This window comes from Stegostoma tigrinum, chromosome 25 (assembly GCF_030684315.1).
Source record: "Stegostoma tigrinum isolate sSteTig4 chromosome 25, sSteTig4.hap1, whole genome shotgun sequence".
NCBI lineage: Eukaryota > Metazoa > Chordata > Chondrichthyes > Orectolobiformes > Stegostomatidae > Stegostoma > Stegostoma tigrinum.
The window spans coordinates 38049579-38193757 of NC_081378.1; the positions used below are offsets into that span (position 1 = coordinate 38049579).

The following is a 144179-nucleotide window of genomic DNA, read 5'->3' on the forward strand; positions in this document are numbered from 1 at the left end:
ATCCAGCATGAATACTCTTTTCATGGCCCCAATTAATCCTGCTCATGATGCCAAAGGGCCTGTTTCTATGCTGTATCACCCTGTGACTATGAATTTTGGCCCTTATTTTAAGGGGTTTGGAAAATAAGAGTAGGGAAGCTTGACTGGAATTGTAGAATGTGCTGGTGATATCATATCTGGAATGTTGTGATCAGTTTTGGTCCCCTTATTCATGGAAAGATGTCAGTTCATTTGAGGTATTTCAGGGAAGGTTAACTTGAATGATCCCTGGTATGGAGGCATTATGAACAAACACATAAAAGATTGGGGCTGTACTCATTGGAGTTTAGAAAAATAAGAGATGATCTCACTGAAACATGTGAGGTTTTAAGTGGCTTGACAGGTTAAGTGCTGAGAAGGAGGATTCCTCTCGTGAGAGAGTTTAGGACCAGATTGCATCATCTCAGAATAAAACGGTGCCAATTTAAGACAGAATTGAGGAGGAATTCCTTCTCTCAAATGGTTGTGGCCCTTTGTAATACCTTGCCATAAAGAACTATGGGTGCAGAGTCCTTGTATGTATTTAAGGCTGAGATGGATAGATTTTTAATCAATAGGGGAATCAAAGATTACAGGGAAAATGCAGGAATGTAGACAAAAGGAAAGTCGGATTAGCCACGATCCTAATGAATGGTGGAGCAGACTTTAAGGGCCAAATGCCTAGTCTTGTTGTAACGATGACCACTAAACCCTTGTCAATTTTCAGGAAATTCCCCGTTAGTTCACTAATGTCCTTCAGGGAAGGAAACTGCTATCCTTATCTGCTCTGGCCCTCATATGACTCCGTCTAACATGGTTGTTCCTTAACTGTCCACTGGGCCGATAGGAATAGAAAAGAAGTGCTGTTTGGATCAGTAACTCCTGCACCCATGCACAAATGAAAAAATGCATTCTTGATTAATCTAGGTTGCACTTGCAAATGTTGGAGAAGTAAATTTGCCTGCATTATTCTTGGGTGACCTTTTATTATCAAGCAAAGGTCTATGATTAAAATTGTTACCTTGTCATAATTGATTTGCATTTCTTTAGCTACAGCTGATTGAGTGTTGGTAGTTACTCCATATGCTTGTGGCATTTTGATGTTCCCTCAAAAATAATAAAACCTATTGCAAATACTGGGCCAGACTAGTATTGAGAAATAAACTTAATTCTACTTGTCTCATTTAAGCTTGATTAATGAATAGGTGTTTGTCATTTTATTGGGTAGGAGGTTCATTGAGCAATTCGTCGCTGACAAATTTTGCCTTGCTATGGCCAAGTGATCTATCAAAGAACAAAGAACAAGGAACAAACATTGCAGGAACAGGACCTTTAGTCCTCCAAGCCTGTGCCAACACATTTTGCCCTTCTAAATTAAAACTGTCTTCACTTATAGGATCTGTATCTCTCTATTCCCTTCTGATTCATGTATTTGTCCCAGTGCTTCTTGAAAGCTGCTGTATCTGCTTCACCACCTCCTCTGGCAGCACAGTGCAGACACTCACCACCCTTTCTATGAAAACCATGCCTTGCACATCTCTTTTAAACTTCCCCCCTCACACCTTGCATCTGTGTTCCCCAGTAATTGACATCTCTACCCTATCCATGCCATTCACAATCGTATTACCACTATTAGGTCACCCCACAACGTCCTGTGTTCCAGTAAAATCAAACCCAGTTTATCCAACCTTTCTTCATAGCTTAAATTCCCCCTATACCAGACATCATCCTGGTAAACCTTTACTGTACCATCTCTAAAGCATCCATATCCTTCTGGTAGCATCGTGACCAGAATTGTATGCAATATCCCAAGCTTAGCCTAACTAAAGTTTTGCTGCAGCATAACCTGTCTATTCTTCGACTCAATGCCCCTTCCAATGAAGGCAAGCATGTCATAGGCCTTTTGTACTACCTTATCTACCTGTGCTGCCACCTTCAGTGATCTGTGGACCTGTACACCCAGATCCCTCTGCATATCAATACTCCTAAGAGTTTTGCCATTCACTATATAATTTCCACTGGGAACATAGGAGCAGGAGTAGGCTGTCTGTCTCCTTCTACATTCCTCGTCTTTCTCCACCAGCTCTTTCCCAGGTGCAGACCCCAATCCTTCCCACCCCACCCAACTGATCTCCCCGTACTTCTTCCAGGTCCTGATTTGCCAAAATCAAATGACCCATTTATAAATATCCTTTTTTTTGCTGTTCGTTAGCCAAACCTTAATCCATACCAGAACATTCCCTGCTATGTGGAGGACATACAGGATTTCCCAGTCCTGACTTTCTGGCCTATCTTGTGAACATGTATTTAGTCTTGTTATCTCCTTCATCTTTAGACTTCTTTCTTCAGACAGGTTCCCCTCCTCCCCGGTTCTCATGCTCTTTCACCTCTAGTGTATAGACAGGTGACCAAGCTCCTCCTTGAGAGCAGCATCTCCATTTCTTTCAAACTCTGTGCTTACAGGGGCCAGCTCTTGTGCTGTTTTGTGACTTAAAACCGGCTTCCTCAGACTTGCCTCTCTCTCTCTCTCTCACTGCTCTGTGTTTCTGCTCAGTTTCCACAGCAACAGGCAAGGTCGCAAGGCCTAGATGGCTCTCAGGCCACCAGCTTTTGCCATCAATGAAATTAATATCTACCTTCAGTTCAAAGTAATTCCAGTAAGGTGAATTAAAATGCGGTAAGTTGAGATCTGGAAATCTGATCACCATTGACAGCTTACTATGGAAGATCTAACATAAACTTTTTGCAACTTAGAGGAACCATCACTTTGTGCAGTGGCAGTGTCTGAACCTCATTCTATCTGCTGTTTAAATATAATTTGACTTGGCACAGGATCTCCTGCATGTACTTCGTAAAGCACAAGTCTGGGATTCAAAAACTGTCGATATAGTTACCATAAAGTTGCACTGGTCATCAATATCCGGCAGTTCAATGGTATTTTAGGAAATAAAACTGCATATGCAATGTGCAGACCTGGACACAATAAGAGTGAGACATGTCGGTGAAACCCATGAACCATTGCAACAAAAGTTCATTGAACCAAACTTGAACAAACTATGGAAGTTCTTGGAGACATTAATTAGTAAGAGAACATTAAGAGACAGCAAGTAAGGCCTGTGATTCTGTAAGAGAAAAAGCAATTAATATTTTACCTCACTAGACCTTCCAGAATCTCCTTTCTCATTGGGGAAAGGGCCTTCCTGACCTCCACCAACTGCTACTCTTGGTGTTAGCGTGGGATTTCATCATATTGGGGCATCCTCCAAAAATTGATTCAGTGCTGTCCCTTCAATATAATGAAACTGTTTCCCAACAACTGATAACTCTCTGGCAATGGGATTGTGGACACTGTTTCTGTATTTTCCCCCAATTCATTTTCATTGTGACCTGATCTGTGGTCCTAGGTTGGTACACCATTCTATTCCCAAAATTCCCTGATCCTGAAGCCTTTTTGTGGGAGGGTGGGTTTTTACGCTGTATTTTTGGTTTCACCCTCATAGGGATTGTGGTGTTAGAACTTGGCAACATGAGGTGAAATTCTGCTGATGGGCACAGTGCTATTAGTAGGCGATGTCTTACATGTGAGTGAAGCCCAGAAGAATGCTCTGGAACGAAAAACAGAAAGTGCAGGAGAAACCCAGCAGGACTAGTACCATCGATAGAGATAAAAACAATATCCACAAATTGATAGAATGGCCATATTTAAATATCTCCCAGATATTGCCAGATCTCTTGAGTTTCTCCAGCAGTTTCTATTTTTATTTAAGATCTCTAGCAACTGCAGTAGTTTCATGATCTGGAATTAATCATCAGAATTGGTGCTGACTTGACAGACAAAGAGAATAGAGATTTTACCACAGGCTGTTCCACAAATTCTTTGTCCAATATAGGTTCAGGTGTTCCTCCACCTACAGGTTGTTCTGGTTCTGAGTGTGTTCTTCTGGAGATTCTATGTTCTTATTTCCTTTCCTGACCTCAGATTTCCCTCAGTGGTGCATGGCTGACAGTGTGAGGGATTGAGGCGGAGTGAAAGTGAGGGCACATGGATGGATGAAAGTGAGAGAGAACGTATGAAAGTGCATGAATGAGAGAGAAAAAGAGAGAGATGTGAGAATGCATGGGAGAATGAAAGCAAGAGAGAGTATGTAAGTACATGAGTGAGAGAGAAAAAGAGAGAATGTGGTGGGTGGGTGAGGGAGAGAGAGCGAGAGTGCATGACTAGGAGGGAGTAAGCAAGAGCAAGAGAACTTTGCAACTGTGTGTGAATGGGGAACACACACACACACACACACACACACACACACACACACACACACACACACACACACACACACACACACACACACACACACACACACACACACACACACACACCCTGCCTTCCCTTCAGAAAAGGGCAAAATCCCAGGCTGAAAGGCAATCCATTTCCAAACACAATCCTCACTCACATATGAATTCCACTGTTGTGAATTTGAAGTCCATGCGAACAGAGGTGAAGACAAGGTCAATGTTAGTTAAAACCAAATCCTTAGCTCAGAACTGGTCTCTTCCCTCTTCCCTCTTCCCTGGTGATCAAGTCTTGGGCCCATTCCAAGTGTTGTCCTCATCTGCTTCTGCTGTAAAATGGCAAAAAAAGCTTTTAATATTTAGCTATGATGCTTAAAACGTTTTAGCGGCTACTTTTATTAATGGCTCATTTTTTAAAGAATTATCAATTTTATTGCTTTGACAATTAACTTTTCACAGCTCAGAAAATTGTAGGTTTTCTTCATAATTGAGCTTTTTATTGCCATTCATGTTTAATGCTGTGCAGAGAAGCTCAAAGGCAGCTGCTGCTGGGTTTCTTGCTATTGGGGAATGAAAGGCTTACGAGAAGTTGTGTTGCTTTTTTTGGTGGCTGGCAAAAGGTCCAATAATATCAGGGAGTTTTGGAAATGCATAAATAATAGAATTATTTACAGATTAATTATATCAGACTGAAACCTGAGCTTTTGATAGGCTTTTTTAAGTTCTAGGATGGAATACAAAAGACAGGAAGCCTTGCTAAACCTACATTCAAAAAAATCAATGCCCCTGTACCTCTAGTTCCTAGTTCTTGACACCTGCAAGATGAAACAGGGACTGTTAAAGAGTAGATAAGGACTAGGGATCTAGAAAAAGGAGATGATCAGGACCTTTCATTTCTCTCCTACACCCTGACTCACAGTTCAAGTACATCCTTGAAGATAGGCATCAGAACTTGTGAATTCTTATTTTCAATTCCTATGAGTTCTGGACCCCATTATTCTGAAACTTGGCAGCTTTTTGCTTGGTCTTATTTGAGAAGGTGGGACTTTATCACTCTCCCTGTGTCACTTCAGTTCAGCAAATCAATTGGTCCCTCCTGCTCCATTCAATCACCTATTCCCTTGGGTGAAACCGGTACCTTGGACCAAAGCTATAAGTGCTCTTGATAGTGAATTTCAGGAACCTGAGGCGGCAGAAGATGGGTTTGCCTCACACAGCTGGATAAGGAAGGTTTCCCAGCTTTACATGTCTCTTCCAGTTCGTTATCATCATTATTTTGTACAATGTTTCTCAAAATTGTCCTCTTCTTCAACCTGTGCCTCAATTCAGATAATTGATCGGATGGAAAAAGGAACTGCTCAGAACAACTAAGTTTAATATCTTTAAGATTGAGACAGAAATGTAAGTAGAAATCCATGGTTGTGTTGTACTAGCTGGCTCTTCCTTATTGTGGTGCTGAACTATCCATGTTTCGAAAGGCTCCACTAAAAGTTTTCCCTGTAGTTCAGCTATTAGCGCCTTTAATGGTTGCACATGCAGGAATGTAAGGGAAAAGGCCCAGCAAACCTGCATCCTCGACAGCTACCAGCCCTTGTAATTTTAGTTCAGAAGTGGCGTCACTCACTTCAAAGAAATTTTTAGGTTAATCCATGACAATTTGCTCTTGTTATCTGTTCAGTCACTCCTTTGGAGCTGGCGATTTGTAGCGAAAGGAATAATAACATGTACTTAAACTTTGAGAACGATCTGAGTCTAGGTTCCTGAATGTTGCACAATGCTTGTCTGCAGAAGACTATAAGGTGATGAAGTGTGGATGACTAAGTTTAATTCAGTTTATTTCCTTATCAGTAAAGTGATTGCCCAGGAATGTGGAAAGCAGCCAACTATGTAAGATTGAGCCACATTTTGAACTGTATCTGTACACTTGAGTGATTTAAGAGCAATGACTTTTTGAGATAAAATCTAATTTAGAAAGTAAAATGTTCCAGAGCATTTCCACACACCATGTCTTCACGTAGTAGTGTTTTGACAGCTGATGTAGAACATAAATCAGTTACTTTCAGCATGAATGATCCTTCTTTTGCTCATTAATGGACCATTAAAAATGATCAGTTGATTGAGTATGGAGCTGGAGGAAGACAGCAGGCCAGGCAGTATCAAAGGAGCAGAGAAGTCAATATTTCAGGTCAGGACCCTTCTTCAGAAATGGTGAGGGGGATGGGAGCTGGTCCTGATGTGGCCTCTTCTACATCGGTGAGACTCTGCGTAGACTCAGAAACCGTTTGTAGAGCATCTGTGCTCTGCATGCAACAGATGATAACATCTTCTGGCCGCCAACCATTTTAACTCTCCCTCCCACTCCCTGGGTGACATGTCCATCGTGTGCCTCCTCCAGTGTCACAGTGATGCCACATTCAAACTAGAGGAGCAGCATCTCATATTCCGCCTTGGGAGCCTACATCCCAATGGCCTTAACATGGAATTCACCAGTACTAAAATGTCCCCACCCCCCGCCTCATCTCATGTCCAATTCTCCCTTTCATCTTTGCCTCCTTGACCCGACATAACCTATGCATCTTCTCTCCCACCTTATCAGCCACTCCCACCTCACTGACTATTTCTGAAAAAGGGTCCAGACACAAAACATCAGCTTTCCTGCTCCTCTGATGCTGCCTGGCCTGCTGTGTTCATCCAGCTCTACACCTTGTTATTTAGACTCTAGCATTGGCAGTTCCTACTATCTCTCACTGACCAATCCCCACCACTCCCTACCTGCATCCACCTATCACCATCCCGCGTACCTTCCCCAAACCCACCCCTCTTCTCTCTATTTATTTACCAGCTCCCTCTCCATTTCCAAAGAAGGGTGCAGACCTGAAATAGCAACTTTCCTGTTCCTCTGATGCTGCCTGACCTGCTATGATCCTCCAGCTCCACACTGTTGCCTCTGACTCCAGCATCTCGGTTGATGTTGAACAGGTTTTAAATCATGTCAATGTTAGAGTCATAGAGATCTGTAACACAGAAAAAGGCCCTTTGCCCATCATGTCTGCAATGGTCAAAAACATCATTCTACCTATTCTAATCCCATTTTTCAGAACTTGGCCCATAGCTTTTTACACTTTGGCATCACAACTGCACATCCAAATATGCTTTAAATGTCATTAGGGCTTCTGCTTCTACCACTCTTACAGGCAGTGAATTCCAGAATCCCGCCACCCTTTGACTCAAAAAAATACTTTCCTCACATCCCACCTACATGTTATACCTCTCACCTTAAATCTATATCCCCTGCTCATCGATCCCACCATCAAAGGGAAAAGTTCCTTCATGTCTTTCTGTCTGTCCCCCTCATAATTTGAGACATATCCATCATATCCCCCTTCTTCTCTGCTTTATCCCAATCTTCAAAACCCTCAAATCACCAGCATGGATATGAGCTGTAACATCAAATACTATACCCAATATGGTACGGTCTTTGAGCTTCTGAGCAAATGTCAGCCAAAGGAACAAATACCAAAACAACTGAGTTTTTGTCGAGACAGGTGTCTTGAAGTTTATTAACCGAAATTATAGAACAGCAGGACGTAGGGATGCAGGTACATAATTCCTTGAAGTTTGCTCCACATATAGACAGGGTGGTTAAAAAGGCATTTGGCACACTTGCTTTCATTGTTCAGTCCTTTGAATATAGGAGATGGGAAGTCATGTTGAGGTTCTACAGGACATTGGTGAGACTCCTTCTGGAATGCTGTGTCCAGTTCTGGTCACCCAGTTACAGGAAGGATGTTATCAGGCTGGAGAGTGTTCAGAAGAGATTTACCCAGTTGTTGCCAGGTATGGAAAGTTGGAGTTATAAAGGAAGTCTGGACATGCTTGGGCAGTTTTCACCAGAGGGGAGGAAGTTAAGAGGTGGCCTGATAGAAGTCTGTAAAATAATGAGAGGTATGGACAGAGTTAATGGTAGTTGTCTTTTCCTTAGAATGGGGGATTTCAAGACTAGGGGGTGCATTTTTAAGGTGAGAGGAGAGAAATTCAAAAAAAGACATGAGCGACAATTTTTTTACACAGAGGATTGTTCAAGTGTGGAATGAACTCCTGAAGAAGTAGTGAATGTAGATACAATTGCAATATACAATAGATATTTGGATAGATACTTGAATAGGAAAATGTTTGGAGGGATATAGACCAGGAGTAGGCAAGTGTGACTAGTTTAGTTTGGGATTATGTTTGCCAAGGACTGCTTGGGCCAAAGGGTCTGCAGTTCTAATTCTATGAAATATCTTCATAGAGGCCAGTACCCCTTAACAAGTAACTCTTTATCTACACTTAGAAAGTCCATGATACTGATCCAGCTTCCTCAGAACCATTGCTCAAATGAACAGGATATCTGACATGCCCATTCTTCTCTGTCAGCCAGAGATCTCTAATTGGACCAGATTAATAGCCTCAACCAAGGAACTCATATTCTATGAGGTCCAGCTGGCCAACTTTGTTATAATCTCTACATTAACAACACAAATTGTTTATGTTGTTACAATATCTCTGACCTACAAACAGCGTCTGGATTCTGTTCTCACTGATGTTACAAGTAGTTTATGTGATGGTAGCAGTACACATAACTGATTATGATGACTACATACTGTACTGACTCCATAGCACTGAGCCCATTGTGCATATGGTTCTTGAGGGGAGAAACATGTTGTGATATAATTTATTTATGTTAAAGCTACAATTCCTGTCCAGTTTGCTATAATACAGCAATCATCTTCTCCTAAAAATTCACCCTCATTCCTCCCACCTTCTGCCTCCTTCCTGACTCAATCCCTCCATTGTCCTGATCACCTACTTCTTTCATGCATCTATGGCTTGCAGCTGGTGTTGTGACTGCCCAATTTTTCATCTTATTTTACCCACATTAGTATCTGAAATTCCCTGATCCAATGTTATTATGTCTGAGGGCAAAGCATTGAGGGAACTTCTAATTACATTGAATAAAGGAAAAAAGGTACAATGCTTGGAGTTCCAGGGAAATTAATAATGAATCAAGGGCTGGAATACACTAAAGATAAAAACAAGAAACAAAATTGTGACAATAATGGCCCTAAAAGACTGACAAATCCCCAGGACCCATATTTTGAAGAAAATAAGTGAGAAACCTGCAGGTGTTTCAGCCTTGACTTGTCAAGGCAGCCTTTATTCGGGGATTATCACTTTGAATTTGCAAATTGCAAACCTAACTCCAACATTTGTAAAAAAAAATTCAAAAAATACTTAGAATAGAATTTATCTCAGACCCTGAACAAGGTGTATTATGGTGGGAAATTTTGGGAAAACCAGGTGAGATATTGAGCAAGACACGTTCACACGGCACCGAGATTGAAAGCCACATTTTCTAACTGTGTCTCAGTCTTTGACAGTTAATTCTCACCACTGAGAGGTAAGAAGCCCATTCACAGGCATTATTGTTCATTAATATCCTCGTTATTATTTATGCTTGTTTCATTAATGTGCATTTATTTCTCTCACCTGAGGAAGTCGACAGCTTTGGAATTAGTAAAGGGTTGAAAGGTGGCAGGAAGTGTGCAGGAAAACGGGATTGAGGCCAAGATGAGGTCAACCATTCTATTAAATAGTGGGGTGGGCTCAAGTGACTGAACTGAGTATTCCTGCTACAAGTTCTTATGTTCTAAAGGGAAACTGAAGCAAGAATGCAGCAATCTTAAGACAAAAAATCAATCCCACTACTTGGAAACACACACCAAATGTATGGTCAGAGATGTGGCTCTAGGATTGTATTCATCAGCTCACAGACCCACAAAACCCATGACCAGTGACATTGGGGTTCCTTGGTGGACAATTGTACTCATTAGTGAGTAGCTGCTGACAATGATGGTTTTCTTTAGGGAGCATAATAGTACTCTCATGTAAAAAATTCCTGTCTTGAATTCAAATTCTACATTTCCTTTGTTAAACTGATTTAGGGGACACATCAACATAAACCCCAGCTTGGAATTATAAAATGTCATATTAACTTCCTTCAAATCAAGGCATTTTATTTTATATTATGAAACAACAAACTGCAGATGCTAGAAATCTGAAACCAAATGGAAAATGCTGGAGAAACTTAACAGGTTTGAAGAAAGAAAAACAGAACAAATACTTCAATTCCAGTGACCCTTCGTCACAACGTTGTGATGAAATATTAGTTGTATTTTTCTCTCTGCAGATTTCTTTTTTTATTCATTCAGGGAAAGCAGGCATTCTAAAGTTCTCTCTCTGTGGGTGGAAGAATAGGACCAGGGCGGGGGGCGCCATAGAGTTTTGGTGCTTAAGTAATGAGACAAGCTTGGGAACATATTGCGAAAAAAAACAGGCTTGTGGACAGAAATCCTCGCCATAAATGACACTTCATTAATTTCTGACATTATTTAGTTGAATTTGTCTGATATGATGTAGATTGACAGCTCAGGTATTTCAGTCCTGAAATAAACAGGTGATAGTTTACGAGGGCAATTTTGCATTTAGTTAGCTTAAATCTTCTAATATAATAATTGACTGTGAAGATTTGTTGCTTGCAGTTATTTATTGATAGTTGTAGGTAGTTTTGAAAACAGAGACAAGTTTATACAACAAAGGCATAGCAAGGATCACTGTATCCTAAATTGAATAGTAGCTAAATGTCACTTGTTTCTCAATACATCTTATTTGCTCTTCTGTGCTATTTGATGAAAATAAATGAATTAAAGCTTATTTTCAAAAGTTGGTTGTAACTTGAATTATAACTTGAAAGTTCAAGATTCAGTTCACTCATTTGAGATTTTGGCCTTCTCGAAGTGTACAGACATTACTGCTGCAGTCACATGATTTGATGTATTTGTATGTGTATTCTGCAGTCTTTCCATTCCCACAGTCAAGGTCCACTGTCCTTTCATCAAACTCTTTTTCTTGGCAACACATACAGTCGCGCTCAATGATGCCTGATGTGGTGTTAAAGCTGAAAGATAAGAAGGACACATGTTTCACTGATGAAAATATAGGAACAAATGCAACAAAATTGTACTGTTCAAGTAACAATACCCAAGTCTGTCTGAAATGTCTAAAGTTGCTTAACAAAAGATTAATTGTGCAACAATTTATGTTACTTTGAAGAACGTGTTATCATATTCAGAGCATGATTATGTACTGCCACTGGAACAATACATTTAGAGTGAAGATATTGAAAGGTATGGGGATTAGGGGATTTGTTATAATGATATAGTGCAAAAAGTTACAAAATGAGTGCAGTGGACACCTGTTTGAAAATTTAGATTTATCATAAAACTTTAGGCCTAATTAATGACTACAATGATTTAGCTGGGCCTGACATTTCTAAATCAAACTCATGCAGCTATATCGTCCTTGACAATTCAAGATAATTACCACCATAACAGTCATTTCTGCTAAGGGGAATATTGCATTATCTGACACATAACAGAACATTTGACAATATTTCAGCAACTAAAACACAGGGCACATGGGTTATCAGATACAGTATTGGAAGTCCTGGTGGAAGAGATCCAGCAAAGGAGAAATGTTCTATAGTTGCTTGCAGGAGAAAAGGACACACAATGGCAGATAATAGTGTAGACTGGGCAGAATCCACCCTTAACTTAAACTCTTCTCCCGCATAGAAAGACTGACCAATTCCAGCTGGTAGCCAGTGGAACCAATGACTTGTGCAACTGGTGGCCAATGCAGTTCCACAGGGGTCAGTGTTGGGACCACAACTATTCACATTATACATTAACAATCTAAACAAAGGAATTGAGAGCATTCTTGCTAAGTTTGCAGATAACACAAAGAAAGGAAGTGGGACAGGCAGTATTGAGGAAGTTGGGGAGGCCACAGAAGGACTTGGACAGGCTAGGAGACAAGGCAAAGAAGTGGTAGATGGAATACAATGTGGGAAAGTGTGGCGGGATGCATTTTGGTAGGGAGAAGAGAGGCATGATTTTTTTTTAAATGGGAAAGGACTTCAGAAATCTAAAGAACAAAGGCACTTAGTTCAGGATTTTCTGGGGTAAACATGCACGTTCAGTTGGCAGTTAGAAATGTTAACATTCATTTCAAGACGGCGAGAATGCAACAGGAATGTTGCATTACTGAGGCTGTATAAAAGATCTAGCCAGATCACATTTGGAATATTGTGCAGTTTTAGATTCCTGTACCTAAGGAAAGATGTTCTGACAGTGGAGGGGTTTTAGAAGAGGTTTACAAGAATGATCTCGATGATGAAGGGCTTGTTATATGAAGAGTGGTTAAGGACTCTGGTTCTGTATTCAATGGCGTTTCGAAGGATGAAGTGGGATTTCATGAAACTTACAGAATACTGACAGGCCTGGATACAGTGGATATGGGGAAGATGTTTTTACTCAGAGGTGATACTAGGACCCAAGGACACAACCTCTGAGTGAAGAGATGACCCTTTGGAACTGAGATGAGGAGGAATTTCTTCAGCCAGAAGGTGGTGAATCTGTGGAACTCTTCACCACAGATGACTGTTGAGGCCAGGTCATTGAGTGTATTAAAGACAGAATTAGATAGGTTCTTGGTTAGTAAGTGGATCAAAGGTTACAGGGAGAAGGCAAGAGGATGAGATTGAGAAACATATTGGCCATGATCAAATGGTGAAGAAAACCTGATGGGCAGAATGGCCTAATTCTGCTCTTATATGTTATGGTGTCTTGGTGTCTGACATCTTTCAGGAAAAATCAATTGAATAAGAAACAGAATGAATAACTACAAATACTTTGACTTAGTAAACTGCATCAGTTTAGTTGTGTCAGTCAGTTTGATCCTGTCAGTATAGAACAGACAGTGAAACAAAAAGATAGGGAACAAAGCCAGATTTAAACATTTTTACTCAAACACAGCTACTATAACCCTTAACATTTGATTGAGATTTATATTTGGCTATTTTATATTTCCATATTGCTGTGTATAAGTTGGTGTTTACTCAAAAACAATCAAAATGTTTCAAAATGGTTGCCAAATATCAAATTAACATCTGTAGCTGCAATTTCAGCTAATTCTTATTCTTCTCGATTCTGAGAAAATGTTTAATGATTCTATTTAAACTACAATTAAAAACATGATTTTTTTTTACTCATTCATGGGCTGAGGGCACTGCTGGCTGGGCCAGTATTTATTGTACATCCCTAATTGCCCAGAGCGCAGTCAAGAGTCAACCACATTGCTGCGTATCTGGAGTCACATGTAGGCAAGGATGACAGTTTCTTTCCCTAAAGGGCATTAGTGAACCAGATGTGTTTTTCCCCAACAACTGACAATGGTTTCATGGTCATCATTAAATTCTCAATTCCAGATTTTTTGTTGAATTCAATTTCTACCATCTGACATGGCAGGATTTGAACTCCCATCTCCATAATATTACCGTGGTCTCTGGATTAACAGTCTAGCAATAATACCACCAGGTCATCACCTCACACATATACTTACTGAGATGATGTAGGGCAATTGCCTTCACATATGTTGAAGTTGATATCTGCTGAGCATTGACGATTATTTACGGTTTTCGTGACATGTTCTGTGCGGTTCATCATTTTGCAGGTACGCACTACAGTTTGTAAAATCAATAACAAAAATTAAACTTGAGCTATAACCGTATTACAGAAAACACATCTGTAAATTCATATTGTGAGGCATCTGAATGGCTCTGCCATCAATTGTTCATAAATTTTATAAATTCATTTCTCTTTGAGTTAATTTTAGTTCATATACAAAGCTATTTCCTTTGGAAAGCATGTGTCTTCCTAACAACTAATATTTTCAATTAGCTCTCAGTGAAACAGAAAGGAAGCAAATAAAAGAACTTTACTTATTCTTCAAAACTGACACAGAGAAATTCAGTTTAGCCCAGTGCAGCTCACCACACCTTAATGTTATTTTTGTGCTCAAAATGAAAGTCAACAGGCTCGGGAACAGTGAGCACATGGAGCACATCCAGGTTAGACCTTGGATGCATGGTGCAGAGTGAGCATTCTAACGTCCTATTCTAACAATGCCATCAACAGCTGCTTACACAATGCCCTGATGCACAAATGCGATGCATTTTATTTTATTCTTTTTACATTCCAGTACCTTAAATAAGATCAACCAAATAGGGTGCTGAATTAGGACAGTGCTGAACTGTGAGATGTGGCACACCAACAGAAGCTGATCCATGCCATCATTGGTAGAAGTGCAGGAGAGGTCTCCCAATGTCCTGGTCCCAAATTTTTCTACAGTTGGAATGGTCGATCTACTCATGTATTTAATTACAGATTATAACCCTTTCTTCTGCACATATTGCCTGTAAAGCTTCCAATAATGCAACTGCAATGATAGTTCAAATGGTATTTCATTGGCTATAAATGCTTCAGGGCATCCTGAGATTTTGAAAGATATATGATTGCAAATTTCTTCTTAGTCAGAAAATGGGGAGATGATTGTTTTTTCATCTTGAATTGGATAAGAACCAGATGACAGAGGCAAAGTTTCTAGTTAATGGCATCATACTATTTATCATTCACTGCACCACCCAATTTGAAGATCCTGGAAGGGGTGATTTAATTATTTGGAGTGAGCAATGGATGATCCTAAATAATTGTTAATTTGTAAAATTAAAATTTTAAATATATTTGGGCACCAAAATGCTACCACACAATGGAACATGATTTATGGTTATTTCACGCTGCAGAATCCCCATGGTCAACATACTGAGACATCTGTCAATGAGAAGCAGTCTAAGTGATTCGCAAAGCTACATAAAACAGAAAATAATCATAGAATTGGACCATCCAGAAAACACAAAGCTAAATTATAATGATAAGAAAAACAACACAGAAAGTAATAATGAACCATTTATAATTGTGAGGTAACAGAGCAATCTTGGTGCACTTGATGCATCTGAGTTTTGACAGGGAAAAGTCAAAAAAGTATCTTGCTTCTAAAAGCTACTCAGGTGATTTGTAATGGAAATACAGATGTCAGGTAGCAACAAAATAAGGATGTTTGCAATGCTCAACATGATGACATTACCAACGAGATGCTTAAAAATAAATACTTCTTGAAAAGCCTATCTAAATATCGGGCATAGCAGCAAATGTTGCATGTGGATGGTGTGTCATGCAATTCATGTGTGATGTTAAGTAAAGTTTAGCCTCTATACAATTGTTCATTTTTTTTGAATGCTAACTTACATTAATTTTTTTATGTTTTCAGATTCATTCACTTTCCAGTCTGTGTCCAATTTCATCCTCTTAATGGACAAACTCAATACTTTGCCACTCCACACCATGGGGAGCTTGGTACAGTAGCTGTCTGATCAGCTGAAGTCACATTTCATAATCGTATTGTCACATAATGCAGAATGGAAGAACATTACAGTAACTTGAGGCACAACGTGCTGTTCTGAGCATGCATGGTTTGCACACTTATCCTTCAAATGTCTATTAAAATGGTATCATTATGCATTGGTTGGTACATTCAACTGTGAATAAAATATTTTTGTACTTTTCTATCTGTGTAAAAACTGTCCTGTCCAAATTTCTAAGAGGATGTTTTTTGGACAAACCCAGCAATTGCCACACCAAGCTGGGCAGCATGATTTGTACAATTTGAAGAGTTGATTCTATAAGGAAGAATCAACATCTATTTGTATATCACACATAGCAGGTAGATCACAACATTTCATTTCAAGATGATTTGTAAAATCTATGTCAACTTGGCCCAATGAAAAAGTTTACTTGCAAAAGCCTCCACAGTTATCTGCAATACTTGATTCTTTTAGGGTATTTAGTATAGATGTATGTTAAAATTTATGGCACCAAATTGCTTTAAACAATTATGCCTCAATTCATGGACAAAGTTGAATAAATTGTTTCTAGTCAAAAGTAAAGGCAGTCGTTCTCTTTTTTTTAAACAAAAAGAGCCATCAAAAACCAAAGCACAGTTAATATTCAACTGTTTGAATAATTTGCAATTATTCAGAACAAAAATCCCACATCTACAATGGGTAAAAATCTATGAAGAATATTTAGAAAATATTAAAGACCCTTCAATGATAAAAAAATGAAAAGTCAAATTCCATTTTACTTCTTGGAAAGTCAGAGCAACACCCATTCCCTGAAATACTTTGTCAACACCCTTGTTTTTTCAAATTTCACCCCTCTGATGTTGACTTCCTGCTCATAGTCATACCCATACACAATACAATACTTTAGTCATAATAGTTATGTACAGCAACACAAAAGATCAATCAGAATATTACTAAATTTGAACATAAAGTAATGAAATTCTTACCTTTTCCCCTACATGAATAGCAGCATCTATATTCATCCCAGTTTTTCTCAGACTAAGCAATGAAAAATAACGGTAGAAATTTTAAAAAATATATAAATATTATTATAGAATCCCTATAGTATGGAAACAGGCCATTCAGCCCAAACTGACCCTCTGAAGACCATCCCACCCACACCCATCGCCCTACCCCTTAACCCACACATCCCTTAACACTGTGGGCAATTTAGTATGGCCAATTCACCTAAACTGTACATCTTAGGGCTGTGGGAGGAAACCAGAGCACCCGGGGGGAAACCCATGCAAACCCAGGGGAACATGCAAACTCCACACAGACAGTTACCCTAGGTGGGAATTGAACCCAGGTCCCTTGCAATGTGAGGCAGCAGTGCTAATCACAGAGCCACAGTGCCACCTGTTTTCCTTGAATCTTTAGCGGTGAGACTTTTATGCCTTTAAAGAGTTGGTCCATTTTGTTAATTTATGGCTAAAAAATAGGAAATCAAGCCCTCCATAGGGCCATTTTTTGTTTCCAGAAATGTCTCTAATCATTTTGCTATATACTCAATTTAAAATAAGTTTGATGAAACAATATCGAACTTATGAAACATCAGTATTTGATTTCTTTTGAAAGAAAACTATTAATTGGAAACCCATTACTGAGTATTACAGTCCCACTGACATGATTGCCTTTCTATCTATCTATGAGTATCAATTTGTTATTACTATATTAGATTGTTGAGAGATTTGTAACCCACTTGGTATATTCTTCACAAGAAAAGTGGAGTAAATGACATGCGGGTAAGGAATAGAAGCAATTACAGGATTATAAAGAAAAGCGGGGGCAGGGGGGATTTTGTTCTAGCTCTGCTTGGGAAATGTTCTGTTTTGGACATAAAGGTGGAGGACCCTACAGTTGGGAGGCCATACTGCAGATTCTGATCATCATTGGTTGGTAACTGGGGCTGTGATAATTTTTTCAACCCAGAAATGTGTATAGCTTCAAAAATATCAGATAGAGATCACTTAGTGTGTTGTAGCTTAAATAATACCATGTAGGTGGAAGTCAAATCAGGATCAATATAACAACAATACACAGAAATTTTAAGTCAAACAAAAATAATAGAAATGAAATAACAGGAGAATCAATCAATTTGAGACAGCCACATAGAAACTGAAAAAGGGAGAAGAGTAAGGTGTAAAGAAGTGAAATTACAGAAAGATGGAGCAAAGCAAAATGAACTGAAATCAGGATGAAAACACATCTGGTAAATGTGAACCATATACTATACATACCTCTTCGCAAGCATGCTGATTGGAACAAGTTATTGTAGTTTTCTGAACTCCAATTTCAGAACATGTGTAGACAACACAATTGTCATTGCGATCAACCCACTTTTCACCCTCCTAGAAATGACAAATGCAACATATTAGAAGAAAGATTTCAACTAATCTTTCTCAGTCAAATATATCAAACAATTTCATGTCACCAGCTCTTGTGTTAATGTTCATTAATTGGGTTTTCACAAATGTACAGTTCCCACCATAAATAATCTCAATATACTTGTTAACTCTACTAGACCCGAAAATCATAGAGAACGCACATCTAAGTGAGACTTATATAAATTTGGCCAGGGTATTTTGGGTTAGAAATGCCAACAATTCTACACCCTTACCTAAACAGCTGCATCTGAAGCATCTGCTCACTGAAGAAGCTGGGAAGTTTGTTTCTTTTTGTAAGGGAATGATGTTTTTAAGGTTATTCATATTAAAAGGAAAATCCTTTTCGGGGGTTCAGAACATGATCCTGGCCAGCCCCTCCATTTGCTCTGCATCCCATCAGATATGTTGGCTGTCACTATGTCTGAGTGAATTGTCATATCTAAAGTCTCTGTCCGTGGCCTAGTCTTTTCAGATATCAATGAGCTCAGTCTATGTCCCTTTACAAGGCCTTGCCAAACTCTGTGCACTTAACTGGGACCTCTTGCGGAGGCTCCTGCTGAAATTACAGCAACAGCATATCAGAGGCTTTGGACTTCCAGGTGCAATATTCTGGTTTACAACTAATTAGGATGAATAGAAATTTAAAACCTTAAATTTGTAAACAGAATGACTGTGATGGATTAAAAAATATGCTCTCTGGAATTTCCACAGGAATAATACAGTAAGAAAGCAGTGAATTGCTGGAGAAGGGACATATATAAATAGCTTTTATGCGATGTTTCTGAGGTTCTTGTTTTTTCAGTTAATAGTTACACTTGTTGAAAACAAACTAAACACAACTGCACTTCCACAGTCACCTCTTTATTTTGTTCTACTCAAGCCTAGAAGCCTGGAAAATGCCAGTAACGTAAAATCTTAAAGCGGCAATTCCCCGATTTATAACCCATGCAATTTCCACCTACAGCTAGTCAGTCTAATAATCAAAGTCTTCTCACAGTGTGATAGATCTTCTCAACAAATCTGTGTGGTAAAATTGTTACCGATCTGTGGAATTCTCTTACTTTAAGAAGAGATGCCGTAAATTGCTATTATAATGTATTGTATTTGCAAAATGCAACTCCATGTCATAGAATAATACAGCGCAGAACAGGCCCTTCGGCCCTCGATGTTGCGCCAACCTGTGAACTAATCTAAGCCCCTCCCCCTACACTATCCCATCATTATCCATATGCTTATCCAAGGACTGTTTAAATGCCCCTAATGTGGCTGAGTTAACTACATTGGCAGGCAGAGCGTTCCCACCCTTACCACTCTCTGAGTAAAGAACGTGCCTCTGACATCTGTCTTAAATCTATCACCCCTCAATTTGTAGATATGCCCCCTCGTACAAGGTGAAGTCATCATCCTCGGAAAAAGACTCTCACTCTCCACCCTATTTAATCCTCTGATCATCTTGTATGTCTCTATTAAATCCCCTCTTAGCCTCTTTCTCTCCAATGAAAACAAACCCAAGTCCCTCAGCCTTTTTTCATAGGGCCTGTGCTCCAGACCAGGCAACATCCTGGTAAATCTCCTCTGCACTTTTTCCAATGCTTCCACATCATTCCTGTAATGGGGCGACCAGAACTGCACGCAATATTCCAAATGAGGCCGCACTAGCATTTTGTACAATTGCATCATGACATCACGGCTCTGGAACTCAATCCCTCTACCAATAAAACCTAAAACACTGTAAGCCTTCTTAACAGCACTATCAACCTGGGTGGCATTTCTGAGATCCAAACAATGGTTACACTTGATTTATCAAACATATTAGATTGATCTTAATAAAATTAATAAAATGCCATCTATTTTCTTTTCCAAGTGTATCTTCATAGCCATTCAAAAATTGTTCAATATTATTGTTCTAAAGCGTGCAATGGAATGAAGAAAACAATTAAATTCTCTTATATCACATATGATCATAGCTAATAAATGACTGTTACAAAAATGTTCCAAATAAAGCAAATATCAAATTCTGATTGACTTACATTTCTCCTTTTCCCATCATTGTCCAGGCAACCTGGTATACAACACAAACTTATGTCATTTTTATGATTTTATGTCATTTTTATGATTTTATGTCAAACAGACATCCATGTTGTTTGTAGTAATTACTATTACGATTTTATCTGACTACTAAATTATCAAAATAATTGCATATCATGTGAAGGTAAGTAAGCTTACATGTAGAAACACATTTGGTTCTGTTTTCCGATAGCTTCATTCCGTGTGGACAAAAGCAGCCTTCTTCATAAGAGGCTAACCTCAACCCTTTTTTCACTTGACTGAAAGCGAGAGTGCAACCATTATTATTTTAAAGAGAGCAACCATTAATATTTTGAAGAGAGCTGATAATGGGTCTGCTGCTATCTCTAGCTGATGAGTGGCTATACGGAACAGAATGACCTCAGAGATATCATCTTACAGGTGGCAGATATTGTACAAAGACGATTGCCTGCATGGATCCAGTTGTGGGGGTGAGAACTTCCTATTTACCAGTGTCCCATAATGTCTGATGTTATATTCCCACCACATCTCACTTGCATGTGTAATGTGCTGAGAATGCATGATGCAAGAGAACACGTGGGGTGTGGGGAGTGCTGGAATGGCCTGGTGGTATTATCCTTGGGCTGTTAATCTAGAGATCCAGAAACTGTTCCAGGGACAAGGGCTTGAATCCCGTCATGGCAAATAGTGGAATGTGAATTCAATAAATATCTGTAATTAAGAATCTAATGATGACCATGAATCCATTGTGAATTGTCATCAAAACCTATCTGATTCAATAATGTCCTTTAGGGAAGGAAACTGCCATCTGTATCTGGTCTGGCCTACATAGGACTTCAGACGCAAAGCAATGTAGCTACTCTTAACTGCCCTCTGGGCAATAATTACTGCCTAGTTAGCAACACCATCATCTTGTGAATGAATAAAATAAACACTTGACCCTGTTCCAAGCAGCCCTGAGAGAAACTCAAACTTCCCATTGGATAAGTTTCTCAGGCACTTACATGGGGAACTGGCTCACAATTAATGATTTTAAAATGGTGGAGGGGCTACTAATTTTTGAGTTGGTGGGTTTGTGAGCTGATGGCATCACGCTTCTGTTGGACTGTTGCAATTCTGCTTTCACAACCTGAAATTCAACTTTAAATTTCAATGGAGCCACCTCTTGGTTCTTCTAAATCAGAATCAAACTGAAATTACACTGAAGAAAGTGCATATACTTACTTGTTCTCACAATAATCATCTTCCTTCATTTCACAAGACTTATAAACCATAGGCGCTTTGCACTTAAAAGCTATGAAAAATATAAAAGAAATATGATCACAAATTACACAAAAAGCAGTTAGGTACACCATCAGAAATGGAAAACAAAAATCATGGCCTAATTTTAAATGAAATGAGACTAGTAATAAACTGTCACAAATACCAAGAAACACTGCCATTATTGCATTACTAAGTCTTGAAATAAAGGTGATTAGTATTAACAGAGAGCTTCCTGGAATATGCTCACATTATTATATTTTAATCCTTGTTTAGTATAATCTCAGGGTCAGTTGTTCAACAGGAGAAAGTTGCAGAAAGAAAAGTTCGGTTTAAGGAGTTTTAGAAGTGAAAACTAATACATCGTTTAGGAACACGGAACACTGTAACAGCCATGTCAACAGATTTTGGTATGGAATGATTGTGAAGCAGACGGAGCAAAGATTTGTCAGGTGATGGAAGCAGTGAGATATTTCACACATTTCTACACTTCTATTACCACCTTGCCATCCTGCAAATAGTTCTATAAAGTGATTAGCATTGACATCTTCAGATCAGATAAGATCGACAGCAGTGAAGAAGGTGAGTTTAGAGATAGGCTATCTATGCCAGCTCTCCCTACTCTCTCATTCTCCTCATGAACATAACCCTGCATGGCTTAAGGAAACTATTAATCTGACAAGGATAAAATAGTATCAGAGATAATGGGAACTGCAGATGCTGGAGATTCCAAGATAATAAAATGTGAGGCTGGATGAACACAGCAGGCCAAGCAGCATCTCAGGAGCACAAAAGCTGACGTTTCGGGCCTAGACCCTTCATCAGAGAGCCTGTGATGAAGGGTCTAGGCCCGAAACGTCAGCTTTTGTGCTCCTGAGATGCTGCTTGGCCTGCTGTGTTCATCCAGCCTCACATTTTATTATCTATTAATCTGACAAGGTTGGTCTAAAGCACTGTTCTTTTTGCTATTTTGCCAAAACCTAAGATGCTGTAGTTTTGCTTATATATCAGCTACGTACTAAGCACGTAGAACATATTCAGAGTCACCTCAGTGGAGGAGAGAGATGGCTTAAATGAGCACAACTTAAACACAGGGATTTTGATCATTCTGAACTCTGCATGTCTTTTCAATTTTGTTTAGAATGTGACATTACAGATAAACTGTGGTCTGACTGGCTGGTTAAGGACTGGCTTTAAGGATTAGCCTTAAATAGCAGCAGATTTAGAAAGGACTTTGATAATTGAGGGACTATCCAAGAATAAGATTTTTAAACAATGAATAAAATCTAATTAACTATATTAGAACTAACAGTACAGGCGATGAGTTGTTCTTGTATGATGTAGGATCTCAAGGCGAGACATAGTGGCCACATCTGTCAGTGTCTGCAGTTCGAGAAACTGCAGCTCAAAGTTAATGAGCTGGAATCTGAGTTTCAGACTCTGCGTCACAATCAGGAGCGGGGGTGGGGGCTGTAGTTACCTGATGCTGTGTTCTAGGTAGTCATACTGTATAGCTTAAATACTTCAAATTTGGCCAGAGGTCAGGAACAGCAGGGTGTGACCACAAGTGATGCAGTTGAAGGATCCTGAATGTAGAATTGGAGGAACTTCAACTCTTGATCTTGCCTAACAAGTATGAGCTACTTGTTCCCTGTGTGGATGAGGAAGGGGGCTACAAACTGACCACTACCAGGAAGCCATTCAAATGGGAGAGAGCGCAAAGAAAGGTGATATTGGTAGGCAATTCTATAATTAGAGAGGAAAGATAATTTTTGCGATTGAGGTCAAGAGCATCTGAATGGTGTGATGTCTACATGGTGCCAAGGTGAAGGACACCTCAAGTCAGCTTGAAAGGATGCCGCAGAGGGAGGGAGAGGATCAGTTGTTGTGGTCCATGTTGGCACCAATAACATAGACAGACAGAACACGGCGTGGAGCTGGAGGAACACAATAGGCCAGGCAGCATCGGAGGAGCAGAAAGGTTGACGTTCCGGGTCAGGACCCTTCTTCAGAAATGGAGAGGGAGAAGAGAGCTCAGAAATAAATAGAGAGGAGGGGTGGGACTGAGGGAGGTAGGTGGGATGGTGAGATGCGAGTGCAGGTAGGGAATGGTGGGGATTGGTCAGTGGGATGAGTGGGACAGATAGGTGGGAGATAAGATGGACAGTTTATGTCAGGTCAAGGAGGCAGGGATGAGAGGGAGGCTTGGACATGGAATGAGGCCAGGGGTGGGCCATTGTTTAGGCCATTGGGCTGTAGGGTCCCAAGGCGGAATATGAGGTGTTACTCCTCCAGTTTTTAGGTGGCATCATTGTGACACTGGAGGAGGCCCAGGATGGACAAGTCACCCAGGGAGTGTGAGAGGGAGTTAAAATGGTTGGCAACCAGGAGGTATTTATTGGGCCCTGTTTGGGCACTATCAGTAAATAGGAATAAAATTTAAAAAACAGGACCTCAAAGGTTGTAATCACAGGATTATTACCTGAGCCACTTACAAACTGGCAAAGTGATAAGAAGATTATGGAAGTAAACACATGGCTAGAGGGGTGGTGTGGGAAAGAAGGCTCCATTTCATGGGGCACTGGCATCAGTATCGGGACAGAAAGAAACAATACTATTTGATGGTCTTCATCTACACCAATCAAGGACCAGGATCCCAGCAGAAAAGCTAAATAAGGTGGTCACAATGACTTTAACCTAGTTAAAAGGGGAGACAGCTCAGGAGAGGTTATTAAAGTTTCCAGAAAAGTAATAGGTCAGAGTATGGAAAGAGTCAAAAATCTAACGTCACGCACCTCAGTTAATGATATAACAATGAGAAGGGGTAGTCAATACAGCATTGAGGGTGTTGTACTTGAATGTGCCGTGTGTACCAAACAAGGTAAATAAGCTTGTCAGACAAATTAAAATTGGAGGATACAATTCTGTGATACCCAGAACATTGTAACTACAAGAGGATCAGGCTTGGGACTAAATAACGCTTTTGAAAGAACAGGCAGATGGCCAGTAGGGGCAGGGTTGCCTTGTTAGTAAGAATGAAATTGAATGAATAGCAAGAAGTTATGAATCTGTTTGGGTAGACTTGAGGAACCCAAAAGTAAAAATTACTTTGATGTTGTGTGCAGGCCCTGGGAGATAGAAAAGGCATGTAAGAAAGGCACTATTATATTAATCACATAGGGGACTTCAATATGTAGATAGACAGGGAAAATAAGATTGGTAACAGGCCCAAGAGAAGGAATTCATTAGCAAGCTGAAGGTGAAAGAAGGCCTAGGAAGTAGTGACCATATGATAGAATTCACCCGCAGTTTGAGCGGGAGAAGCTGGAATCAGATGTAATGGTGTTACAACTGAGAAAGGGCAATGAGAAAAACATGAGGGAGGAACTGACCAGGAGATCCTAGCAGGAAAGGCAGCAGAGCAGCAACAGAAGAATTTTCTGGGGGTAATTAAGGAGACACAGCAGAAATTCAACCCAAGGTACAAGAAACATACGAGGGGAGAATGAGGCAAAAAAAATCAGGAGAAAATATATATTATGTGGTGAAGATTACCTGAAAGCCAGAGAATTGGGAAACATTTAAAATCGTCAGAGGACAACTAAAAAAGCAATAAGAGAAAAGGACATGAAACAGGAGGATAGGCTAGCTAGTAATATAAAAGAAGATTGCAGGAATGTTTTTTAGATTATTAAGAAGTAAGAGAGAGGCAAAAGAGTACATTAGGCTGCTAAAAAATAAGGCTGGAGAAATAGTACTAGGGAACAAAGAAATGGTGGGGGAAATATATAGGCACTTTGCGTCAGCTTTGATCATGGAAGACACCAGTAGCAAACCAGAACTTCAAGAGAGTCGGGGGGGGGGGCAGTGGTTAGTGTTGTGGCCATCGCTAAGGAGAAATTGCTAGGATGCTGAATAGTCTGAAGGTGGACAAATCACCTGGACTGGATGGGCCACACTCCAGATTTCTGAAGGACTTGGAGCGATACTGTGGCTCAAAGTTAGCATTGCTGCCTCACAGCGCCAGGGACCTGGGTTTGATTCCACCCTCGGGCAATTGTCTGTGTGGATTGCACATTCTCCCTATATATGTATGGGTTTCCTCAAGTTTCCTGGCTCCAGTTTCCACCCACAGTCCAAAGATATGCAGGTTAGGTGGATTAGCCTTTCTAAGTTGCTAAGTGTCCAGTGATGTGTAGTATTGATGGATTAGCCATGGGAAATGCATGGTTACAGGGATATGATAAGGAGTGGGTCTTGACGGAATGCTGTTCAGCGGGTCAATGTGAACTCACTGGCTGAATGAACTGCTTCCACACTGTAGGGATTCTATAATAGCTGAGGAGATTGTGGAGGCATTGGTGGTGATCTTTCAGGAATCATGGAGTCAAGAAAGATTCCAGAGGACTGGAAAATGGCTAATGTGACATGCATGTTTCAGAAGGGAGAGAGGCAAAAAATGGGAAATTATAGGCTGGTTAGCCTGGCCTCAGTTGTTGGTAGGATTTTAGAGGCCATTATTAAGGATGGGATTGCAGAATGTATGGAAGTGAACAGTATAATAGAGCTGAGTCAACACGGCTTCTTCAAGGGGTATCATGCCTGACAAATCGTTAGAATTCTTTGAGGAGGCATCAAGCAAGTTAGATAAAAGGGAACTATGGTTGAATGGTGGAACATACTCGATGGGCTGAATGGCCTAATTCTGCCTCCATATCTTGTGGATTTATGGTCTAATTTAAGAAAAGGATTGATAGATACTGCCCAGAGAGCCCCAAGTGCTATTGAAAAATCCTTTCCACCTTGAGAAAGCCAGTCACCATTCCAAACCCTATACCCTTGGCCAAGGTGCCCATTTAGTGTTGTATGCTGGTCTAACCCGCATACTGACTAAATTCCCCCATAGCCACTAGAAGAGAATGAATGGTAAAAATGTTGAAAGCTACAATTTCCATTCTGCGCACTATTAATTTGGTCAGGTTGAGTATTATACTTTATTCAAGGCTCCTGTACTGAAGACAAATGTCATTGTTCAGCTGAACCAAAATGGATTGCAGCACTGAAGAAGCATTTGAGCTAATGAAATCTAGCTACTGATAATGGTAGGGGATTTTAATTTTCCAAACATAGACTGGGACTGCCATAGTGTTAAGAGCTTGGGTGGGAAGAAATTTGTTTCATGTGCACATGATAATTTTCTGATTGCATGAGTGAATGTATCTATTGGATAATGGGGGACATCTTGACCTGCTCTTGGGAAATAAGACAGAGCAGGTGGCTCAGGTTTTGGTAGGCAGAACTTTAGGGCCAGTGACCATAATTCTATTAATTTTAAAATGGGGTGCCATTATTTAAGAAAGATGATAAGGAAAAGTCAGGGAACTATAGGCCAATGAGCCTGACATCAGTGATGTATATTTTGTTGGAAGGGTTCCTGAGGGACAAGACTTGCATGTATTTGGAAAGGCAAGGACAGATTATAGATAGTCAACATGGCTTTGTGCACAGGAAATCATTTCTCACTAACTTGACTGAGATTTTTGAAGAAGTAAGAAAGAGGATTGAAGAAGGCAGAGTGGTGGATGTAATTTATGTGGACTTCAGTAAGGTGTTCAACAAGGTTCCTCAAGGTGGATGGGTTAGATGGGTTAGCAAGGTTAGATCACAAGGAATACAGGGAGAACAAGCCAAATGGATACTGAACTGGCTTGAAGGTAGGAGACAGAGGGTGGTGGTGGGGTGTGACCAGTGATGTGCCACAAGGATTGTATTGGGCCCACTGCATTTTATCATTTATATAAATGACTTGGATGTGATCATAGGAGGTATGGTTAGTATGTTTGCAAATGGCACTAAAATTGGTGAAGAAGGTTACCTCAGAGTACAACAGGACCATGATCAGATTGGCCAATGGGCTGAGGATTGGTAGATGGACTTTAATTTAGATGAATGTGAGGTGCTGCATTTTGGAAAGGCAAATCAGGGCAGGACTCATACACTTAATGGCAAGGTCTTGGGGAATGTTGCTGAACAAAGTGACCGTAGAGTGCAGTTTCACAGTTCCTTGAAAGTGGAGTCACATTTAGACAGGATAGTGAAGAAGGTGTTTGGTACGCTTGCCTTTATTGGTCAGTGAATTGAGTATAGGAATTTAGGAAGTCATTAGGCCACTTTTGGAACACTGCTTTCAATTCTGGTTTCTCTGCTATAGGAAAGATGTTGTGAAATTTGAAAGGGTTTAAAAAAGATTTACAAGGTTGTTGCCAGGTTTGAAGCATTTGAACTATATGGTGAGGGTGAATAGGCTAGGGCTATTTTCCCTGGAGCATTGGAGGCTGATGAGTGACCTTGGAAAGGTTTATAAAATCATGACTGGCATGGGTAGGGTGAATAGCCGAGGTCATTTCCCCAATGCGGGGAAGTCCAGAATTAGACGGTATAGGTTTAAGGTGAGAGGGAAAGGATTTAAAAGGGATCTAAGGGCCTCACACAGAGGGTGGTGAGTGTATGGATTAAACTGGCAGAGGAAGTGGTGGAGGCTGGTACAATTACAACATTTAAAAAGCGTGTGGATGACTATATGAAAAGGAAGGTTCAGAGGGATTTGGGCTAAATGCTGGAAAATGGGATTAGATTAGTTTAAGAGTTCTGTTCAGCATGGATGAGTTGGACTGAAGGTCTGTTTCAGTGTTGTACATCTCTCTGACTCTATTGGGTGTTAGTGGAATCTTTAGCCCCTTTTGGTGAGCATTACTTTATTGTCTTCCTCCCCACTTATTGTCAACAGATGAATTCCTAGAGTGTAATTGATACTGTTACCCAGTTTGTAGCTTTACTGTGGAAAATAAATTCAATTAGTCAAAGAGAAAGTATAGATTTTATATCCAAAGATTCCAAAAAAAATCCCTTGAAACATATAATTTGGGCTTGATCAGCGATAAGTACACCTGTTTTGTACACTGTATATTTTACACCCAGGGCATGGCAGATGATTAGATCACTGTGTTATAAACGTGTGCTAGTATAGTGGCAACATGCATTTCTTCCACATGCCCTCACTTCCTATAGCAACTAAATGAATATAAAACACAGCAGAGGGAAACATAACTGATAAAAGCTTTGCATTCCGATACCCAACTGTAAGCAGTAATTTGATCGTTTGCTGATGGCTCTTTTATAGCAGGTATTCTCTAGTTGCCTGATGCTTTCTCACCCACTAATCAGCTTTCTGCCCATTTCAGCCCACTTGCTGGGAACATATGGGGACACCCAGGAATTAAAATGTCCCATATGGGCTGGCAGCTTACTCCATTTTCCTTTCCCACAGCTGAGCCCTCAAGATCCATGCAGGATTAAAATAGTTCCAAATGTACCTATTAAAGTAAGCTATTGCTTATTTCAAAATTACAATTCAGATCAAAAGAGAATATTTACATGAAACACACTATCAAGTTTCTTAGATTCAGCATACTCACGACATTCAGGTGCTGAAGACCTCCAGTCGACACATACGTTATCTGCGCATGCCTCAGCAGCTGCTGCTATATTTTCACAGTCTAGTTCTGTCGAATTGACCAGGCAATGGTCAGTTTTACAACTTTCCCAGAATGGGTCAAGGACATCCATGCTACAGTTTTTAGACAGTCTGTATGATGGAGAAAATATCAAAGATCTCTAAAGAAAAGGTACACAATCCTAAGCAAAACATCATGAATGTACTTGTTTTTCCCATAAGTATTATGGTCATGATACCTAAATAGCAGTTTATTTGTTAGTTCAAATGATACCCAAATTGTCATTGCTATTAAATATTCATAATCAAACAGTGGAAATCGAAAACACCTCAATATTTTAGGTAATATGCAAGGTTCAAAATACATGAGGCAACAGGTTAAGTTGTCCTCAAATCGTTTCAAATAGTCCTTGAGAAAGCAAAGATAGGAGCAACCTTTCTTGATGCCTAAACTATTGTGTTAGCTTTGCAGTCCCACAGCACCATAGTTTTTCACAATTACAGCTAATTTCACTTATTTAGGGATATGATTGCCCAGTTTGTTGCTTCACAAAAAAGAATTGATTTTTCCTTTTATAGACCTTCACTTGAATCTGGATTTTAGGTTTACAAACTAATGCTGGATTAGCAATAACAAAACAAAAAAGTTAAAAATAGGGAACTGTAAATTGCTGGAAAAGCTCAGGAGGTTTGGCAGCATCTGTAAAGGGAAATGAGAGTTAACATTTCGGGTCCAAACTCAGGAGTTTGTCTAACATTAGTCACTGAAGGAGTGAACAAGGGATTTAGGAGAAATGGGAACAGAATAAAGAAGGGAAAACTTCTTGTCTTGTTCCTGACTTATAGCATCCACAGTTCTTACCATTTCAGTTTAATTATTGTTGGACTGTTTGTCATTTGCCCAGCATCAAGTCTTTCATTTGTTTTAATATGCTTGAATGGAGGCATACAGCAAGTTTAAAACGTAGAGGTTCAAGAACAGTTTGGTTCTTATGCGAAACCTTTATGTACAGAGTCCTAAAAATCAAAACCTCCTGGTAAAATCTTGCAGAGTCCTTGAAGCATACTTTGACTCCTGTTTGTCAATTTACGTACGATAACAAGGTGTGGAGCTGGGTGAACACAGCAGGCCAAGCAGCATCAGAGGAGCAGGAAAGCTGACATTTCAGCTCTAGACCCGAAACATCAGCTTTCCTGCTCCTTTGATGCTGCTTGGCCTGCTGTGTTCATCCTGATCTACACCTTGTTATCTCACATCTCCAGCATCTGCAGTTCCCACTATCTCATGTCAATCTATGTGTTTTTTTAATGTTTTACAGATATGTGTGCAATCGGAACCACAATGTACAGGAATTCCTCACTTAAAATGATGGCAATATTCTTGAAATTTGTAACATGAATTGAAACAACTTTAAGTAGAGTGTGAGCTTCCCACAGGAATCAATGTTAAAGCCTGAGCTTGTTTCTGCAGATACGTTTTGCTCAAATAGGCAATGTACAGGTTGAAAAACAGTAAGTGCAGTATGTGCATTCCTTGCTGAAGTGTCTTGTAAAATAAAATTAATTAGAAAATATAAAAGTAACACTGCACTGTTGGGTACTTCAGGATCCATCTCATCAGAAAAGCAAGTTTAAAGCATTATTAAGTTGAAATTCTGTACGTGCCCAAATGCTCACATTCATATTAATTCAATAACTTTAAAAACAAAATAAATTATAAGTAAAACAGCATAAATGCCAGTACTATACACACAGCACATGTTGAAATTACAGTCTCTGGTGAAATTCTAATTGACAAGGTACTATCTAGTGACAGAAACTGTTCAGTTCAGGAGGAACAACCTGTACCAACAAACCTCTGTGGGTAGATGGAGCGCACAACTGCACTGAAATTTCAAATGGAAGCTAGGACAGAAATGGGAGACTTTAAAAGGAAGAACACAACACAGTTGGGGACAGGAGCTGAGCTGGATTGGGCAGGCTATTGAACAAGGGGAGGGGGAATGCAGAGAAGAAGGATTGCAGCGGAGGGAAGATGAGGAGGAAGGCTGGGGAACTGAGTAAGTGAACAAACAAAATGTTTTGAAAGTAGGAAAGCCACAGTATAGAAAGTATGGTAATCAATGTTAAGCTGAAATTCATAATATTAAGAAAGTATGTAATCACTCCTCTGTCTAAAGGTGGGAAGTTCTTTTATGTCATGCAGAGGGAGAGACACAGGGTTGCGCAGTCAATGGAAAGTGTAAGTCAAGAGAACTGTTTATACAACATTTGTATATAATATATCCATAACTCTGAATACTGACTCGACATTCAGCAGAATCTTCCCATTTAATAGGACTGGATTTCTACCCTTCTCCACAACATCATAAGCAGGTTTCCTGAAGGGGACTTGTGAATTAGTTGATCACCTGCCCAAGTAAGTTGGGAACTTGTTACAGAAACAGCAAAGCAGTGAAAAAAATGGATTGCCTCATATGACACAAGCACGTGGAAGAAGGGAACACATTATGCAGTACAGGCTAAGCCGTAAATATCTTTAATTTTCTTTAAAATAATAACATCTTTATTTTTAGAAGTTTATCAAATCACAATCTGAAATGCTAGGGCTATTATGAAGGTAAATATAGCAGTTTGCTTTTGGCGGCAACACCACGCACAATTCAGTTTAATAATGAGTAAATTTCAGAAAATGGTTTAAACTGAGTATTTTCCTCACAACAGACATTGTGAGATTGGAAATAACTATCTACAGACATTACCTAAAATATTGGTCAGCAGTCACATTTTAATTTGTGACTTAATTTGGCATTTATACTGAAAACTGCTGCTTTAGAGATTTAATCAATATAATAATTAGTTTGAATTAAGTTACAATCAAATAGTAAAGTGTAATAATTTATTGACCTAATATTACTTTATTCTGTTTAATTGTGGTTAATGTAAAAGACTTACGCACCCAGTTACTGACTCAGACTCAGCTTGTACTTTCTTTTTATCCACGTGTTACTTCTTCAAAGATCTCCAAAAGATTGATCAAACATGATTTTCCTTTCACAAAACCATGTTGATTCAGTCTGGTTGCAATGAATTTTTCTAAGAGACCAGATATAATTTCCAGATATAATATTGGTTTCTTTGTTAAACTAAGCAGCCCTTAGTTTGCTGTTCTCTGCCTCTTTATTTTTTGAATAAAGGAGTTGCCTCTTTATTTTTTGAATAAAGGAGTTGCATCCACCATCTTCCAATTTTATGAGACTGTCTTCAAATCAAGGGAATTTTGGAAAATTAGAATTAATATCAACGCATTATCTCTCATATAGGGCACTTCTTTTAAGACCCTAGGATGAAGTCCATCAGGAGCCGAGCACAAGTCAGTCCTCAGCTCGAACAATTACTCAGTAGCAATTCTCTGGCTACTTTTCCTGCATTCTCCTCTCCCTTCCATTCTCTCACTTATCGTTGATGAAGGGATGTTTCTTGTATTCTCTATACGGAAGACTGATGCAAAATATCTGTTGTTTCCTTACTTTCCATCGTTAATTCTGCAGTCTCACTTTCTACAGGACCAATGCTCACTTTGCTAATTCTTCTCTTCTTTCAATATTTATAGAAGTGCTAATAGTCTGTTTTCATGTTTCTAGTCATCTTTTTCTCATATGCTATTTGGGGCAGACCAGTGACACACTGGTTAGATAATAAAGTGTGAAGCTGGATGAACACAGCAGGCCCAGCAGCATCTCAGGAGCACAAAAGCTGATGTTTCAGGCCTAGACCCTTCATCAGAGAGGGGGATGGGGTGAGGGAACTGGAATAAATAGGGAGAGAGGGGGAGGCGGACCGAAGATGATGAGAAAAGAAGATAAGTGGAGAGGAGAGTATAGGTGGGGAGGGGATAGGTCAGTCCAGGGAAGACGGACAGGTCAAGGAGGTGGGATGAGGTTAGTAGGTAGGAGATGGAGGTGTGGCTTGGGGTGGGAGGAAGGGATGGGTGAGAGGAAGAACAGATTAGGGAGGCAGAGACAGGTTGGACTGGTTTTGGGATGCAGTGGGTGGGGGGGAAGAGCTGGGCTGGTTGTGTGGTGCAGTGGGGGGAGGGGATGAACTGGGCTGGTTTTGGGATGCGGTGGGGGAAGGGGAGATTTTGAAGCTGGTGAAGTCCACAATGATACCATTGGGCTGCAGGGTTCCCAAGCGGAATATGAGTTGCTGTTCCTGCAACCTTCGGGTGGCATCATTGTGGCACTGCAGGAGGCCCATGATGGACATGTCATCTAAAGAATGGGAGGGGGAGTGGAAATGGTTTGCGACTGGGAGGTGCAGTTGTTTATTGCGAACCGAGCGGAGGTGTTCTGCAAAGCGGTCACCAAGCCTCCACTTGGTTTCCCCAATGTAGAGGAAGCACCGGGTACAGTGGATGCAGTATATCACATTGGCAGATGTGCAGGTGAACATCTGCTTAATATGGAAAGCCATCTTGGGGCCTGGGATGGGGGTGAGGGAGGAGGTGTGGGGGCAAGTGTAGCATTTCCTGCGGTTGCAGGGGAAGGTGCCGGGTGTGGTGGGGTTGGAGGGCAGTGTGGAGCGAACAAGGGAGTCACGTAGAGAGTGGTCTCTCCGTAAAGCAGAGAAGGGTGGGGATGGAAAAATGTCTTGGGTGGTAGCACTGCTACCTCACAGCACCAAGGATCTGGGCTTGCCTCCACTCTGGTCAGACGTTCTTGTTCATGTATTAAGTTAACCACAGATGGAGGGTTGGAATTGTTCTTATTCTTGCATTGTATCAATTCTGTATATCCTGAAATATCCCCTTAAATGTCTGCCACTGACTGTCCATTGACATATTATTTATGATCCTATTGAGTGGTGAAGCAGTATTGAGGTGTCAAAGAGACTGCTCTTGTTCTGATTTCTTAAATTCTTATGGTGTTAACTATCTTGCCTATTCACCTGCACTAGTTCTGATTTTATACCCTTATAATTTGTACTATTTAAATTTTAATGGATAGCCTTGGATCCAATTCTCTATTTCTCAAATTGATTCTAAAATTCATAATGATATACATAATTATATTATAGTTGGTGCAATCTATGGGTGTACTTACTATGGAATTATTTATTAATTCTATCTCATCGTATTCTGTCATGTCTAGCATAGCCTGCTGTTTGGCCGGCTCCAGAACATGTTGTAGACTACAGAAGTAAAAACTACAGGGAAATAATGACACTGTCAATGTTGAGTTCTAATTTTTTTGTTTTTCTGCGATGATTGGGAGGCACAACTCACATTTCGTATGTAAACTTGCTGCCTAGCTTAATCTTTATTATTGAATAAATGTTTCCTGAGTTACATCGTTGTTACAGTCCATCTCCTAGTGCCTGAATGAAAAATGTCTCAACTAAATAAATAAACATCCTAAGGGCACACTCACACAATTTGGGTTTGAAAGAAAAGCTCGCAGTATGCATGTCAAATTATTGTATGTGCAATCACAGGTTGCTTTTTCTCCAAACTTCCTGTTGCACTTTCTGTCTGCACCGGTCTCTCATCAAAGCACTCAATTAAGAATCACACAGCATGTGTAAATCTTCAGAAGGTTCTTTGAAAATGAATTGCTCTCTCGCCTGTCTACGTATTAAACATGCACCTTACACAGTGCAAATATCGATCTCTCAGTGCTGGAGGGCATCCTATTGCCCCTCATACTTTGAGAGTCCTCATGACATCCTTAGCTGGATGGCAAGCACATACCCTGGCCTCAAATTGACCTCACATTAGAAAACATGACAGTCACTGGTGCAAAGCAAGGTCACGACCTGGATATGCACTCAGTCATAGGCTCTTGACTCCAGTACAATATGCAGCTCATTGACTTCTAAACGTAATTTTGAAAGAAACTAAATTAAATGTAAAATTTTTACATACATCTCTGGAATGACGTTACAAGTTGACGAGGGAGAGCAAGGTGTGGAAGTTGGAATTGGCACACATGACTGATTTTGAGGAGCTGAATTGCAATATGGTTTTGTGGGGTCATCAAACTTCCAATCAAGTGCAGTTTTATGGCAGCAATCAGAAGGTTCAATTACCCCGTTTGGTCTCACACAGTCATCGTTTTTAGTATTTGAACAAGAGCCTAAAAGAGATCACAGAAAAAAAAGCATAACATTTCCGTATTTCCAATGGCAAATATAAAATTAGCAGAACTTTTATCTGTGTAATGAAGCACAAACATGGAAAGTAACGTAACATGAATAGATGAAATGACATACCACACTGTCCTTGGGTATTGTTGTAGAAAAACCTTTCTGACACAATGATTCTAAAGTCATTCTGAGCAGCTATGATCGTTGTTTTAATGTCATTGAAGTAAAGACGCACACTCCTAGCATTTCGATTGGTTACCATTATTTCATCTGCTTCGTAGGGAATTTTTTTTGGCTTTTCATTAACTCTCAACTGTAAGATTAAAAATACAGTTTTGTTGAAATCAGTGCCTAAAAGAGCAACTTACCCAAGGAGTCTTGCAAGTTCATTTGTACATTGTTAACTTTAACAAAAGCAAAATATTTTGTGGATACTGGAGAGTCAAAGCAAAATTTGAACATTCCAGAAACACTTTGGCAAGTCAGGTATCACATGTGTGGAGAGGCATAGAGTTAATGGAAAGAGTTTGAACAGCCTCCAGAAGGCAGCAGTAAAGTGGCTATCCTGGTAAAATTGCAAGGAGCAATGGTAGATTGGTCACTGACTATAGCTGGCCATTCGGAAAATTTATTGATGGTGGGAACCACATCTGATAGGCCTCTCAACTCGAGGAAACAATTTAGCAAGTTGAGCCTCCTTTCCTATGCTGCCAGCATCAGCGAGAATTCTAACTAAATGTAGGCAGTGAAAGGGACTGCATTTTTGATCAAAGAGGACACCATCTGGGAGGCCAGTCCCGAGGGCATCAGCATTTTCCAAGGCAGCATCTCCTCTAGCAATGCAAGTAAAATTATAATTTTATTCAAAGACTTCTTCACCATTCTAGCTACAGGCTCTAGGGAAACTCCATTCATCATCACTGGCCAACTTCCAGGATTTGGTGTTGTTGAGGTTCTGGATTGGGCTGGTAGCTCTCAGAGACATGCAACCACCCTAAACTCTGTGGCAGCCCAAGAAGCAACTATGTAATGAGCTTCTGACTGTAAAATGTGAGAAGGGGCAGAGGGCACAGGGGAATCCATTGGACTAACCAGCCACACGTGCTGTTGATACATGCTCAGCCAATGTTGAGACTTTGCTGGATTTGAGAAAATCTTGCCCAATAGTTTAGGTCAATGAATTTTTCATGAGAGCAGTATTTTCATCATATTCTGTTTTTATAGTTGCTAATTATGTGAGATTTATTATCCTTCCACTCCCCAAGAGAATTTGGACTGGATTTTCAGCAAGGTCAGGTCCAGAGGCAGGTAGGTCTGGACTTTCCTGCTATTGGCTGCTGTGCCAATTTCCAGGCACTATCCCATACCTGTGCCATATTCAAGCAGACAGGGTCAGGTCAAAATAACTATCTGCTGCTGAGCAAACAGATATCTGATAAATCAAAAATCAGAATCTATTATGGAAGATGTATAGCTTGAAAACACAAAGTAGAATTTTCTCCTCATCAGAATGGACCTCTGCAATGGTCAAAGCATTGCCATGTAACACAGAGGTGGTTTTTCATTGGCAGGTCAGGTGACAACTCTTCACAGATATTTAAACCATATCCCCCCCACCCCCCACCCCCCCACCGTGCCTTTCTCTACTCCCCACCACATGCCAATATGGAAATATTATCATATCGGCAACCACAAATGGACCTCCCTCCATCCCACAGAAGGGGTGGCCCTACAGCTCTGGCAGCTGTTGATGATTTTACTCTTGATTATTCCAAAAGTGCTCAGAAGTTATGTTTAACTCGAGTATACTCTCTCTCTCTTTCTCTCTCTCTCTGCCATGCCTACATCAGCAACTTATCACTTTCCCAATATTTGAGAGGTTCCCTATTGCCTCTGCAGTGCTAGGAGATCACCCATTATCCTTAATTAGACCACAGCATAGCCTTTGGCTGTTATTTGGCCAGTTCCTTTGAAAATGGACAGCAGGTGGCTATTTCCCACCTTGCAAGATCAAGACCCTGATGTTCTCCTGGCTTTGGGTTCCTGAGCCCCATTCGAAGTTCAGGTTCATGGGATCCAATTAGAGTGCCCCATCAGCTTAGTTGGTGCAACACAGATCAGCAACTGCACAATTTAATTGTTGACCACACAATGATGAGCAGAGAAGGCTGAATGGGTCCTGACAGAGGTGTATAAGACTATGAGGGGAATGGATAGGGCAACCAGAAAGCAGCTGTTAGTCAATGAGTCAGTAACAAGGGGGCATAATTTTTAGGTGAAAGGCAAGAGATTCAGAAGGGATTTGAGAAAAAATAAAATCACCCACCCAGAGGGTGGTCAGGGGTCTATAATACACTGTGTGGGATGGTGGTTGAGATGGGTAACTTTGAACCCCTTAAGAAGTATATGGATTAGCAGCTGAAATGCCATAAGATTCAAGGCTATGGTCCTAGTGCTGCAAAGTGGTACAAGTGTAGATTCAATGTAGCTTTATGGTACAGACTTGATGGGCTGAAGGATTTCTTCTGTACTAGATTAGTCTATGATCTTTATGAATTTGGAATGAATCAGTTACCACTCTTTCAATAAAAACTGAAAGAACTGCGCATGTTGTAAATCAGGAACGAAAACAAAGTTGCTGGAAAAGCTCAGCAGGTCTGGCGGCATCTGTGAAGGAGAAAAGAGTCAACATTTCGAGTCTAAGATAATAAAATGTGAGGCTGGATGAACACAGCAGGCCCAGCAGCATCTCAGGAGCACAAAAGCTGACGTTTCGGGCCTAGACCCTTCATCAGAGAGGGGGATGGGGTGAGGGTTCTGGAATAAATAGGGAGAGAGGGGGAGGCGGACCGAAGATGGAGAGAAAAGAAGATAGGTGGAGAGGAGAGTATAGGTGGGGAGGTAGGGACGGGATAGGTCAGTCCAGGGAAGACGGACAGGTCAAGGAGGTGGGATGAGGTTAGTAGGTAGGAGATGGAGGTGCAGCTTGGGGTGGGAGGAAGGGATGGGTGGGAGGAAGAACAGGTTAGGGAGGCAGAGACAGGTTGGACTGGTTTTGGGATGCAGTGGGTGGAGGGGAAGTGCTGGGCTGGTTGTGTGGTGCAGTGGGGGGAGGGGACGAACTGGGCTGGTTTTGGGATGCGGTGGGGGAAGGGGAGATTTTGAAGCTGGTGAAGTCCACATTGATACCATTGGGCTGCAGGATTCCCAGGCGGAATATGAGTTGCTGTTCCTGCAACCTTCGGGTGGCATCATTGTGGCACTGCAGGAGGCCCATGATGGACATGTCATCTAAAGAATGGGAGGGGGAGTGGAAATGGTTTGCAACTGGGAGGTGCAGTTGTTTATTGCGAACCGAACGGAGGTGTTCTGCAAAGCGGTCACCAAGCCTCCGCTTGGTTTCCCCAATGTAGAGGAAGCACCGGGTACAGTGGATGCAGTATACCACATTGGCAGATGTGCAGGTGAACCTCTGCTTAATATGGAAAGTCATCTTGGGGCCTGGGATAGGGGTGAGGGAGGAGGTGTGGGGGCAAGTGCAGCATATCCTGCGGTTGCAGGGGAAGGTGCCGGGTGTGGTGGAGTTGGAGGGCAGTGTGGAGCGAACAAGGGGGTCACGGAGAGAGTGGTCTCTCCGGAAAGCAGACAGGGGTGGGGATGGAAAAATGTCTTGGGTGGTGGGGTCGGATTGTAGATGGCGGAAGTGTCGGAGGATGATGCATTGTATCCAGAGGTTGGTGGGGTGGTGTGTGAGCACGAGGGGGATCCTCTTTGGGCGGTTGTGGTGGGGGCGGGGTGTGAGGGATGTGTTGCGGGAAATGCGGGAGACACGGTCAAGGGCGTTCTCGACCACTGTGGGGGAAAGTTGCGGTCCTTGAAGAACTCGGACATCTGGGATGTGCGGGAGTGGAATGCCTCATTGTGGGAGCAGATGCGGCAGAGGCGGAGGAATTGGGAATAGGGGATGGAATTTTTGCAGGAGGGTGGGTGGGAGGAGGTGTATTCTAGGTTGCTGTGGGAGTCGGTGGGCTTGAAATGGACATCAGTTACAAGCTGGTTGCCTGAGATGGAGACTGAGAGATCCAGGAAGGTGAGGGATGTGCTGGAGATGGCCCAGGTGAACTGAAGGTTGGGGTGGAAGATGTTGGTGAAGTGGATGAACTGTTCGAGCTCCTCTGGGGAGCAAGAGGCAGCGCCAATACAGTCATCACTGTAACGGAGGAAGAGGTGGGGTTTGGGGCCTGTGTAGGTGCGGAAGAGGGACTGTTCCACGTAACCTACAACGAGGCAGGCATAGCTGGGGCCCATGTGGGTGCCCATGGCCACCCCCTTAGTCTGTAGAAAGTGGGAGGAATCGAAAGAGAAGTTGTTGAGGGTGGGGACGAGTTCGGCTAGGCGGATGAGGGTCTTGGTGGAGGGGGACTGGTCGGGCCTGCGGGACAGGAAGAAGCGGAGGGCCTTGAGGCCATCTGCATGCGGAATGCAGGTGTATAGGACTCATTTCGAGTCTGATGACTCTTCCTCAGAACTTTGAAAGTTACATTGATTTACACGTTGGATTGTAATACACATAAAAAAACAGAATACTTACCACAAAGCCATAATTGGTTGAAATAGTGATCTTATCTCCTCTGTGAAAAATAATTAGTCCTTTTGGGCAAGAATATGGGAACCTTGGAAAGCAGAAGTAATTATCCACTAGAACTTTGAAATTGTATTTTGGATTTTGTTCTTCCATTAGAATGTATGTGCAGTTTTCATAGAAATTATACGCCTGTCCATTGAAGGTTTGATAGTGTGGATCACCCCACACTCTACATTCACCTAAAATATAAGCAAAATATGGTTTGCAAGTATTTTTGTGAAGGGAAGTAAAAGGAATAACATTGATGGCATTCAGATATTCTAATGCAACAGTAACAAGGTCAGGAAGGTGATACTAACAGCCACATTCCCAAGACATGCAGCCACATTCATTTATTACTTCAATGGGCTTTAAATGATTAGGACATTCAGGCTTCTCCTGTTTGCAGACTTTTTCAGTGACAATTTTCCCTTGCACACAGCTTTTAATAGTACAGTCTTCTTTCCATGTTCCAGTGCACTGGTATAAGAAAGAAAAAGATTTGCAATAAAATGATCAGCAGAGGTGTTAAGTCATTTTCCAACTAATTAAATACTTTTGAAGTCTAGTCTCTATTGGAATCTAGGAATTGCAACAGCTAATTTGAACACTCGTAACTCTCACAAACAACAATGAGTGCGTGACCAGAGATAAGCTGTTTAGTGCTGTTAAGTAAGGGATAACTGTTGACCAGGGCACAATTACTGTTCTTTAAATAGCGTCACACGATCTTTTACATCTACCCAAGCAAACAGATGGGGTGTCAATTTCACATCTTATTCAAAAGATAACAATTCTGACAATGCAACACTGAACTGCAAGTCAACCTTCATTTTTGTGCTTTTAAGCCCTGGAATGAACTGAGCTTGGAACCTTACCAAATAAATTGACAATGTAGGTAAAAGTTCAATGGGTTAGTAAACATGTGGACTGCTTTATTACTGTGCCTTTTAATTCATATACTTGGATTTGCTGTTGCAGGAAGTGTGACAAGGAAGCTAGATATGTTACAGGCTGAGGGAGGCCCTTTCCCAAACCAAAATTCACCAAATATTGTAATGAGACATTCTGTCATGTAAATACATGTCCATGCGCCATAGCAGCAGGTGAAGAATGTAGGAGATAGCAAGAACTGTAGATGCTGGAGTCAAAGTCAATACAGTGTGGAGCTGGAGAAACACGGCAGGTCAGGCAGCATCAGAGGGGCAGGACAGTTGATGTTTTGGGCCTGGACCCTTTGTCAGGAGTGATGAAGGGTCCAGGCCCAACGAGTCAACTCTCCTGCTCTTCTGATGCTGCCTGACCTGCTGTGTTCCACCAAGTCCACATTGTATTGTGATGAAGAATGTAGTCTACTGGTTGAAGGAAGAATACCCATCTAATATTATTTTAAAATTGTCTGCTCAAAAGAAACCCAGTGCTTTGTGTTTGCGGTAAAAATGAATCAGGCCAAGGAAACTTGAATCAGCGCACAAAACTAAGCATCTCGGAAAACATGGTTCAACTACCAATGTCAATGCTACCAGTAACCTCTATTACAATGGCTGCAATGTTCAGTTATCCGGTCTTCATGAAGAATTCAGAGAATCACCCCAATAATTTCATTTTACTGTTAATTTTTTGATCACATCTCTTATTCTAATCTGTGTGTATGTGGGTTGCATTAATAATATTTTCGCAACAAAATTCAAGGCAGTCTGATTAAATTGGATTCTTTACAAATATAAGTTCATTGAATCTCGGAGAAAAGCACCCACAAGGGACAGATCCTTTTAAAATTAATATTGTTGCAAACAACATGGATGAATAAAGAAGGGGAGTCAATTTACCCCCCTCACCTGAGAGTTTAACAGTTTGAAGTATCCATTTGCAAGTGTCACGTATTGAGGAATTTGTATTGTCGAAGATTTAGTCATAACAGTACATTGTATAAGTGAGAACATGCTGAAACCTCTCCATTGTGCAAGAGGACAGTAAATATTCTGACTAAACTCAGTTTTATCATTCAAAGACTGAAGAAAATTGCTTTATGTAGAGAGTTTTAACAGAATAAAGTATTTGTAGTCAATGTTCGCTCTAATTTTTTTTCCTGTCGTACAGGCTTCTGGGGCCTATGAGTGGCACCGGCTTCTGAAAACAGAAGCAAATAAATCAACAAATCAACCAGTGTGTGCAGAATAGCCCAGTGGCTGTTTCAGCTCTGTTTTAAGTTATATCTGTATAAAAATTTGCATGTATTGGAATTTCATGGATTGTGTTCAAATATCCAGTTTGGAAAGACAATGGATCCAGACACGAAAATACACAAATGAGTCACATTTCAATCGTGATTTTGCAAAGCAACGAGGTGCAAGGAAAAGTGAATGGATGTATAAAGAACTAGAAGACACTTCCTCTCTCTCTACCTTCCACTCCCTCTCTCCCTGCTTCTCTCCCCTGTTTATTTTCTAACACAATCAAAAGTTAGAACTAACAATAAAATAAATCAGAGAAACTCATATTCATAAGAACTCAGGATTTTACAAATGTCACTACTGCAGAGGATACAAGCTATTGACTACAAGTAAGTCATGATCTTAGGTTCAACTACAACAACTCAAGACCAGTAAGAACAATTTAAATAGTGTATTTTTCATCTTTTTACTATACTAGATATTCTTCCCCTTTTAAACATTACACCTGTGCTTCTATGTGCCTGTGTTTGAGACTGTGTTCATTATTTTTACTTTGGGGTTGGTAAACAAAAAAAATCCTCCTTAGCTCAGAAAATTCTTTAAGTTGCTCATTAATTGAAGGCTCACTCCATTGATTCCAGGGACAAAGTGGTTATCTTATCAGGAAAAAAATAGACAGGTTGGGTTTGTGTTCATTGGATTCTGGAAGAACGTGGGGTAATCTTATTAGAACATAAAAGTTCCCAGGTAACTTGACAGGTTAGATGCTGAAAGGATATTTTCCCTGTGGGAAGGAGTAGAAGTAGAGAACATAATATCAGGAGTTTCCAATTTAAGATAGATATGAGGAGGGTTTTTCTTCTGTCATTGGGTCATGACTTTGTGATTTTCTTTCCATGATTAAGGTACAGGAAGGTTCATTGAAAATTTTTAAGGCAGGAGGAGGTAGTTTTTTTAAAATCAGCAAGGGACTCAAATGATATTGGGGTAGATAACACTGCAGATTTGAGGTTGCAATCAGATCAGCATTGATCTTTTCGAATGGCAGACCAAGGTACTATGATTCGCATAAGTAGTTATAGAAAGCATTATTTAACATCCCTAGTTTGAAGTCTCTTCCTTCAGTCCTAGGTGAAGGACAACAATTTAGGAAAATTCAATGACCTCTTACAGAATGCTGTGACATATCATTATGGTTGACCATGAGAAGTAAATTATCTTCAAAGAGGATTTTCAAGTAGAAATATTATTCATTAAGTCATAGAGGCTCAAAGCATTGAAACATGCCCTTTGGCCCAACTTGCACATGCTATTCAGTTTTCATAATTAAACTCGTCCCATTTCCCTGCATACCTGTCCCTCAATACCTACCTTTCTGAATGATTCTTACATGAAAAAATTGTACTTACTTCCACCACTACCTCTAGCAGCTTATTCCAGACACTCATCAACCTCTGTGTGAAAATAAGTGCTCCTCTAGACCCTTTTGTATTCCACCATCCCCCAACATTAAACATATGTCCTCTCGTTTTAGTCTCCCTTACCTTGGAGAAAAGCAGTCTGCTATCTCCCTTATCTATACCTCTCACTATTTTACAGACCCGTATATGGTCACCCCTCAGTCTTCTACACTCCATGGAAAAAAAAGTTCCAGCCAATTTAACCTTTCCTTATATCTCAAACCTTCTAGTCCAGGTAGCATCCTAGTAAATCTTTTCTGCACTGTTTCTAGTTTAATATCATGTAGTACTCCAAATGTGGCCTCATCAATGTCTTGTACAGGTGGAACAAAACATGTCAACTCCTGTACTCAATGCTCTGACCAATATAAGCAAACATGCCAAAAGCTTTCTTCACCAACTTGTCTATCTATGATTCCACTTTCAAGGAGCTATGAACCTGTACCCCTAGATCTCTTTGTTCTATGACAATCCCCAGGGCCCTACCATTAACTGTGTAAGTCTTGCCCTGGTTTGAAATACCAAAGTGCAACACCTTGCATATGCCAAATTTAACTCCATCTGCCATTCCTCAGCCTACTGGCCAAGTTGATCAAGATCTCACTCTATTCCCAGATGATCTTTTTCACTGTCCACTGTACCATCAATCCTGGTATTATTAGGAAAATTACTAACCATACCTCCTAAATTCTCATTCAAATCATTTTTATACATGATTGAAAACAGTAGACCCATGAACAATTCCTGTGGCACACCACTGGTCACAGGTGTCCAGTTTGAAAAACAACCCTCTACCACTACCCTCTGTCTTCTATCTTTAGGCCAACTTTGTGCCCAATTGGCCAGCTCTCCCTAGATCCAGTGATATTTAACCTTGCTCAACAACTACCCTGCAATAGCTTGTCAAAAGCCTTGCTAAAATCCATACAGACGATGTCTACTGCATGGCCTTCATCTATTTTCATGGTCACAGCTTCAAAAAACTCAAATTCATGAGATATGATTTCCCATGCACAAAGCCATGCTGACAATCCCAAATGAGCACTTGCCTCTCCAAAATGCCTGTAGATCCTGTCTGTCAGAATCCCCTCTATCATTCTACCCACCACAGACATTAGGCTGACTGGTCCATAATTCCCAGGAATTCCCTGCGACCTTGCTTGAATAATGGCACAACATTAGCCATCTCTAATCTTCAGGCACTTCACCTGTGGACGTCAATAGTAAAAATATCTCCGTTAGGGGCCCTGAAATTTACTCCCTAGCTTCCCACAAAGCCTTGGCATACGCTTCATCAGGTACCAGGGGTTTATTTATCTTAATGTACTTTAAGACTTTGAGCACTCCTCTTCCATGACGTGGACTCCCTTCAAGACATTATATTTATATTCTCAAGTTCACTACCATTCATGCCTTTCACAGTGGTAAATATGATGAGAAATATTGAGTTAGGGTCTCACCCATATCTTGTGGCTCTGCAAATAGACAACCTTGTTGAGCTTTAAGAGTCGCTATTCTATCCCTAGTTACTGTTTTGCCCTTCATGTACTTGCAGAATATCTTTGGGATTTTCTTCACTTTATCTGCCCTATTCATGAATCAAGATTGTAAAGTTCATTTGTGCAGAATAATCTGCATTCTAAACTATTATCACATGCATTCTTGAGTAAAATCTTACCTGTTTACTTTCTGTAACGTTGCAAGGGCATGTGGTGGTCGGGGTAGTTGTAAAGGTGATTGTGGAGGTGGTGGATGGGGTAGTGGTCGGGGTAGTTGTAGAGGTGATTGTGGAGGTGGTGGATGGGGTAGTGGTCGGGGTAGTTGTAGAGGTGGTTGTGGAGGTGGTGGATGGGGTGGTGGTCGGGGTAGTTGTAGAGGTGGTTGTGGAGGTGGTGGATGGGGTGGTGGTCGGGGTAGTTGTAGAGGTGATTGTGGAGGTGGTGGATGGGGTGGTGGTCGGGGTAGTTGTAGAGGTGATTGTGGAAGTGGTGGATGGGGTGGTGGTCGGGGTAGTTGTAGAGGTGATTGTGGAGGTGGTGGATGGGGTAGTGGTCGGGGTAGTTGTAGAGGTGGTTGTGGAGGTGGTGGATGGGGTAGTGGTCGGGGTAGTTGTAGAGGTGGTTGTGGAGGTGGTGGATGGGGTAGTGGTCGGGGTAGTTGTAGAGGTGGTTGTGGAGGTGGTGGATGGGGTAGTGGTCGGGGTAGTTGTAGAGGTGATTGTGGAGGTGGTGGATGGGGTAGTGGTCGGGGTAGTTGTAGAGGTGATTGTGGAGGTGGTGGATGGGGTAGTGGTCGGGGTAGTTGTAGAGGTGATTGTGGAGGTGGTGGATGGGGTAGTGGTCGGGGTAGTTGTAGAGGTGATTGTGGAGGTGGTGGATGGGGTAGTGGTCGGGGTAGTTGTAGAGGTGATTGTGGAGGTGGTGGATGGGGTAGTGGTCGGGGTAGTTGTAAAGGTGATTGTGGAGGTGGTGGATGGGGTAGTGGTCGGGGTAGTTGTAAAGGTGATTGTGGAGGTGGTGGATGGGGTAGTGGTCGGGGTAGTTGTAGAGGTGATTGTGGAGGTGGTGGATGGGGTAGTGGTCGGGGTAGTTGTAGAGGTGATTGTGGAGGTGGTGGATGGGGTAGTGGTCGGGGTAGTTGTAGAGGTGGTTGTGGAGGTGGTGGATGGGGTAGTGGTCGGGGTAGTTGTAGAGGTGATTGTGGAGGTGGTGGATGGGGTAGTGGTCGGGGTAGTTGTAGAGGTGATTGTGGAGGTGGTGGATGGGGTAGTGGTCGGGGTAGTTGTAGAGGTGGTTGTGGAGGTGGTGGATGGGGTAGTGGTCGGGGTAGTTGTAGAGGTGATTGTGGAGGTGGTGGATGGGGTAGTGGTCGGGGTAGTTGTAGAGGTGATTGTGGAAGTGGTGGATGGGGTAGTGGTCGGGGTAGTTGTAGAGGTGGTTGTGGAGGTGGTGGATGGGGTAGTGGTCGGGGTAGTTGTAGAGGTGGTTGTGGAGGTGGTGGATGGGGTAGTGGTCGGGGTAGTTGTAGAGGTGGTTGTGGAGGTGGTGGATGGGGTAGTGGTCGGGGTAGTTGTAGAGGTGATTGTGGAGGTGGTGGATGGGGTAGTGGTCGGGGTAGTTGTAGAGGTGGTTGTGGAGGTGGTGGATGGGGTAGTGGTCGGGGTAGTTGTAGAGGTGGTTGTGGAGGTGGTGGATGGGGTAGTGGTCGGGGTAGTTGTAGAGGTGATTGTGGAAGTGGTGGATGGGGTAGTGGTCGGGGTAGTTGTAGAGGTGGTTGTGGAGGTGGTGGATGGGGTAGTGGTCGGGGTAGTTGTAGAGGTGGTTGTGGAGGTGGTGGATGGGGTAGTGGTCGGGGTAGTTGTAGAGGTGGTTGTGGAGGTGGTGGATGGGGTGGTGGATGGGGTGGTGGATGGGGTGGTGGATGGGGTGGTGGATGGGGTAGTGGTCGGGGTAGTTGTAGAGGTGGTTGTGGAGGTGGTGGATGGGGTAGTGGTCGGGGTAGTTGTAGAGGTGGTTGTGGAGGTGGTGGATGGGGTGGTGGATGGGGTGGTGGATGGGGTGGTGGATGGGGTGGTGGATGGGGTGGTGGATGGGGTAGTTGTAGAGGTGGTTGTGGAAGTGGTGGATGGGGTGGTGGATGGGGTGGTGGATGGGGTGGTGGATGGGGTGGTGGATGGGGTGGTGGATGGGGTAGTGGTCGGGGTAGTTGTAGAGGTGGTTGTGGAGGTGGTGGATGGGGTGGTGGATGGGGTGGTGGATGGGGTGGTGGATGGGGTGGTGGATGGGGTGGTGGATGGGGTGGTGGATGGGGTGGTGGATGGGGTAGTTGTAGAGGTGGTTGTGGAAGTGGTGGTTGTGCTGATGGTTATACAACATACTCGAATTTCATAGTCATGACACATGAAACCATTCTCAGAAAGTGGCGGGATGCATTTGAGTCCTTGCAGATTACATGTCACATTGTCAGGTGTCGTTGGCCCTCGCGAACTGGAAGCATGAACACGTTCGCACTGAATATTGCTAAACGATTCATTTGAACGACATAGATTTTCTGGTGATTCTTGATCTCCTCTTTGGCGCACACTTGGTGTATGTTTATTGCTCCATTCTGACCAATAACCTTGGCAAGGCTCGACTGCAAAATAAAGACAGATTGTATCAGCATTTATAAACATTTACAACCACCTCTACAACTACCCCGACCACTACCCCATCCACCACTTCCACAATCACCTCTACAACTACCCCGACCACTACCCCATCCACCACCTCCACAACCACCTCTACAACTACCCCGACCACTACCCCATCCACCACCTCCACAACCACCTCTACAACTACCCCGACCACTACCCCATCCACCACCTCCACAACCACCTCTACAACTACCCCGACCACTACCCCATCCACCACCTCCACAACCACCTCTACAACTACCCCGACCACTACCCCATCCACCACTTCCACAACCACCTCTACAACTACCCCGACCACTACCCCATCCACCACTTCCACAACCACCTCTACAACTACCCCGACCACTACCCCATCCACCACTTCCACAATCACCTCTACAACTACCCCGACCACTACCCCATCCACCACCTCCACAACCACCTCTACAACTACCCCGACCACTACCCCATCCACCACCTCCACAATCACCTCTACAACTACCCCGACCACTACCCCATCCACCACCTCCACAACCACCTCTACAACTACCCCGACCACTACCCCATCCACCACCTCCACAACCACCTCTACAACTACCCCGACCACTACCCCATCCACCACCTCCACAATCACCTCTACAACTACCCCGACCACTACCCCATCCACCACCTCCACAATCACCTCTACAACTACCCCGACCACTACCCCATCCACCACCTCCACAACCACCTCTACAACCACCTCAACATGATGAACAGGAGGACCTGGGAAGCACCGAGGATCACTTTGTGTGCATGTCCACCAGAACTTTAAGGTATCGGGACAGGTGATTAAAGTGGCTCAGAGGGCATTCGGTATATATGTCTTTATGGGTCGAGGCATAGAGTTTAAAGACAGAGAGGTTATCCTAGAACTACATAAGTTGTTGGCTAGGCCACAGCTAGATTGTTGCATGTAGTTTGGAATCTGCATTACAGGATGGATGTGATTGCACTGGAGAGGTGCAAAGGAGATTTACCAGGATGTTTCCTGTGCTGGGGCATTTCAGTTATGAAGAGAGATTAGACAGATATGTTGTTTTGGTTAGAACAGAGAAGATTGAGATGTATAAAACTATGAAGTCTATACATGAAATTAGACGGGAAAAATCAATTCCCCTCATTGGAGGGTCAATGACCAGGGGCTTAGATTCAAGGTGAAGGGGAGAAGTTTTAGAAGAAATATGAGGAAAAGTATTTTCATCCTGAAGGTAGTGTGAATCTAGAATTCACTGCCTGCAAGGGTGGTAGAGGCATAAACCCTCATAACATTTTAGAAATGTTTCAATGTACATTAGGATGCCATGGCCTACAAGGCTGTGGGTCAATTGCTGGAAAATGGAATCGGAATAGTTTGATGATTGTTTTGGACTGGCAGAGATGCGATGGGCAGAAGGGCCTATCGATCTCCACGACTCTCTTATAATGGGATCACTGAATAGGATCTAGAAGTCCTTTACATATTGTATTGTATGGCTGCTGTGCACACTCCTCTGTGCTCCTGTGGACCATTTCCTGGTGCTCTCTCATGTATTATTTGTTCGTAAGTTACAAATCCCAAATTTTATTTTACCATCATGAACATGAAAACAAATCCTTTGAAATCTCTATTCCATTATTCCCGGAATAACATTTGCCCTTAATAAGACAATCATCACCTCAGACTGGGGTTTGCAATCTTGAGATTCTCTCAAAGCTCAACCAAATCGCTGTTTTTGAAAGATATTTAATATTGCATGTCTGTTTAAAGTAGTAAGTCTGTTCAATATGGAAATGGGAGTGCAAACGTTATTTTAGATTGAAAACTGCTGAAGTGATAACTAGCCATGACTCAATTGCTTCCACTTGCAATGGAGCAGAAGAAAGCCAGTCAAGGTGCATTTGACATTACTTTTGTAGAGAAAATAGGAGGCAGAAAGTTGCTTCAGGAGCCATGAAGAAAAATATATACAGCCATCATCCCAGGCTCCAAACCTTTACACCTGCGCCTTCCCCAAACCTGTCCGCCACAACTACAACCACCACCAATTCACCACCCATGCTCAATACTTACTTGTTGTTGTGGTCGGACTGGTAGTCGTGGTCAGCGTGGTGGTGGTTGGCGTGGTGGTTGGCGTGGTGGTGGTTGGCGTGGTGGTGGTTGGCGTGGTAGTTGTTGGCGTGGTGGTTGGCGTGGTAGTTGGTGTAGTAGTTGTTGGCGTGGTGGTTGGCGTGGTGGTTGTTGGCGTGGTGGTTGGCGTGGTGGTTGTTGGCGTGGTAGTTGTTGGCGTGGTGGTTGGCGTAGTAGTTGGTGTAGTAGTTGTTGGCGTGGTGGTTGGCGTGGTGGCTGTTGGCGTGGTGGTTGGCGTGGTGGTTGGTGTAGTAGTTGTTGGCGTGGTGGTTGGCGTGGTGGTTGTTGGCGTGGTGGTTGGCGTGGTAGTTGTTGGCGTGGTAGTTGGCGTTGTGGTAGTTGGCGTGATAGTTGGTGTGGTGGTTGGCGTGGTGGTTGGCGTGGTAGTTGATGGCGTGGTAGTTGTTGGCGTGGTAGTTAGCGTGGTGGTGGTTGGCGTGGTAGTTGTTGGCGTGGTAGTTAGCGTGATGGTGGTTGGCGTGGTGGTGGTTGGCGTGGTAGTTGGCGTGGTAGTGGTTGGCGTGGTAGTTGTTGGCGTGGTAGTTAGCGTGATGGTGGTTGGCGTGGTGGTTGGCGTGGTAGTTGTTGGCGTGGTGGTTGGCGTTGTGGTAGTTGGCGTAGTAGTTAGCGTGGTGGTTGGCGTGGTAGTTGTTGGCGTGGTAGTTGGCGTGGTAGTTGTTGGTGTGGTGGTTGGCGTGGTAGTTGTTGGCGTAGTAGTTAGCGTGGTGGTTGGCGTGGTAGTTGTTGGCGTGGTGGTTGGCGTGGTGGTTGGCGTGGTAGTTGGCGTGGTGGTGGTTGGCCAGGTGATTGGTGTGGTAGTTGGTGTGGTGGTTAGCGTGGTAGTTGGCGTGGTAGTTGTTGGCGTGGTGGTTAGCGTGGTGGTGGTTGGCCAGGTGATTGGTGTGGTAGTTGGTGTGGTAGTTGGTGTGGTAGTTGGTGTGGTAGTTGGTGTGGTAGTTAGTGTGGTAGTTAGTGTGGTAGTTAGTGTGGTAGTTGGTGTGGTGGTTGGTGTGGTGGTTAGTGTGGTAGTTGGTGTGGTAGTTGGTGTGGTAGTTGGTGTGGTAGTTAGTGTGGTAGTTAGTGTGGTAGTTGGTGTGGTGGTTGGTGTGGTGGTTAGTGTGGTAGTTGGTGTGGTAGTTGGTGTGGTAGTTGGTGTGGTAGTTAGTGTGGTAGTTAGTGTGGTAGTTGGTGTGGTGGTTGGTGTGGTGGTTGGTGGTGTTGTGGTTGTTGTAGTTACTGTAGAAAGATATCATAATAGATCATTAAATCAGCAATAAAGTTACCGATTTTGAAAATCATCTATATTCAGCAACCAGATTAGAAATATAATTTACATTTTTGAACGAAAGTGCAGCTGTTATCTCAATAACTTTGGAACCCATTACTTTATTGATATTTCAGAATAATAACTGGTCAGGCTATTAGGCTAATGTAAAACAGATGGAAAGATGGAATCAGTACTGATGCAATGAGGAAAAAAACTGTTTTTTGCTGTTTATTGATAAAAGCGTTACATTTAAAATTTTCAAGCAAGCACTACAGACTAAATTTTCACAAAGATGCAGAAGTTTCATAGCTAAAATGGCATGAAAACCTTATTTTGGAGGTACCACCCCAAACCCTGCACCAATCATTTTTGCCCAAGGGATGGAGAGGGAAGAAAAAGGAGCAATTATCCTTTAATGTCATGCACTGAATACAAACATTGAAGTGCAGTTGCCTTCAAACACATTCAATTTTTGCTAATGTTATATATTACAGCATCACTCCCACAGATATCTCATGGGGACTTCTAGCCAGCGTATTTTTAGTATTCAGCCACACCATGGTAGCCTATGCTCTGCTTCTTGGGTCGGTGTGCCTGGTTTTTATCTCGCATGCGCCCTACCCCCTTGGACTGAAGGTCATGACATTCTCCAGTGGCAGGTTGGTAAATATCCTGGCTCAAGTGCTACCCACCTTGGTAATGAAAACCCATTCCTTCTGTTGGGAGTGGCATATCGCTAAATTTACTACTATTTTTGTGAGCTTTGTTGTACAAGATAATGGTCCAGATGTTGTAGTAAAAATAACAGTAAAATTAATAGCGCTTGTTGTTATTAAGGAATAAATTGGACATAGCCTTCAGGTGTTCACAAATATGCAGTTAACCACAGAAATCACGAATGTTGCCTAAGCTACCCTGCTTCTGCCAAAGTTTACTACATCATACTACCTTGTGGTAAAAGCTTCAGTAATCAATAAGTCAATTAAATCAGTAAGTGAGTGAAGTTGCAATACCAGTACACTACATACACACTAAACTGCACCAGAAAACAGTTGGGGCTTGTTTGTTCATGTGGAGGTGAATTTTTAATAATGAAAGGTAAATGCTAAACGTTACCAAAGATCCTCAAAGAATTACTTGGACTCGTATTCCTTCATGTTTTGAGTGGTATTGTGGAGGTGCCATCATACTTCTGAGGTGAAAAGATTCCACAGAAGATCAGGTTCTCCTTGATTTTGTTCATTTTTTGGGGCCAGTGTTTATAATTCGACTACTTTCAAAAAATCTTAACTGGTCACTTGTAATTTATTTTTGTTGGAACTTGCTGTGTACAAATTGGGTGTTATGTTTCTGATATTGCAGCAATGACTATGCCTCAGAAATACTACAAGTGTAAAGCACTTCCTGAGATTGTGAAAGAACCTATATAAATACAAGTTTTTTTTTAAAATAATAAATTTGTCTTTGCCTTTTCACTTTGTTTCTCAGAATTTGGACTGTTATAATAGTAATGCCAATTTGGGTAGGAAGTAGGCTGAATGAGCATTGGCAACTAAGCAATGGTTTAGTAGGAGGAAGTGAGGGAACTTGACAGTGGGCCATTTGCTTCAGACATGGCCTTTCAGAGCTCAAACAAAACTGTTGGGTTAGGCTGGTGTAGGGAGTGTTTCAATTATGGCTGTTTATTTTGCAACCAATCCACATTTTTGAATTTCTTAGCTGTTTTTTCATCTTGTTTAAAATGCCATATGTTTGCATTTAATTATGAATTGTTTATGATATCAATTAAACATATTGATCAATATTTGTGCAGGATGCCCTTCAGAGCCACCTGGTTGAGCAAGTACCACAGAACTCAAGTGATGCCATCCATCAAACAGGTATTGCATAAAAAATCTCTTTTATTGTGTGTGCTGAGCAGCCAAATGAATCTGATTCGGAGTTTGAAAAGTTTCTCTGGTATTTCGTCAAGTTCAATTTTACCAAAAACTTGCTTTTGCTTCAAATGAGAATGATGTGACAGTTTCTAAACTCAGTAATAGAAATAAGGAAATTAAACGGCAAGTTTCTATCTAACTGACCCAAGGCAACGTACTGGGAGAGAACAAAAAAAAGTTAACAACTCAGTGGGTCTGGCAGCATCTGTGGAGAGAAAGCAAAGTCAAAGTTTAAGGTCTAGGCCCGAAACGTCAGCTTTTGTCCTCCTGAGATGCTGCTTGGCCTGCTGTGTTCATCCAGCCTCACATTTTATTATCAAAGTTTCAGGTGTTGGGGCCCTTCATTTAAACTAGTAGCACCTAGGAAAAGGGTGGTATATAGGCTAAAACTATGCTTTGGGTGTAAAGTACATGACTGAGAAGAGAAAGAGAACAACAGTTAGGCAAACAAAGTGTTGGGTAATGATATGCCAGGGAAGGAGAAACACTGACAGTGGAGACCAGAAGTGGGTGAGAATGGTTTAGCTAACGTTATGAGTGACAATGAAAGTAATGGTGGTAGACAGGAAGAAAGATTAGAGCAGAGATTGTTGGCAAGAAGAGCAGAACTTCTTCAAGGGATGATGTGGAGGTGCAGAAGGATGTTGCAGGTTACAAAGAGACATAGATAAGCTGCAGAGCTGGGCTGAGAGGTGGCAAATGGAGTTTAATGTGGAAAAGTGAGAGGTGATTCACTTTGGAAGGAGTAACAGGAATACAGAGTACTGGGCTAAAGGTAAGATTCTTGGTAGTGTGGATGAGCAGAGAGATCTCAGTGTCCATGTGCATAGATCCCAGAAAGTTGCCACCCAGGTTGATAGGGTTGTTAAAGAGGTCGTACGGTGTGTTAAGCTTTATTGGTAGAGGGGTTGAGTTTCAGAGCCATGAGGTCATGTTGCAGTTGTACAAAACTCGGGTGCGGCCGCACTTGGAGTATTGTGCACAGCTCTGGTCATTGCATTATACGAAGGATGTGAAAGCATTGGAAAGGGTGCAGAGGAGATTTACCAGGATGTTGGCTGGTATGAATGGAAGGTCTTATGAGGAAAGGCTGAGGGACTTGAGGCTGTTTTCATTAGAGAGAAAAAGGTTAAGAGGCGACTTAATAGAGAGTCTAGTTCACTAATGTCCTTTCGAGGAAAAAATCTCCTGTCTTTACATGATCTGGATTACATATGACTCCAGAACTACAGCAACATGATTGATTCATAACTGCTTTACAAAATGACCCAGCAAGTCACTCAGTTGTCTTGTCATCATCTTCTCAAAGGAAATCAGTAACAGAAAACAAGTGCTGATCTTGAAGGAATGTTCACATCACAGACTCACTGACTCCTGTGTCAGAAAGCTGTGTTTCATAAGACCATAAGAAAAGGAACATGAGCAGGCCGGTCAGCCCCTCATGGCTGATCTGACTTTCCTCAGTACAATTTCCTGCATTTTCCCCATAACCCTTGATTTCCCTATTGACCAATAATGTATTTATCTCAGCTTTAACTCTACACAAGGACTTTTTCTCAATAGCACTTCATGGCAAGGAGTTCAAAAGAATCACAACCTTCTGAGAGAAGAAATTCCTCACTTCAGTCTTAAATTGGCCTGTCTTTATTCTGACACTATGCCCTCTGGTTCTAAACTCTCTCAAGAGAGGAATCATCCTCTCAGAATTTACCTGGATGAGTTCTTTAGGAATCCAATATGCTTCAATGAGATGACCTCTCATTCTTTTAAACTCCAGTGAGTAGAGTCCCAATCTGTTTAGCCTTTGCTCATAAGACAATCCTTTCATACCAGGGATCATCCTGGTAAGCCTCTCTTAACTGCCTTGATGAAATGGAATCTTTCCTTAAATGAGGGGACCGAAATTACTCACAATACTCCAAATGTGGTCTCACCAGTACCTTGTACGGTTGCAGTAAGGCTTCCTCACTCTTATACTGCAACCCCCTTGAAATAAGGGTCAACATTACATTAGCCATCCTAATTACCAGCTGCATCTATCTACATTTTAGCTTTCTGTGTTTTGTGAACAAGTACCCTCAAGTTCCTTTGTGCTGCAGCTTTCTGCAGTTATTCTCCATTTAAATAATATTCTGTTCTTTTGTTCTCCCTTCCAAAATGATCAACTTCACTTCTTCATACATTGTACTCTATTTGCTAACTTTTTGCCCATTTAGTTAACATTTCAACATCTCTCTGTAAACTGTTCATTTTCTTCTGACAACTTGCCTATCCACATGATATTTTGTGCTGTCTGTAACTCTCGCTACAGTACCGTCACTTCCTTTATTTATCCATAATACATCGTAAAATTTATTGCTTTCTGTTCACTTCATTCCAGCAACATTGTATTTTGAGATCTTGTACAGACAAGAGATCCACACATGTAAGCAAACTTTCTGATGACACTGTCGTTTTATTCTGTGACATGACTAGTCTGCCTGGTACAATTAGATCAGCTGCCATTTCTCACACCAGCGGATATTATTTTGAGTGGAAAATAAACATTGAGAGATGAAGATGTCATTATACTCTGTTAGGTTCTTACTGGGTGAATCTAAATGTTTACAACTCACTTGAGCGTGGAGTCATGTGTTTGTGGCCCTTAAGTTTAAGAGAAGTTACTTTATACATTGCTCATACATGTCTGTTAATTTTGAGCATATTTACCTAGAGACATGTTAAACATTGAAAGATAGTTAAATTTGGATTTTTTAAAACATATCTCTATAAATTTCCAGTTTATGATTTTGCTTCATGTATCTCTTGGGCAGGGTTAGTTAGGTGTACGGTTTGGGAAATTTCCTTGGATAATGGCATAGTTAGTGGAGAATATCTTTTATGAGCAACCAGAGACAATTTTTGAGAACATCATGTGAAAGCAGAGTCTGTCTTTTGTGCAGAAGCTGCAATGTTACACTTGTTAGAGGACTTGCTGTCACAACAGCAGATCAAAAAAATGCATTCCGAATCATCAATATCATCATTACTAGGGATATAAAACGAGAAGCGCTATCCTTGTTTTGAAAACAAACAAGTTCTTATTCATTTAATATGCATCAGAATTAATTTAAATTAGAAAATAGAGTTATAAACTGCTTGGCATCTCACATGTTCTGCACAATGTTCGCAGATCATATGAGGGTTAAGTTGGGGAATGTTAGGCAGAATCTTCCCAGCCCAGTGAATGCAGGTTTGAACTCGAGATCAGGAGCAGCATTTTAAATGTGTTTCAGACTGACTCTGTGTGAGATCTCACCTCTGAGTGCTTGCTGTAATCAGGGTCAACATGTCAGCAGCTACCTTCCTGACAGTGGTGGGTACTAATTAAACCAAAGAAAGAGTCATTGTAAGGTTCCCTCATGCATTCTTTTCTACTTCAACACTTCCATGTCTTCTGGCATTGTAGTCTTACAACTGGTGCTATGGTGATGTAGCCCTCCAATTGGATCTACTGTCTTGGGAATCTATTTAATGCCCTTCATCATATTTAGAATGCTGAGATGGTCACTTAGTGAGCATTTCCCTAAATAGACCAACAGTTCTGCACTTCTGAGCTGTCTGAAATATTATTTCCCTCATTGTTTTAACTGTAGTGTCTGAAGACAGTATTTGCCATTATAATACTTGATTTTTATACAAAATTATTGAAAAATGAAGTTTACTTACCACATTCAACATTTCCTTCACTGCATACACTGTAAAATATTAAGTTCAGATTATTAATTTTAGGAAAACAATGTTTAACAAACCTTAACCTGTATATAGCTTCCATATTCAATACATTACAGATTCCCATTGAAGGCTGGTACAACAAGGAGAAGCCATTTAAATTTGTACTAGCAACCCTGCATTCTGGTGAGGGAAAAATGCAACTTTTTGTGGATCTATTACTGACCAACCAAAAATCATTTATGGTTTCACATTAATAAAAATATCCTTTGCTTTCACCTAACGTTGAAAAATTAAAAATAGCTTCATTAAAAATTGCAGATAGCATTGACAGTATTTTGTGTTAGCCTTTGCACCAATTTCTTGTGCATTGTAACTAGTGCAGCCAAACAGTATATTTCAATACACAAGGATACTGCGATGTTAGCATGACTGTAGAAAGGAATGTGGAAGGAAAGTTAATAATTTATTTTCCTCCAGTGCTCTCTTTGTGACCATCAAGCAAGACTGAAAATCATTTAAATATTCAAACATGATTTATTCAAATCGATTGCATTTCCTCATTAAAGGCACAATCAAAATCATGTTATAATTGTTAATCCTTTTTAGCTCATCGCTAAATGTTTAGAATAAAGTTGGCATTCAATGCATCACAGCCTGTACACGCAACACTTTGATTCAATGATAATAAAACATTTTAAAACCTGCCTGTTCATATTTGCATTGACCTCAATTCAAAGAAAAAACACATAAGGCAGGGTATAAATTGAACTGCTGATTTGATATCAACAAAATAAATTTACACATCCTCCAACTGTGATTTTTCCATTTATAGTATCATCTTTATAGTGATTAAATTACTTTTTCAAAGCAAATGAAAACTGAAATTGAATGTTTTTAAATCAAATATTATTCTGTTCATGAATTTAATAGTATAGGCAATCTAGTATTTACAATGCAATGAAACACATAAGAACTTGGCAAGACATTCAAAATGACAGGAACAAACAGGGCAACTTATCACTATTTACAATGTAACACACTCTGGCCAGAACACCAAATTACTTTAGCCATCTAATTTTTGGAATAAGTGTTAATAATAAACAGTTAGTGACACTGTCAAATTTGATCAAGTCCAAGTACAATTTTAATTGACAGAGGGAGAATTTTCCCACTGATGCCCATTGAATCTGGTTTTGCTAAACCACTGAGTCAAATGTGGACTTTGCTATCACCTCCCCTCTGGAATTCAGCCCTTTTGCCCATAATTGAAGCAAGGCTAAAATGTGGTCAGGAGCTGAGTGGCTCCGGCAGAACCCAAATTGAGCATCAGTGAGCAATTTGTGGGAAACAATTCTGATAGCATTAGTCATGGCAATTTCCTTTTTGTTTACTAATAATCATGAGTAGACTGATGGGGCATTAATTGGATGCGTTGACTTTGTCCTGTTTTTCATGTGTAGGAAATACTGGGTCATTTTCTGTATTAAGATAACACAGTGTGAAGCTGGATGAACACAACAGGCCAAGCAGCAACAGAGGAGCGGGAAAGCTTGATGTTTCGGGTCAGAATCCTTCTTCAGAAATTTTTGAAGAAGGATCCTACCTGAAACGTCAAGCTTTCCTGCTCCTCTGATGCTGCTTGGCCTGCTGTGTTCATCCAGCTTCACACCATGTTATCTCATTTTCTGTATTGTTGGGTAGATACTAGCGTCAAAGCTGTAATGGCTAGGGTTGCAGCATGTTCTGGAGCATAAGACTATTGTAAAAATAGTTTCACAGCATTTACTGTATCTAACACCAGCCATTTCTTGATATCATGTGGAGTGAATTGAATTGACTGAAAACTGGCATTTGTGGTATCCTGGAAGCCTTCCCTTCCATTGAGTTGTTTAATTGTTCATTAATGTTAAATGTTCCATTCATAACTAGAAGTGGAAGGTCTGCAGAGTTTAGGTCTGATCCATCAACTGTGAAATCACCTAGCTCTGTCTATACTGTTTGGCACGATTTAATCATTCGAGGGATGTGGGCACGTCTGGCTGGAACAACATTTATTATTCATCCTTAGTTGCTCCTGAGAAGATAGTGCTGAGCTTTCTTTAGAACCTCTGTAATCCATTTTGTGTAGGCAATCCAGTTTTGTTGTCTCACCAGGTTGAGACTGCATTTTTAGGTATGCCTAGTGCTGTACTTGGCAAGTACTCCTGGGTGCTTCATTGAACCAGGGTTGCTGCCTTGGCTTGATAGCAAGGGTAGAGTGGAATATATTACTGAGCCATGAAGTAGCAGATTTTGTAGGAGTACAATTCTGTTGCTGTGATGGGGAGGTGTAACAGTGATTGAGATGGAAGTAATCAAGAAGTCACAAAGTGTTTATTCGAAGGATCGGCTTTGAAATACTCCAAATATTAGGCAGGATCATGTCACTTTTCTTCACTCATAAGCCCAGGCTTTGACAATCTGGAGACTGGAAGACTTGGCCCACACTTGCTTTTATGGCACATTCCCAACTAACAATAAAAACATCTTTTCTGGATACTTTACCAGTTTCCACAGCCAGGTATGGTTTCATATGGTTGGTATATTTTGCCATTGTAATAACAGGTGCACTCGTCCAAGTTGACACATTTCATTATATTTTCATCCAGATAGGGAGCGCTTTCTGGGCACTTTGGGTAACAACCTAATCATTGGAAAAATGTGAAAATGAGTGAGGTAAACTTACTATGGTATTTTCATATTATCAATGGTTTTGTTATAGATTTATTACTTATAGATACTATGGTACAGGGAACTATAGCTTGGTTTATTAGTAATTCAGCAGGTCTGTAATTTTCATACTTTGCCTATCACAATTTTGTTCTATTAATTGTCCATTATTGTAAACCCAACAGAGTGAGTTACCCCTGTAAATAAACCGAGCAATTTAAGTTATTTGTTTAATTTACATTTTGGAAATACCTAATTCATTCATGATGTTAGAGTCACCCAAATAATTCTACATTTTTTGACTGATTTAATAAAAACGGAAAACCTGAAATTTTAGCATTGTGAATATTTCTTTTGAAGTTTTGTTTCTGCTTCTTCATGGCATGCTCTATTAAAAACTGCCTTGAAGTCACAGGCTTTGCAATTCAGCTCTTTTGTCCATGCTCGGACCAAAGCTGCAATGAAGCCTAAAGCTGAATGTCAGAAGACACATGAACATCAGTCAGCAGGATATTGTTGTGTAATTCTCCTATATAGCACTACAGCGAATGAGAGCTGACTGATCAAATCGAAATTGACCTGATTAGATTTGTCCTGCGTTTCTCTGCACAGGATATACCTGTATAATTTTATATGCTGTCAGGTAGATACCAGTGTTGTAGTTATACTGGAAATTACCAAGATGTTTCTGATCTGAGTCACTTTAAATATAGTATTAGTTTTTATTAAAAAATTGATGTGTCCTTTTTAACTTTATACGCCAAATTATCTCTGCTTGTGCTTATATTAAATACATGCAAATTAAACTATTTGAGAAATGCCTTGCGGCACACCTAAACTTCAGCAGAATTATGAAATAATATAACCTTCAAGGACAGCGGAGAGTTTTTTCCGAACTGAATGGTCACTGCATGTTTTTGCTGTCAAAGTTCCACACGGTTGATAATGCCAACTGCATTCATCAGGACTGTTATAATAGTCACAATATACAGCTGCAATGTAAATTAGAAACAGTTGGTACACAAAGCCAGCCATTGATTCAGTGTCCAAAGAAACAGCTCAAATCAACATGCAAACCTGTTGAAATAGATTGGAAATAATTAGCACAAGTGAACCATATTATATTTGTCAGGGGGTTGTCTCATAATGCAGTTCACTGATCCACATCGATCTGAACAAAGTCTGTATAACACATCATGAAAGGCAACTACTCAAATATTTGTGATTTTTTTAACCATTCTAGGCATATCCAACAGTCAAACAGATGACTTAGAAGACTTAATAGAAGTAGTACTAATTTAGTAATGCAAAATTAAATATCAAAAAAGTCAGTTGACCTGTAATTTTCATACACAGATACATCTCTTTGATAAAACATGCAACTTTAGAATGGACCCAAACAAATTCTTTTGCATTTATTGAAAAAACGTTAATTTTCCATTGACTTCAAACATTTAGACTTACGACAGCGTTCAGGGGATCTCCAGCGAACACAAACACCAGCTTTGTTACAAGCTTCTGCATACACAGCTACAGCAGTGCAGAAACCCAGATATTTTCCCTGCATATCACAGGCACAGGCTTCCTTAATGCAAGCGTCATAGTATGGTTCTGGGTTAACCTGATGAAGATGACATAACAGAGCCAGAAAATGTGAGGAAAGAAGTTTTTAAATATACTGCAATTAAAAAAAACACAGAATGCTGACTGCAATGTTTACTTTACATCCAAAAGCCTCCATTTATAAGCATTGATATTCAAGTGAGTAAAAAAAATCAACTCTTTCAAACAAGTTGAATAGATTAGTATATTCCAAGCCAATTATCCAACACCAACCTTAGCAACAAAAGCTGCTGGTTTCCCTCACAGTTTGGGCCTTCCCCACCAAAGATAAAACATCGGTGGCAGCACGTTTGGGCCTTTAAGTGGCCATTAATTGTCTTAATAAGGCAAATAGAGCACAAGCATTTCTCAGTTTCACCTTCATGCCTGGTAAGATTTCTGAACAGTCTGGAGCAGCACAGTAGGCAGTGGGAAGGCTATCTACTGAATTCTACATGCCTCTAGACTTCAAACCTACAAAATAGGGAGTGTAAAATCCAGCCCTTAGTCTTTGATTCCATTCATGGATTGTTGTGGTCAGGTAACATTGTTTGGTTCTCATCTTTTCGGAAGTACTACTAGCTCCATATGTATCCTGTTGTTATTTATATTTTAACTTCACCAGTTTAGTGCCTTATTCTTGGTTCTCTATTATTGAACAACCTTTCACATTACTCACTGATTCAGGGGTCTTATTATTTTGTTTACTCCCTTGTTTTTGGTGATAGAAATAAAATTGATCAAAAAAAGAAAATGGTAGGTAAAACTGCATTTAAAATGTATTGGAAAGATGCTTTGAATGACATTAAATCAAGAAAAAATAATTAATTCAGAGACCTAGCTGGCAATCAGATTATTAAATTGCACTGGCAAAAACTTCCCATTTCTAAGATATGTGATTTATGAAATGTATTAGAAGTTGGCTTCTGCAGAGATGACATCAGGATCTCAGTTTTTATATCTGTGATGGGAAAGCAAGGGGTGCTCCATTTTGAAAATGGTTAAATATATGCAAATGTGCTAATGTGAAAATTTTGTTTCTTCATCATTTGTTTTCACAGCTTTAAATCCAGCATTACTAATAGTCAATTAATAGTAATACATTTTCAATAAAGTTTCTTACCTTATTGTGACATTTTTTAAATGCTTCTTTTGGATCTTTAATTATGGAACATTTTCTCTGTGCCCATGGAGAACAAAATGGATTTCTCTCACATGGAAATGTCTGATCCACTGAACTAGAACAGGGCTGAATAGTTTTCCAGCTGGTTCCAAACTCAGCAGAGCTGCTCACCAAGGAGTTAAATTTGGTTGTTAGATCATCTTCAGTGACATCATTGAAATTTCCACAGAGACCACATACTTTGTTCTATTGTAAAAGTTACAAATAATCAATTGTTAAGGATTGTAAGCTGACATCTCAAAATCACACTTCAACATAAATTAATTTAGCTGCTTTGATCTGTTCAGCAGAAATATGTGCTTACAAAGGAAGACGATTTGTCTGAGAAATAATTAAATTCCTGGGAGCCTTACATTTTCATTATTCTGTGCTCAGGCTGTTCACCTCAGCTGACATAGCATCAATTGATCTCCAATCTGCTGGTCTAGATATGTAGGCAGGGAAGCAAATCAACTGAAAATGGTGTCAAGATCTTTGGGACAGGAAGCTAGCAAGTGGAGGAAAAATATTTTTGATCTCTGTAAGCAAAGTTGTTACTGGAATCCGATCATACCTCTGAGGTAATAATATACTGTTGCCTAGACATAGGTCTCTTATCTTAGTTTGCCATAATCTTGGAGAATCTTACACCATGTAGGTTGACTTACTTCTGAAAATGTACTAAAAATTTAAATGCATGTGCTTAATTATGTTGCTTCTTCAGAGCCTCACCTGACAATTTATCCCTCAAACATAATCTTGTCGTTACTGTTATTGTTTGTCCACAAGCTGGCAGAGCCACATTACATATTGGAACCTAAGTATAGGGAAGCCACGCCGTAATTATACAGTGCTCGAGTGAGGGTGCGCGGGCAGTATTTTGTGCAGTTTTGGACTCCTTATGTAAGGAAGGCTATCCTTGACTAGTGGGTGCAACAAAAATTCAGTTGATTCATTCCTGGGATGTGGAGTTGAGTTGAACGGATTTACTTTCTCCGCAGTTGGAAGGCTGACAAGAAATTGCAGTGCAAAGGATAGTAACATTCTTAGAGGGCTTTTCAGCCAGTATTTTTCTGTCTGGGGATGGTGGTCTATCATAGTTTCAACATAAGACCTCAACCTTTCAAAGATTGGATACAGAGAAATCATTTTGCTCAGAGTGCTAGAAATCTTAAGAAATCCCCATCTCTGAGGTCTGTCATTGCTGCCATACCGGGCTGAAAAGGTTTAGGGCACACTGTCCATCACAGCTTGCAATGACTTTCCTGTTCACCTGTCAGGCAACTGGGCTTTTGGGTGCCCTATTGTGGAATTGCGTGATAGGAGAGGCGGAAATGATCACCAGAGCGAGGGCCCTGTAGTGTTCATATTACTAGCCCCGTATTTAAAACTCAACTGCCCATCACTTCAGAAGATGAGGTTAAGAACCTCCCATCACACTCTTGTACTCCATTGTCATTACAGAATACAAGGAATACAATACAGAAAGCAAAGCTCACACCCGCTTCAGGGATCTGGAGTTGCTAGTGAATGATATGGTGGAATGGACAGTGGTCCTTTCTCCTGCTGACCACCTCAAGAGGTCACACCACTGGATAAAGCTGGCTTTGATCTTTATAGAGAATAGAGTGCACACCACATAGTGAGTTAAAAGGCATGCTCAGCAATGACAGAAGGCCAATGATCATCTGTGTTCAGTGTAAGTGCTATCATCTCTTCAATGTTACCTCACACTCACAAAGCCATTAGTCACTCCTAGCTCTGTCACTGCATGCACTTCTTATAAGGCTCATCAAATATGCTCTCATTATTACATACAGCATATCTGCTCAACAGCTTCCACCCATTTCAGTCTCCTAAACTACTACTCTGCTGTGCCCATTGTGTTTCCTACTTACTCACTGGGGGCACCGCACCACTTCTCCTACTCCTGCATCATCAGTAACTTCTCTTCCATCAATCAAACACTCAATTTGTCTCATTGCAGAAAAAAATGGCCAGGCTTGGACTGATGTCTCCAAAGAACCATGCCTGACCTACCTGTAATCCCCAGACAGGTTGTGCCTGAACTGCAGGACTGACGATATCCAATGCCTCAAATTGAAATCAGATAAGCCCCTTGACTAATTGTTGTAGGACTTCCTAATTGAGAGTTATTCTCCTGGACGCCACTAATGGCAGCTTACCTTTAACTTTCAGACATAGCCATTTGGTTATATTCAAGGCTAAACTCGATATATATTTAAGCACTAAGGGAATCAAGGCAAAATGGGAAAGGAAGGTGGAAATAGAGAATAGAAGGTCAGCCATGTGCATCTTGAACATTTTAGCTGGCAAGAATCAGCCAGGCAGAACATGCTATGTGCTTGAAGAAAGCATTTATTAACATTGTTGCATTGCTGAATTCTCTCCATAACAAACAAAATACGTGCATTATTTTAGGACCAAGTCAAGGGTCTAAGTCTTCAGGACTGTGAATTTGAGTCAGGCAAGTAATTAATAGAACCAAATCTTTTGTATCTAATGCAGTCCCTTTTTTTTTAGGGCTGGAAAATGCTGCAAGAGTAATTTAGGTCAGTTTACTGACTTCTGCTTGAATATTTCGGGGTTGCATGTACAGACCATGCGACACCAAGCTCTAGAACACTATCCAGTCACATAGACAGATATTCTGGCTAAGCTAAACTTTTCCAGATATATAATCTTCCTTTTGTTGATTCTCACGATAGCTGTGATGTTTTTGGTGATTGTTCCAAAGTGAATAAATTGACAAGTAACTCTTTATGTCATACTTTTTTGCATGATTACAATTTCTGTGACCATTTATCTTTCAGAAAATGTGAAGAATCAATGAGCATATGGAAAAGGGAATATTTTAACCCAGCACTACACTTACCCTCCATTTCTCATCCAGTGTTACAGAAAGTCTTGTGTGTTTGTCCCAAATCACCGTGATCCCATTTGAAAATGTGAGGATTAGATAAAGTCCAACAGTGTGAAGTGAATAGGAATCTTCTGTGCATTCTGATGTGGAATTTGAATCAGAAACTTTTACTGTCCCATCTTCCAAAGTTAGTTCTTTATCCTATGAGAGTCAAGTGGTTTAGAATACAGAATACTTGATGAACAACATTTATAAATCATCCCAATTGAAATTTGTATTTCAAGAGCCTTATTAAAGTAATAGTGAATCAATAATTGTAAATTTGAAAATATACCTGGAATATAATTCTGATATTTCTGGAACATGTCACTCCATCTTCACAGCATGCAACATTTTCAAAGAGTATTTGGAAAGTACCAGTCTTTCCTCTGCAGTGGTCCTAAAATGAAGACAACTTTCATAAACAAGTGCAAAAAAAGTATATTCTATACAATTATAAGTAGTGCAGTCAGTTCAGTAATTAGTATTGATGGATCATGTGTATTATGGTAAAATCACTCATTCAATTTCAACCATAAACTGTTGTTATGTTTATTGTACAGTGAAGATCAAATTTAATCTAATTCTGGCAGTTTTCCGTACGTATTATTTTTGGCATTGTAGAGATACCCCTGATGCCATCTTCACACAAAAAGAAGTGTCCTTAAGTATGCTCATCAGAAATTAAGAAAGCAAGCCTTTAAAATAATTACTTGAACTTAAACTGGGGTAAGCAGATGTGCCCCTTTTGGCTCCATATTAAAAAAAGTGGGTCACTGCCAGACAAAATTTGGCTCTCTCCCCAGACTCAGCAGAGCCTGTTAAATGCATTCCAACACTTCCCCGCACTGAGACTTGACTCCTTAACAACTGCCATGTTGATATTCTGGGGCCAGAATTGGTGTTTGCACCCCTCTAAAACCATACCATAGAGGCCAGCCATAATCTTGTGCCAATGTCTTGCTGCTGGCCTTGTAAAAACAAAATAGTGTGCTATATTAAAACATAATTTAAGATAACTGGCAAAAGAGTCAGAGTGGTTGAAGAGGAGAAATGTGAAATAACTCCACAGAGGTCTGTATCTCATCAGCAAGTCACTATTTATTTGTACGTGGAAAGTCCTTGACACTGATCCAGCTGCAGCAGAGCCACTTCTGAGGGAACAGAACCTCTGACACTCCTATTTATATCTATCAGCCAGGTCTCCCTGATTGGACAAGAATAACAACCCCATTCAAGGAACTCATATTCCTAAAGGTCCATCTGGCTGAACTCATTATAATCACCATGAAATGCATTGTCTGAAAGACCGACGGAAGAAAATTTGAAAGTATCTTTCAAAAAGGATTTGGATCCATCTTTTGGAGAGGAAATACTTGTAGAGTTAAGGAGAAGGCGCAGAGGAAGTGGAATAATTGCACTAGTTTGTTCTGATGTCTATTACAGCACCAAAATCTGAACAATTCATTCTATATCTTAGGTATGATATATGCATGGGATTAAAACCCATTCATTTGCTTCTTGCTCACAAATTCTAAAAGGCTGCAAATATATACAGAAGTCACACCTCATCCATGAGTGTGTTCACCATTCAATTTCATGATAATCATTAAAATAACTACTCCAATAAAGGTGTCCATGCCAAAATAAGCATTCCCTATGGACTATAGGAACCCGTCATTGGGCCTATTTCATGGTCCTGGGCCTGGACATTTTGGGCAGCTCAATTTACAGGAAATTAACCAGTTAATTAATACTTTGCGTCTACGCTCATCAAGTTTTTAAGAGTGAACAGGGACAACACGATTGGGTTCGGCAATCCACACTTTGTGGACAAGGAGAACACAACTGACAGCCAGATAGAAGCAGAAGCAAGGAGATACTGCAGCTACCATTGTAGACAGTAAAACAAATAGAAAATAAGATACATATGGCCATCAGAAACATCCTATTCACTGCTTCATTACCCAATTGGATGGGTTATGATAACCTTTACCTTTGCTGCCAGCTTTTCAACAAATTTAAATGTACAGTGGCTCAGCCATCCCATTATGAACTCACCAACTCTCACCTTCAAGAAGCAGAGACAGTGGGGATTGTGGTGTGAAAATACACTGCATGCAAAAATTTCAATGTGTCCAAAAATAGGGGATAATTAGCCCTTTTCTATATCTTTATGGGCTAGTAATGTTGTCATGCAGGTGACCACTGTGCATGGAAACTGGCAGCAGGATAAAGTGTCTGGCGATGTAAGGCACCATGAAGTCGATATGAGGTGTAATGTTACAAATTTCCAAATCACAAACATCCTCCTGCCATCTCAAAAACTGCCAGTGCAGAACTGGGAAAATTCAGACTGCTTTGTAGATCTTTATGTATGATTGGTTGACAGCATGGCTTTTATTTTTGTGTCTACACCTTATAATTATGAAGTAGTGTTTTTGAATATTCGGAAACGTGTAGTATCAGTTTAAACTCTTAACTTATACCTGACCAAATAAATGCAAAATTTTGATTCACAGGAAGACAAGGATCAAGCCATTGTTATTTACCTGAACAAATGTATATTCACAATTCCCCTCGAAAGTGTAACTTTTCTCATCAAATGTTGTAAAATGACCTTCACCATAAACCTGACAGGTCTTTGAACATCGTTTTTCAGTACATTTCCACACTCCACCCCGGCACGTGCTACAAAGTAAAGAGTAGATATAGTGTGTTTTAGAATTTGAAGCTGCTTTTAATATAGTAAATTCAGAAATTTTGTCGTTGCTTCAATCTTACCATTTGTTGCAATCCTTCTTGATCACTTTTCCCTCACTAAAGCTCTCTCCTTCAAACAAACAAGGGCATTTTTCATGTAAAACACAATTTCCACTGTCATCTTCAGCTTTACCTTCAGGACAGATGCAACCAGGAATGCATTGATCTGGCTGTCATTAAAGAAAAGACCTTCAGTGATTAGAGTCAGAACCATATAGAGTCAAAGAGACATACAGCACAGAAACAGACTCTTCAGACCAACTCATCCACATGGACCAAATATCCTATATAAATCTAGACTCATTTTCCATCATTTGGACCATATCCCTCAAAACCCTTCCTATTCATGTACCCATCCAGATGCCTTTCAAATGTTGTAATTGTACCCACCTCAACCACTTCCTTTGGCAGCTCATTCCAAACACTCACCACCCTCTGCATTAAAAAGTTACCCCTTAGATCCCTTTTATATTTACCCCTGTCATCTTAAACCTACACACTCTAGTTTTGGACTCCCCTACCCTGGGAAAAAGACCTTGGCTGTTCATCTTATCCATGTCCATCATGATTGTATAAAACTTTATAAAGTCACCCCTCAGCCTCCAACAGTCAGGGAAAATAGCCCCAGCCTATTCAGACTCTCCCTATAGCTCAAACACGCCAATCCTGGCAACATTCTCATAAATCTTTCTGAACCCTTTCTAGTTTCACAACATCCTTCCTATAGGAGGGAGACCAGAAATGCAGGCAATACTCCAAAAGTGGCCGAACAAATGCCCTGTCCAACCACAGCATGATCTCCCACCTCCTATACTCAATGTACTGTCCAGCCGCAGCATGATCTCCCACCTCCTATACTCAATGTACTGTCCAGCCACAGCATGATCTCCCACCTCCTATACTCAATGTACTGTCCAGCCACAGCATGATCTCCCACCTTCTATACTCAATGTACTGTCCAGCTACAGCATGATCTCCCACCTCCTATACTCAATGTACTGGCCAATAATGGCAAGCATACCAAACACTTTCGTCACTATCCTATCTACCTGTAACTCCACTGTTTATTACAATTGATCTCAAATAATATGAAGTTTCATTTGATATTTATTCATGTACTCATTATATAAATATGTTCATTGGTATTGCCAATCTCAGGCTATACATACTTTTGAATAATTAAATAACTTAGACAAGAATAACTTTGTATGGATTTCTCTCTCCCACTCATTCAAGTACACACAGGCACAATTTATTATCTAATAAACAGAAGAAATTACAGAAAAAAGACATTTCATCAAAATTAGAACAATTTGCTGGAATACAAAAGTAAAAGGAAGAAGATTTTGATTCTAAATTAATAGAGTGTACTAATTGGTTGACAAAGTGGTCCCTGATTGGCAAAAACACTGCCTTGGAGAATGCCATGGATAGCTGACTGTTAACTGCCAAACTTTATTTAAATATAAGCAGGGCAAGTTTATTGGTAAAGCCATAACTCCGAAGATTAAATGAGAGAATGGCTGTCACCTGATCTCTTCAGTTATCATGGGTGCAGTATGTTTGTATATTATTTCTGTCTGCGAAGAACATAGCTCTGTGTATTAAATAAATGCAATGACCAGTATGTACATTGTGAGTCCTATAATGTCCACACTCTGAGTCTGACAGAAAATCTTAAATTGGTTGTCATCATTTATATGACTCACTTAGGATTATTTAACAAATGCTGTCCAATCACAGTATCACAAGTGTGGCACTCTTCTTTCTGATTAAATTTCACTTTTCATCCTATCTCTCTTGATTCTTTTGTTGTCTAAAGGTGCATTGGTCTCAGCCTAGAATATACTGGATATCTGCAGTCCCCTGTGGTTCAGAATTCCCAGGATTCATAATATTCTGAATGAAGAGACTTCTCCTCATCTATGTGAATGGCCAGCTCCTTGTCATGACACTATGACCCTTCTCCTAGATTCTCAGAGCATCTAACCTGTCAAGATCTCTAAGAATGTTACACACTTCAATGAGATCACCTCTCATTCTTCTAAACTCCAGACAACATAGACCCATTATGTACAATCTTTGCGAAAAGAACAATATATTTTATTCCAGGAATCAATCTAGTGAGCCTTCATTGCACTCTTTCTAGGAAGTTATTTATTTCCTTACGTAAGAAGATCAAAACAATAGAGTAACCCAGGCATGCTCTCTTAAAATTTAGGTCCTGACAATTAGGACCAACATACCACATAGTTTCCTAACTACATGTTTTACCTGCCTATTGGCTCTATGTGAGTTCGCAAAATTATAAAGCCTTCTACAGGTCAACATTTAATAAATATATCATTTTTAAAAATTGTCTGCCTCTCTATTCTGCTTTCCAAAGAGTATCATTTTATATTTTCTCACTTTATACGTCATCTGCTTTCTTCTTTCCCAATCACATAACACGACTTTTGTTTTGCAACTTCTTTCTGTTCTGTTCACAACTTACCTTTTTGCCCACGTTTGTATCATTAGCAAACTTATATATATATATACACTAAGTCCCTGATTTAGATCTTTGCTTCTGACTGCAAATAGCTGAGGCCCAAGCACCAAACCTTATGGCACTCCACTAGCTACACCTAAACCAAAAAAAGAAGTGTTTATCATTTCTGCTACAAATTCTTGTTCCATGTTCAATGTATGACTGCAATTTCATACATTCTCCTTATCTTGTATGACAATATTATGTATGGCAACTCCTGAAAAATTAAATAAATTCCACACCCCAACATTAAAAAAAATCTTAAACAGATTGGTAAAACATAGTTTCCACTTTCATAACGACATACCAACTATTCCTAAGATTTGATATCAGTGCTCAGTATTATTTTAATTCTGTTCCCAAAAACCAGAAAATGCAAAAGTGCATGAATAAATCTGATAAACTATTATTAAACTTTGCAATGGAATGAAAACTTTTTTTATCTTTATCATCAGATAAAATATCCTTTCGATTGTTTGGAAAGGCTTATTCGATTATATTTTGTGTTCACCTTTACATTATGTCCCCTCATTCAATGGTGTTATGTACAATTCTCACAAGTTTAGATATTTGGATATCACTTACACATGGTAAATTCAAGTTGCTGCATTTCTTCCCACAATGTTTCCGATTTAAGTTTTCAGCTCCTGAACAATTAAAATATCTCTTTTCCCCATGACACCCTATTGGACGAAATAAATGAAGAACATTGTTTCATTCAAGTTCCAATTCACATTTCAGATGCAGACAACTTTAAAAGATACAAATAACTTACCTGGGGTCTGTGTTGTGTGGTGACCCTGAGAACATGTAATACGTCCATCTATGCAATAGCTGAAAAAAAAGTTAAGAAACCCTTTTCATATATTCAATGTTACAACTTCCATCAGACTGTGACAATTATGCTTACCAATTATCAACACTTTCTCCAGATTCAATATACATGCCCCTGTAGTAACATGAGCATTTTTCTCGATCAACACAAAGTCCACTTTCATCCATGTACTTTCCTGCAGGACAGCCACATCCATAAACTGGAACATCCTTAACACTACAGGTGAAGTCAGGTTTTTCCAGTAATCTGCAAGTCCGGTTACAGGTTGTCATATTGTTGTCAAAAACCTGATTCTTCTCACAAGCTGTATCTAGAAACGAAAACCGCTAACATCAGATTATAGTTAAACAGTGGTAAAAACTAAAGAAATTTCATAAGTCCTGAGTAAATGACCCATCTGGGTCTCCTTCTAAGGTCCCTTCCATTGTAGCTGCCAGCCATCAAGCAACTTAATTTAGTTCCTTATGATAAGTAGAAATGACTTAGCACACTGGCTACAATAAAGATTATGGGCCCCAACGCCCAGTTGCAGTATAAACGAATTTTGCACTGGAACGAACTGAGTTGTATCACACCGCCATCTACTGGAAAATCTGCAAAGCTGCGCAGGTTTTCTTATAAACTGGTCAAGTGTTCCAGCACTGTATCCAATTTGTTAGTTCCTACCTTTGCTATCCATCAACCTACATAAGACCTTTTACACTGATATCTTCACAATTACACTACCAAAGAATGTGATTAGCAATATTTTATTGAAAACAAATCTCCAATGGTTTCTCAAGTTTCTAATGGAATAACTTCCTAAAATGCACTCATACAGAATCACAAAAGCAAAATTTGCAGATTTTGGATCTCAGCATCATTCTACAGCAGCATGAGCCTGCTATCCAGTCATAAATAAACTTAATGAATGAAACACTTATAAATATTTGGAGCTTGTGTAAACAGCTTTCCGAGTGACTGATTCTGCCAACAGTAAATTGTGTGGAAATTTTACAGAAGGTAGAAATCTCAACTTACTGCAAATACTTCCAGTCCATTCATTCAATATGACCCCTCTTTCAGCACATGCATGAACATATGCACCGAGTGCAGCACAAATGCAGTGATCAATATTCTGACAAGTGCAGATGGAATCCTTACACATCTTTAAAGAAAGCACAATTAAAGTCATATTTTCTAAGTCTTTTTGGTAATAATACATATTTTACAAATCTAGAGGTGACAATGTCAGAGCACATTAGAAGTCAAAAACTCATATTTGCTTTAAAAAGGCAACTGAATGACAGAGTTCACTGATTTTTTGCCCACACTGCAGGCAAAGAAGCTCCCTTGAATGTGAAGCCTCAGCTCAATATTCCAGGACAGCTATTGGGCATCAAACCGGCAAACTTGTCAAATTATAGGAACAAAAACAAAGTTGCTGGACAAGCTCAGCAGGTCTGGTGAAATCTGCGAAGGAAAAAACAGAGCTAATGTTTTGGGTCTGCTAAGCCTTCTTCAGAATATTTTTATCTGTGAAACTATACCACTGGATCAGGCTGAGGTGACTTAGGTGAGCTGTCATGTTTGTGCAGTTTATGGTCCCAGGACAGCAGCATGTTTTGTAAGCATCCCTGTTACTCAGGGTCCCACAAACATCGTAACACCTAGTGGAGACTGTAATAAGTTTTGAATTGAAATGGTATTCTGCATCTAATTTTTATCATTGAGCCCAAAATATACCTTGAAAGGAAGCAAATGCTTCAAACAAATTGGTAAATGAGACACCTAGTGGATGGTCCTTTCATTCTCAGTTATTTTCAAGATTTTCTGATGACTTTCATTCTTCTCAACCAATACTTCCTGTAGTGGATTAGCAAGTGACTATTTTTTATGAGTAGCATGGTGATGCAACAAATAAAGCAGGCCTAATTATATTGTAATACATTCATTAAAAAATTGACTGATTTATTTTAAATTTCTTGCATTGTTGGGAATTTTACAACAACTGCTACATTACTGGAGGGAAATAATTGTAAAACAATACCTTCAGTTTTTAAATCCTAAGTTACCTATCCTTTTAGCTTTCCCAATATGAGTTACATGAGTACTTGAGCCATTGTTTTGACATATTTTCTGCAACAAAAAAGAGGTGTCCAGCGGAATATTTTATTCCTCATCTTCGCATGCCTTACTTTATTAAATAACAGGTTCATTGAGTGTATTGTGCTTCCTTCACTAATCAACTATTTTATTAACTTAATTCTTAACAATCATCCCAAGAAGAATTCTGGACCTTTGTATCACTGGATGACTCAGTAGCAGTCTTATAATATATTAAATTAATTTACAAAAGGATTTTTGTCCCTTTTTGCATTTTACATATTTTACTGCAACTGATTTATCACTGAATTATCAGATGTGGTTATCTTCAGTCTAATTTATGCACCTATTAACTGTACTGGTGGATGTTAATTATAAACTATGCAACTTCATTTCACAATGTTTCTTGAAAATTTATGTATACTTGAAGAATATTCACACTTACATCATAGTATTCGATGTAATCCACTTCAGAATGGCATCGGCCAAAAGCCCCTTTTTGGTTTATCAGCTCAGCACAATGCTCTTTTGCATAGTTATCTGCAACATGATATAAAGATGTGATTGTTTATATTTTTGTATGGATTGCATGAATTTAGACAATTTCAGCAACTGAATAATACAGAAATAGTGAAAGTGAATCAAGACTCAATCAATACTGTGTGAGAAGATCAATTAATGTCATGACCTGTGGATTGAAAATTCCCCTTCTGACTATTTCTCCAAAGGAACAGTCATGGTAGATTTAGAGTGGGTTGCTTTCGCATATGTATTTTGTGAGAAACCAGTTTCAATTCAAAATAATACAAAATAGACTTAAAAGTCAAACACAATTGAAAAATTCAGTCATCCAGTTTCAGTACAATTGTGGGATGACTATCTCTGAACGTTTGTTGTGCAAAAGCTGTTATACTATTAAGAACATTAAAGGAGAAGCCTTAGGCTCACTCTACACCTATACCAGTATGTTTAAGGTGGCACATCTGCTGCCTGGAGCAATAAGACTTAAGCTCTATCCATCTGCTTTATCATCTGCGCACCTACAAAGCCCTCATTGAATACAGCATAATAAAGTTTTAATGACACCATCATAGTAGGATGGACATCTATTAACAACAAGTCAAAATACAGAAGGGAGATAGAGGGCTTGGTGATGGGGTGCAACGAGAACAACCTGTCTCTCAGCATCTGCAAAACTAAAGAACTGATCATTAACTTCCAAAAGAAAGGAGGAGAACACGCCTCCATCTACATAATGGAACAGAGGTTGAGAGAATGAAAAGCATCAAGTTCCTTGGGGCAACAATAACTGACCACCTGTTCAGAGATTTCCTACATAGATACAATGGTCAAAAAGGGTCAAGAAGGCATAACAATGCCTCTTCTTCCTCAGGCAGCTCAAGAAATTTGGCATATACATAAGGGCCTCCAACAACTTCTACATATGCATAATTGAAAGCATTCTGTCCAGGTGCATAACAGTCAGTTATGGCAACTGCTCTGCCCAGGACCGTACAAAATTATAGAAGGTGGTATGCACAGTCCAAATCATCAAGGAAGCCAACCTTCCATCTATGGACTCCGTTACATGGCTCGCTGCTGCGGAAAGGCCGCCAACATCATCAAAGACCCATTGCACCCCGGTAATGATCTCCTACAATCTCTTCTTTGAGGCAGAAGATACAGAAGCCGGAGCACACTCACCAGCAGATTCAGGAACATCTTCTTCCAGCTGTAACCTTAAATAATGCTGATCTTGCTGTTGTTGATCTCGCATAGCATAAGCCCTGTGCAATGTAACTTGTTGAGCATCTTTCTAAGTCTTTTTGATCTGTATATCCTTGCCTACAATGGTTTGTCTGTACTTCTCATAAACAAAGCTTTTCACTGTACTTTGGTACACGTGACAATAAATCAATCAATCAATATATCTATAGTCTCCGATTGCTGTGATAATACTTCACATCTCCCTTCAGCTAAACTAACTAGCTAAGTCTGACATCAAAGCATTTTGAGCCATTTTACCTCTGTCTACATGGTTTTCCAGAAAGATTGTTTTCAGGCTTTAGAATGTTCTGAGCATTGTTAGCATAATTATGCACAGCATCAGGCACAACTGCAAACATGTCCAGAGGGTGAGAATGCACAGTTGGAATTTAAAAATTCAGGCTGGTAAAATTGAGAATATGAAACTCCTTGCAGACATGAGAATGACTCAGAAAGACTTTAAACCCACTTGTACCATTTTGTCAAGTCTAAAAAGGGCAAAGAACAATGATATGTAGTAAAGCAGAAGTTTAGAAAAATGCAAGGTGCATGTGAATAGATATGCACGATTGGACCTGCTCAGCACTTGGCTTTCTGCTTGAAGTGGACGTGATCTTGCATAAGATGATTATGAGGAGTTATATTACTGTCGGTACTATTCTGCTGCATCATCTCAATACGTCACAAGTATATCACATATCAAGTTAAAATTAACTCTTGTTATTGGATGAGCCTTCCTTGGCCCAATATTAACCAAAAACGCAGACGCAGCAGTGCTGAACAGCCTTTGTCAGGTTCTCCAATAGCCAGCGAAGATAACTGCCACCACGACAGGGTGAAAAGTATTGTGCTTCTGAGAAAACATTGATCAGACACTGACTTATTTTTGTGGTGCCAGAAGCAATTGGCCCAGTTTCCCTTCATTCCAACCAAGGGACCTAAAACACACTTATGCACTGCATTATCTGCCTGGTACAAATTAGTCTGCCTTTGTTCCACATACGTCATACACTGAAATTCCTACTGAGCACTGCATAGATGTCATTCATGGGGCAAGGGGAGGTGTGTCTAAAGCCCTCAACCTGTTCTTTTTATTTATTTCTAATTATAGACCAAAACTGTAAAAATAATGTTATCTTAAAAGCAAAGATCGGGAAAGGAACTGCTGAACTTTTGAGAGCAAGTTGCTGGAACCAATTGAGAGTTGCTCTTACACAGGTGCTTTTATAAATAGTTCGAGAGGAGAGAGAGGATGGCATGGAGTGAGGGTGGGTGGAGAGTACGATTCAGCCAAAAAAGGCTGTTTATTGGTGCTTCCTACAACTGAATCCCATAGATCCCATGCCAGTAGAATAATCCAGATAAACAGAACAATGTTAGTTTGATAGACCATGGCATGAGACATTAATGTTATGGTCTGAAGAATGTCTAGTCTGAAACAAAAAGTATTACCTTTTTCTGAACTAATGCAAGTAGGTTCTTCTGATTCTGGAGGATTACACTTAGCACCAGAAATGATCCATGAATGAGCAAAATTGACAAGTGATTGTTCCACTATATTCTGTGTAGTCAGGAAGTCATCACCAGCATAGCCATTAAAGTTGCCACATAAGCCTGGAAAATAAACAATTGCAAAATGTCTCAAAAATGGCATGATCTGATTTGGTTGAACAGAGGTTTTAAACTGAATCATATCAACTAGTCCAAGTTCTGTTTCTCCAAATAGCCTTATTGCTTGCTCCTCTGACAAGGTTAATAAATTAATAAATATTATATGTCATTAGAGATAATGGGAACTACAGATGCTGGAGAATCCGAGCTAACAAAGTGTGGAGCTGGATGAACACAGCAGGTCAAGCAGCATCTCAGGAGCACAAAAGCTGACATTTCGGGCCTAGACCCTGATGAAACATCTAGGCCCGAAATGTCAGCTTTTGTGCCCCTAAGATGCTGCGTGGCCTGTTGTGTTCATCCAGCTCCACACTTTATTATATGCCATCAGTCAGGTAAGGAAATTTGGCAGCTTCATCAACATGGACACTTCACACGTTTGGGAGATGAGTGCCTTCACAATTTACATCCTCGATCCAACTGGCTGCTCGTGAAGACTCTGCAATTGGCATTCTGCTTTACCTTCACCACCTGTACTCACTAAATAATTACTTAGTCATACCTTTCACAGTTCCTTTGTGGGTTTCCTGCAGTGAAATGTACAACTGCATGGTGGGAGATATCTGCACTTGCATTGTTAGCCCAAATGATGTTGAAAATTGAATGAATTGTGAAGATTTCTGAAAAATTATTATTTCGCCTGCGAAAGAAAAGAAATCTAGTTTAATTAAAGACTATACAATTTCAGTATTATGTTTAAACATTTGATTTTCTTCAATTTTTAGTTTACCCTGTTCTAGAGGAAGTTTAATTTCATCTCCACCAGAGTAAATATCACCATTACTGTTGAATTCATATCTGACCTATAATCAAAAAACAAATTAAGTTAGTAGTATCATTTAAATAGGGTCATAGAGTTACACAGCATGGAAAAAGAGCATTCTTGGTCCAAGTCGTTGGTCTGACCAGATATCCCAAACTGACCTGGTCGCATTTGCCAGCATTTGATCCATATCCCTCTAAACCCTTCCTATTCGTATACCCATTTAGAAGCCTTTTAAATGTTGTAATTGTACCTGCCCTCACCACACATGAGTAAAAACAGTTGGAAGAATAGAACAGGCAAGCAAATAATATGTTTAATTTGACAACTTTTTCCTAAATGTAATAGTTATACAAAGGATAGTTATAATTGTCAACAAAGAATGATCTTTGAAAATATAGGGTTATCAACTGATCAATTCTCCTATTAAAGTGCTTGTATATGTGGCCATAAAACAGTCCTCTAAGAAAAACAGCATATGTACACTATTGTAAACCTTAAAGGAAGAATGCATTAAAAAGCTGTCCGGACATGATGACACTTTAAAGCATCATTAGATTCCCTTCCAGAAAATTATAACCAAATAATGTTGTTTTTTACTTCCCCTTCCCCATCTCCATAAAACATGATAAACCCTGATATTCATAAATATTGTATATCTGATATTTTAACTTAAAATGTCATTCACAGTAAATAAAACATAGCACTAAAAGTAATCACATATGCTTACCTTAGACTGCAAATATGAAACACGCCGTAAACATATCTGTTCAACTGCTTTTTGACATATATGCATCTCAATAGTTACTGACCAGACATCTCCCTGTGGGAGTTTAAAAACAAGAACTTCAAAATCCAGCCAAACAGGAAAAGACTTTGTAGATATATCCTATCGCAAATATGACAAAATAGCTCACGTACAAAAACTGCATAGTATGTGCAATCTCCTCTCAAATTATAATATTTCCTATCGAATGTTGTGATGTGTGTTCCTTCCACTTTACACCTGCTGGGACAGCTATGATGAGAGCAGTCCCATAGTCCACCATTGCAGACACTAAATAAGGAGGGAGATAAATAATATCAGCGAAGTATTTGACAGTTGATGAATGTATAAGACTGAGCTAAATTACTATATAAGCTAAATTAGGAGCCATTACCATGTCTGGCAGGATGTATTCCTTCTGTCTCCACTATCATATATCATTCCACTATATACACATGGACAAGTTGAGCTGTTGATGCATTTGTTGGTGCCTCTTATATCATCAAGAACCGTACCTGAAATAGAAGAAAAATATAAATGCCCTGGATCTCAACTAATGCAAAGTTTTCATTTTAAACCATAATGTCAAAAACCTTGATGTGATGAAGGCTCTTAATAAGAACTGGATTCTTGGTGCTGTGTCAAGGCTCGCATTTTTAAATTGGTTTGGCAAAAGATAGCTCTCGAAGGTAATTCAGTAATTGCCTGGGATGGTAATAAGCCATTGACTTGGTAACGTAGCGAGGAATTTCCCCAGATTTTTCCTAAACTAGCAAGAGGTCACATCTTTCAAGTGATTTGGACATTGTTGGCTGGGCCAGTATTTATTCCTCATCTCTAATTGCTCATTAACGAGTGGTTATGAGCTGTTTTCTTGAACTTGGCGAGAGTTCTTGTGTCATTCATTAGAAGGGTGAAGGTACACCCATACTGCTGTCCAGGCTGGGTGAAGTGTATGTGTGTATGCGTGTGAGTGCGCTTGCGTGTGCGTGTGTGTTGACAGACTCAATTGGCCAGATGGTGTAACATTTTCCTTTTAATTTCAGATCTTTTGGCAAGAAAAAAAATCCACGTAATCAACATCATGCCTCAAGAAACTTTTCAATCATTAGTGTTTAGAAAGCTATCATGAATAAATTTAAAGTTGGGCAATCAGCTAATCACGTAGCAATTAACTATGGAGACAAACATTTCTGTAATGGCTGGGGACAACAGTAATGCTTTTAAATGCGGTGCAACCGAATGCATTTTACCCTTAGGATGGTAACATTCACAAGCCGTACTATGGCTCACAAATTAATTAATTTATAATGAGGCAGCTAAAAGTTTATCAAACTGATTGTCTCTGGTTAAACATACAGACTATATCTGAGCAATGATGCACTGATAATGCAAGAATAGGGCTATCCTAAGACAAACAGGAAAATACGTATTTAGCCTCTGAAAAGAAAAAAATACAGGGATGTGGAGAAAGGGAGGGGATAGACATTATGCAAATTGATCTTCCAGAGAACCAGCATGGATGTAACAGGCCAAATGGTCTAGTTCTCTGCTATAACTAATCTAGGATTGTATGATTCCTTGCTAGAATGGGCAAATATTTCAAATCCATTACTTTGATTGATAGAACAATGTTATATTGGAGTTTTATCTTCTTGTAAAATGCCATTCCCCAGTTTGGACATGAAGATTTAATGATGTCATTGGCTATCATCTTTGATCACTAAATGACTTAAATGAGCATTTCAAATAATTCACAATATGGCATAGCAGATACACAAGTGGTGTACAAGGGGTCATTCTTGTGCGCATTTGCACTTTAAACTACTAAATAACAAAAATGAAAGTATTCATATAAATAAACCCATGAGAAACCCAGGGTTTAACTATTAAATTCTCAAGCACCCTTAAATCCCCACCCCCATCCTCCAGCAAAGATGTGCTTTGTCCTTAATCTTTGTAAAGTTTCGGTCTTCAACCTAGCCACCATTTTAAGCAAAGTTTTGGCCTCATCACTTTGCAACCATACATATAGCATCAGTACAACAATGACCACACCTTAACAGATAAAAGTTTTATTTCAAACCCTTCCCTACACTTCACAAACTCTAGGCACCACAGATCACCTCCAATGATCGAGATGTTAGTCCACCATCTTCTCACTCCTGGCCATGCACAATCACCCTTAAATCCCCAATACCTCCTTTTCCCCCCCTACTGGTTACCGCTACCTCAATGTCTTTTGAATTTACACTGATTCCCTCTCTTACTGCATTTCCTGGCCATAGAATTTCTTACTTTATTCGTTCCATTTCTTCATAATAACTGAATGACACAAGCCTCTTTCCTTTATTCCTGCAGCATTCTCTCCTTGGTCTCCTTTCCCTCTGCTGGCAAGTCACATATCCCACTGCCTCAAATCAGTATTCAAAACATTTAGATGCATCTCAACTGTAAATGTCAATACAATATCACAGGAGGCTGGCATAATCCATATAATATTATCTAAATGAATCTGTCTGTATTTTATAAAATATGGGTTACCTGGTGGGCATTCACAGGTGGTTACACAAACGTCTTTTTTCAGTTGAGGCTTTGGATTAGTACATGTTGGAGTAATGTCTGAACCACATTCCCTGTAAATCTGATTCTCAGGACAAACAGGCTGTTCTGGAAAAGAGAAGGTATGCATTTCACATTCAATATTACATTGAGTAATGATGCTTAAATATCATCAGAGGGAAGCAGAGTTAAGATTTCATGTCAAAGACCTGCAGCAAGATTAGCAGAATTGAGACTCCCAACAGCTAGAGAAACTAAAACAATTCTCTAACAAAGTTTTGAACAACCGACGAGAATCTTGCTAATCAGCAATTAGAGGCTATTGGCTTCAATTTGCATGCTATGAGTACTTAGTCTAGCCTCATTGATGTGCAGTTTCATATTTTTCTTCATGCTGGAGAGAAACTAGATGGTGGCAATGTTCCAACAAGGAGGTCAGAGAGAGTGCCTAAGCACGTGAGCATACAGCATACTCCTCTGGCCAACCAACTTAAACAAAACTAATTTACATCTCAGGGCATGCTGTATGGGCAGTGACTGTCCCAGCACTGTATGCACAGATATTGGCAATGAACACATACCATAAGGTACAGTGGGGGGTGAGGAGCCATAAGCAGCTTTGACAGGGGCAGTGGAGCCTAATGGTTGGCCTGTCTAAACTGTAGGACTAAGACTTGGCGTAAAGATAATCAACTCATAATCAAGAGGGATTGTAAAGGTGAACTCGTGAAATGATGCCATATCTCAGAGATCGCTGCGAGAATATGTGGAAACTCAATAATTATGGGCCAATAGGAAGTGCAAGGAACAAGGAAATTTTAGGAGTTTATGGGTGGGGGAATGGGAGCAGCACTTGATGATGAGGCTGTATCTATGACTCACCCTACTGTGAGAAAACCGTGTTGTCTTCTATAATTCATGCAAGATATAAATTCACAATGAAAACAGCAACTGGCTGTAACCACACCCAGGGATTGAGGAGAAAGTCTTTTTCAAACTCTGAGTATGTGGGCTCTACTTGTGACTGAACCTTTCAAGGGGTAATTGCATTAATCTGTCACTTTCACAGTAAAGTTGATCATGTGAAATTTTAGCAGTATCAAACTGTGAGATAAAAATCCTGGGCACAAGCAATCTTTGCAGGTTGAAGATTATCATCTCTGTGAAGCAGAATTTATCATAGGCAACCTTAAAAGTGGTACCCATGGGCTACTATTCACCCAGAAAATCCAGGATTTCAGTGGTTTCAAATGAACACAGAGCTAATTTCATTTCACCTTGAACAATAAGTATTCTTAAGGTGTTTGGGGGTGGGTGGGACAAGGCATTGATTATCATATAACACTTACAATCCCCTACTTTATTTGTACACAGGGCTTATGCAACATTCTTTGAATAAGGAGTCTCTGTGTGTAGGTCAATGTAGAGGCAATCCATGGCCCTCCTTTTTGGAAACCTTGGCGGCCCACTGTATAGAAGATAATGGTGAACTGTCATTCATCTGTGGCTGTTCACATAAATGAGGACCAGTCCTATTTCTGATATTTCCCCATACAGGTTCATTGAAACTGTCATGACTGCATCCAGCTACCGCTTGATTATCATTTCATTGGACTCGGTGTAGGAAGATGCAGAAAACGGGTAGGAATCAGATGTATTAACAAGCCCAGGACTAGGAGCAACCTCCAGCAGCTGCCGAAAAGCCATGATATTTTAGAAGTAGCAGTTGGCAGTCCCCTCCTGATGTGATGGAGATACAGGAGGTCCAGAGACTATCATCCTCAAAGCCATTTCTTCTGGATGACTGAGGGGCTGTGCCACATCAGAGTGACAATGTCCCAGGACACTGGCACTGAACTATGCCATCTGCTGGAGTGAAATCTGTGGCCTGAAGGCGTGGTAGATAATCTGTCCCAGTGACCATCAAGGGGATCCATTTGTGCAGGATCTCTTCATCCTCAACTCACAACTGTGTCAAAGCTGTTACTGATGCAATGTGTGCCAGATCACACCACTATATCTCATTTGCCCATAACAAGGTAAGTGATGCAGCTTGGGAACTCAACTTTGACAACATTTCTGGTTTCCCCATACTGTAATTACATCACATTGAGAGGGCAATACAGTAATGCAGCTGAGTTCATCAATAGAAAATCATTTTATTCCATCAATGTGAAAGTCACTTGTGATCACCAGTACCACATCTTAAAAGCCTGCACCAGGTCCTGTCATACAGAACCATCCTTGACGAATCCCAAGTTCCTGCTCTACTCCAAGGGCTTAGGCAGGAAAGAGCTGCCCTCAGCAACCAGGTCTGAAGACCCTGTTACACAACACACTGGCTGAGGTCAAGTGTAGATATAATTCTTCAAGTAGGGCCATCACAGAGAAGATGATAGCCCTGCTGTTGATGATGTTCCACTTCTTAGATCTGCCTGCAGGGATGTTGGAGTACAGTCCAGGTAGTGAATGCTGCATTATCTCAGTATGCTGTGCTCCACTGAAAAGCTTGGAAAACAGGAGTGGTCTTTGAAAAAGAATGACAAAGACACTAAGCAAAGGGAACAGCACCTTCAACATGTAACAGCAGTGCAGCATTAGATACAACAAGCCAGCTAGGGCTTAACTGAAACTGGGTTTCATTAGACATGAGCTGGGTGCAGTGATACTCATTAACTATAAATTTATGCTGCTTGAAAGGTAAGCAATTCCTATATGTTCCCAGAAACAAATGCAGCTTTGCTTTGATTGGTTTTAGCTTAAGCTTCTTTTTATTCACTTATTGTAAGTGAGCATCACTGGCTAGGCAGCATTTATTGCCATCCCTAATTGTCCAGAGGGCAGTTAAGAGTCAAACACATTGCTTTGGGTCTGCAGTCACTTATAGGCCAGACCAAGTCTGGATGGCAATTTCTTTCCCCAAAGGACATTGGAAAACTGGATGGTTTTTTCCAACAACTGATAACTGTTTTATGGTCATCTTTAGATTTTTGTTGAATTCAAATTGCACCATCTGCCACAATGGGTTTTGAACCCAGGTCCCCTAGAACACCGTCTTCCCTGGACTGACCTATCCCCTCCCTACCTCCCCACCTACACCCTCTCCACCTATCTTCTTTGCTCTCCATCTTCGGTCCGCCTCCCCCTCTCTCCCTATTTATTCCAGTTCCCTCCCCCCATCCCCCTCTCTGATGAAGGGTCTAGGCCCGAAACGTCAGCTTTTGTGCTCCTGAGATGCTGCTTGGCCTGCTGTGTTCATCCAGCCTCACATTTTATTATCTTGGAATCTCCAGCATCTGCAGTTCCCATTATCTCTCCCCTAGAACATTACCTGGATTTCTGCATTAACAGTCCAGCAATAGTACCATCAGGCCATCACCTCAACTTTTGCTGTTGTTGAATAAAAGTGCATGTTGTCAATAGTTTAAAGGCTTTCCAGTATGTGATGTACTCACATTGAACAATAAGATAATGTAATTCTCCACTGTGGGTTTTAGGAAAGAGTACACTAAGACCAAATTTTAAGATGAGAGGATACTAAGGACAGGGAACCTGTGTAGCTTGGTTCTTGTAGTTGCAGTTACAATGATTATTGATCAGGCAGATGATGATGTATAAATACAAAGCATTAATGAGTGTGAACTTGTATTTGCAATGAAGAGTCAGCGAGGCCACCTATGTGTTCTCAGAAGTTTTTTTTAAACTTTCCTCTGACTGCAGGCACTGCAACTGACATCTAGCTCCCATTGCTCTCGAGGTTGTGCTCAGCTAGGCTTTAAAAATGTCAGTGGCACCAGCAATCATGGGATGCCCTAGTACCAGCAAGTATATCAGCCATTGCTGCATACTGGATAGTGCAGCAGGGTACATAAGAACATAAAATATAGAACAGTACAACACAGCAACAGACCATTCAGCCCTCAACATTGTGCCGAACATGACGCTAAATTAAACTAATACATTCTGCCTGCCAATGGCCCATATCCCTCCATGCCATGCTTATTCATTTGCTTTTCTAAAAACACCTTAAACACCCCTAAATATATCTGCCTTCACCGTTACCCTCTGCAACATATTGCAGACTCCAACCAGTCTGTGTAGGAGACTTCCCTCTCACATCTCCTTTAAGCATTCTCCCTCTAAAATGCATGCCATCTAGTATTAGACATTTCAACTCCAGGGGAAAGATTCTGACAATCAACTCTATCTTTGCCAATCATAATCTTAAAAAAAAATTTGGTCAGGTCTCCCCTCAAACTCTACAGTTGCAGAGAAAACAACCTAAGCCTGTCCAGCCTCTCCTTATAGTTCATAACCTCTAATGCAGGCAGCACACTGGTAAATGCCTTCTGCACCGTCTCCAAAGCCTCCACATCCTTCCTGTAGTGTGGTGACCAGAATTGAATGCAATACCTTAAGTGCATCTGACAAAACTTTTATAAAGCTGCAACATCGCTTTCTGGCTCTTTTACCCAATGCCCCAACCAATAAACGCAAGCATGTCATCCGCCTTCATTACCATGCTATCTACTTGTGTGGCCATTTTCAGGGAGCTATGGACTAGAACCCTAAGATCACTCTGTATAGCAATGCTGATAGGGGTCCTGCCATTAACTGAACTTTTTCCCTTAACATTTGATCTCCCAAAGTGAAAAACCTCACACTTGCCCAGATTAAACACCATCTGCCATTTCTCAGCCCATATCTGCAACTGAATCATATCCTGCTGTGTCCTTTGATAACCTGATACACTATCCACAACTCCCCAGATCATTGTGTCATCTGCAATATTACTAACTCATCCATCTATGATTTCATCCAAGTCATTTATATAAATCACAAACAGCAGAGGTCACAGCACAGCTCCCTATGGAACATCACTAGTCACGGATCTCCAGCCAGTAAAACACCTTTCCACCGTTACCCTCTGTCTTCTATGAGCAAGTCAATTCTGAATTCAAATGGCTAAGTCACCTTGAATCCCACTAAACTTCTCAAAGAGCCTACCATGAGGGACCTTGTTGAGAGCCTTACTAAAACCTATGTAAACAACATCCACTGCTCTACCCATATCGATCATTGTCATCACTGCCTCAAAGAGGCATGGCACATAGAGGCATAGTGCTGAGCTAATTTGGAAATCTGTAGAGAATAGCGTGAGATTACTCACTGAAGCTCATGGAGAGAAACTCTCCAACATAGTCTGTAACGTTGTTATTTAGCTGATTTTTGTGTGTCTCCTTAAGTGCCTGAGTTGCTGAGTATTTCCTTTATTCAATGCTTTTATTTCAAATTATCCACATATGCAGCACTTTGTCTTTAAATTAATACCATTGTTCTGTCTAAAAATGAAATTAATTGCACCTTGAACTGTTGTTACATTTTTTAAAAATACAGGAAAACATACCACATTGTTCAGCACTCCTCCAACCACTTTCCCTCACTGGACACAGTCGTGCAAATTCTGTTAAACTATCACAGTGGGCCTGGTCATTATTTGAAGAGCAGGCATCCCTTGTACAAATGTTGAAATAGGCACCAAAATTGTTGCAACTGGAAAAATATTGTGAGAAGGCCTGTAGGCACCTCTGACAAAAAGAAATAGACTAAATTACAAAATGCAAGTCCATCATTCTGTTTTTAAACAAGGAAACCAACAGTTATTATGTTAATTAAACTTATGTAAGCAAATACACCCTTTGAATCAGGTCTAAAAATAGTCACCAAGTGATTTCAAGTTTTCCAAAAGAGAGGTATATGCATTTAGTCAGGATTTAAAAACATTTATACTCATACTCAGAAGTCTGTTTATATAAAAGGGAAAGAAAAGTTCAGCATAGAACTGATTACTAATATTTTCAGTTCAATTTTCAAAAGTGGCCACAGACCAGATACAATTTCAATGCTGGTAGAAAATTTGGGATACACTTGATACAAAGTGACATTGTGCAGCAACTGCCCATTCTAATGCCTTTGATGGAAATAAAAATTATGATGATTATATACACTGTGGTTATTCTGCATTGTCAATTTTACAATTATTGCCTCAATTGTGCAGGTGAGACCAGATTTGAAATATTGTCTGCCATTTTGATGTCCTTACCTAAAGAAGTCTACAACTACCTTTGAAGAATGCAATAGAGGTGCATCAGGTTAATTCCAGAGATGAGATACTGAGTAGTATGATCTCATATTCTCTGGAATTTAGGAGGATGAGCGCTGATCTCATTGAAATGTACTTTTTTAGGAAGCCTTGAGAAGGCATGTTCTAAGAGACCCTGGGTCCTGGCTGATGATATTAAAATACTGCAGATAACAAATTAGGTCATGCAGCAATGAGGTGATGAGAAATCTAACCATGCAGATTTATGAATTTTTGGTCTCTATTCTAGGAAGCTGTAGTCCTCCATCATTAAATATTATCAAGGCTTAGATTGATTATCTATTCTTGAAAGCCAAAGAATTCAGAATATTATGAGAAAATAGAGTTGATATACAATTCAGTCATGGAAATGTGGAAGAGTGTAGGAGGATCAATGGGCTGAATGGCTCACTGCTACTCTTATTTCTTACACAAAAAGCATCAATCATAGTTCTTCAACTCTAGGAATATATTTCATTTGTTATTATCTATTCAACTTCTGTCCCACAATCCCATAAAAATAAAGCATTTATGTATAAGAATGGATAAATACAATGGTCGGGATTAAGTTGCAGTGAATTCATTTGTATTTGCAATAATTCACTATTCCCTGAAAATAAATAACTTACTTCAGAATTTTGACAATTTCCATCTTCGGGTATCGTGATGGAACAGGTATCACTTGAAACAGCGTGCTGACGGATTGTAAAAGCATCAACTGGAACTAAAGGAAAAGGTGACATTCCATGTTTTTACAATAAATTAATACATATGTAACTGATCATTCAGTGAACTTGAATTTAAAATCAGAGTTATACAGCACAGAAACATGCCTTTTAGTTCAACTCATCCATGTTGACCAGGTTTGCTAAACTGAACTGGTCCCATTTGCCTGTGTTTGGCTCCATATCCCACTAAACCTTTCCCATTCAGTCACCTGTCCAAATGCCTTTTAAACGTTATAATTGGACCAGCTTCCACCACTTTCTCTGGCAGTTTATTCTGTATGCATACTATCCTCTATGTGAAAAAGTTGTCCCTCACATCACTCTTAATTCTTTTCCCTCTCAGCTTAGTCCACGCCCTCTAGTTTTAGACTCCCTTACCTTGGGGAAAAGATTTTTGTTATTAACCATACCTATGCCTCTCATGATTTTATACATCTCCATAAAGTCAATTCTCAACTTATATTCAATGTTCTGACCAATGAAGTCAAGGGTGCCAATGCCATCTTTACCACCCTGCTACCTATGATGCCACTTTCAAGGAACTATGTATCTGCATCTCCAAGTCTCTCTTTTTGACAACACTCCCCAGAGCTCTGCCATTAACTTTGCAAGTTCTGCCCTGGTTTCTCTTATCAAAGTGCAACACTTCACATTTGTCTGATTTAAATTCCATCTACCACACCATGGCCCGTTAGCCCAGCTGATCAACATCTCATTGTATTCTTACAATGGGCGGCACGGTGGCTCAGTGGTTAGCACTGCTGCCTCACAGCACCAGGGGCCTGTGTTTGATTCAACCCTCAGGCGACTGGCAGTGTTGAGTTTGCACATTCTCCCCATGTCTGTGTGGTTTCCTCCGGGTGCTCCAGTTTCCTCCCACTGTCCAAAGATGTGCAGGCTATGCGGATTGCTCATGCTAAATCACCCTTAGTGTTCAGGGATGTGTAGATTAGGTGGGTTAGAGGGGGATGAGCCTGGTTGGGATGCTCTGAAGGTCAGTATAGATTTGTTGGGCTGAAGGGCCTGTTTCCACACTGTAGGGATTATATAATTCTATGATAATCTTCTTTACTGTCCACTATAACACCAACTTTGGAGTCATCTGCAAACTTATTAACCATGCCCCCTATGTTCTCATCTAAATCCTTCCTATAAATGACAAAACGTAGTGAACCCAAGGCTCATCCTTGCAATGCCTGAACTTTCAGGCCTTCATCCAAACAACAATCCACTATCTCCACCCACTTTGCCTACTACCATCAAGCCAATATTGTATCATTTAAAGATCAGATACAATTTATATTTGCACCCAAAGATTTTAGAAACACTCAAGACACAAAATCACTTTGCAGGAAAATTTAACTATTGCTCACCAGGTCAACATCACGTTGCGCCTTCATGCCTTTACCTGGCTTGGTCTTAAGTTCGTTTAGGCTATTTTCATTTGGTACTGTATATGACAAGTCTTGATTCATCTTGCTGTTTAAAGATTTTAATTTTACTCTTCCCCACATGTGGAAACACTTGGGGCAATTTAATTCAAGCAACATGAGTCCCTCTGGCAGACAGGGAAGTTGGTGGATTTCCCAAGAGGTTCAGGAAGAGCCCACCGGTGATAACGAGTGACATTTCTTTCTTCCACAAGTGTAAATGTTAATCGATCAGCCTCTCCTGCTTGGTGTGGAGTATGACAGCAATCACAGTGCCAGATGATTAGAATAAGAAGTGGGTGGGGCTTGTCTAATTAGATGAGGGAGGCGGTATTTAATATGCGAATACCACACCAGGTGATAGAAGTTGTACTATTTTTAAATGGCAACTTGCTATATTTTTGGGCTGTGGATGAGGCTGTAGACATTCACAATGAGCCAATGGGTTTGGTTGCAAATGTTTTGCCGCCTTGCTAGGTAACATTGTCAGTGTGCCTCAAGTGAAGCCTCGGTGTTCCGTCCCACTTATTATTTATGTGCCTCAGTTTGTTGGGCTGTTTGGTACCACTTCCGGTTGTGTTCCTCAGGGGTTTGTACACAAAGTCAAGTTCAATGCGTTTGTTATGGAGTTCCAGTTGGAATACCAGGACTCCAGGAATTCCCTGGCTTGTCTCTGTTTGGCTTGTGCAATTATCGATGCGTTGTTCCAGTCGAATTTGTGTCCCTCATTATCAGCGTGTAGTGAGACAAGTGAGAATTGGTTGTGACTCTTGGTGACTAGTTGGTGTTCATGTATCTGTATTGTCACTTTTCTTCTGGTTTGGCCTATGTCATGTTTCTCACAGTCCTTATGTGGTATTCTGTATATTACCCCTGTTTTGGTGGTTCTGGGTATGGGGTCCTTTACGTTCATCAGTAGCTGTTGTATGGTGGTTGTTGGTTTGTGGGTGAGGGGTCTGAGTAGTCTAGTAGTCATCTCTGAAATTTCTCTGATGTCCAGTAAGGGGATTAGTGTGTCTGGCTATGTTGAGTCTTCCTGTTGTGGTCTGTCTCGGAGGTAATGGCAGATTGTGCTTTTCTTTCCTTTAAGACTCCATATGAAGTGTTCCTGTTCTGCTTTGCGTTGTTCCAGGTTGCTGCAATGTGTTGTAGCTCATTTAAACAATGTCCTGATGCAGCTCCATTTGTGGGTGTTGGGTGGAATTGAGTATCTGGTCCATATGCATGGTCTTTCCTTATACACTGGTTTGCAGTTCCCCACTGTCTTTGCCTTTACATCCAGGAAGGGTAGTCAGTTGTTGTTTTCTTATTCTTTCATGAATTTTACCCCAGTAAGGGTGTTGTTTATGTGTCAGTGGGTTTCTTCTGGATTTGTGTGTTTAACAATAACAAATAATCATCTACATAATGGAACCAAAGTTTGGGTTGTATAGTGGGGAGCACTGTCCATTCTAATCTTTGCATTACTGCTTCTGCAATCAGTCCTGATATTGGGGATCCCATTGGTGTTCCATTGATTTGTTCATATATGCTGTCGTTGAAGTTGATGTGGGTTGTGAAGCACAGATCTAGTAATTTTATGGCAGTGTCCTTATTGATGTTGTTGGCATCCTAGGTTGCCTGCCTACTTGATTTGTCCAGTAGTGTGGCAATTTTTGTGTCTCTTTGGCTAGATCAACGGACGTGGATATAAATAGTGCTGATACATCAAAGGATATTATTATTTCGTCCTCTACTATCCTGGTGTCCTTGATCATGTTGCCAAATTCTTGGGATGAGTAGATGGATTACAGTCATGTGCCCTTTGTCCACTGGTAAGATTACAATGTTCCTATCCTTCTTGAGTTTTTCCAGGGTTTTCCTCTCTCCTGTGTTGAACACCTTTAACTTATCTTTTATGCTCAGTGTCATCTCTCTGACAGTCTGTTGTGCTTCTTCAGTGAGTCCGTTGCTCTTCAGCATCAATAACTTCAGCATGCTATTCTGTACATAGTTCAGTTATAAACCTTCACTATCACTGAGACTACATATTTCTACTGAGCTTTTTGCTTCTTTAATTCACCAAAAACAGTATTTTTTTACAATGGTTGCACCCTGCCACCAGAAGGGTTGACCAGGAATAAGCCCCTGTCGATGTTGGCAGCCCCACAGACGTTTATTCACGTCGAGGTGAGAATTCTGTCCCACTCTTGAAGAAGCCCCACCTCAGGAAGTTGGTAACCAATTGGGAGAGGTGATCATAAAGTTACATGGCAATGACAACATATGCATTCTGTACCTTAGGTATTAGAAAATAATTTTAAAAGAGTAGGAAAATGAAAGTTTATATAAAATTAAAAGCTCATTCTCACCGGCTTTTGCTGGGGGAATGCTTTTCCCTTTCTTTTCAAATTGTCCACAAAGTCCACAAACATTTCCACTGTATCTAGGATGGAGTTTTAGCTTTTAAAGAAATGGAGGCAATATTTGAAATAAGCACATTGACGTTTTCACTGTTTCATAATAATATTTTTAAAATTTATCCTCAAACTACATCACCAATAATTAATCTAATATTAACTTGGTTTCTCTTGGTCATTTTCATAGCTTTTCATTTCAAACATCATCCAATTATTACACTTGAACTATTTTGTAATTAAGTAATTAAATCATAATAAATTGACACCAGCTATTATTGCAGATATATTTCTTAGAGACATCAACAAACAGAAAAAGAAAATGGGAGAATGGTAAAATAATTTAGCCTCATTACATATTGAATCTTTGAATGGCGTGATTACATCATATCTGGCCAAAGTAAGAAGGTTTTTTTTATTTAACTTAATGGAAAGTTATGCATTGATGACTTTTTAAAAGTTATTTTTTACACATATGCCTGTCACTATAGGGTTAATTGCTTCTCTATTGTTCATAGTGGATGAATGTGTTCTGCAGCCTGGCATGTGAAGGACATGATGGACCAGGGGCACAAGTCAAGGAGCATGGCATGGCATGGCAGAGACGGATGAGTGGCAGGTGGAAGGTACAAGTGGTCATAAGATAGTATGGAAAGAGCCTGGGGTATGTGTGATCTGAAGTGCTAGCCAGCTGGAGAGGTTTTTACCTTTCAATCTAACTGGTTTGAAGATCCCCTGGCACCAAATATCAGCCAGCAACTGCATACTGAAGAAAGGTCACTGGACTCAAAACATTAACTTTGCTTTCTCTCCACAGATGCTGCCAGACCTACTGATTTTCTCCAGCAATTTCTGTTTTTGTTTCCTATTTCCAGCATTCATTGTCCTTTGACTTTATTTTGTTCAGCATTTAACTCACTGACGCATTTCTTTCAAGCACACACTCCTTGAAAAAGCTCTGCTCCTGTGCCTGACAGGATTTCTGTTCTACCTTTTTCTCTTGTTCCCCATCGTTACTTTCATTGCCACTTCTGGTATTTGACAAGGTATTTGCATAAACTCACATCCACAGCCACATCATATTTCTCAGTGACTACCTTTGGCTCAGACTTACCCATGTGGATTCTAACTCACATTTCATCCTTTGTGTTTAGTATCTTCATGATATACAATGCTCCACAGGCGGCTGCATCCTAAGATCCACACTCATTGCTATGTGCCAACACATACACGCTCCCAACCTTTCCCTCTAACAGCATCACTTCACGTTGGTTCAGAGCTGCCCTCTCAGTTCCACTCTGTCTTTTGGTTCATTCAACGTTCTAACAAGAATCTTTCTCTCTTCATTTCAAATATTACGGAATATAAGATGCAACAACTCAGAGATATCCACTTCCTTCTGGAACCATTATCCCTTCACCTTTCCTCATACTTCATCCCCTCTCCAACCTCACCTCCTATCAAGTATTTACTTTCCCTTCTGACTTCCATTCCCTGATGCTGAATGTTCTGTGTTCAGCAAAGATCTCAGTTTTATCCATCTGCGTACCCATCTTAATGTATTTCAGGCATGACATATGTCGAACTTTTCTTCCACTGCTTCCACCTCTCTGCCCAGTTCTTTAGACATGAGTCCTGTCCCCATCCCACAGATGTCTTTACTCGCTGCCAACATTCCGTCTGGACCCCCTCCGTCTGCTCTTTTACGGCACTCAACCATTGAGAACTGTCAATGTGGTCACATCAATTTCTCTGCTCCCAGCCTCACCCATTCAAGCCTATCTCCATTCTGAAGAAGGGTCACTGGGCTTGAAACATTAACTCTGCTTTCTCTCCACTGATGCTGCTAGACCTGCTTAGTTTTTTCCAGCAATTTGTGATTTTGAGTCAGTCAGCAACTGCCTGAGAACAAAATCCTGTATTTTCTTTTGTAATTTACCAGCAATAGCTTATTCCCAATGGTTGCAGCCTGCCATTGGAAAAGTTGGTGGGAAATGCATCAGTGCTGACGTCAGCAGTCCCATAAACATTTACTGCTCTATAGAACATATTTACTTTCTTCCATAGTGAGTAGGTCAAGACCAATCACCAACTCAGGATAAAAGTTTAGGAAACAAGATATTGGTAGCTATCATTTTGCACAGGGACCAGCAGGGATAATTTTTTAATAACTGATTGCAATGGCATCTCATCCAAGTAAGACATTCAAGTGAACAGATTGAAAATTAAAAGCTGTAGAGATGTCAGGAGAATTGTAGAAATGTAGATCTGGGTGTTGTGAGCAAAGATATGAAGGTTAACCTCTTGTTTGTCATGACAAAGGAGAGATAAACAAGCTTCAATCTCTCAGAAACTCCTGGGTCACTGTACAAGTGAAGGAAAGGATGTCAAGGGTGGGGATGCTCTGTTTATGATTGGATTGTTAAAATAGAATCAAGCAATAGCATGCATCATTACATACTTGATTTCCAGCATGAAAAATTAAAATAAATACAGGCATTACAGTTAAAAGAAAATCTCACCGACAATGCATCTTTCCTGTTCCAAATCAAGGATACAGAATGCTTCTTGTTTGCAATTCTGATGCTAACCCCATTGCTGCGGATATTGACCATCTTGTCATCATATGGCAAAGTTCGCCTATCGTAGTTATATGGTAAATAAATAGTAAAAATGTCATTTTGTGTAACATTGCATAAATCTATGTGTTGATCCACCATAATTTATACATTCATCCTGTGCCTGGAGATACGGCAGTTATGTTGCTAAGCAAATTATTCAAACACAATCTCAAATCCCACTTGGACAATATGAAGGCAGTTTAAATAAAAATGCCATCTTTATCTGTTCTAAACTCGATCTGCTACCAGTCTCTCTAAATTGCATGGCTGAGACCAAAAACTGAATTTTGAAACGTCTGTCTTGGCTGGGAGTGAACATGACCAGGAGGTGAAAATAGCCTGGTCCAGGTAGCCGACACAGCTCATTCAGGCTACTTTGGGCCAATTAAAGGAGGCCCAAGTGATTTTCCAGTTAACTTCCAGCAGACAAACTGGCTAGTTTAGGTGTCTTGTAGCATTCTTCAGGCAGTGGGCCAGGTGGCCAGTGCTCCAGGTAGGCCCAGAGGGCATCTTTGCCTGCCCAGGTGTTACCGATCAGCCCCCTAACACTCATCACTGACACTAGCTGCAAAAACATTTTTGTGGTTCAACTTTAAAAATGTTGGAAAGAGGGAACTTATCCTTCTTCCTCATTTATCTTCCTTTGCAGTTTGTTATTCCTCTCAAGTTGGATGGCTTTTGTTTAGTCCTACAGTTACAAGAGCCCACATTCCATCCTTAATTGAATGGCAAGTCCATCTTTTTGTCATTAATAGCCCACCCCAAAGTAAAATAATAAGGGAGGACTGTTCCATACACTGTGGATTTCCAAAATCGTCTCTCATTCCTGATGCAACAGGGGAAAGTCAGTATGAAGTGACTGAAATGACTTAACCAATTTAGAATATATATATCAAAATGGGGTGATGATTGTCAGGAATGTACCATGGAATCCTAAACAGTCAGGAGAGACAAAAGGGTAGATTTGCACACAAATTTCAGAGAAGTCTAAAAATAATAGGACAATGATAGATGTTATTCTGACCACAGCTGGAGTACTGTCCATCGCACAATGGGATAAATGTGATTGCACTTGACAGAGAGATTGCAGAAGAGAATCACCAGGATGTTGACTGGGCTGGAGCAATTCAGCTATGAGGAGAAATTAGATGGGGTGGGGTTGTTTACCTTAGAACAGAGATGGCTGATCAGAGATGGCGAAAATGATGAGGGGCATACACAGAGTAAATAGGAAGAAACATTTCCCCTTGGTAGAAGGATCAATACCAGGGGCATAGATTTAAAGTAAAGGGGAGGTGGATAAGGAGGTATTTGAAGAAGTATTTTTTTCATCCAGACAGTGATAGATATTTGCAACCCACTGCCTGAAAGGCTAGCTGAGGCAGCAACTATAACATTTAAAAAGTATTTAGATGACCAATTTAAGCACGTTAACGTACAAGGCCTTTGATCAAGAGCTGGAAAGTGGAACTAGAGTACAAAGATGTTTGGTGAGCAGTACAAAAACAATGGGCTGAAATACCTCTCTCTGTGCTGTAAAACTCTATGATGTTATGACATCTTCAAATAATCTTAAGATGGGTAAAATAAAACACACTAACAAATAGAAATAATTTTTTAAATAATGGGACTGAAGACCAATAAAACCCCACAGCCCAAAAATCTACCTCGCAGGATACTAAAGGAGGTGGCATGGAAAACATTTTGTCAACTTCCAAAATTCTGTAGGATCTGAAACAGTCCCTACAGATTGGAGGGTGACAAGTCTATCAATAATATTCAAAAGAAAAATGAGGGAGGGAGGGAGGGAGGGAGAAAACTGAGAATAATAGATGGATTAGCCTAACATCAGTAACAGGAATAGTGTTGAGTATACAATAAAGGATATGATAAAAGGACCGAATATAAAATAACAAGAGGATTACACAAGGTCAGAGAGGATTTATTAAAGGAAAAGGAAATCATGTTTGGCAGACATACTGGAGTATTTGAAGTAAGCAACTGTTCCATTGAGTAGTGATTTTAGTTACCAATTTTGTAGCAACATGTTTTGAAGTTTTTAAAGAATTTACTGATTAGTTAATGTTTTTTTTATTGACAGAGGAAATGGTATATTATTCCTTACTTCATTCAGCTTTTTGATCTCTTTGCAACAACATTACTGTCATTTTAAAGTTAAATTCCACTAAATATATTAGCAGGTTAGATGCAAGCAGGGTAACAACTGAAAATATACAACAAGTAATAGTTCTCTTGAAGACTTGTAGTTATAACCTAAGGAATTATCCTTCAGAAATGAACTTACATCTGGTCTTTAACCCAAACTGTTCCATTTGCCAGAACAATCGTGGTCATTTCAATTTTGATGAATATATGTTCCAGGTTTCCATCTGGCCCTCTGCGGATTTTCACCTCATATTGGTCAACTTGGCCTTTGCATGATCTGCTCATGAAAAGGTCACAGGTGGATTTAAAAAAGAAAAGTTGGTTGTCAAATGTCTTCAATGCTCCTCCTCCCCATGTGTTGCAGGTGTCTGGAATAAAACAACATTTCCCTAAATTACAAAAACTGAGGCTTTTTGCTTTAGTAGGTTCAATGTCATTTTGCACTTAAAAACATTTGGCGAATAAAGCATATCCAAGATAATATACTCACGATGATTCACTGGTGATTGGAGAGAATCATCCAAAGATCGCTTATGAAAGACTTGGGTAAGAACGGCCTGGTTCAGGTCTAGTGCAAAATTATAAATTTAAATCTGATTGCATTAATCATGGAATTTATTTTTAAAGTATCACTTTTAGATTCTTATAACCAACTTTCCTTAAAAACAACTAACTACAATGAAATAACCTGCAAATATTATGCACCGTAACTTCTCCAATCCAGAAATCTGAAATCCAGAAAACATGATTACACAAAGTTTTTTGGATAGTATCTGCAAATCTCAGACTTGCCACTTGCAGTGCTGCAATGAATCATGAAATGACAGAAAGAGAGAGAGAGACAGACAGACAGAGAATGGATGATGGAAGAAGAAATTTTGAATAATTAAATAGGAATTGAAATCTAAATTCAAAAGCTTTCATATTGTTAGCACAATGGCAATCTTTCTGTGAAAAGACTTTGTTCTCAGCTTTTTAACATTGAATGTTTATCGTTACTCTGCTTTCTCCTGACTGGGCTTATTGATATATTAATTCTGGATCCTGTAGCCTCATGCTGCATTTTCTTAAACTATAATCACTGTTCACACCCACGCATGTTACACATCATTCACTGTATCCAATTCATTTGATGCAATGCATTTAAGCAAGTCCAGGGTTTCCTGACCTTTTTTTAGTGAATTAAACATATTTTATCAGCACTTTATAATATTTTGTCATTATTTATGTCTAAAGCACATGGCTATATCTGGTTTACACACTTCTAGTTAGACATGCGGATATTATTCTTTATTTGAGGAAGTTCCACAATTCAAAAAATGTCTTGGTCCCAAATATTCTGGACTTTGGGGACATTATAATTTATAATTTAACAGATTTGTAGTATTGCTATTTCATTTTGTTTTGGCTTCATAAAACATAAAACATTGTGGGAGAATGTCATAGCGGAGGGGTGTATAGAAATAAAAAAGAACCAGGCCATAAAGAAATTTAGACAGAAGAATGTATATTTTCAATTTTAATTCAAACTCATAAATTAAAGAGTCAAAAACAGAACTTCGAACTATCATAATTATGGTTTTTATAAAACAGGCAAATTAGGCTCAATCATTCTTTAGAGTCAGTGGCCAACTGACAAATTTAAGAAAAATGTCATCAGTTTATGATAGTGTTAATAACCTTTCCAAACTTTATTAATAAATGTTATACCTATCCTTTTGCATCAGTTGTAGGTAGAATATCATAGAAATGTTCATACTGCTTTTTAATGTAAACTTACCAAATGTGGATTCAGCATAGTCTTGGTTAGCCCATGTGCTGGCAGCAACATGACCTGGGATAGAAAAGAGATCGTTTTTTGCTTATTGAAACAAACAAGGCAAATCTACTCATTTAGAATGTAAGTCAAGACTTTATTTTTCTTTTTTGTAATTTAACCATTTTGGCATAAATTTAACAGTAATGATTTTCAACGTGTAGGCCAAGACTAGGAACAGGCATGTTCAATGATATCTAACTCATCAATTCCACCACCTCATAAATTCAACAGATTCTGAGCCAATCAGATTATTAAGTGCTGCCCAGTCAGCTTCTTGACGAATCATAAGCCAATCAAATGCTGGAAGTTTTGGAACTTAATGACTGTTGATTAAGGCCTATTTTTCAGGGAACTCAACAGAAATATCTAAGTGGTTTTCTTTAGTTTCTCATGGTGTGAGGATTGCAGGGAGAGATGTTCAGGGAAATTGAAAGCTGGGACAAGAGTTGGCTTTCAGATAATGCCCCTTGACTCCTGTCCTGTCCACAGATTTGTGCAAATTGAGGCTCCCTCTTGTCAATATGGCCAGCAGGCTACTCAAGTTTCCCATCAGCAAATCAGCCATTTTTCTTGCCTGTTAGTAGGCAGGCAAACTGGCCAGTAGCAAGTTGATGGCCTACATTGGCTGCTAATGGGCTACTTGTGGGCCTTAAATGCTAGTATCAAGAAAGCGCCCAGAGAATCTTTATGCACAGCAGCTAAGTTAGACTCTCTTTGGTTCCAGAGACTAAAAACCCAGCGCTGTGCTAAGAAGTTTCCAAGGAATCTTGGCTTGAAAAGAAAGGATCAGTTTCAGCCCAGTTTTGAATCGGGATGAGTATCATACTCACATTGAGATGCTGAATACCGACTTGGAGCGCCAGAGATAGATTCCTGAATGCCAACACATTCTAAGAACTCAATACAATGCCATACCACTGGAGCAAATAATGGCATCAGAAACATTTGCTGCCATATTTTATGACACAGAGTTTTCAATTTGTTAGTGAATCTAACATAGATGTGATGACCACAGGTCTTCAGACTTTGAGGTCAGTTTGGAGACAACAATGGCACCCAGTTTCTTAGACCATATAAGCTCTCAGGATCTCCAAGATATAATGCTTTAAAGCTTCTGTAAGTTCTTTGAATGGGTACGTTCTAGTAGTTATCAGAAGATATGACTTGTCGCGTCTGCTTGTTTCATAGCAGGTTGAACAAAAGAGAGATTAATTGCCCTAACTTGCCCTTATAGATTCCAGCAGTCTGCTGATGTTGTGATTCCAAACTTTTCTTCCATTACAAGTCCAATTAACATACATTATTTATTGTTAAACACAATATTAACCCTACAGGTGGTCCACAACGCTCACAGAATGTACATTAGCATTGCAAGGACTTTTGATCAAATACTCTTGGTGCAACAAGTAACACAGAATTCCTACCAAAAATGTTTTAGTTATGAGGTAGGACTTCCATTAAACAGCAATAGTAGTGCTGATCAGAATGCTGAAATCTCAACATGATGAGTTTGAAACATCAAATGGGTAAATTGGAAGCTTGACACTTCACTTCATGGAGAAAGGGATGGTCAAAGTAACTATTCAACTCGTTATAACAAGGTGTAGAACTGGATGAACACAGCAGGCCAAGCAGCATCTTAGGAGCAGGAAAGCTGATGTTTTGGGCCTAGACCCTTCATCAGAAATGGGGGAGGGGAAGGGGGTTCTGAAATAAATAGGGAGAGAGGGGGAGGCCAATCGAAGATGGATAGAGGAGAAGATAGGCAGGGAGGACACAGACAGGTCAAAGAGGTGGGGTTGGAGCCAGTAAAGATGAGTGTAGGTGGGTAGATAGGGAGGAGATAGGTCAGTGAGCACAGACATGTCAAGGGGGCAGGATGAGGTTAATAAGTAGGAAATGGAGGTGCGGCTTGAAGTGGGAGGAGGGGATAGGTGAGAGGAGGAACAGGTTAGGGAGGCAGGTATGAGCTGGGCTGGTTTTGGGATATGATATCTCCTCCCTACCTACACTCACCTTTACTGGCTCCAGACCCGCCTCTTTGACCTGTCTGTCTCCTCTCCACCAATCTTTTCCTCTATCCATCTTCGATTGGCCTCCCTGTCCCTCCCTATTTATTTCAAAGCCCCCTTCCCCCCACCATTTCTGATGAAGGGTCTAGGCCCAAAACATCAGCTTTTGTGCTCCTAAGATGCTGCTGGGCCTGCTGTGTTCATCCAGCTCTACATCTTTTTATCTCAGATTCTCCAGCATCTGCAGTTCCTGTTATCTCTTATCCAACTCATTTTTCCAGTTTTCAAAATACCATTTTCAATGTGGTAAAAGTAAAACTGTAAGGCCAGGAAACAAACCTACTCTCGTTTCTCAGAAATAACATTTCACAATGACAGAAAAGAAGAAAGGAAACGGAAAAAAAAAGAGAAAGAAACAACATTTCATTAGATCTGGAATTATTGTTTTATTTGCACTTGTATCAACATCCTGATGTTAAATTGAAGGTCAGTGCTTACTGATAATTCTACCGGACTAGTAATCTAAATTCCCAAGCTAATGCTATGAAAACATAGGTTCAAATCCAGCCATAGCAGAAAGTGGAGTATAAATTCAAAATAGCTGTTGGAATTCAAACCAATTAGTATAACTAGAGTTATAAGTTTAGGTCATGATGACACTATTACTGGTATAAAACCCACCCGGTTCACCAATGTTCTTTATGGTAAGAAATCTACCTTCCTGATCAGGGCTGGTTTACAGAACAGTGCAGACCCACAGAATGAGGGTAATTCTTAACCGCTGTCAGAAATAGCCACAGCAATGCACTCAGTTAAAGAGTAATTCAGCATGAGGAACAAATATTGGCTTTGCTTGTGATCCCACATCCCATGAAAAAATAAAGAAAAGTACATTGCAGTACTGGGTTAGTTTGCTAATGCAACTAACTCATTAATTAACAACATTCTATTTACTCTTGGGATCATTGATTGCTCACTATAGCTGGTTAAAATTGATTTTAAATTTATTGATAGCAGGAAATTAGAGAATTGTTCTTTATATAAATGCAACAATTGGAAGCAGATTTGATCTACTTTCTGTTTCTCGAATCTGGTTTCCCACCAGTTGACTCTAAGAGCTATGGTATTGTTGTACTTGTTTACTATTGTGCAGTCACATAGCAATAACGCAAACATATCTAACGTTTAAATTCTGACCCGCCCACATTACTCCGTGCATGCAAAGTTTTCAAAGGGTTAAAAGTAAACAAAATGCGTTTCGTCAAAAAACAAAGGAAAGCAAAAAATTCCTACTCTTAAACTGACAAACAGAACATATTTTTTAAATGTCATTTCTTTTCAACAAAATTGTCCAAACAGTGTTAAAAAAACAAATTAATTTAATTTTTGTGTGGTGAGGTGTACATATGACATTTCAACAAACTTGTTTTTCTAAAGCTGTGTTTAAACTCAATACATTTCGTCTGGTCTTTATCAATTCTGCAAGACTTAGAAGAAAATTCAATAGTGAATTTCAGGAATTAACATTTAGAAACGTCTTTTGGCAATAAAAGTTCATTAAATTTATTGTTAACAAGCTGTAAAAACAGCTATGACATCTAAGAACTTACGGCAGTTTAAGTTAATTAAAACTGAATCATAATGTAAGAAGGGAAATTATACTTAAACTTGAAGATTCAATTACTTTGAATTATAATATAAGCTTCATTTTTGTTATCTTAAGTAAATGATTTCTCTTTTATTGACTGAAATAGTAAATTAGTTACTGCCACAGCGTGCAAACTTAATGTGCACACTGCAGCTGTTATATTTTGTCTGCAATAGACAATGGATAGTGTAATCAGAAAATTTCAGTCTTTGCTTATAATTTCATGGGTACAAAAAAAATGCATCCTCCCAAAGGCAAAGCCAGTGTAAAAGCATTTAAGACGGGTGTTCAGGTGCATCCCTCATCTCGCAGCTTGAGATCTGTGGGAGCTCAACATATTGGAAAAAATGGCTGGTAACAGGTGCAAAGGTTCGCAACATTAGAAAGAGATAGAACTTAAGGCAACGGAGCTGCCTGACCCGGGTAGCTGAAATCTGTGAAAGAATTAAGGCAAATGGATCAGCAAGGTAAATGCATGTCAACTAGACTTAAACAGCTAATTGAAGCTACTAGATCTGTGAGCATGATTCTGCACCTGTAGAAGTTATGTGTTATTTCTGTAATTAGTACCTTTGTCAAATGCGGGTGTTAATCACTGTTTGCCCAATTTAGGTAACTGCTCAAGGTAAGCATGAGAAGTATAAAGGGTGAGTACTATGCCAACAGAACTACAGGTTTTCAATTGCTGTCTGGAAACATATTTCTATATACGCATCAACAATTTATCAGTAAATAATGAAAGAAATTAATGAGTAAATTAAGACCTTTGCGTGACATGCATTCCCATACACAATGATTCAATGAGTTTATTTTGTACATATACACCCTGAAACAAGCAAATATTGTAAAACTATCAAGCTTTGCTCCTTAGCTGTTGATACTGATTGTGTTCCATTTTATCTAAGTGTACAAAAATATCTAGTACAGGTAATTCTCCAATAACACAATTGTTGTGTTCTCGCGCAACGTCCTGCTATAGGAAATCGCACTACAGAAAATCACCATAGAAAATCACATTATAGGGAAAGCGCTGTAGAAAATCGCTGTACTGTACAGCAGAAAGTTTGCATTATCCAAACAGCATCCACTATTCATAAATTGTATGACAGCCAATTCGCATTCACAAAACACGCATTATAGTTGAAATACCTGGAAAGTCTTACCTTGAAAGAGGGCGAGAGCCCAGATTGCTATTAAAACAGTGTGTTGCATTGTGTTAGTTTGTTGTAAAACTAATAAGGCAATGTCATTCTAGTTGACGAGGTGCTGACTACTCAAGCTCCTCATTTTTATATTGCAGATCAGTTCCTGGATACCCAATGGAATGAGGAAATGAAAATGAATAATTGTATTCAGTAATTAAAATTTTTCCAATTGTAATAGGCAGATTTTTTATAGAAGGTGTAAAATTAATTTTCTTATCAACTTCTAAAGTTAAATGTTCCAAATTTCTTTGCATTTATTTTCTATTATTTTGGTGCAAAATTTCAATATTAGTCATCATGAATTATCTACCTGAAAGCAGCATTTTTTGTATTCATTATGTGTCTTAAAGACAATGTAAGATATGTTGTTTTGTTCTACTTAGGTAAGAATAACATAGTCCAAATTTTTAAAAATGCTAAGTAAGAGCATTGTTCAGCATCAAACATTGAGTAGAATCAGTAACAATAGCCAAGGAATGTATTGCCCTGGTTATACTATCTTTTTACATAAATTGTCAAAAAAAGCTGACTTAAGCACCTGGAGGGAGTTACAAAAATCTTTTCTGAACCAACACAATTTTCAAGTCATTAAGCCATTTAAAGTGTTTCATCCTTGTATTTGTAGGTTAAGATTGTATAAAATTATATTAAGGAAGTCAGAATGAATTAAACAGTCAAATAAAGGCTTTGAGTCTTTTAAGAATGACACATTATCACTGCCAGAACTCAGTAGAAATATCTGATAGATGGTAGGGGAGGAAGAGAAGTGAGTCCATTCATGCTAAAAGATTTATCTTAAAATGGAAATACAATCAAGGTTTCTCAAATATTTCACTGCTGCACTGGAGTAATTTTGAACAGTTAAGTTACCATTTAATTTCTTGTAGACAACTTCAGGCAGTTTAAGGTAATTACATGTCATTGGTGATGGCCAAAATGGCAAAATAACACACTTGAGAAAAAAAAGCTATTATTTTCAGGATCCAACTAATACTTACATATGCTCACTAAGTAGGCAAACTACATTGTATCATTAAGCTTTAAACTTAAACTGTTATTCATTATTGCAGCAGAGCCAGATTTATGCATTTTTCGTCCAGAATATTTCTTCTTCCTTTGCCTGAAACAAGTCTTAGGTCTCATCCAGCACACCTGCCCTTTTCAACAGGTTCTGCTTCAACTATTACTGGTTCCAACAGTCTTTCTGATACAATCTTAAATGGTTTCTTTGGCCCTTATTCTTCCCTAAAATGAACATCCATACCAGTCTGTCTGTGTTCCGCTCTCTTTCCCTCCTTTCCAATAATACCATGCTCACCAAATTAGTGAGAAGTCTGAAACAAAAACAAAGTTGCTGGAAAATCTCAGCAATTCTGGCAGGGTCACCGGACCCGAAATGTTAACTCTGTTTTTCCTTCACAGATGCTGCCAGACCTGCTGAGCCTTTCCAGCAACTTTGTTTTTGTCTCTGATTTACAGCATCCACAATCTTTCGGTTTTTATTTCGTGAGAAGTCTGAATTTAGCCTTGCTTAATTATTCATGCATTTGTATCATTTAAAGTAATGAGTCTGTTTCAAACACATGGAGAACAAATGTCTTGTCTGCTCCTGAATTCCTTGGGTCCCGGAGCTGTATATTTAAACTGATGGATGTTCTGTCACTTCTTTGCAGCTATTCAGTTACTAGTTTTGACTGAGAAAAAATTGAAGAAAATTGACACAGACAAGAAAAAGGCATGAATTCATGAGCAGTAGGGGGCAGTAATGTAGAATTATGTTCTGTCTTGCAAGTGATAAGATCTCACTATAGAATTTTACATTGCTGTCATGTCTTTGCAATGACAGCCAATTTGCATATTTTTAATAAACTTGTCAACAGCATTATAAAAGCATATGATGTGTACACAAGGATGTGTGTCTAGTTAAATAATCCAAAGGCCGGAACAATTGCATTTGAAGACATGAGGTAAAATTCCTTCATGGTAGAAGGGGAATTTTAAATCTGGTAATTAAATAAATCAGGAATAAGAAGGTGAGACTTGTAATTGTGAACATGAAACAATCAAATTGTCAAAATAAACCCATCTTATTTCATTCATGTCTGTTGCAGAAGAAAATTAGCCATATTTCCCTGGCCTCACCAAAACACCTATATTTGAATCTAGTTCTGAAATAGCGTGAGTTGTACTAAACTGCCTAAGCATTAAAATCTTGGCAAGGGTATTTTCACCTCACAACCCGAAGCCGTTAAAGATAGTAACTCACCAGAAATGACAATAAACCTAATTCTGCTAGAACCAGCCACTTCAGTGGATGAATGTAAAATAGAATTTGAGAGGGCTGCATTTCAAGATTGTGCATGGTTTTAATCCAACACTCCACAAGAATTAAAGTATTGATCAAAAAGACATCCAGACTTAAGATTTTTTATCAAGGATGTACAAAATAAAACAACTTTGCTTGAAGTTTTTATTTTGATAGAAAGGATAAATTTTACTATAAAGAACTGAGGACGTGTCACTGGACCCAAAACATTAACTCTGATTTCACTTCACAGGTGCTGCCAGATCGACTGATCTTTTCCAGCAACTCCTGCTTTCGTTTCTGATTTACAGCATCTGCAGTTCTTTTGGTTTTTGTATATCAAAGTAATGTCAGTTCCTAATATGGACAGGAACACTAATATAAAATGTAAAAGCCAATATTTTGGGTAGATGTCATTAAATATCCTGTTTCCACAAATGTCTTCAACCTTTGGAACACATTAAAACGGGAATTAATTCTGGTCCATCAAATAGATTCTAGAGAATTTCCTGTGGGGAAAGGTCATCTGAAATTGAAGAATATAGTTAAAGGTTAGGTTGGATTAGTTATGTCATGTGGTTTTCTGGAACATTCTTGATTGTCTTCAAGTGCCAAGAAAATATTTTTTAAGAAGCTATTTAATTGACATCAAAGGGCTGAATTGTACAGTCCCTCAATTCTAAGGATGACAATACAAGACTAACCCACAACCACTCAAAGTAATGCAGAAATCATGAAAATTTCATGCAGTCTCCAAAGTTTGATGACGGTAGCTTGCAGCCCAACATTGAATATATTAAATAGCTTTTATTTGCGTTTAACTTTATTTGGCGTTTATTTCGAGAGGACTGGAATATAAAAGAGGGAATGTAGTTCTGAGGCTTTAAATAGTTCTGGTCAGGCCAATTTTAGAGTATTGTGAGCAATTTTGGGCCCCAAACCCCAGGAAGGATGTAATGGCCCTGGCGCAGGTCCAGAGGAGTTTCACAAGAATGAGCCCAGCAATAAGAGGTTTAATATATGAGCAACATTTAAGGACTCTGGGTGTAAACTCAATGGAGTTAAAAAGGATGTGGGGAGATCTAATTGAAACTTACAGGATATTGAACACCCAGAAAGAGTGGACATTGGGAAGATGTTCCCATTGGTAGGAGAGACTGGGGCCCGAAGGCAGAGCCTTACAGTAAAGGGAAGCCCATTTGGAATGGTGATAAGGAGAATGGGGATCAAGGGTTAAGGGGAGAAAGCAGAAGAATGGGGTTGAGAAACTCATTAGTGATGATTGAATGGCGGAACAGACTCATTGGACCAAATGTCCTAATTTCTGCTCCTATGTCTTATGGTCTTATGGCTGCATGCCCAAGCAGTGAGGCATTTGGTAAAAGGCAAACATTCTTTACTTAAAGCTCAAGTGCACTCTGTGTACTGACACAACATTCTGTGAATACTAGAAATCTGAAAACAAATAGGAAATGTTAAACTATTCAACAGGTACAGCAGTATCTGTGTAGAGACAAGAAAAGGTAATAGCTCAGGTCAATGACTTTCCCTCTGTAGTATGCTTAGAATATGAACGCAATGGCACAGACATTTATTGACCTGGGCATGGTTAGTGAATGCATCTTCACATGCATAATCGTACCACTCACTGCAGCCTCTCATACTGTTCTATTTAGCAGCTCCATCATGCAACTACCAACTACCTTTATTGACTACAATTTATACCTCACATTTCATCGTCTTACCTCACCTTCACACTGTTATGTCAATTTAAAGCTCCTTACTTGTAGCCAATATCTTGCACCAACTGTTTTAAGTATATCAGTCAAGGATATTACACCACACTCACTAAAAATCTTCCTATTTCTTGCACTGTAAGGCAGCACATTGTTGGAGGCAGCAACTGCTGACAAGTAGGGCTGAGTACAGATTAACGTCCTCACCAGTACCTGATGCTAGAAACCATTAGAGTGATCATGAATGCTCTGGCAAACAGTCAGGCTTAAAGTCATTGGGCAAGTGTGGAGTACAGGGAGGGCAGAGGGAAAAGATTGCATATGTCAATTATTCAGAGGGTGGGCTCTTTTGCAAAGGACATGAATGAGGACAGTGATGGTGTGGCATACCCACACAAATGTTTGGTTTATTATCAGGCTCACTCAAAAGACTATTGTTACTATCAAAGATCATGGAGCAGGCTACCTGCAACTTGCCTTGGATGAGGAGGGGGGAGTGGATGCAATTTGTTAATTAAACCATATTAAACAATTTGTGAATAGTGCAAATAGGGATGGGACCATGTTAGAGCTTATATTATGGAATGAGCCTAAACAGGTGATCGAAGTTTTGGTGGGGAAGCAATTTGGAAACAGTGACCATAATATAAATTTAGATTGCTAATGCATAAGGTCAAAAGTAGTCCCAGTGAAAGTATTAAATTGTGGGAAGACTACCACAATTTTATGTAGCAACCGGGAATATAGATTGTGGGTGGCAGGGTTGATGGTGAATCCACATCTGGCATTTGGGAATCTTTGAAATGCCGATTGATTAGACTTGAGGACCAGCAATTTCAGATGAAAATGAAGGATAAAGATGGCAATATTTGAAAACCATGGATGACAGAAGAGATTAAGAGCCTAGTTAAAAAGAAAAAGGTGGCTTAGGTACAGTTTAGGAAGCTGAAATGGACCCAGCCCTGGAAAAATACAAAGATAGCAGGAAAGAACTCAAACAAGGGGCATGAAATGACATTGGCATACAGGATTAAGGAAAAGCTCAAGGCATTTCATACATATGTTCTATGTTTTATATATAAGAAGCAACAGGGTAGCTACAGAAATGTTAGGTCCACTTAGGAAAAAGGATGGAATTGATGCATGGAGCTGGAGGAAATGGTCGATGTCCTTTATGAATACTTTGATAAAGGACCTCAAGCATTTCCTCTAGCTCCATGCATGAATTGACAGCGTCTACCATCCAGCCCTCATCAATCATTCTTTGTCTATTCCTCAAAAAACTCAGTTAAGTTTGTGAGACATGACCTTCCCCATAAAACCCGTGCTGTCATTGCTAATATTTCCATTCTTTTTTCCAAGTGTGAGTAAATTCTATCCCTCAGAATCTTCTCCAATAATTTCCCTACGACTGGCTTTAGGCTTACTGGCCTGTAGTTTCCTGGATTATCTTTGTTGCCCTTCTTAAAGGAAAAGGACATGGCAGATAAAGAACAAAAGAACAAAGAAAAGTACAGCACCTGAACAAGCCTTTCAGCTCTCCAAGCCTGCGCTGATCCAGATCCTCTATCTTAACCTGTCACCTATTTTCCAAGGATCGGTATCCCTCTGCTCCCTGCCCATTCATATATTTGTCTAGATACATCTTAAATGACGCTATCGTACCCGCCTCTACCATCTCCACTGGCAATGCATTCCAGGCACCCACCACTGTCTGTGTAAAGAACTTTCCATGCATATCTCCCTTAAACTTTTCCTCTCTCACCTTGAAATCATCACCCCTAGTAATTGAACCCCCCACTCTGGGAAGAAGCTTTTTGCTATCCACCCTGTCTGTGCCTCTCATGATTTTGTAGACCTCAATCAGGTCCCCCCTCAACCTCCATCTTTTGAAAGTAAATAATCCTAACCTACTCAACCTCTGTTTGTAGCTAGTGCCCCCCATACCAGGCAATACCCTGGTGAACCTCCTCTGCACCATTTCCAAAGCATCCACATCCTTTTGGTAATGTGGCGACCAGAACTGTACGCAGTATTCTACATGTGGTTGAACCAAAGTTCTGTACAACTGTAACATGACCTGCCAATTCTTGTACTCAATACCCAGTTCGATGAATGAAAGCATGCTATATGCCTTCTTGACCACTCTATCGAACTGTGTTGCCACCTTCAGGGAACAATGGACCTGATCACCCAAATCTCTTTGTGCATCAAAGGAGCAAGTCAATTTACAAAACGAGGAGATGTTGGGTGTTTGAAAAGCATTGAGGTAGACAAGTCTTCAAGACCTGATTGGATTTTAGTAAAGACTTTGACAAGGTCCCTCATGGCAAGCTGATTCAAAAGGCGAAGTCACATGGGATCCATGGTGAATTACTAATTTGGATATAGAACTGGCTTAGTCATTGAAGACAGAGTGTAATGGTGTAAAAGTGTATTTAAACTGGAGATATGTGATCAGTGGTGTTTCACAGGGATCAATGCTGGGACCCCTGCTGTTTACAATATATATAAATGAATTGGAAGAGAATGTAGGTTGTCTGATTTGTAAGTTTGTGGATGAAAAAATGATTGGTGGAGCTGCAGATAGTGAGTAGGATTGCCAGAGGATACAGCAAGATATAAATAGACTGGAGACTTGGGCCAAGAAATGGAACACAGAGTTTAGTCTGGACAAATGTGAGGTGATATATCTTGGGAGACCTCATGTAGGAGGGAAGTATATAGTAAATGGAAGAACCCTTCGGAACAATAAACATACAGAGGGATCTAGGTGTAGAGTCCACAGTTCCCTGACTGTTGAAACCCAAATGAATAAAATGTTCAAGAAGGCACGTGCACAAAGCATGCTATTGATAAACACATTGAACTCCACCCCATATGCATTCCACTACGGAGGAAACTGGGAAGTGAGGCAATCCATCGCAATGGACCCCAAAGTTTAAAAACCAGGTGGGAAAACACACTGACGCTTCATCGGAGGCTGCACTGAGGATGTTACCAAGCATGGCAATGAATCATCTGCGGAACAACAAACCAGCTCAGCAAGCCCACCAACCTCAAAAGAATGACTAAGAATAAATTTAAATTGGTTTACAAATGAAGCATGGGGGTTGGTGCATTTAAAAAAAAATCTTTTCACTCAATAGTAGTTAGGGTATGGAATGCACCTCCTGAATATGTACTGGAGGCAGGTTCAACTGAGGCATTTAAGAGGGCATTGGATGCTATTTGGTTAGAAATAGTGCGCAAGAATATGGGGGAAAAGCAAGAGATTGACACTAGTTAATGATGCTCATTGAATGAGCCAGAACAGGTATGACTGTGTGAATAACCTCCTTTTGTGCAAAATAATTCTGTGATTACTGCACAAACAGAAATCTCACAATGCCTTAGTGCAATATGGAAGATAAAACTGTGATCATGAAATTTCAATCTGTTGCAATTCCTGTTGGTCTGCTCTCTTCATGATTATGAATATAGGTGGTCAATGGGACACAAAGCACAATTCCCAAAATGTTGTTAGGGCCCATAGCCTATGCAGTGTCCAGCGTCTTCAGCTTTTTTTTATATAAAATGGGATGAATTGAATTGGCTGATGACTGAAATCAGAAGGTTAAAGGAGGACACTGAAATGGATCATCCACTTGGCACTTCGGGCTTGAAAACAAAAGCTGTACAAATAGTTACTAAATTACATGCCATGATTTAAATGGTGGAGTGGACTCGATAGGCCAAATGGCCTTACTTCCACTCCTCTGTCTTATGTCTTAAGGTCTTACATTTCACAATGTTTCAAAATGTTGAATGTTCCAATACAGTTCTTATTCCTGACGTCAAACCAGTTTGCTCAATTTCCTTCTTGGAACTCCTTTGTAGAAATAATTATAGTTATACACACTTCTGGGCTTCAGTAGAACTTTTTGCAGTTTGCTTTGCCAATTCATAACCTGCCAAACCACACGTGAATAGATTTGCAATCTATAATTATTGATTCCAAACTTGCTGCAGTGCCAGAATTGGAGTTGAAAGCTAACATTTAGATTTCCGTGTTCAAATTCAGAATTAGGTGTGGTACTGACGTGTATATGAACCGCAATTTCTAAAGGGACCTGAATTAACTTTTTAAAGCTTTTTTCTAGGTGTCAGTAGCCTTTACATTTTATTTTACAATGGAGTGAAAAGAAATCAAGAATGATTTGCATGTAAACGTCTTCCCCAAAAATGCCGTGCAATGAAATCAGAAAGAGAACCATAGAACTTTAAAGGACAGAAAACTCAGGTTCTCCTAGATGAGGCTAAAAGGAGGCATAAGTGGCTGGGGATTAAACTAATGTGGGTTTTTATTCCCATGTTCCCTAGTTTGTCAGATTTGTCTTAGGTATCAATAAACCAAGGCAGTTCTAACAAAAGGATATCTTCATGCTCTTCATTCAAACAAAGCACACTTCAAAAATATTACTAAAAATCTTACCCATACAATGCTTACAAACTCAAATGAACCCTTTTACATGAACCTGTCTGAAGATTAGACCAACCAGGTGATAAGCCCACTCCAACTCAACTGCTCATGGTTGATCAATCAGCCTTTTCTCCAAGATAATTAATTGTTTACTACAAGGTAAGTTGATTTCTACTTTTTCTGTACAAAAGAAAACCATACACTCAAAGTCTTTGACATTATCTGGTCTCCAGAAAATTATCCATCTCTGGCAACTGGTAAGTATCACAAATGTGTTACATTTCCCACATTGGTCTGATCAATTATCTCCCTAAGATTTTCTTGTGTCTCCTTGAAAAATGTTTATCTCTCGCCTTTAATGAACTTTGTTAGAAGACTTTAGCTCACTATTCTCTGCTTAGATATCATAGAATTCCCACAGTGTGTAAAGAGGCCATTTGGCCCATTGACCCTCCTACACTGACATCCACCCCTGTAACCCCACATTTACCACAGTTAGCCCACATAATCTGCACATTATGGAGTGATTTAACATGGCTAATCCATCTAACCTGAACGTTTTTGGACAATGTGAGGAAACTAGAACATTCAGTGGAAATCCATGCAGGTGTGAGAAGAATGTGAAAGCTTCATACTGACAAGCACCCAAGGGTGGAATTGAATTCACATCTCTGGCATTGTGAGGCAGCAGTGCTAACCATTGAGCCAGCATGCCGCCCATCCAATCAACTGTATTATGTTTACACAGCACCATTTCATGCCTATCAGAAATTCAGTTTATCAATAATCCTCATTGTGAAACTTGATTCTTATGTTGGCTTTAAACAAAATGTCAGCTTTTACAAAGTTACCATGTCAGTTTAGTCCATCACTGCTGAGTACGATGTTTGATGTAAATAAACATGCATTTTCCTTTAGTCTCAACACAGATACTTTAAAAACCATGACCTTTCAAATCATTAGGACATCTACAAGTTTTATTAGCTTTCTCCTTCTCATTTTATTCTATCATCATTCAATTTCAGCTCAACAGGTAAATTTTAGATTGATATCTACAAGGTCTCCTCACAAAATTGGTGTGTTGACCTTGGCAGCAGTGAAGATTTCTGAGCTCTATCCAAAGGAAGGTTAGCTGGTGTGTTGTTTCCTTACTTCAGACAGAATTCAGAAACAAGTAAATTGAAATGCTGTGGAAGTGTTTCAACATTTGTGAATCTAACAATTCTTTTTTTCTGCTGAAGTGAAAATGCCTGTACCTAAAATGAATTTTTTCTGACATTAATCAATCTGCTTTCTCCTTGCAGGCCAAGTTAGTGCAGAATATGCAAGGGAATCCTGAGTGTAGAAGGGTGTTACCAACCAGGGTCACTTTCCATGAGGATCAGGCCCTAGCTTTTACAATCAGATGGCTGTGGACACTGCAGTAATGGTTCAACATTGGCAGAGCAAGGAGAATGCAAGGTCTTTTGTCTGGTTTCCTAGCCTGGAGCCACTCAAACCAGCTTCCCATCCTCAACTAAACTTTTGAACTTTGAATGGAGAGTTTCCATCATCTCCAGGCAGTAGTTTTGCTTTCACTCTTATCTTCTCTGGAACCTAAACTAAGTATCATTGAACAGGTACAAAAAAACAGAAATTGCTGGCAAAACTCAGCAGGTCTGACAGCATATGTGGGAATAAAAATGAGTTAATGGTTTCAGTCCCGTTTTTGCTTCAAATCTCCTGCTTCCAAAATCTTTGTTTTACATCATTGAGCAGGTTATTGCTAAAAAATTGTTGCCACTGATAGCACTGTCAATGACCCCTTCCTTTAGTTTGTTGATGAGTTTAGAAATTACTTGAAGTGTCAAATGGAAAGCAGTTTATAATGCATTTGGATGACATTTGCATTAATGTATGTTGCATGGTAGATAGACTATTGAGTTCAAGGCACAAGTCACATCTGATAAAGTGACAAAAAAGAGACATAGCTCAAAAAATGGGAGGAAGCAAAATGAAATGGGTAAAAATTTCTCATCCCCTGAACAACGTGTGAACCCAGAGTCCCAACTTAGTTAGTAGCAGAAGGCTAGTGGTGTCGGAACATTGTAAGTCTGCGTGGTGGTGTGCTATCAATAAACAGAGAGTATTTTGACCTCAAACATCTGTCTGCTGCCTTTTTATTGCATCCTTATTATTAAATCCAGTGCCTAGAAGCAGGAGCTGGGAGCGATTTGCACCACTTAGCTTTGAGAGGTAAAAACTGACAGAAAACCACAATAGGCAGTTATTGATCACACCCCCTGTCCATGGACATTGATAGTGCACATGTGCTAGCTTCTCCACGTTATCATGGCACTTTCTGATCCACTGCCAAAACAGTGCTTGATTCTTCACATTAGAGCAATTTTAATTGGAATGTTGCTGTAAGAACATTTAGTACACAGGAAAGGGTCCCATCTCAGGGATCCTCGCTTGCTTTTTAGTTGACACACACACACATTGAGCTTACTTGAACGCTCACAACATCTCTGCCCCTGCTTTGCCTGCCTTTCTGCACTTTTCCTCTCTGATAGCGTCTCACTGTACTTCTTTCTTCATTTGCCTTTGAGTGCAAAGTTAAACAGTTTGTCATAGTTGCCAGCAGCAATCACTCAAGGGGATGGGCATCTTGCTGACCAGCCAAGTACTACATCAATCTCACGCCTGCACCATGTACCAACAGCTTATGTAAAAGACACATTGCATGTGATTTAACCAAATAACAATGTCTTAAAGTCGAAATGGATTGGTCCTCAGTCAAGTCAAGTGTGATACTAAGATAATAAAATGTGAGGCTGGATGAACACAGCAGGCCAAGCAGCATCTCAGGAGCACAAAAGCTGACGTTTCGGGCCTGGACCCTTCATCAGAGAGAGGGATGGGGAGAGGGAGCTGGAATAAATAGGGAGAGAGGGGGAGGCGGACCGAAGATGGAGAGTAAAGAAGATAGGTGGAGAGGGTGTAGGTGGGGAGGTAGGGAGGGGATAGGTCAGTCCAGGGAAGACGGACAGGTCAAGGAGGTGGGATGAGGTTAGTAGGTAGCTGGGGGTGCGGCTTGGGGTGGGAGGAAGGGATGGGTGAGAGGAAGAACCGGTTAGGGAGGCAGAGACAGGTTGGACTGGTTTTGGGATGCAGTGGGTGGGGGGAAGAGCTGGGCTGGTTGTGTGGTGCAGTGGGGGGAGGGGACGAACTGGGCTGGTTTAGGGATGCAGTAGGGGAAGGGGAGATTTTGAAACTGGTGAAGTCCACATTGATACCATATGGCTGCAGGGTTCCCAGGCGGAATATGAGTTGCTGTTCCTGCAACCTTCGGGTGGCATCATTGTGGCAGTGCAGGAGGCCCATGATGGGCATGTCATCAAGAGAATGGGAGGGGGAGTGGAAATGGTTTGTGACTGGGAGGTGCAGTTGTTTGTTGCGAACTGAGCGGAGGTGTTCTGCAAAGCGGTCCCCAAGCCTCCGCTTGGTTTCCCCAATGTAGAGGAAGCCGCACCGGGTACAGTGGATGCAGTATACCACATTGGCAGATGTGCAGATGAACCTCTGCTTAATGTGGAATGTCATCTTGGGGCCTGGGATGGGGGTGAGGGAGGAGGTGTGGGGACAAGTGTAGCATTTCCTGCGGTTGCAGGGGAAGGTGCCGGGTGTGGTGGGGTTGGAGGGCAGTGTGGAGCGAACAAGGGAGTCACGGAGAGAGTGGTCTCTCCGGAAAGCAGACAGGGGAGGGGATGGAAAAATGTCTTGGGTGGTGGGGTCGGATTGTAAATGGCGGAAGTGTCGGAGGATAATGCGTTGTATCCGGAGGTTGGTAGGGTGGTGTGTGAGAACGAGGGGGATCCTCTTGGGGCGGTTGTGGCGGGGGCGGGGTGTGAGGGATGTGTCGCGGGAAATGCGGGAGACGCGGTCAAGGGCGTTCTCAATCACCGTGGGGGGAAAGTTGCGGTCCTTAAAGAACTTGGACATCTGGGATGTGCGGGAGTGGAATGTCTTATCGTGGGAGCAGATGCGGCGGAGGCGGAGGAATTGGGAATAGGGGATGGAATTTTTGCAGGAGGGTGGGTGGGAGGAGGTGTATTCTAGGTAGCTGTGGGAGTCGGTGGGCTTGAAATGGACATCAGTTACAAGCTGGTTGCCTGAGATGGAGACTGAGAGGTCCAGGAAGGTGAGGGATGTGCTGGAGATGGCCCAGGTGAACTGAAGGTTGGGGTGGAAGGTGTTGGTGAAGTGGATGAACTGTTCGAGCTCCTCTGGGGAGCAAGAGGCGGCGCCGATACAGTCACCAATGTACCGGAGGAAGAGGTGGGGTTTGGGGCCTGTGTAGGTGCGGAAGAGGGACTGTTCCACGTAACCTACAAAGAGGCAGGCATAGCTGGGGCCCATGCGGGTGCCCATGGCCACCCCCTTAGTCTGTAGGAAGTGGGAGGAGTCAAAAGAGAAGTTGTTGAGTGTGAGGACGAGTTCAGCTAGGCAGATGAGAGTGTCGGTGGAGGGGGCCTGGTCGGGCCTGCGGGACAGGAAGAAGCGGAGGGCCTTGAGGCCATCTCCATGCGGAATGCAGGTGTACAGGGACTGGACGTCCATGGTGAATATGAGGTGTTGGGGGCCAGGTTGTCTAGGCACAGTCAGTCAAGGGCAGAATCAGATTTCAGTCTAACATTTAGCCATGGTCAACTGACCACTTTGACCAGTCATGGGCAGGGAGCACAGATCATTATAGTCTAGGGAGTGGGCCACAGTCAGCACGATGGATCCTGTGCAAAAAATCACAAGAAGTCAGTCAAGGAGTTTGACATAAATCAGTCAGGGATCTGGGCTGTCCATCCACATCAGTCAAAGGAATGGGCCAAGATCAGCCCATCTACAAAAGATCAAGAGGAACTCAATCAAGGTAATCAAAGTCATTATGCTGGAATGCAAAGGGAATAACAATTTGGAAGGCATGACAACTCAACATATAGAGTGGAATCATAGACAATGGAGGGAAAAGGGTGATGTGGGAGGGAGTCATCAACAGTCAGCACCACTTTAGCTTTGATGGGATAACAGTTAATTACTGTGTCTGGCATGTTAACTTAACATACCAGGTGCTCAGGAGGTAAAGTAAGGACATGAAATGTTAGCAAGATTTGAAAATTTGTGGAGTTGCTGAGTTTGAGAGTATGGCGTGACTTATTGTGTGAAATACGACCACAGTTTCCTTTCATTGCGACGCAAATAACAAGTGAGCAACGATGATGAAAATGGCTGACAGGTCTCCTGGATTGGGCAGGGTAAGTTTTTCTATCTGTGATGGAGGTGGCTTCACTTTAATGTGACGTGAAACCCTTGAAAGGACAATAGTGTTACTGTGATACTCACACAGTAAAAGTGAAAAGATACCTGTCACTGTTACATGCTATATGTGAAGCTTGGGCATTAACCAACTGTGAGGAGTCCAAATCCTGGCCACATGTACTTGATTACATCAAGTAGCATCAGGAATCAGTTCCACTAATAGAGGTGATGCACATGCAACACATTCACATCTGGGGAGATTCACCCTTTATGTCAAAGCTGCAATCATTGTTCGTTTTCCGGTAGTCTGCACTTGATGTAGGAGTTGTTCACTTTGCACCTCGGGCCATAAACCATCGTGTTAAGATACAGATGGCTGGGATCTATATCATTAAAGCTTTTTTGCAGCTAGGATGATTCTGCTTACACAGCTGTTGATGAAAAGTGAATATATTAACCAATGTAATGTCATGTATGCACTGAAAGCTTCACCCCTTCCATCTATTTGCCCGAAGAAGGTCTTCATAGACTTTCAGTTCACAGAATCCCTACAGTGTGGAAACAGGACCTTCAGCCCAACAAGTCCACACCAAACCTCAGAGCATCCCACCAAGGCCCATCCCCTTATAACCTACCTAATTTACACATTCACGAACACTATGGGCAATTTAGCCTGGCCAATCCACCCAGCCTGCACATCTTGGGCTGTGGGAGGAAACCGGAGCACCCAGAGGAAACTCACACAGACACAGGGAGAATTTGCAAACTCCACACAAACAGTTACCCGAGGGTGGAATCAAACCGAGGTTCCTGGTGCTGTGAGGCAGCAGGGATAACCACTGAGCCACTATGCCACCCTGCCTTCTTTTTCCTTTACCTCCTGTTGTGTTTCTATGTGTGCCAGGGTCTACAGGTCCAGTAGAGCCAACTTACCCCACAAAAGAGACTAGTAGTCTTGAAATTTTGTTCAGGAGCCTGAAGATTACAAGGAAAAATGACAAGTATGAGCAATCTCATGTCCTCATCCTCCTCCACCTAACCATTTCCTTACAGGTCCTGTACAGCAAGAAAAAGTGATTTGGCAAAATGGGTGTATCATTACCAGAAAAATAGACCCAAGAAAATGCTGCTAGTCAGGAACTGTTTACTCTTGGGTGCCATTGAATAGAATAATGAATGTCTGGGCTCTCAGCCAAGCTGTGTGACAAATTTTGGATTCCCCTCTTTAGTTGTCACACTCCCAAGGCTTTCCTTTTTAGACACCACTTGTGAAGTTAATGCTTTAAATTGTCACAAGGAAATCACTTACTGAAAAAGAACCTTTGTAACTGAACACTCTGACAAATGCTTGAGAAGAAAATGCACGTCAGTTACCTTCTACACATCTAAAGAGATTATTAATATTTTCAACTGCAGACTTTAAGATCCCTTCAGAAACTCTTCTCTATGTCCTCACCATGATTTACTGTCACGTCATATTTAACTGAGGCAGCCAAGCAAATTTTGGAGAGGTCAATACATTGATTCATCACAGAAATTATGCTACAGCAAGATTGTACAGTTGAAATTTTGAGTCACAATTTGTATTTTGTTATGAGGAAATCTACTGTGGCCTTGTTCAATCTCTGATATTGTGCCCAGCCTGCACAATATCTTCTGCTGTATGGAGATCAATGAGATCACCTCCCAATCCTCTCAACTCCAGAAAAAATGGGCCCAGTTTCCTTGATCTCTCCTGATGGGACAATCCTACCAACCCAGGAATCTATCTGGCAAACCTCCACTGCACTGTGTCTCTGTGACAAGTATATCCTTCTTTCGGCAAGGGGACCAAAATGATACACAATTAATTCTCCAATACTCTTCAGCACTATCTACAATGGAAGCAACATTTCTTTACTCCTGGACTCAAGTCCCTTTGCACCTAAAGCTAATATTCTGTTTGCTTTCTAAATTGCTTGCTGTAACTGCACCTTGCTACAATAAATCAAATCAAATCAAATCATTAGCTTTCACTGAGTTGTGAACCGGACACTGGAGGTTCCTTAAGAAATCAACAGTTTCCAATCTCTCACCATTTAAAAAATAGTTTGATCACCCCTCCTAACAAAATGGATAACCTCAAACTCACATTTTTGCCCATTTACTCAGCCTGCCTAAATCCTCCTGAAGACACTCTACCCTTCTCACATCCTCATGAAATTTGTGACATCATTACAGCAGCTATGATTTTTTTCTTAAAGCAAGCACTCATTCTTTAATTAGAAGACATTACCTATTTGCAATAACCATTTTAGTGTTTCTTTCCAATGCACCACAGCAGTATTCCTTCTCATACCTTCATAATTACATTTGTTTACATTTAAGATCCAAGTTTCAGAATGTGCTATATCATTTTCAAAGGTAATGCAAATTTTGATCATAATATGTTCACCTTTCCCTAAAATATCTTTTACCACAAGATTATTAATTATCCCTCTCTCACTACATATTACTAAATCAAAAATGTCTCCATCCTTGCTGGTTCCTCAATATGTTGTTCCAGAAAATAATTTCAAGCATATCCCAGGAACTTATCCTCCATACTATTGATACCTATTTGGTTTGCCCAGTGTATTCAAAGATTGAAGTGGGCCAGAATTACTGCACTCCCTTTGTTACATCCACCAATCGTTTCCTGATTTACACAGTTCTACACTAACACCTCTGTTTGCCTACAAACTACACCTACTAATAATCATCACAATTTAGTATTTCTTACCCCCATCTAAATCTTCATCTAGTTCCTGCAATGGGAGGCCCTTTTGCATTAATGTATTAATCCCAAACACCACTGCCTTTTCCTGTTTAGTTCTTCTTCCTAAATGTCTGTAGCATTCTGGTTTTCAATTAGTTATTTTCTGAATTTTAAGACATTCAAATCATCCCCGGATTCCTGGCTCTGGTCACTAGACTTATTCAGGGAACATGAAATGAAGATCCAGCAACAGGTGTCTTAGAGCAAAAGAATCTCTGTTTATTTAAAGCAAGGTAAGTGTTATGCTAGGAAATGGGCAATGCAGTAAACAGGGAAATTGACATAACTAATTATACAGAGAACAGTGATAGTAAGAACTGCCAATGCTGGAGTTGAGATAACAAGGTGTGGAGCTGGAGGAACACAACAGGCCAGGCAGCATCAGAGGAGCAGGGAAAGCAGACATTTTGGGTCAGGACCCTGATTTCGGAAGAAGGGCCCTGCCCCAAAATGTCAGCTTTCCTGCTCTTCTGATGCTGCCTGGTCTGCTGCATTCTTCCAGCTCCATACAGAGAACAGTAATACTTTAAACTACACTATTTACTAAATTAACACTATTTGAACCTTATCCTACTGACACACACAGAAAACAACAGTTTTATTACAGAGCCTTTAATGAGAATCCCCACCCTCTGGTCCCAATGCACTAACACCAACTGCCTTCACCTCCCTGCTGGCAAGGTCAGAACATTGGGGTCATGGGATTTTAAGCTCACCACTGATAATCAGGATTTTGAACTGTACCTGACTGTTCCCACTTGCCATACCTGGAGCCTGGATGAAGAATTCGGGTGGCATAGGATTTTCAGTTTGAGTTCAATTTGCTGATGTGCGAAGGTGTATACTGGATCTATGGATAATTAACTAGATTTATTTACTTTCTGCAGGCCCAGTTTTCACCCCAGATGTGTCTGAGGACTTGTAGTGTGGGCTGAGTCTGTTGGTTTGTAGAGCCTTTGATTCAGCTAGTCATGGTTGGTTATTGTCAGTTCTCTTGGTGTGGAATGGGCCTGTATCTGGCAGCTCTTGTTCCGAACTCTCAGATTGCTCTGTCAGGTGAGACTGGGGCCTGCAATTATACTGAATGTGGGTCCCTTATCTTTGCACCAAATCTGTGTTTTTCATTGTGTTTCTGGTATTTGCTTCTAAAGTAAATTGATTTTAAGATTGTTGGAGTAGGTGTGAGCATATTTTGTATGAAGTTGAATGTCTGGCATGTCTCTAGGCTCCATACTGTCTGCACTGGATAGCTCATGGGGTAAAAGCTATCTCGGGCTACAGTGTTTCAGCGATAGTAGGAACTGCAGATGCTGGAGAATCTGAGATAACAGGAACGCTGGCATTTCAGGTTTTCTGAAGAAGGGTCCAGGCCCGGATCGCCAACCTTCCTGCTCCCCTGATGCTGCTTGGCCTGCTGTGTTCATCCAGCTCTACACCTTGTTATCTCAGACTGCAGTGTGTTAGTTTCAGTTGATTGTTCTTTTAGGGAAAAAGTGTAAATTGTAATTCCAGGCTGAACAATGCTTCCAACAAGCTATGTCCATTTCTGTGAGTTGTGTTCGTGAATTTTCCGCAGAGATCAGCCCAGCTGTCCTCTTTACTTTTAAAAGTATTGAAAAGTCCAAGGTTTTGCCAGTATTTTAGCTGTTGGGGATTTTTGCTCCATCCTACAGTTGTATATTCTTTAATATTCTGTTCTTGTCTTGGTGCCACACTTCTGCCATGTCACTGTGATGTGAATCAAGTCATATTTACATATTTGGTACCAACAATTCACTTACCTTGTTGTGAATTCAACATGTATTCAGACAGACTGTATTTAAGCTACCTTTTTAACACCATTCTGTCATTTGACCCAGGTTGATTCTCACATTTGTTCCTTCTACTTCCCACTTGCAGTTACAATTTTATTGCTTTCCCTAACCAGCTTTATTTTTCTCCTACCAGAACTCCCTCTCAAGTTCCCAACTCCCTGACAAGTTAGATTAAATCCTCTCGAACAGCACTAACAAATCTCTCCAAGAGGATGTTAAACTTCGTCCTGGCAAGGTGCAACCTGTTCATCCGATACCCACCTTGCCCAGGGCCAGTCCTAACGATCTAAAAATCTAAAACTCTCCCTCCTGCATCATGTTATCAGCCACAATTTCAATCTCTACATTTTTATATTCATTAGTGGGTGATACAGGAAGTAATCTTGAGATTGCTGCTATAGATATCCTGCTTTTGAATCTCTTGCATAGCTTTCTAAATTCTGCTTTCTGGACTTCATCCATACGCCGACCTAAATCATTGGTGCCAATGTGGACTTTAACCTCTTGCTCTTCATAACCTCTAAAGCAATGTGTTGTAACATTCTGATGGAACCTTTGGGCCCAGCAAGATGTAGGCAATGTAACATCCTGGAGTTACATCTACAGTGACAGAAATTCCTGTTTGGTTCCCTGACTTTTGAATTACCACCCAATATTGCCCTTCTACTGTTCTTACCACAACCTTTGCACTTGCGCTACTGTAATACCATAAACTTGGATTTTGCTACAATCCTCAGATGAACCATTATTCCCACTAATATTCTAAATGGTGAACCAGTTAGTGAGTGAGGTAGACTCACAGGGGTCCTGCACTGCTTGCTGTCACTCCCAAGACAGCTCAGCACTCACCCTTCCCTCCATGCCTGCACATTCTTAAGCTGCGGTATTCAACCACTTTATTAAACATACTAGCCATGTCACTCTCAGCTTCATGAATGCACAACAGTCACTCTCACCTTTACTCAAGTTCCAAAAGCTGGACCATAGGTTTTTTCAGCTGGAGATGCTTTTTGCACAGGTGATCACCCAGACTACGGGAAGCATGCATAACACCCCACATGGCACTGGATGGGCATTACACACACATGAGGTGTGCTGCCATGAATTAAGCTTACTTTCAATCAATTCACTTTAAATGGAGACTAGAAACAAGAAAGTAAAATTACTCATGAATCACTCCCAAGGCTTCGAGCTCTCTATAAACAAACAGTTCCATTTATATTTACCAAGCAATCAGTGTTTGATTTTGCTGTGACATTTTTTTTTCAAATTTATTACAGACTGATTAGAAGCTGCTGTCTTTATGGTAGAAAGTAAGGGAGTGTGCATCTCTGACTTGCAGGTAAGCGAAGAACTTAAACCGTGGTCCCAATTAGTACCCTCCCATTCCACATTGATTCCACAGAGGTTCATCATCTCTCTGACTCACAAGTAAGAAATAGAAGAACAAACAAAATAGTCTGCATGGAGATTACCATTTTATCTAAAGACAGCAAACAACCAGGTGACTGCATAATTGTCAAGAAATTCATGTCACCTGTTTAATTCACATTTGACCATTTTAAATATTTGGAGATTACAGTCTTGCCCACCAACTTGAAAGAGAATAGATGTTAAACACTGGAATATTCATTGAATTATATTTGTATCAGTGAACAGCTGCTTGTGCGAAGCAGCGAGAGAAGTAGAAATTAATCTGACAAGAAAATTGTTTGAAGGAATTTGAATAGCAACATTTTAACACAGAGAGTGGTGCATATATGGAATGAACTGCAAGTACATTTACAACATTCAAACAACATTTTGACAGGTACATGAATAGGAAAGGTTTAGAGGGATTTGTCTAAACAAAGGCAAATGGGACAAGCTTAGTTTGGGAAACCTGTTTGACATGGATGAGGTAGACTGAAGAGCCTGTTTCTGCACTTCGTGACTCTATTTAACTGGAGAGGGGCCAAGGTAGCAAAGTGAATGTCCCAAGAAACAATGCTCCAAATTGACCAGGTCTGAATCATGCAGAATCATAGAATCCCTGCAGTATTGAAGCAGGCCATTCTGCCCACTGAGTTCACACCAACCCATTGAAGAGCATCCCAACCAGACACACCCTCCTATCCTATCCCTTTAACACTGCATTTCCCATGGCTAATCCACCTCACCTGCACAATTTTGGACTGTGAGAAGAAACAGGAACACCCTGTAAATACCCACAGAGGCACGGAGAGAATATGAAAACGCCACACAGACAGTCAACTGAGGGTAGATTTCAAACCCAGGTCCCAGTGCTGTGAGACAGCAGTGCTTACATAGAGCCATCATACAAGCCAACCTGCTGTGCTGGCTAGCCTGCAGACACTGCCAAATAATGTGGCCAGCTATCCTGATTTCCCAGCACCATCCTATAATTTAGCCTTACAACCCATGTCCTCGGCTAGATCTTCCCAAGACACATTTTATCCTATTTGTGGGGTGCTTTGCATATGTGTGGCACATTAGGCTCAGAGCATATTTCCACTGTCAAAATGCAGTTCTTTCTTGTATTAGGTCACACCTCACAGCATAGAGTCATAGAGTCAAAGAGCTGTAAAGTATGGAAACAGACCCTACATCTAACATATTCATGCCGACTAGATAACCTAAATAAATCTAGTTCCATTTGCCAGTATTTGGGCCACATCCTTCCACACCCTTCCTATTCACGTTCCCATCCAGATGCATTTTAAGTGTTGAAATTGTACCAGCCTCCACCACTTCCTCTGGCAAGTCATTCGACACACACACACCACTCTCTGCCTGAAAAACCTGCCCCTTAGGTCCCTTTTAAATCTTTCCCCTGACACCTTAAACCTATACTCACTAGTTTTTGGACCCTCCCACCCCAAGGTAAAGACCTTGGCTGTTCACCCTTTTCCATGCCCGTCATGATTTCATAAACCTACTCAGCCTCTCCCTATAGCTCAAACCCTCCAACACTGGCAATATCCTTGTAAATCTTTTCTGAATGCTTTCATGTTTTACAGCATCCTTCCTTTCACAGGGAGACTAGAATTGAATGCAGCATTTCAAAAGTGGCCTAGCCGATGTCCTGTACAACAGCAACATGGCCTCCCAACTCCTATACTCAGTACACTGACCAACAAAGGCAAGCAGACTAAATGCCTTCTTCACTAGCCTGTCCACATGTGATTCTACTTATAGGAGCTATTTACCAGCATTCAAAGGTCTTTTTGTACAGCAACGCTCCCCAGGGCCTGACCATTAGGTGCCCTCCGTGATTTGATAAGCCTGATTTTATAAGCCCTGCCCTGATCTGCCTTTGCTAAATTGCAGCACCTGACTTTTTTTTAAATTAAACTCTATGTGCTACATTAGCTGATTACATGACTGCATGGTTGTGACCCCTTCTTATTCTTAAGATCAGATGGAGCCCACCCCTCAAAGTTTTACCACCAGTAACCCACACCCCAACTCTTAGAGGTTCACCAGTTCTTCCCATTACAGCTTTAGCAGCACCAATCCCCAACCCCAATGTTATACCCGGTCAGGCATCAGCCCCCACCTGGTTCCTCCTCAGGTCCATCACACATGTCCCTTAATATATTCCCCAAACTTTTGTCACTTTGCATATGTGTGGGATTGAAAGTTTAATTTAGCAATCTGTCCTTTGAAATGTAAAGAAGCAATTCTTATATACTGTTTTTAATTAAGTCCCACACAGTGTTAAGACAATGGAATGATATCTGGTAACTTTGGTAATTAAATGTTTCCAGAAATAACCTGTTAGTTAACATTATTACATATGTTGTGATCTCTATTTGAATGAATAATAATTTTAAATTGCTATGGTAATAATTTTGGCTTCAAGCTGTTAATTTGACAAAAATTTAACCTAATTGGGCAGGCCCTACAAACTCTTAAACAACATGGGCATTGATAGGGAAGTTGAGAAAATTGGGTGAGATCAACAGTGAAGAGATGCACTGCATCGAGAGTTAATATTCCATCAACCAACTAAGTGTTGAATTCCATGATGAGAATCTCACTAGTGAGCAGCCAAGGTCTACTTTCTTGTACTGATATGCATCAACATCTCATTTTTAGCTAATCCCTTAGTCATAGCAAGATAGTGCCAGCATGGAAAGTAACATTCAGTCTCATCAGAGCCAAAACACTCCAGGTCAGCAGCATAGTTTTCTCCACATATCTTTTATATTTTTCTCTCTTTCTTTTTCCTTTCTTCTTCATCTTCAATGCCGGGTCAGGGTTGGTAGGGCCTTGGCTCCATCATCAGTGGCATTGATCGGGGCTTCTGGCAGCATCAGCGAGGCCCACAGCCTGGACTCATAGTAGTGGTGGTGGTAGGCTGAGATCCTAGACCCAGTGACGGTGACAGTGCCCATAGCCTGGACTCCTGGTGGCAGTGGGCCCAGATCATGGAATCTTGGCAGGGCAGTGCCCAGAGTGGCGACTCCAAATGGAGGTAGGCGCATATTTTAGAATTTTGGCAGTGGCAGTGCCTGGAGTGTGTCCTCCTGGGGCATTGGCATCATATTGCTGCTCCCAAAGTGGGTCTGCTTGAAGCCCACCTTGCAGACTTTGTAGAAGCACTGAAGCCATACCTGAGACCCAATGTGAACAGAAAATGAACTCTTATGTCAATAACTTCTTTATTCCCTTATTGTGACTCAAAATGATGCCAGATTGTGGCGACAAAACACTTTTCATTATATCTTCAAGATATATGTGACAATAATTCATTCATTCATTCATTCAAATATGTTCTTTCCCATCTTCCCAGCTGCCAGACATAATCTAGATATAGAGAATTCCCAGTGTGAAAGTCAAAACGTGTAACTGGTGACTTCAGCTCACCACTCATTTCTCCAGACCTCCACTTGGATAGCTGTTAAGAAGGTGGCACTGAGCTGCCTTCTTAAACATTGCAATTTTTTGTTGTTGATTAGCCTACAATGTCATTAGGGAGGGAGTTCTAGATATTCAACCCTGTGATACTGAAATAGCGACACTATAATTCCAAATCGGGATGCTGAGTGGGAAATTCTGCGACTCAGTGATTTGGACTGCGGTCTCATAGCACAAGGGACCTGATTCAATTCCAGTCTTGGGTGACTTTTGTGTGTGGATTTTGCACATTCTCCCCGTGACTGCATTGGTATCCCCCTGATGTTCCAGTTTCCTCCCGCAGTCCAAGTATCTGCAGGTTAGACAGATCGGCCGTGCTAAATGTAGGGATAGGGTCGGGTCTCTCTGCAAGGTTAGTGAAAATTCAATGGACCAAATGGACTCCTTCTGCTTTCTAGGGATCTTATTCCTCCATTTTCTGCTTACCCCGATAACGTTTCACCCACTTGCTTATTAAGAACCTGTCTATCTCTGCCTTGGAATTATTCAAAAACTTCGCTTCCATCACCTTTTGAGAAGTAGAGTCGCAACGACTCATGAAAGAAAAGGAAAAGTTTCCTTTTGATCACAGCCTTAAATGGGTGATGTCTTATTTTTAAACAATGACTACTAACTGTAGATTGTCCACTCAATAAGTATTTATTCAGAACAGAAGATGAAGGGGAGTGGTTTCAGATTTCTAACCTACTTTAAGGCACAATAATTGTTTTCTTTTCGTAAAAGAAGATATCTTGTTTTCAAAACAAAAATTATGCGATGGTGCAAGTGAAGCTATTCTCTATACCTACTTGAAGAAATATCTTGCCCACATCTACCCGGTCATGACTCCTCATGTTTTAATCAAATCAGCTGTTACTTGTCTAAACTTTTAGCAGTTACAAACCTAGTCTGTCCAAACTTTCCTGCTGACACAACCCTCTGATTTCAGTTGTTAATCTAATAAACTTTCTCTGAACTGCTTTCAACTCATTTATTTATTTCCTTGAAAAAGGAAATACAGTAGGAACTAGTGATTTGGATACAAAATTGGGTTGAGGGCAAGATGGTATGATCCTTTGATCTTTTACTTATAACATTTGTTTCTTGATACTTCCTCTCTCACTACACCTGAGGAAGAAGCAATGCTCCAGAAGCTAGTGTCTTCAAATAGACCTGTAGGACTGTAACCTGGTGTCATGTGATTTTTGACCTTGAAGGTAAGAGGCAGAGGGTGGTAGTGGAGGTTAGAGGCCTGTCACCAGCAGTGTGCCTCAAGGATTGGTGCTGGGTCTACTGCTTTTCGTCATTTACATAAATGATTCGGATGTGAATATAGGCAGCATGGTTGGTAAGTTTGCAGATAGCACCAAAATTGGAGGTGTATTGGACAGCAGAGAAGATTACATCAGACTACAACGGGATCTTGATCAGATTGACCAATGGACTAAGGAGTGCGGATGGAGTTTAATTTAGACAAATGTAAGGTGCTGCATTTTGGAAAGGTAAATCAGAGCAGGACTTCGACACTAATGGTAAGATCCTGGGGACTGTTGCTGAAGAAATACACCATGGAGTACAGGTTCATCATGCGTTGGAATTGGAGTAACAGGTAGACAGGATAGTAAAACAGGTATTTGGGAAATTTACCTTTATTGGCCAGTGCATTGTGTGTAAATGTTGAGCGGCCATGTTGTGACTGTACAGGACAATGGTAAGGCCACTATTGCAATACTGCATTCAATCTGGCCTCCCTGCTGTGGGAAGGATGTTATGAAACTTGAAAGGGTTCAGAAGAGATTTACAAGGATGCTGCCAGGATTGGAGGGTTTGAACAATAGAGAGAGGCTGAGTAGGTTTATAGAGGTTTATAAAATCATGAGGGCACGGATAGGATGAACAGCCAAGGTCTACACCCCAGAGGCAGGAGAGTCAAAATTAGTGGGCAGAGGTTTAATGTGAGAAGGGAAAGATTTAAAAAGAACCTAAGGGGCACCATTTTCACACAGAATGTGGGCCGTGTGTGGAATGAGTTGCCAAAGGAAGTGGTGGAGGCTGATATAATTACAATATTTAAAAGACATCTGAATGCAAAAATGAATAGGAAGGATTTAGAGGGAAATAGGCCATTTGCTGGCAAATGGGACTAGATTAATTCAGGATGTCTGGTTAGCATAGATGAATTGGAGCAGAGATCCTGCTTCCATGCCGTACATCTCTATGACTTTATGCCTCATGGCCTTTTCTAATTAATTGCTGTATCTGCAAACTAACCTTTTGCTATTCATGGGGCAGGACACCTGGATCCCTCTATACGTCCGAACTCTGTAACCTCTCACCCTTTAGACAAAATGCTTTTTTTATATTCTTCTTGACAAAATGAGCAATTTCACATTTCCCAACATTTTTATTCGACTTTTCAGATCTTTGTCCATTTACTAAACCTACCTATATTGTAACCCTTTTAAGATGTCTTTACAACTTATTCCTTTCCTATCTTGTGCAATCAGCAAGTTTAGCAGCCGTACCTCAATTCTTTTATCCAAGCACTGAACAATGTGACAAACCATTCGTTATCTGGGAATGCCTTCTCCTTACAATGTGAAGATATAATGGGGATGAGAGACAAGTACTGAAGTACCTTTTCAATCTATTAGTGTGTAGCACTAGAAAAAATTAATGATAAACAGTACTTAGATGAGTATCTAAGGATATTACAGATCCAAAAGAGACTAAGCAAGAGAGAATCAGATCCAAAATTTTATACCAGTTAATCACATGATGGGTTTGTCAAAAGGGTCACTACTGCTTCCAGTAATGTGAGATATCATGTTCAGTGTCTCAGATTTTAAAGCCTTTCAAAATGAAGAGCAGGTATAGACTTTGGCCCATTTTAATGTTAACCTTTCCACAACCAAGCAACAATGTTTAAAGTAGTGTAAAGTATTTATAGTTTTAATACTTGTTGTCATTGATGTCGGTTGATATCAACTCACGTGTGGCAGAAACCTAAGGGAAAATAGTTCTGGTACAAGCCAGAATATACTATAAATGTAAATAAAGTAAATTATAAAATTGGTTATTAGCTTATTTTAATATGGTTTCTAGTTTTCTTCTATGAAAATCCTAACCAGAGCATCAATGCATTTCAGATGGAATTAAGAGAAATGTTGGAAACTACCAGGGTATTTATCATTCTAAAGTACTTTGCAAATTATCTAAGGGTTTTAGTTAAATGAAAGGATGAATCCTAGAATAAACCAGGTACTTTTCTTTTATTATTTGCAGTTGGCTGTGCCATTGTGATATTTTGAATATTGGTGCTCTCTGAAATGCACCCACAGCTTGTGGCACCACATTCGAAGAAATAGGCTCTTGTACCATACAAACAATCACATGGAGTTCAATTGGAATCAACATGGTTTGCCTGGTAAAGGGAATGAAAACAGAAGATGATGGGAAAACTCAGCAGGTCTGGCAACATCTGTGAAAAAAAAATCAGAGTTAACATTTTGGGTCCTGTGACCCTTCCTCAGAATTGATGGGAGCTAGGAAAATGTCAGTTTATGTGCAGAAGATAAGGTGTGGGATGGTGTAAAATGTGGTAGGTGGGAATAGAGCCCAAAGAGAGAGAAGAACAGTTGGACAGACAAAGGAGTTGATAATGATCTGACTAGGAAGTTGAATGCCTGTTAATGAGGTCTGTTAGTGACTAAAAATAGATAATGTGTAATGGCATGTTATGTGATTCCAAGGCCTGATGTGTGGGGTAGCGTGTCAGGAAATGGGAGAGTTAGGCTTTAAAATTATTGAACTCAATATTGAGTGCAGAGGGCTGCAGGGACCCAGCAGAAAATGAGGTGTTGTTCTTCCAGCTTGCATTGAGTTTCTCTGGAACACTACAACAAGCCTGAAACAGAGGTGCTGGCCAGGGAACAGGGTGGTGTGTTAAAGTCACAAGCAACTGGAAGATATGGGTCTTTTTTGCAGGCAGAATGTAGTAGTTCTGTGAGCAGTCACCTTGTCTACAATTTTTTCCCCAGTGTAGAGGAGACCACATTGTGAGCAGCAAATGCGGTAGACTAGATCATAGAAAATGCAGGTAAAGTGCTGCTTCACCTGTAAGGTATGTTTGAGCCTTTGAATACTGGTGAGGGACAAAGTAAATTGGTAAGTGATACAGCTTCAGCGATTGCAGGGGATGGTGTTGTGGGGCTGTGGGGTGGGGAAGGGTGTTTGGGAGAGAGGAAAAGTGAAGTTGGGAGTGAAGCATATAAACTGACAATTTCCTGGCCAATATCAGCAGTGGCTCAGTGGCATGGTGGCTCAGAGGTTAGCACTGCAGCCTCACAGTGCCAGGAACTGGGTTTGATACCAGCCTCGGGTGGCTGTCTGTGTGGAGTTTGCGTATTCTTCCTCTGTCTGCATGGGTTTCCTTTGGGTGCTCCGGTTTCCTCCCACAATCCAAAGATGTGCAGGCTAGGTGGATCGGCCATGCTAAATTGCCTGTAGAGTTCAGGGGTGTGTAGGTTATAGGGGGATGGGTCTGGGTGGGATGCTTCAAGGGGTGGTGTGGACATGTTGGGCCGAAGGGCCTGTTTCCACACTGTAGGGAATCTAATCAGTTCTGAGGAAGGGTCACTGAAGCATCAACTCTGATTTTTCTTTACATATGCTGCCAGGCCTGCTGAGCTTTTCCTGCAGACCTTGGTTTTTGTTCCTGATTTATAGCATCTGCAGGTTTTCTCGATTTTTATTTGGTAAAGGTAATGTATTGTTTTACAACAGTGACGAATTTCTATCGTCGCAGTAGCAGTACCTGCTTTGTAAGTGGCCCAAGATTTTGATATATGCTAACCGAGGCAGCCAAATTTGGAGGTAAGGCACTCACTGGAATGACAGACCTCAATGTAGTGGATCTACAACTTGAAAAAAACCTTCCAGATAGAAATATGAATAACACTGGTATGGTTCAGTTCAGTCAACCCTTCTCTGCAAGACTCTGGTCTCCTTTACGCAACAGCAGCACATCATGGAATCCTGATTTATATATGATGAAAGAATGTAGAAATAAAAGAAGGATATCCACCATAGAGTAAACATGAATTGCAGAAGACAATGTTTGATGCAAGACATCATCTGTGAGTTATATTGGTGTCTATTATGTTTGCAGTGAGGAATTATACTTAGATCAGTCATCCTAACAGGTCTGATCCTTAAGAAAGTGTATTCGAGACACCATAGCTTTCATGAGGAACAAACAGAGCTTGAGGATTGAAATGAACAGAGATACAAAACTACAGAGCTATTGCAAGAGATAACAAAGTGTGGAGCTGGATGAACACAGCAGGCCAAGCAACACCTTAGGAGCACAAAAGCTGACGTTTCGGGCCCAGACCCTTCATCAGAAAAGGGGGATGGGGAGAGGGCTCTGAAATAAATGGGAGAGGGGGGAGGCGGATCAAAGATGGATAGAGGGGAAGATAGGTAGAGAGATGAGTATAGGTGGGGAGGCAGAGAGGGGAGAGGTCAATCCGGGGAGGACAGACAGGTCAAGGGAGCGGGATGAGGTTAGTAGGTAGGAAATGGAGGTGCGGCTTGAGGTGGGAGGAGGAGATAGGTGAGGGGAAGAATAGGTTAGACAGGCGGGGAGGAACTGGGCTGGTTTTGGGATGCAGTGGGGGGGGGAGGGGAAATTTTGAAGCTTGTGAAATCCACATTGATACCATTGGGCTACAGGGTTGCCAAGTGGAATAGGAGTTGCTGTTCCTGCAACCTTTGGGTGGCATCATTGTGGCACTGCAGGAGGCCCAGGATGGACATGTCATCTAAGGAATGGGAGGGGGAATTGAAATGGTTCGCAACTGGGAGGTGCAGTTGTTTATTGCGAACTGAGCGGTGGAGTTCTGCAAAATGGTCCCCAAGCCTACGCTTGGTTTCCCCAATGTAAAGGAAGCCACAACGGGTACAGCGGATGCAGTGTATCACATTGGCAGATGTGCAGGTGGACATCTGCTCAACGTGGAAAGTCATCTCGGGGCCTGGGATGTGGATAAGGGAGGAGGTGTGGGGACAAGTGAGCACTTCCTGCGGTTGTAGGGGAAAGTGCGAGGTGTGGTGGGGTTGGAGGGGAATGTGGAGCGGACAAGGGAGCCCCAGAAAGAGTGGTCTCTCTGGAAGGCAGACAAGGGTGGGGATGGAAAAATGTCTTGGGTGGTTGGGTCAGATTGTAGATGGTGGAAATGTCAGAGGATGGTGCGTTGGATCCGGAGGTTGATGGGGTGGTATGTGAGGACGAGGGGGATTCTCTTTTGGCAGTTATTGTGGGGACGGGATGTGAGGGATGAGTTGCGGGAAACGCAGGAGACATGGTCGAGGGCGTTCTCGACCACTGCGGGGGGGGCGGGGGGGCGGAGTTGTGGTCCTTGAAGAACGAGGGCATCTGGGATGTATGGGAGTGGAATGCATCATCCTGGGAGCAGATGCGGCAGTGGCAAAGGAATTGGGAATAGGGGATGGAATTTTTTGCAGGAAGGTGGGTGGTAGGAGGTGTATTCCTGGTAGCTGTGTGAGTCGGTGGGCTTGAAGTGGACATCAGTTTTTAGGTGGTTGCCTGAGGTGGAGACAGAGGTCCAGGAAGGTGAGGGATGTGTTGGAGATGGCCCAGGTGAATTTGAGGTTGGGGTGGAAGGTGTTGGTGAAGTGGATGAACTGTTCGAGCTCCTCTTGGGAGCATGAGTTGGCGCTGATACAGTCATCAATGTAACAGAGGAAGAGTTGGGGTTTATGGTCAGTTTAGGTACAGAAGAGGGACTGTTCCACGTAACCTACAAAGAGGCAGGCATAGCTTTGGCCCATACGGGTACCCATGGCCACCCCCTTTGTCTGTAGGAAGTGGGAGGAATCGAAAGAGAAGTTGAGGGAGAGGACGAGTTCGGCTAGGCCGATGAGGATGTCGGTGGAGGGGGATTGGTTGGGCCTGCGGGACAGGAAGTAGCGGAGGGCCTTTAGCCCATCTGCATGGGGATCTGCAGGACAGGAAGAAAGATTGATTGAGTGTGTCAGGGCCTGGGGAAAGCCTAAGATTCTATAGTGAGAACAGGAAGAAATATTAAAGGTGTAAAATTAAGAACTGCTGGAGGAATTTACCTTGACACACAACAGAAATACACAGCATTATTCCAGTGCATTGGATTTTTTTTTATGTTTTATGTAACTTGCATGCACAATTTACCTTGCATTGAGCAGATTGCATAATAATTAAGGTCTACCTCCAGAAAAGCTAAATCAAGGAAGTGAACTTAACATTGTATATTTAAGAGTGAATCCAGCAACTCAATAAATGTTTCTTGAGAACAGAAAACAAAGGGAAGTGGTTTCAGATTTCTAGCCTATCTTAAAGCTTATTTTATTTCTTAATTAGTGATGTAAGTTACTTGATGAAATTGTACAATAATGGGAGTGAAATTCTTTTGGGAACTTAGTTGCCAAGGTTAAGTTTAAGTTTTCTAGTTCACAAACTTTTTAAATCACTAATCCTTACAACAGCAACTTAAAAGGTGCAGATATCCCAAACATGTTTTCTTTTTGAAGAATGCCCTTATTTTATTCTATTTTAATTTCTTTTATGCTGTTCATTGTGTCAGCTGATGCAAGAAAATGTTCCCTTTTTCAAAAAAATCAAAACAAAAGCCATGTTGATTTTAAAAGTTATTTTCATATGGAAGTAAAGATGAGAATGGGACACACATTTTCATTATTCCCTTGCTTTGAGGGAACAGGGAGAAGACAAGGCACAGCTTGTGATCTAATTGGTGCCATGCTTTTCTCATATGCCTTCATGATCTTCTCCCATTCAATCTTCCAGTTGGCAAAGCAAGAAGCATCTGGAGATGGGTAGAATAGGAGAGGCTGTGTGAAAGTGCTAACTACCAGCTGCTCGAGATGAACCTCAACAAAAGCCTTGAGGGAATGCTGAGGTTCATACAGCTTCACAACTCTCTCAATGACCTTGCTGTTATTTTAATTTCAAAAATATCCTTCTTTAATAAAAATAACTTGATATACACAAATCAGAGATAACAGGAACTGCAGATACTGGAGAATCCGAGATAACAACGTGTAGAGCTGGATTTTTTTTTCTGATCAAGGGTCTTGGCCTGAAACATCAGCTTTTGTGCTTCTAAGATGCTGCTTGGCCTGCTGTGTTCATCCAGCTCCACACTTTGTTATCTCTGATATACACACATAGTCACTAAGGCAATTTGGTTCTGTACTGTTCAAAGGGCTGTTCAAAGCACATGAAAAGGCAAACAAACACTGGAGTTTGACTCTATCCAGCAAACAAACCAAAGGCATTTTTTTACTTATACAAGACTGTGTTTATAGACATTTGGGGCACCAGGAGTCTTTGATAACTGAATGAGCCCCCATTTAACTTAGGCAGAAAGACCTTAGATGATGGTCTTTTCTCACTGTGCCTTGGCAGCAGCTGCCCCAAGCTTTAGATTCAGCACAGTCCTGGACCTTGGAATGTGCCAGTCTGTTACATTCACTTGCACTGGAAGACCAACAAGTTTCGGGCAGACCAAAGACCATCTTTCACTGAATTGGTGGACCTCCAGGTGCAGTCAATGTTCATCTTGGTGTATGTCCCATGTAACAGCCTCTACAGCATGGAATGCTGCATCATGGAGCTGCTTGAGACGAACCTCGACAAAAGCCATTGACCCCAGATCTGATCAGGAAGCTTTCTGATTCCCTTTCATTGATTGAGACTGCACTACAGGTGTTGGTATAGAGCAGTTGAATTCAATTCCATATTCCCTCTCCATAACCCATTTTGGAGAGAACATCCCACATTTAGGTGTGCGATATCTTGTCAAAGGCCATCTAGTCCAGGCTGATGAGGCAGGTGTCCAACCCACTGTCCTGCATGATGGCGATCACATCCTTGAGGAGTGCAAAGCTCTATAGCAAGTTTGGCCAGGGTGAATCCCCAAACACAGAGCAGACTTGACCTAGATCGCGACGACCTTACACAGGATTTTGTAACCTGGGTTCAGCAGTGAAATTGACCACCAATTTCGAATCTCGTCCCTCTCCCCCTTCTGGTTGTAAATGAGGGTGATGATACCTTTCCTCATGGTTCACATGTGCTACCTGCCTGAAGCACACTGTCATACACCTCCAGCAGGTCCTGGCCAATCAGTTCCCACAGAGCAGAAATAAAACTCAGCCAGTAAGCCATCACTTCTGAGAGAATATTTTTCTGTTCAAAGGGCTTGAGGGCCTTGGCCAGCTCGTTCGGAGTTAACAGCTGCTCTAGCCTCTCCCATGTGCTGTTGTCTTAGACTTCTGTGATAGAGGACAGGAACAACTGGAAGGTTGCAGGGTCTGTCAGTTTTGTTTCATACCGTCTGGCATAAAAAATATTTGCTTATTTTCAGGATGCCAGACTGACATGATTCCCATCAGGCCACCTTTTTCCTTCAAGCTGCTGGGAACAGAACTTTTCTTGCGCAGCTTCTAGGGTAAAAAATGTGAGCACATCTCGCCTTGTTCTTGGGCAGACTTTGGCCTGGAAGATTATCTTGGAGGTGTCCAAGGCAAAGAGCAAGGCTTGCTGACTCCTCACCTCCTGGACATCATCCATGATATCAAAGGCCCATGGGCCCATTAACTCAACAATTTCCTACAGCTGCTGAGGTGTGGTACCCTACACTCCTGAAGAGACAGGAGGTTTGCTTTGACACAGGCAAATAAACCAACACCGAGACACATCACACAGTAGATTTAACACCATGCACGTTAATACCGACAATTTTAAAACCCATTGTGAGAGTTTATAGAATTACATGTAGAGCCAACACCCATTCACCCACAATCTTGTCACTGGAAGACTCACTGCATCCCCGTGGTATGGACAAATTGTTGGACACCCTCAGCGCAGAGGTAACTGTCATTTTCCTCTTAGGGGGATTGACCCGATCCGGTGTTGTTGGGGCAAGAAAGAAGCCAGGAAGGTCCGGTCCTGAGTCCAGCTCTGCTCATGATTTAGGAACTCCTGATTGCCTGCAGCTGTGGCATGGTGGGTACCCCACGATTCCCAATGGATGGAGATTGGGTTTCACCAGGTGCCTCATGATGTGCATTGTCTCTGGGTTGTGGGGACGTTCCACTCCTTCTCCCCCATGGTGCTGTGCCTCTTTTTTGTTAACACTGCACATCTTCATCAGAGGAGCTGCTGATGTGTCCTTCACTCATCTGCCTCTTTCCATTTTGCTGTTGAGCATGTGGGGGATGGAGGTGTTTTCTATTTGTGGTATTTTCACAATGGCATCCACTCACCTGTCTCCTTCATTTCCTCCTCCTCCATTGATGTTGTCTGTTCAAGTGGAGAGGTTGAGTCACTTGCTGTGCCTCCGTGCCAGCCACAGTTTCCTCCTCTCTGGCCTATCCCTCCTTCTGCGTGACCCTTGTTTCATTTTTCTTGCTGCAGGGTGGAACCTTACTGCCCTTTGGGGGTCCACAACTTGCATTGCCACTTCTGGTCATCTGAGCATATGTGACTCCTCTCCCGCCCTGACGTTATCTTGGGCAGGCACTATACATGTGTCCTATTTCCTTAGACAAGTTACAGCTCTTGGAATCCTTGCAGTCCTTAGTCATGTGCCCACCCTGTTAGCAGTTCCTGCAGCAGGTTACTTTGCAGTCTGCTGCCATGGGCCCTGACTTCCCATAGGTTTAGTACATTCAAGGCTGCCTTGCATATTTCAGATAGTCTCGGCTCCCTCCATTTGCGAAGCTGAAAGATAGGTGGAGGATGACCCTACTGGTGTCCACCTTTAATTCACCTTGACCTGCCACTTGCTGGTCCAGGTTCCAAAGGGGCACACTATCTCAGTGCTTCCTCCTTTAAGTTGCACATACCTTCCTGGGAAGGTCAGGATATCTACTGCCAGGGCATGGTAGCTGTACATATAGATTGTAACAACCCGGCTCCTCTGTGCAGGGAGAACAAATAATGGTATTGCAGACAGAACAGAGTTGGGACCTTCACCTCTTTTCTTCTTGAATACCTTCAGGAGTGATGCTCACATTGCTTCATGCCCCTGAAGGTCATGTCAAAGTAACCCCGCTTTGGGAGTTTTACAGAAAGCGAACAAGGCAAAGCTTTTTTTTGGAACTGGCAGACAAGCAGGAGTCAGGATTGCTTTTGGCTTAGGAAAAAGGGAAGGCAATTTCAGCAATAGATTGATATTTACGATTACCAGAAATGTTATTGAAATCTTGGAAACGGCTAAAATCAATCACAAAAGAAGCAGCTTGAATTGGAAGCAATGGCAAGGGTAAAAGAAAGAGAAGCAAAAGAAAAAGCAAAATAAAAATAAAGAACAGCCCTGTGGAAGAAAAACATAAAGAGAGAAAATAAAAGGAGTAAGAAAGAATTTTGAAACTTCGAGGTTGGAACTAAAAGCTCAAAGTCATCTTAAAATGGTAGAGGTCCAGGTGAAATGTGATGAGGACAGTAATGGAGCACAATCCCATCTAACCCAAAGGCCTGATGGGAATCTGTTTTCATGCAGTTGGGATTCTGTAATTCCAAAATCAGGCAACTGAAGTATTACAGGAAGCATATCCTGGGATTTTCCCTGACTACTTGCTAACAAGATCACAAAGTCACAGGTTGAAGCAGGAGAAGAAATCAAGTAATTAGGATAAGGATGTTGTAGTTCAATTATCAGAGACCATGTTTGATCAAATGGTTGAGAAAAGAAAAACAAAAACATTTGTAGGACAAAGTGGATATTTTTGGTTCAGAGAAGCTAGCTGAATTGCAACAGAATGATGAAAAACTAAAGCAGCTGTATCAAAAAGCAAACACTGGCCAAATATCTGGGTGTATCCCAAAATGTTACTACCTTAAAAATGAAGTCTCGATGAGGAAATGGGCACCAGCACATATTCAGGCAGATGAGAAATAAGCAGAAGTTCATCAAGTTGTAATACCTGTATACTTTGGAAAGTGAATGTTGCAGGTAGCACATAAATTACTAGTAAGAAGTCATTTAGGAGTAAAAAAAACTCAAGACAAAATACAATTTTTTTTTGGCCTGGACTGCCAGAGATGTTGTTGACTTTTACTGAACATGTCATATGTGTCAAGATAATTGGAAAACCTCAGGCAGTGATAAAACCAGCACTCTTAATACCCATCCCCACATTTGAAGAACCTTTTACTAGATTTTTGATTGCCTGTGTAGGACTCCTATCTAAAACAAAAAGTGAGAGCCAGTATTTGTTGACCATAATGGATGCATCTACTAGATTTTTGGATGCTAATCCATTATGTAATATCACAGCTAAAAAGATTGTAGAAAACTTACTCAAATTTTTTATTAGGCATGGACTACCCATGGAAATACAATCAGATCATGGGTCAAATTTTACATCAAAGTCTTTCAAGGAATTTATAGATAGCTTAGGAATAAAACAATTCCAATCCACTGCATATCACCCCGAATTGCAGGGAGCATTTGAACAATGTCATCAAGCTTCAAAATACCATGTTGAGGGCATATTGTCAAGATTATTCAGAGGATTGTGATAAAGGAATTCCTTTTGTACTTTTTGCAACTAGGGATGCATGTAATGAATTAATTAAATTCAATCCATTTGAATTTGTTTTTGGTCACGAGATGAGAGGACAACTGAAATTCCTTAAGAAGAAATTGGTGAGTCAGTGTTCAGACACCACAGATTTGGAATGTGTGTCAAATTTTGGTGAAAGATTAAATAGAGTGGGAGCTAGACATCATTTAAAAGTAGTGTGGTGCAGATAAAGTGCTGCTTAAATTTAGTATCCAAGGGCCCAAACACAACTTCCAGAGGAAGCAACGCTTTATTTATGCTTCGCACGATCCAGTCTGCTGCATTTACTTTTCACAATGTAGTCTCCTCTGCATTAGGGAAATGAAGCATAGACTAGGTGACCACTTTGCAGAACACTTGGCATTCTGTTCGCAAAAAAAAGACCTTGAACTTTCAGTTGCCTGCCACTTCAACACACCACACTGTTCCCTAGCCAATTTCTCAGTGTTAGGATTGCTGCAGTTTTCCAGCAAAACTCAGCACAAACTAGAAGAACAGCTCCTCAATTTCCACTGGGGACCCTGCAGCCCTCCAGACTCAATATCAAGTTCAATAACTTTAAGGCTTGAGCTCTCCCAAGTCCTTATGTCAACTCCCAAGGGCCAAGCCTTATTATCACATAGTCTATTACACATAATCCAGAGTTAGCCACGAGAAGCCCCCATTAATAGCTATTCACACTTCAGGCCAGATCATCATCCACTCCTCTGTCTGACCAGCTGTTCTTCCTTCTCTTTGGACTCTAAACCCACATATCATTTACTCCTTACCACCCCTCCCCCTCACAACATATCTCCTGCTTATAAAGCAACACTTTCCTAGCTATCATCAGTTCTGAAGAAGGTTCACTTGACCCAAAATGTTAACTCTGATTACTCTCCACAGATGTTGCCAGACCTTCTGAAGTTCCCCAGCAATTTCTATCTTTGTCTCTGATTTACAGCATCTGCCATGCTTTCAGTTTATGTCAAATGGCCTATTCTTGCTCCTCACTTGTTTGGTCATTATAATAGTTTTTAAAGCAAGATTCCTATCTTTTTTCAAAAGGTCTCTATGCAAAACTGTGTTGAGCTAATGTTCAAATTTGCAATATAAGCACATTATGTATTTGCTTTGCTGGGAAGAATAGAACATAGAACACAGAACATTACAGCACAGTACAGGCCCTTCGGCCCTCGATGTTGTGCCGACCTGTCATACCGATCTCAAGCCCATCTAACCTACACTATTTCATGTACGTCCATATGCTTATCCAATGATGACTTAAATGTACTTAAAGTTGGCGAATCTACTACCGTTGCAGGCAAAGCGTTCCATTCCCTTACTACTCTTTGAGTAAAGAAACTACGTCTGACATCTGTCCTATATCTTTTACCCCTCAATTTAAACCTGTGCCCCCTCGTGCTCGCCGTCACCATCCTAGGAAAAAGGCTCTCCCTATCCACCCTATCTAACCCTCTGATTATTTTATATGTTTCAATTAAGTCACCTCTCAACCTTCTTCTCTCTAATGAAAACAACTTCAAGTCCCTCAGCTTTTCCTCGTAAGGCCTTCCCTCCATACCAGGCAACATCCTAGTAAATCTCCTCTGCACCCTTTCCAAAGCTTCCACATCCTTCTTATAATGCGGTGACCAGAACTGTACACAATACTCCAAGTGCGGCCGCACCAGAGTTTTGTACAGCTTCACCATAACCTCTTGGTTCCAGAACTCAATCCCTCTATTAATAAAAGCTAAAACACTGTATGCCTTCTTAACAGCCCTGTCAACCTGGGTGGCAACTTTCAACGATCTGTGTACATGGACACCGAGATCTCTCTGCTCATCTACACTGCTAAGAATTTTACCATTAGCCCTGGACTTTGCCTTCCGGTTACCCCTACCAAAGTGCATCATCTCACACTTGTCTGCATTAAGCTCCATTTGCCACCTCTCAGCCCAGCTCTGCAGCTTATCTATGTCTCTCTGCAACCTACAGCATCCTTCGTCACTATCCACAACTCCACCGACCTTAGTGTCGTCTGCAAATTTACTAACCCATCCTTCTACGCCCTCATCCAGGTCATTTATAAAAATGACAAACAGCAGTGGACCCAACACCGACCCTTGCGGTGCACCAATAATTCTTCCTGCCTACTAAATTTATTTTGTCTCATCTAAAGTCTTAAATCTCCATGTCCTTAAGTTTTTTTTAAAACAGATGTTGTTAGTGTTTCTATTTTTAGTTATTAATGGCCTTAAAGTTGGAACAGAGTTTGACTTTTTTTAGACATGGCTAATTGTTTGTTATTATTGAAAGATAGTTATTCTTCCAAGCAAAGCAAATACATGATCTGTTTATATTGCAAATTTGAGCATTAGCTCAATGCAGTTTTGGTGCTCATTGGCAACAAGATATTATAAGTAAATTAAACATTGTGATTAAAATTACTGATTGACGTCAGCCAGGTACAACCAGAATTGCATCAGGAAATAATCACATAAGGAAAACATACCCAAATAAGCACCAACACATGTAATGCCCTTTTAATGAGACAACAAAATGAATGGAAGTGAAAATCTGTTAGCAATTATTCCAATATGAATTTGGAGAAGATATGAAACAAAGAATGAGAAGATGTTGCTTTCATAGAAGCAAATGTGAGTCAGCAAGTACAGGGATAATAAAGGGAATGGGACTTGCCATAAGTCATGATGTGGGTAACAGAGTTTTGGATAACCTGAGATTTCTAGAGCATAGCATATGAGAGACCAGGCCTAACTGAACAAGAACAGCTAAGTCTTAGACACAACAAAGGCACTAATGAATGTTTAATCAGATAAGGAGCTGAGACAAGGGTGAAATCGTATTTGACAACAAGGTTGTAAACTGACTGAGCCTCAGATTGTTGCTGGGACAAAGATGAAGTCAATTGCGAGGAAATAGAATTTGAAGAGGTGACTGAAAGTGACGGTTTCAGTGTTCCGAATAATAATGTGTTGCAAATTTAAGCTGATTAAATAGGTGATGCTGGTTCGAAGGGCTGAATGGCCTATTCCTGCACCTATTGCCTATTACCTAAATATAGGGTGTCAGATAAACACAGTCTGTAATTCAATGCAGTGAAGTTGAGAGAACTGATGTTGAGGTAGAACTAATTGTCATCAACATGATCAATGCCTGAAAATGTCTTTGGATGACGTCACTGGAGGACCTAAGGATAGCTCCTTGGAGGACACAAGAGATAATGCTGTGGGAGCAGAAAATAAAAGTCTTTGAAAATGATTCTCTGGCTACTATTAGTTAAGTATAAATGGAATAGAGTGTTAGCAATTCCCTCACTGTTGAGATGCCAGTGTTATAACTTATTGAAACAGCTTCACTCAGGGTGTGGCTAATTCTAATGTACAAGCTTTCAGTACTGTTGCTGAAGTGATATCAGGTTCCAAACCCTTTGGAGTATCCAGTGCCTTTAGCTTTTTCTTGATAATCACATGGACTTAAAGAATTGCCTGAAGATTGACATCTACTTTGCTGGGGATCTGAGGAAGAGGTCAATATTGATTATCCACTCAGCACTGCTGGTTGAAGAAGGATGCAACTGCTTCATTCTTGTCTTCATCACTGGTGTACCGGACTCCCCCATCATTGATATTGGCAAAACATGTAGAGTTTCCTCAATAAGATGGTTAAATGTCCACCAACATTTACAACTGGATGAGACAGTGCTGTAGAGTTTAGATCTTATCCACTGGTTCTGGGATTACATTGCATCATCAATTGCATACTGCTACATGCAGGAAGAACTTCATTTCAGTTAATCAATATTGAAATTAGTGTTACTATGATCACGTACCAAAATTCTAATATTCCTATTGATTGGAAAGTTGCTAATGTAACCCCACTATTTAAAAAATGAAGTAGAGTTAAAACAGAGAATTATAGTTTGGTTAGCTTGATATTGGTGGAAGGAAGATCATGTCATTATAAAAAAACTACACTGGCTATCATCCTTGGGAAAACAATGCCAGGATTGGACAGAGTTAGCATAAATTTACAAGAAAGGAATCAAGCTTGACATATATACTAGAATTTTTCATGGATCTAAGGAGTCCATAAGAGGGCACCAATGGTTGAAGTGTACTCAGACTTTTAGAAGGCTCTCAGTAAGGTCCCACTTAAGAGACCAGCGTGTAAAATTTTAAAAAGCATAGGATTGAGGCTAGTGACACTGATAAAGCACTGGTTGGTAGACAGGAAAGAGTAGGAATGAACTGGTCTTTTTATGACTGTCAGTCAGTGACTAGTGGGTACTGTATGCAACAGTACTTAGACCACAGCCATTCACACTACATACCAGTGATTTAGATGTAGCAACTAAATGTAAAACTAAATGTAAGTTTGCAGATGACACAAAGCTCCCTCCCCCCATCCCCCTCTCTGATGAAGGGTCTAGGCCCGAAACGTCAGCTTTTGTGCTCCTGAGATGCTGCTTGGCCTGCTGTGTTCATCCAGCCTCACATTTAATTATCAACAAAGCTAAGTGGGATGGCAAACCGTTAGCAGGATGTAAAAATACTTCAGTGTGATTTAAATAAGTTGTGAGTGACAAATGCATGGCAGATGAAGTATAATGTGGATAAATATGAAGATATCCATGTTGTTAGCAAAAACAGAGAGGCAGATGACTACCTGAACAGTAATAGATTGGGAAAGGGGAGGTGCAACAAGACCTGCGTGTCCTTGTACACCAGAACCAGTCACTGAAGTAAGCATGCAAGAAGACAAACGGTATGTTGGCATTCATAACAAGAATATTCAAGTATCGGAACAAGGATGCCTTGCTGCAATTAAATAAGCCCTTGGTGCGACTACACCTGGAGTATTGTAATCAATTTTGGCCAGTTTGCCATTGATTTCCCAAGTGATGTGCCTTTTATTGATATAATGAACTCGTCATTTTCCTTCCTATTAAAATCAAGCTAACAAGTCTATAATTCCCTGTTTTAACGTTACTTCATATTTAAATAGGGGAGTTACATTAGCTACACTTGAGGACAAATGGGGCGGCACGGTGGCTCAGCAGTTAGCACTGCAGCCTCACAGCACAGGGACCAGGGTTCAATTCCAGCCTCGGGCGACTGTCCGTGTGGAGTTTGCACATTCTTCCCGTATCTGCGTGGGTTTCCTCCAGGTGCTCCGGTGTCCTCCCACAGTCCAAAGGTGTGCAGGCAAGGTGGATTGGCCATGCTGAATTGCCTGTAGTGTTCAGGGTGAGTGGGTTATAGGGGATGGGTCTGGGTGGGATTCTTCAAGGGGCGGTATGGACTTGGTGGGCCAAAGGGCCTGTTTCCACACTGTAGGGAATCTCA

At 40.7% G+C, this 144179-nt stretch overlaps 1 protein-coding gene across 1 annotated transcript; it reads right to left on the minus strand.

Annotated features, from left to right (window-relative positions):
• Positions 1-10872: 10872 nt before the first annotated feature.
• LOC125463427 (mucin-2-like) lies at positions 10873-102933 on the minus strand. The gene is made up of 43 exons (XM_048554688.2): positions 102822-102933; positions 97960-98013; positions 96670-96747; positions 96319-96547; positions 93915-94032; positions 91348-91438; positions 87468-87562; positions 86104-86284; positions 80679-80804; positions 78529-78649; positions 78290-78425; positions 78099-78191; positions 77336-77408; positions 77108-77245; positions 76387-76548; positions 73613-73707; positions 72103-72229; positions 71158-71392; positions 71023-71081; positions 70833-70930; positions 67739-67887; positions 67507-67645; positions 65250-65354; positions 64928-65116; positions 61993-62238; positions 60732-60888; positions 60134-60259; positions 59103-59241; positions 56553-56581; positions 49584-50876; positions 44996-47451; positions 40004-40163; positions 39651-39883; positions 35186-35372; positions 34839-35049; positions 28875-29044; positions 21364-21433; positions 20317-20417; positions 20121-20152; positions 17944-18054; positions 16651-16702; positions 13807-13924; positions 10873-11302 (listed from the first exon to the last, which is right to left on the minus strand). The coding sequence occupies exons 1-43, from the start codon at positions 102868-102870 to the stop codon at positions 11116-11118; spliced, it is 9018 nt and encodes a 3005-aa protein (XP_048410645.2). The 5' UTR covers positions 102871-102933; the 3' UTR covers positions 10873-11115.
• Positions 102934-144179: the final 41246 nt, after the last annotated feature.

Bases quoted from the DNA above. Each gene is read 5' to 3' on its own strand.
- LOC125463427 (XM_048554688.2), bottom strand. From the start codon at position 102,870: ATGCAACACACTGTTTTAATAGCAATCTGGGCTCTCGCCCTCTTTCAA. The intron at 62,239-64,927 runs GTAAGTGTAGTG...CTTTTACAATAG, and splicing joins CACTGGATGAGAAATGGAGG to AACAAAGTATGTGGTCTCTG. The intron at 35,050-35,185 runs GTATGTCATTTC...GATCTCTTTTAG, and splicing joins CAATACCCAAGGACAGTGTG to GCTCTTGTTCAAATACTAAA.